At 44.7% G+C, this 144,179-nt stretch overlaps 3 protein-coding genes across 8 annotated transcripts in view; 1 reads left to right on the top strand and 2 right to left on the bottom strand.

Moving 5' to 3' along the window:
- FBXW7 (F-box and WD repeat domain containing 7) overlaps positions 1-25,042 on the bottom strand; it is a 312,068-nt gene extending 287,026 nt beyond the window's left edge. For 4 of the 5 annotated variants that reach the window (XM_068278997.1, XM_068279040.1, XM_068279050.1 and 1 more), the window contains exon 1: positions 24,954-25,042. The gene's annotated coding sequence lies outside the window, so the exon portion shown is untranslated. Of the gene's footprint in view, positions 1-16,448; positions 16,553-24,953 lie in introns of those variants that run through there. The other variant, XM_068279003.1, reaches the window with a different exon arrangement.
- ERCC8 (ERCC excision repair 8, CSA ubiquitin ligase complex subunit) lies at positions 16,538-33,186 on the top strand. The gene is made up of 2 exons (XM_068279070.1): positions 16,538-16,855; positions 29,728-33,186. Exon 2 carries the CDS (start codon positions 29,868-29,870, stop codon positions 31,065-31,067), a length of 1,200 nt encoding a protein of 399 aa, XP_068135171.1. The 5' UTR covers positions 16,538-16,855; positions 29,728-29,867; the 3' UTR covers positions 31,068-33,186.
- Positions 33,187-68,699: 35,513 nt separating this feature from the next.
- Positions 68,700-121,188, bottom strand: TMEM154 (transmembrane protein 154). 2 transcript variants are annotated; one of them, XM_068278978.1, is made up of 7 exons: positions 121,148-121,188; positions 117,360-117,622; positions 109,787-110,071; positions 107,975-108,011; positions 94,489-94,574; positions 91,589-91,634; positions 68,700-68,934 (listed from the first exon to the last, which is right to left on the bottom strand). In XM_068278978.1, the coding sequence occupies exons 2-7, from the start codon at positions 117,547-117,549 to the stop codon at positions 68,922-68,924; spliced, it is 657 nt and encodes a 218-aa protein (XP_068135079.1). In that variant the 5' UTR covers positions 117,550-117,622; positions 121,148-121,188; the 3' UTR covers positions 68,700-68,921. The 2 variants fall into 2 exon arrangements, with proteins under 2 accessions (XP_068135079.1, XP_068135086.1); XM_068278985.1 differs by lacking the exon at positions 121,148-121,188 and having other exon boundaries at positions 117,360-117,874.
- Between the last annotated feature and the right edge of the window lie 22,991 nt (positions 121,189-144,179).

The following is a 144,179-nucleotide window of genomic DNA, read 5'->3' as shown; positions in this document are numbered from 1 at the left end:
TTTAGTGTATCCTAGTGACCCTAATATAGATCTGACTGCGATCAGTAATGATAACTTACAGATACTAGGGCTGCTCAAATCCGGATCCAGGAGATACCCGGATAGTTGCTATCCGGATATCTCCCAGTAAACCTGTGCGGGGGGGGGGGGGGGGTCAAGCTTACCTGTCTGACGTCTTCTTCGTCCGTCCCTGGCGCCTCCCACGATGCGGTCCATGCGCATCACGTGACTACAAACTCTTCCTCCTTCAACCCGGAAGGAGGAAGTGTTTGTACTCATGTGAACGCCGTGTGGAACGCATCGTGGGCCTCCTGGATCCAAATTTGAGCAGCCCTAACAGATACTATATAGTAGCAATGCTGATTAGCGACTGTGATGATGCTAATCAGCAACTAATTAGTGACTGCGGTGTAGTGGGCTGGGTGCTAACTGAAGCTAACTACCCAACGAAGGGTCCTAGCTAAATAACTGGCCTAACTGTTAACACTGTTTTCACTGATCACTGTTTTTAGATCACTAGGATAGTGACAGGGGGGTGATCGGGGGTTCTGAGGGTGTGGGCGGGTGCTCAGAAACCCGCAAATGGCAGATTAGGGCCTAATCTGATGGGTAGGAGTGCTAGGGGGTGACAGGAGGTGATTGATGGGTGTCTCAGGGGGCGATTAGAGGGGAGGAAAGATGCAATCAATGCACTGGGGAGGTGATCAGGGGGGGTCTGAGGGGTCTCTGAGGGTGTGGGCGGGAGTTTGGGTGTCCACAAGGAGCAGATTAGGGTCTGATTTGATGGGTAGCAGTGACAGGTGGTGACGGGGGTAATTGATAGGTGATCTGTAGGTGATTACAGGGGAGAATATATGCAAGCAATGCACTGGCGAGTTGATCAGAGGTGGTCTGAGGGTGATCTGAGGGTGTGGGTGGGTGATTGGGTGCCCGCAAGGGGCAGATTAGGGTCTAATCTGAAGGGTAGCAGTGACAGGTGGTGACAGGGGGTGGTTGATGGGTGATCAGTGGGTGATTAGAGGGGAGAACAGATGTAAACAATGCACTTGGGAGGTGATCTGAGGGCGCGTCTGAGAGCAATCTAAGGGTGTGGGCGGGTGATCAGGTGCCCGCAAGGCGCAGGTTAGGGTCTGATCTGATGGGTGGCAGTGACAGGGGGTGATTGACAGGTGATCAGTGGGTGATTACAGGGGAGAATGGATGGATACAGTACACAGGGGGGGGGGGGGGCTCTGGGGAGGATCTGAGGGCATGGGGGGGGGGTGATCAGGAGCTCCCAGGGGGCTGATTAGAGCCTAATCTAAAATATAGAGTTGACAGTTAGTGACAGGGAGTAATTGATGGGTGATTAGGGGGTGATTGGGTGCAAACAGTGGTCTGAGGGGGTGATGGGGGGGGGGGTCTGAGGGGTGCTGTGGGCGATCAGGGGGCAGGGGGGGGGCAGGAGCAGTGTGCTTGTGTGATTACTACAAGGGGTGCCTCCTCCCCTGGTGGCCGCTCGGTCACTGGGACCACCAGGGGAGGAGGCAGCCAGTATAATACACTTTGTATACATAAAGTGTATTATACACTTAATAACGGGAGATCTAAGAGTTAACAACTCGCCGGCGCTGCTAATTGGTCATTGGGTTGACGTTGTGGGTGAGCGGAGCATAATTCCCGGGGGATGCGCGCGCATCCCTGTGCGCGATCCCCGGCTAATTAGTCCCCCAGGTGCCGCCGCCGATCGACGTTACGCGGCCCTGGGGGAGCCCCCTTGCCGCCGCCCATAGATAGTGGGCGGTTGGCAAGTGGTTAAAGGGAATCTGCAGTGAAAATAAGCTTGTGATATAATGATTTGTATGTGTAGTACTGCTAAGAAATAAAACATTAGCACAGATATGAGTTTCATATTGTTTCCAGTTATCTATGCAAAAGAGTTTATTTGAGTTCTGCCTGGACAGCACTGTCTTTTGAAGCTCTTACTGTATATCAACTAGGGCTGTGGAGTCTGTACAAAAATCTTCTGACTCCAACTCTGACTCCTCAGATTATGAAACCACGACTCCGACTCCGGGTACCCAAAAATGGCCCCGACTCCAACTCCTTAGACTAATACTTAACAGGACTGTGGATTTTCTACAAAAATCATCCGACTCCGACTCCCAACTCCGACTCCTCAGTTTATGAAATCAACGACTCCAACTCCGACTCCGGGTGCCCAAAATTGCCCCTGCCACGACTCCGACTCCTCGACTCCGACTCCAACTCCACAGCCCTGATATAAACTGTCTCTTATTGTTTCTCGTTTATGGTTTTTCTGCAGAGAAAAGTCCAAAGGGTCACTACCCTGCTCTGTGAAATCATTTAAAATGCTGAGTGTATTGTAAAAACTGCAATTATTAGAGAATGATGCAATGTTATATATATACCGTACTTTTCGCCGTATAAGACGCACTTTTTCTCCCCAAAAAATGGGGTGAAAAAGTCCCTGCGTCTTATACGGCAAAGGCAGGGAATCCCCGACTTCCGAACGCCCGCCGATACGAATTGCGACCCGCCGTCATCGGGGATTCCCTGCCTGTGTGTCCCGCTGTGGCAATCTAATCCCCCGCCGCCAGCTGTCTGCCCCCACCTGTGTGGTCGGGTCCCCCGAGAGTGCAGCGCCAGCTAATCTCCCCGCTGCGGCCATCTTATCTCCCAGCTGCCGCGCTGCGGCCATCTAATGTCCCCTCTGCGGCCATCTAATGTCCCCTCTGCGGCCATCTAATGTCCCCGCTGCCTGCCTCTACTGCCTCCTGTGTGCTCCCCCCCCCCCCGTGTGAGCAGCGGAGCGCCGGCAGCAGCTTACCTCTTCCATGTTGCCCGCGGCGAATGAAGACATCCGGCTTCTGTGGGCGGCTTCCTCTAGTGCCGGCTTGTAATGACGCGTCATTACAAGCCGGCGCTAGAGGAAGCCGCCCACAGAAGCCGGATGTCTTCATTCGCCGCGGGCAATATGGAAGAGGTAAGCTGCTGCCGACGCTCCGCTGCTCACACGGGGGGGGGGAGCACACAGGAGGGGGTAGAGGCAGGCAGCGGGGACATTAGATGGCCGCAGAGGGGACATTAGATGGCCGCTGCGGGGAGATTAGCTGGCGCTGCACACTCGGGGGACCCGAACACACAGGTGGGGGGGATTAGATGGCCACAGCGGGTACGTGGGGGTGACAGCAGGCACTGGGGGCAGACACATGGGGGTGACAGCAGGCACTCTGGGCAGACACATGGGGGTGACAGCAGACACATGGGGGTGACAGCAGGACCCTGAGGGCAGACATGGGGGTGACAGCAGGACCCTGGGGGCAGACACATGGGGGTGACAGCAGGACCCTAGGGGCAGACACATGGGGGTGACAGTAGGACCCTGGGGGCAGACACATGGGGGTGACAGCAGGCACTGGGGGCAGACACATGGGGGTGACAGCAGGCACTCTGGGCAGACACATGGGGGTGACAGTAGGACCCTGGGGGCAGACACATGGGGGTGACAGCAGACCCTGGGGGCAGACACATGGGGGTGACAGCAGGCACTGGGGGCAGACACATGGGGGTGACAGCAGGCACTGGGGGCAGACACATGGGGGTGACAGCAGGCACTGGGGGCAGACACATGGGGGTGACAGCAGGCACTCTGGGCAGACACATGGGGGTGACAGCAGGACCCTGGGGGCAGACACATGGGGGTGACAGCAGGACACTGGGGGGTGACAGCAGGACACTGGGGGGTGACAGCAGGACACTGGGGGGTGACATGGGGACATAGGAGGACACATTGGGACACATGAGGACACCATTTGGGGGAGGTCATGTACAAGATGCTCCTGAAATATGGACGCACCAGGTTAAGGTTTTTTTTTTTCCCCTGGTTTTTGCCCTCTAAACCTAGGTGCGTCTTATATTCCGGAGCGTCTTATACGGCGAAAAATACGGTATATAAAAAAAAAAAAAAAACACAACTATATACCTGAAAATAAAAACATGACATTATTTTCTTTGCTACTAATGCTCTATTAATTATCCATATTACACAACCAATTCATTATATTATATATTTTTTTTTTAAAACTGTATTTAGTTACAATGCACATCTTTCAAAAAAGGTTAAAACAGAGGCGAAATTGCCCTCCTTCACGCTCATGCATATCAGACGTACGCTAATCTAAGCTAATTCTGCCAGTGACAGCAGGGGACATGGCACCGTTTCCACAATGATTGGCTAATTAGGTCAACAACCACTACCAGCAATGCTGAGGAGGTACAGGTAAGCTATGCAATAGACCAATAACCAGGTATTCTGGCAACTCTTGTATTTCCTACCAAGACAAGGTACAGTGAAATGTTGTTACACCTGCCCAAAATGTGTGCTGTGGTTTTCATCCCCTGCAATACTGTAGTATAATTGTGTGCCACTACTATCCGGAATAAAGCTTCAAATCACCTATACTAGCTATATGACTTAACCACCCTGGCGTTCTGATTAAATCGCCAGGGTGGCTGCGGGAGGGTTTTTTTTAAATTAAAAAAAAACTATTTCATGCAGCCAACTGAAAGTTGGCTGCATGAAAGCCCACTAGAGGGCGCTCCGGAGGCGATCTTCCGATCGCCTCCGGCGCCCAGAATAAACAAGGAAGGCCGCAATGAGCGGCCTTCCTTGTTTTGCTTATATCGTCGCCATAGCGACGAGCGGAGTGACGTCATCGACGTCAGCCGACGTCCTGACGTCAGCCGCCTCCGATCCAGCCCTTAGCGCTGGCCGGAACTTTTTGTTCCGGCTACGCTGGGCTCAGGCGGCTGGGGGGACCCTCTTTCGCCGCTGCTCGCGGCGGATCGCCGCAGAGCGGCGGCGATCAGGCAGCACACGCGGCTGGCAAAGTGCCGGCTGCGTGTGCTGCTTTTTATTTGACTAAAATCGGCCCAGCAGGGCCTGAGCGGCAGCCTCTGGCGCTGTTGGACGAGCTGAGCTCGTCCAGACCGCTCAGCAGGTTAAGCCTCATCTACACGGTACAATTTTCCATCAGATAGATGGATCTATTAGATAGATCTAATAAGAAATTGCATCGTGTGTAGACATCCAAATTGTTTCAGATCAATTTTGTGATAGATTTTGCTTTGATAAGTACCCAAAATCTATTGCAACATCTAATGCAATCCAGCTGGACCGGTTGAAAATTATCTAATAGATCCGTCTAATAGATCCGATCTGACGAAAAATTGTGCCGTGTAGATGAGGCTTAAAACATATTCCAAATATGCAGAAAGAAGCTCCAAAAACGGGTACATTGGAGGAAAACAGGAAGGCTGGGGTGTCACGTGACTACTCAAGCAAGTGAACATCTTGGAAGAGGTTCTGTGCAGTGACAAACTAAATGGTAAGACCGCATGCTTTCCTTCATCTGCCACACTAAGCACACAGGGCAAGTAGATGCTCTGATGCAATGTTCCCTAACCCTGGCCTCAGGGCCCACCAACAGTGCATGTTTTGTTCATCAACTCTGTGAAAGCACCCTTGAAGCGAGAGGGATATGGAGACTGGCATATGTATTTCCTTTTAAACTATTCAAATTGCCTGCCTTTCCTGCTGATCCACTGCCTCTTAAACTTTTAAACATAGACCCTGAACAAGCATGGAGATTAGATGTTTGACTGAGGTTTATTTTGACGCATGCTTGTTTCAGGTGTGTGATTCAGACACTTCTGATGCATGAGAGATCAGCAGGACACTAGGCAACTAGTATTATTTAAAAGTAAAGAAATATAACAGCCTCCATATGCCTCACTCACTGTCCTTTAAGTCTCTTCTATCTCGTGTGTCTTAAAGGGAGATGCAACATCCTAAAATAAAAAAAAATGCTTTAAAATAGTTAGTGCCCCAAATATATATGTAAATCCATTTTTTTTTCTAAATTAGGTCCCTATATGCCACTAATTTTTATTTTTATTTTTTTCCTGGTCTAGGTGCCTTTTGCTGAACTGTGCAATGCCAACAGAAATGAGGGAAGTTTTGTTTTTTGTTACAGTAACAAGCTTATCTCAAAATGCAAATGACATAAATTTCCCATTTCAGATAAGATAAAAACTCTGTGACCAGAAGGTAATTGAATCCCTCCTCCCTTTGAAGAGTTTGCACAGTTAGGGCTGGTTCAGACGGACGTTTGGAGGCGTCGCGTTCGTCGGCGTCGCGGCGGCAATGCGTTCGGGCTTTCAGCAGCGTTCGCATTGCGTTCGGATGCGGTCGCGTTTTTTCTTCCCCTAGGGGAACATTACCCTTCGCGGTTAACCGCCCCTGGAAGCAGCATGTAGCTTCCAGGGGCTCCTTGAACGCCAGTGAAAATCGGGACCCGAACGCCGCGTTCGTGTAAACGCGCGTGAAAGCTTGGTACAAACGCTCCCATTCACTTGAATGGGAGCGTTTAACGCCAAGCCCCGAACGCTGGCTGTAAACGCTCTGCAAGCGTCCGTCTGAACCAGCCCTAATGTAAGCCTGTTATGTGGGTGATGTTTGCTGTGGGAGGGACAATAATCTGTAAAATAAGCAGTAAATTAACACTGATATGGGTTATAAAAAAAAAAAAAAAAAACAACAGCAGAAATATTTTTTTCTTTTTCATATCACATTTCTCTTAAATCTGACAGTGAAATAGGTAAGCTAAATAAGTAACTTGAAAGATGTATTTAAATTTTTTCAGTTAATATGGAGTCCTACTTTAAAGTGATCAAAATCTAAAGACACCTCTGATAATAAAAATTATTGCATAACTAGTTTAAAGGAAAGGTCCATAATAATAAAAGAAAATCTACTTATCTGGGGCTTCCTCCAGGCCCTGGCAGCTGTTCTGTGCCCTCGGCCGCAGCTCCGCTCCCAGGTGGTGGCCCGGGAGTCCCCTCCGTTACATATGCTGACCATTACATTGCACCTGCACGAGCGCCGCTCGCAACCGTGCTCACGTGGTCTGGAGTGTTCTGTGGAGGTGCAGTAGTTCTCCGCCTGAGCAGAATGCTCCAGGCTAATTGAGCACAGTCGCGAGCGGTGCGCTCGCACAGTAGATGCAGGTAGGCATCTGCAACGGACTGAACCACGGGCCACTGACAGGGAGCGAAGCTGTGGCGAGGGCTCAGGACAGCTGCCAGGGGCTGGAATTTTTTTTTTTCTTTAACACCCCAGATCTTCACTTTAAGCACGTGTCAAAGACTTTTTTGAAATGCAAAGCACACAGCAAAAAAAAAAAAAAATGGTAACTAACACTTCATACTTTTGAGTAATGCAAACAAGTTACATCACAACAGATCTTTGATAAGGTGAGCAAGAGGTGGTGATGTGGTTGATTTCATCTGGTGTTGTCAGAGGGCGTGTAATACTGTGTTTTTTGGGTGTGCATTAATATCAACTGAATCTAGCACTGTCATAGCAAATAAAAACAACCAACCAATTATCTACCACCACCCATTAACCCAACAGTTACCAGGCATCACTGTGGGATGGTAACCCTTTCAGTTGCCAGTTTCAGTTGTGTGTGATGATCACATAGAAAAACAAATGCGCAAACAGCCCACACCTGCACGCTATTGCCAACCCTCCTTCTTCATGACCCACAATGCTGATATATACACAGCAATTCATTTCCTGCCACAAGCCACAAACTGCATCCACAACACTGCACCATTCTGTAGATGTGACATGCTATTTCTTTTTATACATTTTGAGGCAAGATATTATCTGAATCAGTTCATAACAAACACAAGGTCACAACTTTATAGCTTGCTGTTCTCTGATTCACATTTGCAAGCCATAAAGAGACACAGTGCAATGCAGCAGCAGCAGCTTCTGCGCCTCAGCAGTACTGAGACAGCAGAAATATATGCAGTTATGTGTAGTGCTGCAGAGACTTGCAGAAGGAAGAAGTTAACTTAAAGTGGACCTGAACTCAGAAGTTCCTCTCTGCTCTAAAAGATACACAACAGCAGAATAACCTTTAAAGAAAAACATTTCTTTGTTGCAACTGACACAAATCATGCAATAAATATGCAGTGTGTCTACTTCCTGCTTTCATGGAAGCATATTGTTAACATCTAATGCTTTCAAATGAGCTTATCTGTCATGGCAGTCAGGTGACACAGGGAGAGATAAATTACAACTTGTGATTAGAGACAGATGAGGAGAAATTAAACAGGCTAAACTCTCTAAAATACATACAGGGTGCATTTCTCTAGGTTTTCCTTCTGTCCTGTGCAAGAGTTCAGGTCCACTTTAAATAGGACAGAGCAGGTCAGCAAGTTAAACTGCAGCATTATGGACTATAACACTGGTCAAGCAGGCACAATTCAAAACATTCTAGCATTCTAGTTGAATTTGCCCTTGAATTTAAAGGGACACTGTAGGGGGGTCAGGGGAAAATGAGCTGAAGTTACCCGGGGCTTCTAATGGTCCCCCACAGACATCCTGTGCCCGCGCAGCCACTCACCGATGCTCCGGCCCCGCCTCCAGTTCACTTCTGGAATTTCAGACTTAAAAGTATGAATACCACTGCGCCTGCATTGCCGTGTCCTCACTCCCGCTGATGTCACTAGGAGTGTATAGCTTGTGCCCAGTATGGTCTGGGCCTGTGCAGTACGCTCCCAATGATTACTGCACTGTGGGGGTAATTGTTGGCATTAGTATATGAGGTGATTGCTACACTGTGGGGTAATTGTTGTTATTCTTATGTGGGGTGACTGCTACACTGTGGGGTAATTGTTGGCATTCTTATGTGGGGTGACTGCTACACTGTGGGGTAATTGCTACACTGTGGGGTAATAATTGTTGGCATTCTTATGTGGGGTGACTGCTACACTGTGGGGTAATTGTTGCTATTCTTATGTGGGGTGATTGCTAAACTGTGGGGTAATGGTTGCCATTCTAATGTGAAGTGATTCATGTGCTGTGGGGTAATTGTTGGATTTCATTTTTGGGGTAATTTGTTGCATTGTGAGGTAATTATTGACATTGTTATGTGGGGTGATTGCTGCACATCATATGTGGAGTAATTGTTACATTTAATATTTGGGTGCAATTGCTGCATTAGTAACGTGTGGTAGTGAATGCTGTGTATGTGATATGACACTGGTACTAATGGTAACCAAGAGTTGTAAAATATTAAGTAGTAGGAAAAACGCAAAAGTGGCGTGAATTTATGCAGGGGTTCCCCGAAACCTGAAAAATTGTGTAGGGGTTCCTCGACTCTAAAAAGGTTGAGAAAGGCTGGTGTAGATCATGATAGACTGTGGTTGATTCTCATATGAATGAGCACACCATGCCATCTAATTGGCCTTTTGAGGGATCTATATGCAAACCGAGAAGAAGCAGTTAGAACAGAGTATAGAATGAGTGAGGGCCGATTCATACTGTGCGCTTTCCCACGCGTTTCGGCAGGCAAAATCTTGCGATTCAGCATGATTTGCGTTTGTGATTCCCATTCAGTTGAAGGAGACTCACAGCGCAATCGCCCCAAAGATGCTGCATGTAGTGTGTTTGCAATTGATCGAAATCGCAAACGCCGAAGTGTGAATGTATCCATAAGGATACCTTAGTAGCAGTGCATTGCTGATTGCCGGCAATCAGCAAAGCGCTAAAAAAAGGTTCAAGTGTGAACCAGCCCCTGACTGATTCACAATTAGGCTTGGTTCACACATAAATCTCTACATTTCCAGTTCTGTCACTTTTGCCTCAGTTTTCTAACAGTCTTATCTGACTGGACCAGAAATGTACTCCTTTATGTGTGAAAAACACCCATAAAAACACTTAAAAGCAGACAGGACTTGACCAGACTGGAAATGTACACTTTTTATGTGTGAACACAGCCAAAGAAACACAAACAAAACTGACAGGACTTCACTGGAAATATTCAGATTTATGTGTGAACACAGCCATAAAAACACACGATGTCAACTGTCAAAAAACGGGCAGGATGGGTATTTGCACCTTTTCATGTGTGAGCCAAGCCTTAGTAAAGGAATGCGACAAAGTTCCATTTGGTCTTCTTATTTATTTCTTGTATGCTGAATATGTAATGCAAAAAACTTGTTTGGATGAGATACATCCTGGAATTTAAATAGCTGGCAGGAATATTAACAATCTGATATATGCTCAAGACACGATTCTTATGGCTGATACTGGGGAAAAATTACGGACTAGTCATGAATGTCAAACAAAAAAGTGCCAAAGCTGGTCTACTGCTTAACATCAAGAATACTAAAGTCATGTCATCTGCACCAATTAACCATCTGCAAATAGATGGGGTAAAGGGGCGTACACACGCCATGCTGCCGCAAACGACAGGTCCGCCAGACCCTCCCGCTGGGCAGACGTTCAGCCGACAGTAGCACGTGTGTACGCGCTATCAGCAGACTGATAAGGCTGTTTCTGAACGATAGCGCGTACACACAATTAGCGCTGGCGATTTTAAAAATCGCCTTAAAAGCACGTGTGCAATGTTATCTTATGTGAGTGTTGTCACATAAGCAATGAGCTTTCTATCCAATCACAAACACGGCTCCTGCACCATTTTCAGAGTGTTTGCGATTCAATACAAAGGATAGGGAAATCGCTAAGACGCTAAGTGCTTGAAAAAGCACTTTGAAAAGCGATTTCCCAAGTGCTTTTAATGAATAAATACACTGTATTTATTAATTTCTAGGGGAAAGAGTTCACTTCCTGACTGATGTCAGAAAAAAAAAATGCTACACAAAAGCGCTTCGAAAAATGCTTTCAAAATCACTCAATACATATCGCCCAGCGCTTGCAATAGCACTGGCAATTTATTATGTGAACAAGGCCTAAATAAGGTGATGCGTAAAAAAATTGATGCTTCTGAACTGTGGGTGTGGAGAAAGCTACTGAGATTTCCCTTGACTGCCAGAAGATCTAACCACTTAAAGAAAACCTGAACTGAAAATTAAAAGTCAAAATAAGCATACACAAGTCATACTTACCTCCTGTGTAGTCTACTCCTCAATCTCTTTCTCCTCTCCCGTCCCCTGTTTGGCTACTGGGATCAAGGGAATTTTCTGTCCTCCATTTTGCAAATGGCCATTACCCCATAACAGCTTTCTGGTCAGCACACAGTTAAACTGTAACATGGTCCACTTGAGCCATAGGGAAACATGGACATTACCGGGCACATCAGTTGTCCACTCAGCTATAACTGACAGCAACTGATATATTTCAGTTCTGACAAAATGTTGCCAGAACTGGAAGGGATCATTGTCAGAAGAAAATAGTGAGCTTCTGAGAGGAACTGATGGCAAGGTAACCATTTAATGTTCATTTGAAGTTACCTCATGTGTTTATTTTAAATAATTTTACTCAGTACAGGTTCCCTTTAAAGACTTAAAGTGTAGGGAAAAAATTGCCCCGGGGGGTACTTACCTCGGGAGAGGGAAGTCTTGGGATCCTAAAGAAGCTTACCCTGTCCTCCTCAGCAGAGGCAATTCAGCGGTGGGACCACAGGAAGTTTGCTTGTCGCCACTGCCCACAGGCCCACTACTGGCTTTCAGCTCGGGCTCCATTAGAAAAAAAACAAGCCCGATTGGGTCTACTCTACTGCGCAGCAACAAGCATAAAGTCGCTAGTGCATCTGCGCAGGCAGGCCAATGCAAATATTATTGTTTCTGTTTGTTTGGGGGTTCCCACACTGGGCTGGGCTGCCTGAGGAGGATGGGGAAACCTCATTAGGATTCAGAGGCTTACCCTACCGAGGTAAGTATCCGTTTTGTTTTTATTTTAAAAGTCACAGATTCTCTTTAATACTTAAAGAAATGAGGCCAAAGTGTTCATTAGAAGGGCTGATACTGAAATACTTTAGTCACATATTGAGAAGACCGGTTTCTTTGGAGAAATCCTTGATGCTTGGAAAAGTTAGGGACAAAAGAAAAGGTGTACAACAGAGGCTAAAAGATGGATAGACAGCATACGTGAAGATATGAACATGACTATGCAACAGCTGAAAGAAGCTGTGATTGACTGACACATCTGGCGTGCAGAAGTACATATGGTAACGAAGATAATTTGACTAAGGGCCCGTTTCCACTTCTTAATGATGCGAATGCGGCTACCTAGCTGCATGCTGCAGATTCTCGGATCGCTCCGCACAACATGCATGCAGTGGAAACTTTTCCATTGCCGTGCATGTGTTTCAGGACACCCGCGGTGCGATACGGCTATGTAGCCGCATCGCACCGCTCCTAATGGAAATGGGCCCTTAATGAATAAGGAGGAGGAGTAAAAAATGAGTTTAAAGAATACATGAGGCTAAAAATATTACTGCAGATTTACTTACCTAGGGCTTCCTCCGGCCCCTAGAAGTCACTGTGTCCCTCGCCACAGATCTGCTGTCAGGCACTCTTCTGGGGTCCCCTCCATAGCGGCCGCCATCCCAGAAGGGTAAGCCCCTTCTGCACATGGGTGAGCTGTCTGCACCTGCGCAGAAGAGCTCCTGGCCACATCTGAATGAATGTATACAATTTTTGGCTAATTTAAAGAGGAACTCTAGTGAAAATTATGTAATAAAAAAGTGCTTCATTTGTACATTCATTATGTATAAATGATTTAGTCAGTGTTTGTCCATTGTAAGATCTTTTAAATCCCTGATTTACATTCTGACATTTATTACATGGTGACATTTTTACTGTTGGCAGGTGATGTAGCTGCTGCATGCTATTTTGGCAGTTGGAAACAGCTGTAAACAGCTATTTCCCACAATGCAACAAGGTTCACAGACAGGAAACTGCCAAGAGTACCACGGTCCTCAGAGTTTCTTGTGGGAGGGGTTTCACCACAATATCAGACCCTAATTGGTCTGTTTGTGAAAAGGAATAGATTTCTCATGTAAAAGGGATTATCAGCTACTGATTGGGATAAAGTTCAATTCTTGGTCAGAGTTTCTCTTTAACACTGACACATTGTGTCAGAGAATATAATCGCTGTATGCTCCTCTGTACGTGTCTTATTGCGCAAATAACAAATGATTTGACCTTTCCCCTTCATTGCAATACTGCTTTTATGGGATTAGTAATGCAAAACCCCAGTGTGAATCTAGCCTTATGAAAGTAAATGGCGATGATCCCACAGGAGTGATTGCGATTTGTCGAATTCACAGTCATTCTGCATGCAGCATTTTTGGAGCAATTTCATAAGAGGCCAAAATCGCTTCCCCTGAAATCACTCCGGAAATCGTTCCACTTTGAAGTGGCAAATCCGCTCTTAAAAACATTAGCATTTTTTACAGCCTTTTGCAATTAAAAGTGGGTCCCAAACCAAGAGTACCTTTATCGTGTCATTAAAGTGTACCCGAGATGAAATAATGTATACCATTTATCAAGATATTCTTTAGGCTCTTCAGAACTCTCCAGGCTACTTCTTTCATCCAGCCTCCCATTTGACTTGCCGCTGTATGACCCATTCCTAGCCACGACTGTAACCAGTCAGAGACCGGCACATGCGCAGTACACTCCACATGGCAGTGTCTCATGCTGTTGAATGCCTGTGAACAGCAGCTGTTGCCGAGAGCCTGCTGGGCATGTGCAGTTTGGAAATAAACGGTGCATGCCCAGGATCCTTCCAGTGACAGTTGCTACACAGCCATGTGGGAGCAAGAACAGGGTTCCACTGTTGCAGCACTTTGACGATTGCCAGCAAGCACTGCAGTATGCAATGAAGTGAGCCCCAGGCCCGTGACTGCACAGTTCTGCTTTGTAAAAAGTATATAGGAACAAAGCTCAAAAGCTAGGTACATAAACTGGATTAAACTTGGCCAGGGTGGCCAATAAAGACCTCTTTGTGTACGGAAGACTAACCAAAACCCCAGCCAGCCACCCCAACACCAATGTTGCTGAAAGATCCAGCATGCCTGACCTCTTGGCATGTCCAAGAGACCCTAGAGTGCATTTTCCTCCCACTGAAGATGTTTTGGAGATATTTCCTACACAGCTGTCTAGCCATCAAAATCTGGCTCTTGTCAACGCCACTCATATCTCTACTTCTTCAAGAACCGAATGATCACTCGCTGCCTGACATATCTACCCATTGACAGATATCCTTGCAACAAGATAATCAACGTTCACTTCACCTCTCACTGATCGGTGTATATCACATGTTTAGTTAGTAACTATGTTGAAAGGGCAGCGGATAGCTGAAATGGGGTGGATTATTTCAGAGCACACATCTTTGAGGAACTTGCTCCAGCATTCACAAGAGACTGTTATCAATGCCAAAAAGAGCTGTGTTGCTTTTGAGGCCCACATGTACCCTCTACACAACAGTGGTAGTCCTATACAGAATTTATGTATAAGAATTAGAGGACAGTGTAAACATAATTACTGTAGGAGAGCCCTAGATGCACAATATAAAACACAAATCATAGAGATACAGTATACAGAATGCATATCTAGACATAATGATACACACAACTACACATACACACAATCACTAGAAGGGAGCTGTGCGTGCACACTGTACCCTCAGATAGAACACACGCATCTCTCTATCTTGGGTTGGAGCTCAGCATACACGCACACAATCAGAGGTGAATATCCAGACATACACAGATCATAGCACATGCAGATAGTGAAGAAAACCCATACAGAATGAATATATAGTAAGAGGGGTGGTGCCACATAAACACACAGTCAGTGGGGACAGATGAATATGTACACTGTAGATGGTGGAATACATCCATACAAATATAGATAGTTGTAGAACTCCAGGCACACACAGCAACATACAGATAATCGATGGATGCGAGCTGCAACATGCCCAAAGTACACAGATGGTGGAATACATATTATTAATATTTGTTTATTTATATGGCACCAACATATTCCATATTGCAGTGCATAGTGTAACACACACACACACACACCAGTGTGAGCTATTATGGTTTAGGTGACCCAGCGACAAAGTTCATAGGGAACAGTTCTCCAATGACCACACCCTCTACAGCTTTTAGATTTCTGATAGGTTGTAATAATAACTGTGCTGACACTATTTGGCCAATTACAATGCTTTCAGTGGTACAGGGTGCTGTGATTGGAGAACTATTCTCTATGGACGTTGCTTAAACCGTTAGTTACTTAACCCATTCTAGCTCCCACTAGTGTACAGTCAACACTGGAAGAAGGCTGTACTCACGGGTGGACCCATATAGATACATAGCAATGGAGACATGTACACACATACACAGTCACTGCAGCAGTTACAAATGCACACTGTACACACAGATGGTGTAATAAAAGCATACAAATAGACAGTAATAGTTAGGCCCCTTTTACACTTAATGCGTTGGTATGCGTTAGTACACGTTTTTTCCATAACAGTGCATAGTGAAAAAGATTTCACTTAAAAAGCGTATAGTGGGAACTGTGCTATAGGAAAACATGGGGATTACTTTGAAAAATAAATTTTCTTTCAGTTTTATCTCAGGGCAACTGTTAGTGTAAAAGGCGTCTTAAACCGCGTATATAAAGACACATGGCAGAGTACAGACATTCTGTGAAAGGAGAACTGAACATGCACAATCACATACAGATGATCAAGTACTTCAGTACAGATGTAGATATTAGTGGTCCTATACATATGTACACAGTAGAGGATAACTGCACAGGTACACACAGGTGGAGCAGTACATCACATGTAAGGGGGTGGAGCCATAGACACCCATATACAGTCAGCAGGTGACGGTGAAGAAAGCCCATGCAGGTTGTATATATTGACTGAGTGAAGGAGACAAACACACATTCAATACGGAGAGAAGCACATACACAATGTACACACAGGTGCTGGGATACACCCAGACTAGGAAATGAGTGCTGGAGCCCCATATACACCATTAGAAAAGTGTACAGTTAATAAATAGAGTACAGCGGTGTACACACAATGTACGCACATGGTGGAAGACCCCCATACAGACATAGATAATGGTGTAGCTCCATATACACAAACACAAGGCAGTGTACACACAATAAGTGCAGAGAGCCATACATGAATAATGTACACAGATGATGGAGTACAGCCATAAAGACATAGATAGTAGTGGATCCCCCACATGCACACAGCAGTGTACAACCAGTGATGAGAGCTGTATTTGCACAACGTACATAGCTGGTGGTATACACACATACAGACAGGGTGATGGCAACCCCTATAGTCAATGAGTGAAAGAGAGAAGCACATGCACACTGTACAGAATTAGTGGTGGAGCTCCATATACACACAGCAGCATCCAGACAATCCGTACAGGAGAGTTCCACATGCACAATGTACACAGATGGTGGAGTACACCCATTTAGATGGAGCTGCACATACATAGGGCACAGTCACTGGAGAGCTGCACATGCACACTGGACACACAGGTGGTACCAGAGCAGCACACGGCACCGGAGGGAGGGGGAGGGGTCACCTGATCGGAGCCGGCTGGATACACGGGGCAGATCCTCTGCTCGCGCACACACTGGCACACGCGCACTTGGCGGAAGGGGCTCGCGAAGAGACACAAGCTCGGAGGAGAGGGCGCGCCGGGATGACGTCAGTCGCTCGGCAACAACCAGTGCTGCCATCGTCGCAGAGAAGTTTAGGTCATCCATGGGAGACGGAACAGGAGCTGCAGTGTAGCTGCTCTGATGAGTTTGCTGCTTCAATGAGAGTATTGTTATCAGAGGAGAACAGGGATGTCTGCGGTGTGAGCTGTGTGGGGATCAGCCTTTATCGCACTCATTCCACGTCCTGTGACTGCTGGGCTCAGATGATTGTGCTGGCAGTTCGCGATCACAGTGGTGTTGGGATGCCAGTGTGCCTGCTGCGTCACAGGTAAAGGCTTCTGCCCAGTGTACTAGGACTTTTCCCCATTGGGAATAGAGAAAGACATGCCAGTGTACAAGGGAGTCGGTCCTTGACATGCGTAGCTCCCAACTGTCCCTCTTTTGGAGGGACAATACAGTAGGCTTAGCCATACTATACCAGGGAAAAATAAAACACATATATATATATAAGTAGATAAAGTCTGATTCAAAACTCCTTGCTTTTGCTCATGGTTAACACGTTACAACACTCTACTGCTTCTTCTATGTAAATACTATCTATGTATGTGTGTATATATATATATATATATATATATATATATATATATTATACTAAAAAATGTTTGACTGTAAACTTTATTCCCATCCTTAAAGAGACACTGTAACATCAAAAATATCCCCTGGGGGGTACTCACCTCGGGTGGGGGAGGCCTCGGGATCCTAATGAGGCTTCCCATGCTGTCCTCTGTCCCACGGGGGTCTTGCTGCAGCCCTCTGAACAGCCGCTGACAATTCAATATTTACCTTTGCAGGCTCCAGCGGGGGCGCTGTGGCTGCTTTCGGCTCCGAAGTAGACGGAAATACCCGATCTCAGTCGGGTCCGCTCTACTGCGCAGGCGCCGGAGACTTGCGCCTGCGCAGTAGAGCAGACCCGACGGCGATCGGGTATTTCCGCCTACTTTGGAGCCGTCAGAGCGCCTGCGCAGGAGCCGGGAAGGTAAATCTTGACGTCACCACTGTACGGAGGGCTGCAGGGAGACCCCTGAGGGATGGAGGATGGCGTGGGAAGCCTCATTAGGATCCTGAGGCTTCCCCCACCCGAGGTGAGTACCCCCCAGGGGACGTTTTGACGTTACAGATTCTCTTTAAATTGATATATTACTAATTTTAAAATGTTAATATGAAGGAAAATGAACCAGGATAGAGAGGACCCGTGTGGTTTGAGTTATAAAACAACATATTTCCTATCTAGCATTTGGATAGTTTGCAGCTAGTGGTGGTTTATGATATGTTGCTTAAAATATAAGTATAGGAGCTATATTAGTTGAGGTGACACACTGGGAAACAGTAGGATTAGCCATACTATGCCAGGAAAAATTAAAACATATATAAGTAGATAAATACTTGATCTTCTTACATAACACATGTATTGTACTGTCCACATTTTGATTTCAGTGAATGCTATTTAGTAAATTAAGAGAATTCTGTTCCTGGTGAGGGCCATATCTTTTGCCCACAGTTTAGGCTAACTCGTGATATCATTTCTGCTCTTTACTTTTTTCTTTTCTCCTCCAATCACCAAGTCACCTCAGCTTTGCTTGTAAACACAAGTGAGCAAGGGATCGTGTTTCAGATAAGCAGCTGGCAGGGAAATAAAGGGAAGAAGAGGAATATATTATAGATTAAAAGAACTCCCAGCATGCAACTGTTTGGCACTGACTACTAAAGGGCCAGTGCTCATTAAGTATGTGATAACTCCAAATCATAACAGAAAAAGTTTTGAATGCAGGATTAGCATATTTATCACTTAATACACTCAGACCAGTTGCTGTTGAAATTTGATTTTTATGGTAACACTTCCGATTTAATATGCTGGGTACACGTTTCAATTTCCCGTCTGATCAATGGGCAATCTAACAGGAAGTTGTATCTTGTGTACATGTCCAAACTGCTCCCAATTGCTAAAGGAATAGATTTTTGAGGATAACTTTGCAAAATGAACGCTTTATTGATCAGAAACAGTTCGAACATGTCAGAAATAATCATCCAATTCCTGTCAACCTAATGTTAAATTGAATAGTCTGTACCTAGAAATAGACAGCTACTGCTCCTTGCAATAAATTGCAGCTAACTTGGAGCTGCTAAAAGCAAAGTGCTCAACTAGCATTTACATACATAGACCACTAATTTGCCCTTTGAAATATGTCATTAGTTTTAACACTATCCACGCCACCAGCTGAGTAAGTTTAGTAAAGGCCACAGGCAAGGTTCCTGGTGTGCATTTTAAAGGAAACCAGAGCTGGTAAAAGTTTTATACATACCTGGGGCTTCCTCCAGCTCCATAAGCACGGATCGCTCCAACGCCTCCGTCCTCAGCCTTCTGCAGCTCCGGTACCTGGCCCCGTAACTTCACTCAGTCGCCGGAGAGATACATAGAGGGCGCACTTTGCTTGCACAGACTGGCTGCAACTGGCTGAAGTTACAGAACCCGGTAACGGAGCTGAGGACGGCAGCGTGGAAGCGATCTGTGCTTATGGGGCTGGAGGAAGCCCCAGGTATGTATAAAACTTTTATCAGCTCTGGTACACTTTAAGGCTAATCGCAGAAGAAAGTGCTAGTGCAGTAGAACCTATATGGCAGTGATCTCACTGCTGCGATTGGCACCAATCACAGGCGATTAGCTCCAATTGCAAAACGCGTTACATGCAGCATTTTGCCGGTATTGTGGAGCGATCACGGTACAGTGCTTAATAAAGTGTGAGCAGTGATTTTACCACTAATCACTACCATTTTGCGATTTATAGTGTGAATGGGCCCTTCCAGCTTGTGGGAATTTGGTTGCGACCACTAATTTGTAATGGTATGTACACATGTCCAACAAAGTGCTCAACTAACACATGACATGACTGACACCACAAAAACTGTTTACAAGACTTGCAGTTTCTGCGCACCAACCAACTTAACGACCAACTCATCTACAGACTGTGCACGACAAGCCGCACTTGGCCACATTCAAAACCAGTGTCATATAAACGACATGTACACACAGGGCCACTTGCACAATATCAGCCCAACAGTCGTGTGAGTTGATCCACGGGATGGATCAGGCAAACCACCTGTTATCAGTCCCTCGTCTAGTCAGTTGCCACGTGTACACAGGCCTGATGGTCGTTAAAGGGAACCTGAGACGAAATAGAGAAATTATTTTATACATACCTGGGGCTTCCTCCAGCCCCATACACATTGATCGCTCCCACACCGCCGTCCTCCGATACCTGCAACTACAAGAACCAGCTCCTGTCACGTCATCGGAGCCAGGCAGCTACGCAGGAGAAGTGTGCCCTCTACGTATCTCTCCAGTGGCTGCTGGAGAGATACGCAAAGAGCGCACTTCTCCTAAGCTAGACTGGCTCCGACTGCCGGAAGAGCGGGCAGCCGGCTTTCATAGTGGCAGGCAGCGGAATATGGCGGCGTGGGAGCGATCTGTGCATATGGGGCTGGAGGAAGCCCCAGGTATGAATAAAATATTTTCTTCATTTTTTCTCTGGTCCTCTTTAAGCAGACCAAAATCCGATGACAATCGGGTGGTTTGGATGAGCCCACCTTTTAAGAAAAGGTGGGCCTAGCAGAAAACGCTATCCACACCACCAACCGAATAGGTTTAGTAAGGTGCCATGGGCGAAACCCGCAGCCCAAGTGAGCAGTGTGCCTAAGGCCATGGGCAAGGGTCCTGGTGTACAATTTTAGCGTTAGTGTTTTTCCCTCTTGGTCCCTTATTCCTTAAAAATTAGTTGGCACACCCAAATTGCAGAGAGTGGCTGTTGGTCTATGAGGTTTCTTGCTGGGTTCTCTGAAGTAGACTAGTGCCGATTTTAATACTATTTTCTTAAGCTATCTTTTTTTTTTTTTTTTTATTAATGCAATCACATACGTAGAAAAAAAACAAAGCTTTGTAAAAGTAAAGCGTTGTACGCACTTTCAATTATAATTGGCCAATCGCTGACCAATTTTGCCACCTCCATGTAGTATGAAAGTTTACCTACACAATCTGCTCATAGTATTCAATATCTGTTGACCCTCACACTACATAGAGGTGTTAAAATTGGTCAGTGATTGGCCACTTTTAATTGTGTGTACCAGGTGTGGATCTATGGTATCTCTGGTTCTCAAACATTTTGGGGTGAGGGCGCCCTTGATGGCTTTGAATTACCCCCTAGACAGCATTGCTCCCTCCAAATAGTTATTGACCTCCCTATGAGGCAGGACCCCCCCCCCCTCCCTTTCCAAATAATCTATGACCCCCACACACACACTCCATTTAGTCAGTGAGGCAGCATTCCCCCATTATGCAGTATCCCCCCTAAATGAACATGGCAAGGATAAAGAGTCAATCTTGTAGAGCACACAGACATTTTCCCACACTGCAGTTAGTAACACTCCCTCGTAAGTGTCCCACATTAACTTGACAAACCTTTCCTTACCTCCACCTCAATTCCTCTGATGTCCAACTTCAACCATGGCTGCCGACACTAATGTTAGGTACACACGATGCAATTTTCTGACAGATTTACTGTCAAATCAACTATTTCCAACACGTCCGATCTGATTTCCAATCGATTTTCCATAAATGTGAATGCAAAATCAATCCTGGGCTTTTAACTTAGCTGTAGGGATAGCAGTGGTGCCTTGATGAGTGAATCTGTGAATGCATTTGTTTGAACATTTGCATGCAAGTGTGCGAAGGGTAAATAGTTTTTTGCTATTTTTCTGGCCACACCCCCTTCAGCACCTCCCTTTCCTTAATAACTTATTTAATGTCCTAACTAGAGGCGATGTGCCTGGATATATGTGTTTTGTTTTGTTTTTTCTTGTTACTGACCCTTGTGGCTAGGGTTTTAATCCAGTGAACTCCCTCCTTCCCCTGTCAGCTCCCTTGTGCTATTGGCATGATGCGCTATCTGTCCCAGGAGAGGACGTCAGGATGTGTGCTCCTAATCCCTAGATAGGTTTGATGCAATGAATGTTTGCATGTTTTTGCTATGCATGTTACAGGGCTAGAGTTAGGACACCTACGTTTACCTGGGTACTTATGCGCAGTATAGGTGACTAAGCAAAATAATGCATTCTTCTGTGAACTAAGACCCCGGCTTTTAACTTAGCTGTAGGGATAGCAGTGGTGCCTTGATGAGTGAATCTGTGAATGCATTTGTTTGAACATTTGCATGCAAGTGTGCGAAGGGTTAATTGTTTTTTGCGATCTGATTTCTAATCAATTTTCCATAGACGTGAACGGTAAATCAATCGGAAATAATATTGGACATGTTGGAAATAGTCGATCTGACAGAAAATTGCATTGTGTGTACCTAGCATGAAGGTTAACTGGCTGGTAATGCAGCTGCATTGTATATCAATGTGCGGTTGCATTACCTGATGGCAATGCACAAAGGATGGGGATGAATGCTGAGGCACTCTTGGGAGGTGCTCAAGGGGTACAAGGGTGCCGCAGCACCCAGTTTGAGAACCCCTGTCATAGATAACTTCATTAAATCGCAGCAAACTTGCCGCTGCTAAAAATCAAAGTACCCAATACTTACATGGATGCATACATAGACCACTAAATTAGTAAATGTTTATATTGCAGGACCTTCGTCCGCAGACTTTGGCTTCTAAGCTTCGGGCACGGCGCTCACTTCTGCTACCAACGCCGTGCACATCACTTTACTAAACCTATTCATTAGTGGTGTGGATAGTGTTTAAACAAATTACATATTTTGGAGGGTTAATTAGTGGTCTATGTATGTACTTGTTGGGCACTTTGCTTTTAGCAGAGAGAGTTTGCTGTGATTATTGCATTTGAAACGGCAGTTGTCTATGAGGTTTCTCAGTGGGTCACCTCAACTAGGCTAGCTCCATTCCTTTTAAAGGGAACCTGAAGTGAGAAGTATATGAAGGTGGGCATGTTTATTCCCTTTTAAACAATATTAGTTATAAGCTACCCTGCTGGTGTATTTGGCTGTAGTAATGTCTGAATCACACCAGAAACAAGCATGCATCTAATATTGTCAGAAACACCTGATCTGCTGCATGCTTGTTCAGGGTCTATGGCTAAGGCTGGTTTCACAGTGGGACGTTACAGGCGCATGTTAGAGCAGCCTGTAACGCAGCCCACCGCACAGTAATGAAAAATCAATGGGGCTGTTCACAGTGCCCACGTTGCGTTACATTGTAACGCTGCGTCACAAGGCAACGTACTGCATGCAGTACTTTAGACGCGGCTGAGCCGCGTTAGACTGCTTGCACATGCTCAGTAACGTTGGGGAGGAGCGGAGAGCGGCCAGGCACATGGCTAATTAATATGCACTGTACGTTGTGACGTGCAGTGTTTACTTCCTGGAGCGGCCGCTCTGTGCGGCGATTGGCCGGCGGGACCACGTGATGCCGCATGCGCACAAGAGTGCGCATCACGGCATCACTGACGCCAGAGTGAGCTGCACAACGCGGCTCACTCTGACGTCCAGATCCAGCACCACCAGGCGTTCCGTTAGGGGGACGTTATGCGACCTTAACGCCCCCTCTAACGCAACGTCCTGGTGTGAAATTAGCCTAAAAGTAGTAGCGATAGAGGATCAGCAGGACAACCAAGCAACTGGTATTGCTTTAACCTCCTTGGCGGTAATCCCGAGCTGAGCTCGGGGTATGCCGCCGGAGGTCGCCGCTCAGGCCCTGCTGGGCCGATTTCGTTTCTGAAAAAAGCAGCACACGCAGCTGGCACTTTGCCAGCCGCGTGTGCTGCCCGATCGCCGCCGCTCCGCGGCGATCCGCCGCGTGCAGCGGCGAAAGAGGGTCCCCCCAGCCGCCCGAGCCCAGCGCAGCCGGAACAAACAGTTCCGGCCGGTGCTAGGGGCTGGATCGGGCGGCTCTGACGTCAGGACGTCCATGACGTCACTCCGCTCGTCGCCATGGCGACGAGGAAAGCGAAACAAGATAGGCCGCTCATTGCGGCCTATCTTGTTACTTTCGATTGCCGGAGGCGATCGAAAGTACGCTTCCGGAGCGCCCTCTAGTGGGCTTTCATGCAGCCAACTTTCAGTTGGCTGCATGAAATATTTTTTTTTTAATTTAAAAAAAACCACATTGCAGCCTCCCTGGCAAAATAAATAAACCGCCAGGGAGGTTAAAGAAAATAAATATGGCAGCCTCCATATACCTCTCACTTCAGGTTTCTTTTAGTTTCAAGGGTGTTTATTGAAAAGAAATATAGCATGACTATTAAGGCTAAGACAAATCCATGTTGTCCCCCTCGCAAAAGGGATCGAAAAATGATAGCAACACTCACTACATCAAGAATCTTGACCTGCTATAATATGAACCATAAGGTTCATACACACCTACCAACTATCTGTCAAACCTGTCTGTTAAGCCCCATTCACAGGCTCAACAGCGGTCTTTTATGCAGCACAATTGTCAAACTTTTTGCTTTTGTTGTGAAACAAGTTGAAACAACAACAAAAAAAAGTACCTGATTCCCTCCACCCACAAAGCTGATAAGAAGTCAATCCAACAGTTGGATTGACTCCTTATCAGTCTTATCAGCTGTTTGAACAATTGCAAAATACTTTTTTTATTTGTTTCAACTTGTTTCACAACAAAAGTTGTATGGGGCTTAAAGAGACTCTGTAACATTAAAAAGATCCCCTGGGGGGTACTCACCTCGGGTGGGGGAAGCCTCCGGATCCTAATGAGGCTTCCCACGCCGTCCTCTGTCCCACGGGGGTCTCGCCGCAGCCCTCCGAACAGCCGGCGACTGTGCCGACTGTCAGTTCAATATTTACCTTTGCTGGCTCCAGCGGGGGCGCTGTGGCGGCTTTCCGTTCCGAACTACACGGAAATACCCGATCTCATTCGGGTCCGCTCTACTGCGCAGGCGCAGGAAACTTGCGCCTGCGCAGTAGAGCAGATCCGACGGCGATCGGGTATTTCCGTGTAGTTCGGAGCCGACAGCCGTCAGATCGCCTGCGCAGGAGCCAGGAAGGTAAATATTGACGTCACCGCTGCACGGACTCCACGGAGGGCTGCAGCGAGACCCCTGACGGATGGAGGACGGCGTGGGAAGCCTCATTAGGATCCGGAGGCTTCCCCCACCCGAGGTGAGTACCCCCCAGGGGATCTTTTCATGTTACAGATCCTCTTTAACAGACAGGTAGATAGTTGGACAGATAGTTGGTAGGGGTGTATGAACCTTTAGTTTTTAGAATTATTGGGGAGAGGGAAGGGGTGGAGGGGGAGCTGTTATGGGTTTTATCCACTGCATTCAAAATGGACCAGGATGGGGTAGAGGGATTCAGGTACCTTTTTAATAGCTAACTGATAAAGTTTAGTTACACAACCTTTCAGGGAACTAGTCCTCTTCTTCGGGCATATTTCCAGATGTTAGCTAAAGTAAAACGCTGTATGCAGGTAAATAGTAAACACATATATGACAGTTGTACTGGTTACAATTTAGCTGTTAGGTGTCAGGTAGTCAGTAGGCTGGAGCCAGTGAGCTCATGCAAGTATATAAAAAAAAAAAAAAAAAAAAAACACAGCAGGCTGAAAATTATGAAATCATGTTAAATATGGCGTCAATCTCATTCCACAATTCAAACCTTTCTGTTAATATTTTCATGAATTTGTATTCAGAAATCTTTCTTGATTGTTTCATTTAAAGTGTACCAGAGCTGACGTAAGAGAAGTGCCCCCTCTACGTATCTCTCCAGCAGCTGCTGGAGATTTGGGCAAAGATTGCACTTCTCCTGCGTAGACTGGCTCCGACTGACAGAAGTGCAGGGACCCGGTACCAGCGCTGCAGACATCGGAGGCTGACGGCGTAGGAGCGATCTGAGCGTATGGGGCTGGAGGAAGCCCCAGATATGTATAAATCTTTTTATTTTTCAGAGCTCTGGTTTCCTTTAAGGGTAATTCCAAAAGTGAAGAATTGAGAAACATTTCTGAATACAAATTCATGAAAATGTGCAAGACTTTAAAGTGTACTGGTATGGGAAAAAGTGACCTTTTCTAGATAATAACCTCAGTAGAGGAAAACCTCTACCTCGCCATTCTAATGATAGGACCCCCAAACCTTTTTAGCAAGGGCTTGTGGAAGAGTGGCCACGGCCATGATTCTGCCCATGAATGAGCACGGTCGCACTGCGCAGGAGCAGGACGCCTTGTGTCTGAGCAGGAGCACGGAGCTGCTCAGGATCGACTTTTTCCACCGAACCCGAGTGACTGCATGCTACTCTGCAGGTGTGAGGTGTCCTGCGCTGTAGGCCACGCTCATTCATGGACGGGAGCACAGCTGCCAAATTCCAGAGGCTCCCTGCATCCAGCTATGGTCGGGAGTAGGACGTGGGAAGCCTCTGAAGGATCCAGGGGCTTCCCTCTACCAAGGGAAGTATCTGCTTTTCTCTCCCTTGAAAGTTACAGGTTTACTTTAACTGAAGATTTGGATTGTGGAATGGGATTAATGATTAATTTATTTAACATAATAAATGTACTTCTTTAAGGTGCGTACACACCAGGGCTGTGGAGTCGGTCCAAAAATCCACCGACTCCGACTCCGACTCCTCAGTTTAGGAATCCAACGACTCCGACTCCGACTCCTCGACTCCGACTCCTCTAATTTGCATATTACAATTTTGTTGATTAAAAGTATGTAACATGAAATTCGTCTCTTAACTGCCAACGCTTAGGAATTTTACAAGACAACTGAAGTGAGAAGGATATGTAGACTACTATATTTATTTCCCTTTAGACTAAAACTAGTCCTTGGTAAGAGTACTTGAAAAAGGTACAAACTGGAACAAAGAACATCTATCAGGCCCTAGGCAATGTAAGTGTGGGTACATGTAAGAATGATGTGCAGGTACTCTGCAGGGGAATGAGGAGATTCTTCCTCTATTACACATTCTTCATGCACAATCTGAACCAGGTTTATGGGTGACAGACAACACCTCTGTGTTCAATGTGCACAGCATTCTCAGTGGATTCCCTGCAGCTCTGTGGGGAGTGCATATGTAGAGTATAGTACTACTGTGTAACAAAGTAAACCTGAGACAGATGAAATTAAAGTTTTATACATACCTGGGGCTTCCTCCAGCCGCCTTCAGGATAATCAGTCCCTCGTTGTCCTCCTCCACCACCTGGATCTTCTGCTATGAGTCCAGGTACTTGAGCCAGTCGGGCGTAGTGCGCATGCACACACTCCGCCGCCAGGAGCATACTACACCTGTGCAGCACTATTGCGCAGGTGCAGAATGTTCCTGGCTGTGGGAGCGGCATGCGGCCGGACAGCGCTGACTGGCTGAATTACCAGGACTCATAGCAGAAGATCCGGGTGGTGGAGGACAGCGAGGGACTGATTAGCCTGAAGGGGGCTGGAGGAAGCCCCAGGTATGTATAAAACTTTACTTTTCATCCGTCTCAGGTACCCTTTAATTTGTAGTCACCAAACCAAATTTTAACATATCAAATTATTTGATTTCATCAGCAAAGGGAGTGCATACATTTGCATAAATCAGCATCAGTGCAGAATTATTTCCATCTCATTGACCATCTCTATTAGTGACACAGCTACACATCAGGCTTTATTCTTACAGCATAGATGTTATTTAGTATATATAAGAGATTCCTGTGTACACATCATATATACAGCCACAATCAGATATGTATATCTGACCTTAAAAATACGGGGACTGCTTTATTGAAGCAGCACAAGTAACTAATTTTGATTGGTTTATTTCATTTTTGTGGACTAAGCACAGCTATTACTGTATATATACTGTATATATACATTATTTTTAATGACTATTATCTGAGAAATAGAACATTTTATCATATTTTCTATTTTAATTACAGTTACAAATTCATTAGGAGTCGGAGTCGGTGCATTTTTTCCCGACTCCGACTCCAGGCACCCAAAATTGCCCGACTCCACGACTCCGACTCCACGACTCCGACTCCGACTCCACAGCCCTGGTACACACGTAGGATTTTTCCAAACAACCGGTCGTTGGAATGGCCGGACATTTGGATGTCAAATCGGGCGTGTGTACAAATGGTTGTTCAGCTGATAAGACTGGTTTTAACGGATCCGCTTGCCGGATCGGTCAAATCCAGTCTTACCAACTGAACGACCGTTTGTACACACGCCCGATTTGACGTCCAAACGTCCGTCCGTTCAGACGTCCAAACGACCGGTTGTTTGAAAAAATCCGACGTGTGTATGTACCTTAAGGCTGCTTTCAGAGTGGGACGTTAGACTCGCGTTAGAGCAGCCTGTAACGCAGCCCAACTCACAGTAATGAAAAATCAATGGGCTGTTCAGTGCGCACGTTGCGTTACAGGGTAACGCTGGACGTTATAGGGAAGTGCAGCATGCTGTGCGTTATACGCGGCTTTAGCTGCTTTAGACTGTTTGCACATGCTCAGTAATTTGTTGGTTTTTTTTTAATATTTTTGTGCAGGAGAGGAGGAGGAGGGGAGAGTCTGCTATTGTCGCCAGCCAAATGGCTAATTTTCACTGCACTGCAGTGTTTTCTTCCTGGAGCAGCCACTTATTGGCTGGCGGGACCACGTGATGCGGAGTGTGCCGATCATGTGGTCTACGCAGTCTATACTGCGCACCAAGAGCTGCATAACGCGGCTCACTCTGGCGTCCTCCTTCAACACCACCAGGCGTTGCGTTAGGGGCACGTTATGCGACCTTAACGTCCCCTAAAACGCAACGTCTTGGTGTGAAAGAGGCCTTAGGGCTCTTTCACATCAGAGCTTGCGTTGGAGAACGCTCAAAGCATACGTTTTGTTGTATGCGTTTTGATATGCGTTGCACTGCAGTGAGTGTGCGTTTTTAATGTGTTTTCAATGCTTTACAGCACATGGGAAAACGCAGGTAATTTTTTTTTTTTTCTTTTTAGTTTTCAACTTTCTACATTGTTCCTCTGTTGCATTCTGGGACTGATTGCCTGCATTAACGGTTTAAAAACGCGCATATTGTGCGTTTTACATTGACTAACATTGTAACGCATAAAGCTAGCGTCGGCCGAAAAGCTGCGCCTGGGTGCAGTGTAATGCAACGCACAAAAACGCAGCGTTATATGTGAAAGCTAAAATGAAAGTCTATGGACTTTCATTTTACCTTGGGTAACGCAAACTTTACCCATTGCGTTGAAACGCAGAAAATCTGCCCTAATGTGAAAGAGCCCTCAGGGCACTTGGAATTAGCTACATTACAAGCAGCTATTCACAGCTATCCACAACAACATCTAGAGTATCACAAAAAGTAGATTGACTATAGCAGTGTACTTTGCATAAACAACTTAAATTGTTTGCTCTAAAAAAGTGTTCTTTAATCCTCATCTACTGTATGTATCTCTTGTTTGGGGAAGGCAGATAGACATAGTTGTCGACGTACATTATATGACCAGTGTACCATGAAGGCTTTCAGTACTGGGTGGCATTCTACGTGTCCCAGCATCATCGCATGGGCAGGACCAGGCTGTTCTCACCAGTACATATTGTTTTTCATTATTATCAAGTGCGTAAAAAGGGATATAGACTACAGACTAGAGTCGAACCGTCTCATCACCAATAATAGGACACGGACATATGATCATACGTCCATTCCTTATATGCATGTACAGTATGAGAATTGAGAACTTTTTGTGTATTTGCTCCCATCTAGCAGATAGACATGGTCAGTGATAAGATAATATTGGCTTGCATGCAGTTTGCAGATATGGTTCATCGCTTGTTTTCTACCTTGTACAACATTTCAATAAAAAAAGTTCTGTTAAAATAACAAAGCAATGCTGAATATAGTAATTTTGCCTTCTTAAAACAGAAAGTATTTGGAATAATTCAGTTTTAAGTGAGCAGCTGTGGTTTTCCATGATGCATGTCTCTCAAATATGCAAATCAACTATTTATACCCCTGAGAGCCAGGCTCACTTTCAGAATGGCTGGTGTATTTTTATTTTATTTTTTTTCATGATCTAAAAAAAATTTTTTCATTTTTTTTTCTTGGGGGGTCAGTTAGCTCTGTAGATTACACTGTGAGTATATATATTTTTACCTGCAAACTCTAATGCGACTGTTCTGCTGTTTACTTTTTGTGTCTTATAGGGACTGACCTGATTAACTCAAGGCTGAATTTAAAATGGTGCCCTTGCTGTGAAAGCAGAATTCTGAATCCTTTTCTTTCAGGAATTGATATTTTTGGGAAGATTCTGCCCCTGAACCATTACAAAGCTTGTTACTAAAAAATGCTTGGATTTCTGTGGTCCCGCCTTTGTGGCGTAGACAGCAATGTCCGTCTGTCAAGGGCTGAAGCCACACGGAGAGTACTGACTCTGGAGCTTAACAAAGACAGAGATGTTCAACGAATGCATGAAAATGGGATCAACGCTCTGGATATAGAACCTGTAGAAAATAGATATATGCTTTCTGGTGGAGCAGAAGGCATCGTTGCACTCTATGACCTTGAAAACCTCACTAGAAAGCCTTCTTACACATGCAAAGCTGTGTGTTCTATTGGGAGAGGCCACCCAGATGGACACAAGTTCAGTGTGGAAACCGTTCAGTGGTACCCTCATGACACTGGTATGTTTACTTCAAGCTCATTTGATAAAACTCTGAAGGTATGGGACACAAATACACTGCGACTAGCTGAAGTGTTTCAGTTTGATGGGACTGTTTACAGCCACCATATGTCCCCAATAGCAACCAAGCATAGCTTAATAGCAGTTGGGACAAAAAATCCAAAAGTACAGTTATGTGATTTAAAATCAGGCTCCTGTTCACACATACTGCAGGGCCACAGAGGAGAAGTCCTCTCTGTCTGTTGGTCTCCTCGCTATGATTGTATTTTAGCTACTGCAAGCGCAGACAGTAGAGTAAAGCTATGGGATGTCCGCAAAGCAAGTAGCTGCTTAATAACTCTGGACCAGCACAGTGGCGAGAAGTCCAAATCGTCTTCAGAAGCTGCTAACACTGCCCATGATGGAAGAGTGAATGGTCTGTGCTTTACCAGTGATGGACTTCATCTTTTGACCCTGGGAACAGATCACAGAATGAGGCTGTGGAACAGTGCTACAGGAGACAATACCCTTGTAAATTATGGCAAAGTTTCCAATTGCAGCCGCAAGAGTGTGAAGTTCACAGTCTCAGTGGGTTGTAATCCCGAATTTGTTTTTGTACCACTTGATACTAAAATTGCTATATACACCATATATACTGGGGTACAGATAAGTGTGCTAAGAGGGCATTATAATGATGTGTACTGCTGTGTGTTTCAGCCTTACTACCAGGAACTCTACAGTGGAAGCAAAGACAGCAATATTTTGGCTTGGGTTCCTGCAATGCGAGAACCTGTTCCTGATGAGGATAGTGAAAAACCAAAGTCTCAGGCTCACTTACACCCTGCCTTTGAGGATGCATGGAGCAGTAGTGATGAGGAAGGATAATTTAAAATGTCATTCATATTGTTAATTCTGCTATGACATCTTGTTTACATTCCTTTCTTTGAAAGCAATTTTTTTTTTATCAATTGTGTGTGTTTTTATAACATGTTTCTCCAGTTAAATTGCACCTGACCTGGGGAAAAGCTCCCTAAAGTAAGTTCAGAGGTTTGTTCATGTTGGACTTCCATACCTCTGTGCATTGTCCATTCCTCTCCTTGTTCTTTGTAGGTCCCATAATCACTCCTTCAAAATTTCACTTTTGGCTCAAGTCAAATTTTTAGACAGGAAGAGACGGTATTGCTGCAATGTCTTAAAGAATGGGGCAAGAAAGAGGAGGGGATGGAAGGGTGCTTCTTCCTGTCTGAAAATGTCACTTTAGCCAAAAGTAACATTTTCCAAGGAGTGATTACGGGCACTGGCAGGAACGAGGAAAAGAACAGACAACGCACAGAGGTATGTGAATCCAGCAGGAGCATACCTCAGTGCTTACCTTTTATAGCTTTTCTTGGGTCATGTATGCTTTAAAGTGTATCAGTTCTTTTGTAAGTTATTGGCAGCTTCTAAAGAGAGAGAGAATGGAGCCAGTTGAGAAATGTTCAGACATCTTAGATACTTCAATAATAATCTGAAATCAATTCAAATGGAAGAATGTTATGAGTAATAACCAGAAAAGCCAGCACTACTGTGTTAAAATTCCTGCAGGCTTTGACTGTGGTAGTTCAGACCAATGACTATCAGATATAAAGTGAAACTCAAATAATAGCGAATGCAATCTAGGAAATATAAGTTAAAGTGGATCTCCATCCACATTAACAATATCATCTAGCCTTGCTGTAAAGAAAAGTTATATTTACCTGCTGTGTGTTGTCCCACAAAGACATTCCGAAGACCCTGCATCACTCCACTTCCGGCACCTGGCCATGCCTCCCCTCTCTCCACTGGAGAAAAAACGCCCGGCTATTTACTACTGTAAATAGCCAGGCATTCTTTCTCTGTGGAGAGAGGGGACAAGCAATGTCCGTTTTGCGTCTACTTCAGCTTAGAACGAAATGTTACTAAGCAGTAGTAGACTCAAAACGGCCGTCGCTTGTCCCCCGTTTGTCCCCGCCTCCACTTGCACTGCAGCCGCCCTTACTGTTACTCATGGGGATGTTGCAAATGACGACCATCCTGGATAAAGATCTTTGCAAATAAACCTACACGGATTTGGACGGATGGTGCACGTGCTTTTCTTCACATATGGAGAATTTGGCACATGCTTTTCTTCACATATGGAGAATTTGGCACATGCTTTTCTTCACATATGGAGAATTTGGCACATGCATTTCTTCACATATGGAGAATTTGGCACATGCTTTTCTTCACATATGGAGAATTTGGCACATGCTTTTCTTCACATATGGAGAATTTGGCACATGCATTTCTTCACATATGGAGAATTTGATTGGTGCATTGTGAACGTTGATTAAAAGAGGAAAGCCTGGACTCCACAGCTGCCATAGCCCACAATACATGAAAGAAGTAGCAGATTCACAAACCGTGGGATAAAGTAGAAGTTCAAACTGTATTTCGCATCACTGGCAACACAAACAAAAAGCTTATTGCTATAACTAAGGGCTTAGTTCATGCCCAATACTCGTGAGTTTTTTTCTTTGACGACCGGGATGTGAAATAAAGTTTCAACTTCTTCTTTATATTACTGTGTTTGCAGACCTGCTCTTTCTCTCGTGGTGCATTTTCAACCTGAATAAATTTGCCTGCAAGATCTGCATAATCTTGTATCGACTCAGAACGGTCTGCCTCGCCTTGACCATCTCTAATGCTGACCAGTATTCTGCAGTGGAACAGGAAACCATATTAGAAGAAGCTTATCCTCAAGTGGTTGTGCTAATACTGTGTTTACAGACTTAATTACTTATTCCTGTTGCAGCAGTTGAGCTGTTATGTTGGTATATATTAATATTTCAGCTGCACGTTCTTTAAAGTGACCAATGCCTTGCTGTCGGAGTTGCCAAATGGTGAACAAGGTTTCCAGAAGTGCTGCTGATGTCATTGATTAACCACCCTGGCGGTATTGACGAGCTCAGCTCGTCCAGGAAAAACTTGCTGAAAGCGGTATTGACGAGCTGAGCTCGTCAATACCGCCAGGGAGATTTCTTGTTTCTCTGCCCCGCTGGCTGCACTTTTCCCTCATCAGAGGTATTCCCCAGGATGGCTGGATTCCTGTCAGCACGCTGGGGGTAGCGATCTGTGCTACCCACAGCATACTGAACTAGCATCCAGCCACCCTGGGAATCCCTGTGCAGCCGGCGGGGCAGAGAATGTGTGGGGCTGTGCAGGGATTCCCCTTCTGTGGCGGCAGGTGGCTGGTGCGGGGATCCCCTCTGTCCTGCGGGGGGGGGGGTCCCCTTACTGTGCGTATGGGTGACTCTTTTGTGTGTGCTGCGGGGGGGGGGGGGGAGGGGGGCGGGTATCCCCTTCTATGGAGCTGGTCTTGGCCGGTCGGGGACATCCCCTTCTGTGCGGGGGGGAGGTGGGTGTCCACTTCTATGCGAGCTGTGGGTGGCCTCTCCCTCCTCTTCCCCATCCCTCCCTCTCTGTCCCCCATGCCCCCCTCACCCCCGATCCTGTGTCTCCACCCTCCCTCCCCCCCCCCCCCCGATCCCGTGTCTCCCCCCTGTCAGAAGCCCTGCTTTACTCACCTGAGGGCTTTCTCCTGCGCCGGCCATGATGGACACACTCCTCCTCCATCGCTGTAGTCCCGGTCTGTGTAATTACAGTACGCGGCTTGGTGACGTCACCAAGCAGCGTACTGTAATTACAGAGAACACGAGACTTCGCGATGGAGGAGGAAGTGCGCCGCTTCCTTCGCAGGAGAAAGCCCTCAGGTGAGTAGATCAGGGCTTCTGACAGGGGGGAGACACGGGATGGGGGGGGAACGGGGGATCGGGAGGGAGGGATGGGGGAAGAGGAGGGAGAGGCCACCCACAGCCCACATAGATGGGGACACCCACCTCCCCCCCCACCACAGAAGGGGGTGTCCCCGACCGACCACGACTAGCCCCCATAGTAGGGGATAACCCCCCCCCGCACACACAAAAGGGCCACCCGCACGCACAGTATGGGGATTCCCCCCCCCCCACAGAGGGGCTCCCCGCCGGCCACTACCAGCCAGCACAGAAGAGGAGCCCCCCCACAGAAGGGACACCCGGCCATAGTCAGGGGGCATCGGGGGCAATGGGGGGGGGGCAGAGGCACCCGCAAACCTGGCTCCCTATACATATGACTCCCTAGACCTGGCTGCACATCTGTCTCCTATACACCTGGCTGCACATCTGTCTCCTATACACCTGGCAAACATCTGTCTCCTATACACCTGGCAAACATCTTGCTCCCTATATACCTGGCAAACCATCTGACTACACCTGGCTGCACATCTGGCTAACTATACCTGGCTGCACATCTGGATAACTATACCTGGCTGCACATCTGGCTGACTATATCTGGCTGCACATCTGGCTAATACATCTGGCTATACATCTGGGTCTTATACTCACCATTGGCATGCTGATCCCTCGTCGCGTACCTCTGATAGCTTCCCCAGTGCCTTCTTCCATGTCCCTTGGCGGATTTTGCTTCTCCCTTGGCGATCACATGTCCCCCGTCGATCGGCGTTGATGGCACCAGTGTCACACAGCATAATCAAAATCTCGCAGCAAACACTTTTTTTTTTTTTTATTGAATTCAATACAATAACCGGTATTGAATTCAATATAAAAAAAAAATTATTGCAAAAAAAAAAATTGGTTGAAAATTATTGGAAATGAATTGAACCACTTTTTGCACGGAAATCCTGGGGAAATAGAACGCCAGGGTGGCTACAGTACAGGGAAGAAAAGAAGTTAAGAAAAAAGCAAGGACAGTCTTTATTCACACTGTTGTTCAGAAAGGGTGTTTATTTGGGTTTCTGCTCTGCCAGGGAGGCTGTCAAGGTGTGTTCTCCTCAGAAATTTTAACTATGTCTCATAAGCACTTACCTGGGGCTTCTACCAGCCCCATGCAGCCATCCTGTGCCCTCGTAGTCACTCACTGCTGCTCCAGTCCCCCACTGGCAGCTTGCCGACCTCAGAGGTCGGCAGGCCGCATTGCGTACATTTTTACGCATTCCCGCTAGTGCAGGAACATTAACAAATAAATTTTTACGCATTACTGCACTGTACTTACTGTAAAAATGTACGCATTGAACCAGTAATGCATAAAAATGTATGTGTTAATGTTCCTGCACTAGCGGGAATGCGTAAAAATGTACGCAATGCGGCCCGCCGACCTCCGAGGTCGGAAAGCTGCCAGCGGGGGACTGGAGCAGCAGTGAGTGACTACGAGGGCACAGGATGGCTGCATGGATGGCTGCATGGGGCTGGTAGAAGCCCCAGGTAAGTGAAACTCATTTTTTTTATTTTGCTTGAACCTTCCCTTTAAAGCACACCTGAACTGAGAGGGATATGGAGGTGGACATATTTATTTTGCCTGGCTGTCCTGCTGATCTGACTGGATATTAGCCCCATGCTTGTTTTAGGTGTGTGGTTTAGGCTCTAAAGCCAAAGAGATCAGCAGAATGATAGGCAATTGTTGTTTTAAAAGGAAATAAATATGGCATCCTCCATATTCCTTTCATTTTTATTGAATACCAGCACCAGACTGTTCATTGCCAAGGCGGCTAGTTGAAGATGTCTCGGCTGAGAATCTATCCTTATTACAGGTGTCCACTGAGGTCACATGATGAATCTTTAGGCAACAATCTGCAGCAGCTGAATCCATGGTTCCCTGCTTACCCCACCAAAAGAAGCCATGCCATTGTTCCTGCCACCATCAACCGTTGCAGCGATTCAGCTTACGATCGAAGTGTATGAGCTTTATTTTGTGGAAGTGGGTTAAAATGAACCCAGCCTTCCACTGTCACAGCTCTCAGTAGGATAGGACATTTTTAGGTGTTAGAGCTTCTAAGTTATGTTACCTGAGACCTGTTCATGGCTGTTAAGGTGCGTATACACGCACTACTGTAATGAACGACTGGTCCGTCGGAGCCTCCCGCTGGGCAGGCGTTCTGCCGACAGTAGTGCGTGTGTACAGTCTGTCGGCAGACTGATAAGGCTGTTTCTGAACGATTTTCTTAGCGGATCGTTCAGAAACGGCCTTCTCGGCAGAACGCCCGCCCAGCGGACCCGTCCATTACAGTAGTGTGTGTGTATGCACCTTTAGTACTGTTATAAAGGTTTTTGTTTTTTTTTCATACTTGATAACATTGTGTGTTAATTATCAAGTATCCACTGCGCCTCCTTCTGCTGTTCAAATATGAGCAAAGGTACCCATACATCTAGCGATTTTGGCAGCCGACCAACCAAGAGATGGATCTCTGTCTGATCGAATCTGATTGGTGAGAAACCGGTTTGCAGCCATAAACCGCAGGCTGATTCCCGATTTGATTACTATTAAATATTTCAGGAATCGGCCGGCGTATTTCACGTGTGTCTCATCACATGCATGCGCCTGGTGCAATACGCCAATGACTAAGTTGGGTGGCAAAGAGGAAGAAGAATGCGGACAAGTGGGGTGGGGGGGCTCACTCTAACATGTGGGTGGACATGGCCAGGGGTTTCCATTGCATGCCGTTACCATCATGCACCCAATTGAAAAATTGTTCACATCAAAAATTGGGCATGCTCTTGGTGGCACCAATTTTCATCAGATTTGATAATGATTATCAAATTCGATGGTCAAACAGCTGCCAAGTTGAGACTTATGGCCACCTTATGTTATGTTTTAAGATACAGTTTTGTATAAAGGATGGGATGCAAAGGAGGATAGATAGATAGATAGATAGATAGATAGATAGATAGAGATGCGAAAGTTTGGGCAACCTTGTAAATCGTCATGATTTTTTTGTATAACTCGTTGGTTGTTACGATAAAAAATGTCAGTTAAATATATCACATAGGAGACACACACAGTGATATCTGAGAAGTGAAATGAAGTTTATTGGATTTACAGAAAGTGTGCAATAATTGTTTAACTAAAATTAGGCAGGTGCATAAATTTGGCCACTGTTGTCATTTGATTTATTCCAAAACCTTTAGAACTAATTATTGGAACTCAAATTGGCTTGGTAAGCTTAGTGACCCCTGACCTACATACACGGGTGAATCTAATTATGAGAGAGTATTTAAGGGGTCAATTGTAAGTTTCCCTCCTCTTTTAATTTTCTCTGAAGAGTAGCAACATGGGGGTCTAAAAACAACTCTCAAATGACCTGAAGACAAAGATAGTTCACCATCATGGTTTAGGGGAAGGATACAGAAAGCTGTCTCAGAGATTTCAACTGTCTGTTTCCACAGTTAGGAACATATTGAGGAAATGGAAGACCACAGGCTAAGTTCAAGTTGAAGATCGAAGTGGCACACCAAGAAAAATCTCGGCTAGACAGAAGCGACGAATGGTGAGAGCAGTCAGAGTAAACCCACAGACCAGCAACAAATGCCTACAACATCATCTTGCTGCAGATGAAGTCACTGTGCATCGTTCAACCATTCGGCGCACTTTACACAAGGAAATGCTGTATGCGGGAGTGATGCATTTTTTTGAGGAAGCCTTTTCTCCACCCACAGCACAAACAGAGCTGCTTGAGGTATGCTAAAGCACATTTGGACAAGCCAGCTTTATTTTGGAATAAGGTGCTGTGGACTGATTAAACTAAATTTGAGTTATTTAGTCATAACAAGGGGCATTATGCAGGGAGGAAAAACAACACAGCATTCTCAGAAAAACACACACTGGTCTGCACGACAGCCGGGGGCCCCAGGTCTCTCTCACTAGCTGGGGCCCCCAAACCACTATGCAATACCTAGAGGAAAGTGTGGGCAAGCCCTGGACCTCTCACCTCCAGGGAACTCGCCCCCCACCACCTCTAAACTGAAGGCTAACTGCAACAAACACAATTGCTAACTTCCACCTAGAGCAATCTGCCTTTATCTGGTCAGCAGACGCCAGTCAGTCAATCAGGTGTACTGTTATACACCATTTGCCTGCTGTACCAGATCTAGCAGGAATTGCATAAATTAGTATTCAGGTGGGAGTCTTCGATTAAATGCAATTGTAGATTGCATCGGTTTACAGGGACATCCCGTGTAGGCACATCTACACGGTCCCCTCCCTAACCACTCACCTGTCAACCGCATCCTGGAAGCTGCAAAAAAGAAATTTAAAATCACAAACACTGGTCCGCTTGACAGCCGGCGGCCCCATGTCTCTCTCACTAGCTGGGGCCCCCAAACCACCATGCGATACCAAGAGGGAAGTGTGGGCAAGCCCTGGACCTCTCACCTCCACCACCTCTAAACTGAATACTAACTGCAACAAACACAATTGCTAACTTCCAGCTAGAGAAATCTCCTGCCTTTATCTGGTCAGCAGATGCCAGTCAGCCAATCAGGTGTACTGTTATACACCCTTTGCCTGCTGTACCAAATCTAGCAGGAATTGCATAAATTAGCATGATTCTGCTGACCAGATAAAGGCAGGAGATTGCTCTAGCTGGAAATTAGCAATTGTATTTGTTGCAGTTAGCATTCAGTTTAGAGGTGGTGGGGGTGAGTTCCCTGGAGGTGAGAGGTCCAGGGCTTGCCGACACATCCCTCTTGGTATCGCATGGTGGTTTGGGGGCCCCAGCTAGTGAGAGAGACCTGGGGCCGCCGGCTGTCGTGCGGACCAGTGTTTGTGATTTTAAATTTCTTTTTTGCAGCTTCCAGGATGCGGTTGACAGGTGAGTGGTTGAGGGGACCGTGTAGATGTGCCTACACAGGGTGTCCCTGTAAAACGATGTAATCTACAATTGCATCCAACCGAAGCCTCCCACCTGGATGCTAATTTATGCAATTCCTGCTAGATTTGGTACAGCAGGCAAAGGGTGTATAACAGTACACCTGATTGACTGACTGGCGTCTGCTGACCAGATAATGGCCTCAATTCACTAAGATCATGCTGGAGATAAGGCAAGAGATAACTTACCTCCACACAGTGAGAGAGTTATCTTATCTCTTCATTCCATAAGTTACCTCCTCTGTAGTTAATTTACCTCCACTGTAGTTATTTTCACACGCAGTTAATTAACAGCCTGTCTTTAACTCTGGAGTTATTTTAAGGATTGAAGAGGTAACTTAAAGACAGAAGAGTTAACTTTAGGTTTGCCTGAGGTAAAATGTTTCCTGAATATTACATGCCTTATCACCATAGTAACAACTCTAGAAACGGTATTAGAGACAGGAGATAAGCTTAGTGAATTGAGGCCAAAGGCAGGAGATTACTATAGGTGGAAGTTAGCAATTGTGTTTATTCCCAAAAAAACACCTGCTACCTACAGTAAAATGTGGTGGTTCCATCATGCTGTGTGGCCAGTGCAGGGACTGGGAATTTTGTCAAAGTTGAGGGATGCATGGATTCCACTCAGTATCAGCAGATTCTGGAGACCAATGTCCAGGAATAAGTGACAAAGCTGAAGCTGCGATGGGGCTGGATCTTTCACCAAGACAACGACCCTAAACACTGTTAAAAATGTACTAAGGCATTCATGCAGAGAAACAAGTACAACGTTCTGGAATGCCCATCTCAGTCCCCAGACCTGAATATAATTCAACATCTGTGATGTGAGTTAAAAAGAGCTGTCCATGCTCAGAAGCCATGAAACCTGAATGAACTAGAGATGTTTTGTAAAGAGGAATGGTCCAAAATACCTTCAACCAGAATTCAGACTCTCATTGGAACCTACAGGAAGTGTTTAGAGGCTGTAATTTCTGCAAAAGGAGGATCTACTAAATATTGATTTCATTTCTTTTTTTGCGGTGCCAAAATTTATGCACCTGCCTAATTCTATTTAAACAATTATTGCGCACTTTCTGTAAATCCAATAAACTTCATTTCACTTCTCAAATATCACTGTTTGTGTCTCCTATCCTCTGTAATGAAACCCTTATGTCTCTGCGTCCCGTGTCCCTGTGTGTGTCCCACATGCGCTCTGCGCATGTGCAGGGACGCAGAGACATTGAGGGAGACTGACGCCCGGCAAGCGATGATGGCCGAAGGGGCGGGCGGTGGAAATGTGCAGGCGCATGCACAGTGACAGACCTAGCCAGTTTATAAACAGGCTTAGGTCCACTAGTATGATATATTTAACTGACATTTTTTACTGTAACAACCAATGATTTATACAGGAAAATCATGACGATTAACAAGGTTGCCCAAACTTTTGCATTCCACTGTGTGTGTGTATGTATGTATGTGTGTGTGTATGTATATATAGATAGAGAGATAGATACAGGATCTTCTCAAAAAATTAGCATATTGTGATAAAGTTCATTATTTTCTGTAATGTACTGATAAACATTATACTTTCATATATTTTAGATTCAAATACACACAACTGAAGTAGTGCAAGCCTTTTATTGTTTTAATATTGATGATTTTGGCATACAGCTCATGAAAACCCAAATTTTCTATCTCAAAAAATTAGCATATTTTATCCGACCAATAAAAAAAAGTGTTTTTAAAACAAAAAAAGTCAACCTTCAAATAATTATGTTCAGTTATGCACTCAATACTTGGTCGGGAATCCTTTTGCTGAAATAACTGCTTCAATGCGGCGTGGCATGGGGGCAATCAGCCTGTGGCACTGCTCAGGTGTTATGGAGGCCCAGGATGCTTCGATAGCGGCCTTAAGCTCATCCAGAGTGTTGGGTCTTGCGTCTCTCAACTTTCTCTTCACAATATCCCACAGATTCTCTATGGGGTTCAGGTCAGGAGAGTTGGCAGGCCAATTGAGCACAGTAATACCATGGTCAGTAAACCATTTACCAGTGGTTTTGGCACTGTGAGCAGGTGCCAGGTCGTGCTGAAAAATGAAATCTTCATCTCCATAAAGCTTTTTAGCAGATGGAAGCATGAAGTGCTCCAAAATCTCATGATAGCCAGCTGCATTGACCCTGCCCTTGATAAAACACAGTGGACCAACACCAGCAGCTGACATGGCACTCCAGACCATCACTGACTGTGGGTACTTGACACTGGACTTCAGGCATTTTGGCATTTCCCTCTCCCCAGTCTTTCTCCAGACTCTGGCACCTTGATTTCCGAATGATATGTAAAAGTTGCTTTCATCCGAAAAAAGTACTTTGGACCACTGAGCAACAGTCCGGTGCTGCCTCTCTGTAGCCCAGGTCAGGCGCTTCTGCCGCTGTTTCTGGTTCAAATGTGGGTTCATGCTTCCATCTGCTGAAAAGCTTTATGGAGATGAAGATTTCATTTTTCAGCACGACCTGGCACCTGCTCACAGTGCCAAAACCACTGGTAAATGGTTTACTGACCATGGTATTACTGTGCTCAATTGGCCTGCCAACTCTCCTGACCTGAACCCCATAGAGAATCTGTGGGATATTGTGAAGAGAAAGTTGAGAGACGCAAGACCCAACACTCTGGATGAGCTTAAGGCCGCTATCGAAGCATCCTGGGCCTCCATAACACCTGAGCAGTGCCACAGGCTGATTGCCCCCATGCCACGCCGCATTGAAGCAGTCATTTCTGCAAAAGGATTCCCGATCAAGTATTGAGTGCATAACTGAACATAATTTTTGAAGGTTGACTTTTTTTGTTTTAAAAACACTTTTCTTTTATTGGTCGGATGAAATATGCTAATTTTTTGAGATAGGAAATTTGGGTTTTCATGAGCTGTATGCCAAAATCATCAATATTAAAACAATAAAAGGCTTGCACTACTTCAGTTGTGTGTATTTGAATCTAAAATATATGAAAGTCTAATGTTTATCAGTACATTACAGAAAATAATGAACTTTATCACAATATGCTAATTTTTTGAGAAGATCCTGTATATATATATATATATATATATATATATATATATATATATATATATATATATATATATATATATATTATATGTGTGTGTGTGTACGCGCGCACCAATAAATGCTGTTGCCCTCCCCAAAAACGTGCAAGAGTGTTTTATAGTTTTTAATACATGTAACTGTGTAGGCTTATGTTTTGTATCCTAGTTTTATCTGAGGTTGACTTGAGTTGCAACTTGATCCAGCCAGACTCCCATTCACCTTCTTGAAGTTAAGATGAAGTTTAGAATTTGTTGTTACTTTGAAGGGATCACTGAAGGGGTTAAGCCTCAGTGTTTACTGTATTGGCTGTGCTTCTGCAGTCTATTCACAGCTGCTGTGCTGCTAAGAACTAATTAGATATTTTGATTTGGCTAAACAAAAAAAAACAGCAGTGAATTTCTTCAGTAACTATGTGGAATAAAGATTTTTTTCATTGCGTACTGTGTGTAATGTTCGAAGACATTCTGTCGCCACTATAAGCAACTTCTTCTCTCAAATGAGATGAATGAAATGCCCAGATATTTTTATGTTCAGACCATATCCTTGCTTACAGGCACCAAAATATTATTGCTTGAAAGTTCAGCATGAGGATTTAAATTGTTCATGGTAACAAACTGGAGCCGTTTTTGTTTGTTGTTCTTAATATGTCTTGGTAAAGGTGTTAAAACGAACCCTATTCTCATCAATGCTGCATGAGGACAGTGATACTTTGCTATTCTTCACCATATTTCTCTTTTAGTAAGTCGCCGTCAAAGAATGTGGCTTCTGTCCAGTGAAGCATGGTTAAAACTAGCGGCTGTAGGCAGGTAAATGTCTACTGAATGACTTTTCTTTGATAGTATAGCACACTTAAAGAGAGCGGGATATGGAGGTTGGTATATGCATTTCCTTTTAAACAATGCAAAATTCCTGGTTGTACTGTTGATCCTCTTCCTCTAAAGGTCTATACCTTACACATGTAGGATGTATGTAACCCAGTGGGGATTGGGCCCAATCCCTCAAGTGACACCTCTGGCTCAAGGCTGTACAGATACAGCCAGCCTGAAGCCTGACAATGCGTTCTGTTGCTATGCAGAGGGCCAACGGAGTGGCATAGATGTGACGTCACATGGTGATTGACGAGCACAGGTATTGGCCGTTGATCTGCCTGGCAGATTGCCAGCCGGTTGGAGGTCATGGGCTGCTGTACACATGCCGGATTATCTGCAGGATATTTAGAAGTTTAGGAAAGTCACACCCAGATCACACAATTATTACTATCATTTTTTTATTTCTATAGCTCCACCATCTTTCGCAGTGCTGTTCATGAGATGTGAGACGTTAAAAACTGTACAACCAGGACATCCAGCAATACAAATACATAATTGATGTGTGGTATGAGACTTCACCAATACTAGTACACATTCATATGATAAATTACAAGTGTAAGAAACACTAGGACTAGGTCCCTGCCCTTGCAATCTAGAGGGCAGTTGGAAACATAAGGCAAGGAGACACAGTGGTTAGCAGATGAGGCAGTGAACTTCTAATGCTACCCATAGCAGATTATAGGCTTGTTTGAACAGTTGTGTTTTGAGAGTATGTTTGGAAGTCTCCAGGCTTGGAGCATGATTTACAGGCTGGGGGAGAGCGTTTCCAAGGAGAGGTGATTCTCGTGAGAAGTCTTGGATGCTGGAGCACACAAGCAATGTTCCTGCCTATGTGTCATTCTGGAAAACCAGATCATGGTTTCATGGGCTGGACTTTGTCTAGCAGTCACATGATTGCTGAGCTCATTCACTTCTATCCACTCTGCATGTATGCATGCGAGTCCCGAAGGAAATTGGCTGAAAAGTGAAGAAGCAAAAATGGTTTCCAGGACTTCATGGGAGCATGATTTATATATAGTATTAACAAGCTGATCTACAGATCATTTGTCCATAGAGGGCTGTTGTAGGAAAGCTGTGGGCTGCTGACAGGAGTTGTGTTCTGTGCACTTCATCACTTCATTCATATCAGCAACTCTTCACATCTACGCAGTGGTGTTTGTGTCTCACAGCAGGTTCAGGCAGTGAACGTCCAGGTGGGCAGATCAGATAAGCACTTAACATAAGATTACAGAAAGTCCACTATTGGTCAAGAATGTGAAGTGATTTTATTTATGGCATTATGTCTGTAAAATATGAGACGATAGCAGAAATTGATTGCCTACAGAGAGCTGCTGCTCAGCCTTGTCTGCTCTCCCTGCATAAAATGTCAGCCTTATCACACAGCAGGTGCTACACTGTATTGTAGATGCATTACAGCAATGCAGTTTGATGCATAACACTGCCTTGATATGCATATATTGCTCAGAAGTACACTATAGTATTGCACTAACCTAAAACTTATGCCAGCTCAATCCTTAGGCTGCAATACACAGCAATGCTCAATGTCCTGTCACCATTCATATAACCATCATTCTGCATCTTGTGCTGTCTCTTAAAGCAATATAAAACCCTGACATAATCAATAAAAACATGTTTTCCTACTTTTTATATGCCATACGGTTATCATATTTGCTTTTGTTCATAAGTATTATTATTATTAGTTTATTATTATTAGTAGTAGTAGTATATCACAAGTTCCCAAAGTACTTTTTTTTTCTCTGAGAGCTGACTTTGCATTTTATTCATAACTGGATTTATTCATCTTTTAATTTAAAGCGGAATAAAATCCAGCATTTCTTCTTTGCTCTAAAAAATTATTTACAGCATATTATATACAACCAGAATTTCTTTTTTTACTAGACCAGCATTCAAAGGTCTGTGTTCAGGAGAGTCTGCACAGTCAGAGAATGTGTCACATTCCTCACTTGATACAATTAAGTAAACACAAGATAACATTATCTCCAGTTCAAATGCGTCCAGCTTTCTCTGCTGCACTGAGCTTGTAACTCCTGTGTTTAACTAGTTAAATGCTGTTCTAGTAAAAAAAAAATGGTGGTAGTATATAATATGCTGTAAATAATCTTTTTGAGTAAAGAAGAAATGCTGGGATTCATTCCGCTTTAGGCCTCTTTCATAGTGCGACGTTAAAGTCGCACGTTAGAAAATGTTTTAACGTTGGCTAACGCACAGCAATATTAAGTCTGTGCAACATTTACAGTGCACACGTTGCGTTGTATGTAGCGTGTAGCAATATTTAGAAAGTGCTGCATGCTGTGCGTTTACCAATAACTCTGCTGCGTGGTGTGAGTTGCACATGCTCAGTAATGTGTTTTTGTTTTTTATGTAATGCATTCGCCGTTTTCGTTCCATCACTTTGCTACGAAAACGGCGCACCAAACGCAGGGCTAAAGAATGTACTATAACGTCCAACTTATAGTCTTTCAATGCGTTGCATTAGGGGCACGTTATGCAACCTTAACGTCGCATCAAGCGCACCGTCCCATTGTGAAAGAGGCTTTAAAGAGAGTCTGAAGCGAAAATAAATCCTGCTTTTTGTGCTTTTTCTTTTTCTGCTATCTACCATAAACAGTATGAGGGGAGGTGAAACGCCGCATTACCGCGGCAAAACAAGGGCTTTATATCCCCCCAAATCCCGGGGCAAAATTCCACAAATTTCAAAGTCGTGGATTTTGCTTCCTGCGGAGGCAAAGCTTATCGCTGTAGTTCTGCCTCTACTGAAGTCAATCTGCACGCGGATCTCTGCCTCTCCCCACCCCTCTCTGTGAAAGAAGATTGAGAGGGGCGGGGAGAGGCAGAGATTGACTCCAGTAGAGGCAGTGCTACAGCGCAAAGCTCTGCCTCTTACAATAAGCACTCCCCGCATTTTGTCACATGGATTTGGGGGTATAAAGCCCTCATTTTGCCACAGGAATGCAGCGTTTCACCTCTCCTCATACTGCTTAAAGGGACTCCGAGAGCCTCTCATGGGCATGCCTTTAAGCCAGACGACTTCCAACAAAGTGGTGCTATGACCCTTCTGGAGAAGCCTCTTGCAATGGCCATGCGTGTTACTTCCTCTTCCTGCTTCATTCAGTGATGCACTTCTCTAACAGAGAACACAGGGGTGACCCAGAAGTTATAACATAGCCAAGATGGCAACCGTGATTTTTATTTTATTTTTTTTAAATTGAAATCAAACAAACTATTTGGTGTAGAACGGCGATTTAGGCATCAAATAAAAGGGGAGAGCACAAGCTACAGAAAGGTATGCGTTTTTAAGTAATTTGCAGTACTGGTCGGAGTCTTAAAGGCATACCCATGAGAGATGCTCGGAGTCCCTTTAAGGTAAATAGCACATAAAATATATGTTAACAATACAAATGAGTATTTTTCCAGAGTAAAATGAGCCATACATTACTTTTCTAGTATGTTGCTGTCACTTACAGTAGGTCGTAAAAATTTGACAGAACTGACAGGTTTTCTACTAGTCCATCTCTTCACGAGGGATTCTTTGCACGTCTTTTATTCTTAATAAAGACATTCCCTGAAAAGGACTAATACAATGATGCTGGCCAGCCTCCCAGCTCATTGAATTTTTTGGCAGTTGGAAAGATCAACTGCCATTCACTAAGAGCTTTTGAAACTAAAGAAAACCCTGAGAATCCCCCATGAGGAGATGGGCTAGTCTAAAATCTGTCGGTGACAGCAACATAGGAGAAAAGCTAATTTTACTCTGGAAGAATCGTACTTATTTGTATGTGTTTACATGTATTTTAACTTGTGCTAATTTTGCGATAACGGTTCTTTAAAATCATGAGATGCAGGACAGAGAGAAGTTGGTGAAGGAACCATGCTTAAAGCACACCGGCTCCTCTTCATTGTGATAATTTCCTCCTCTAATAAGCCCTGTGGGCAATACATGCCAAGGACTACTACGGAGTAATGGACATGTGCAATGAATTGCTTCTAGCCATGCACTCAGACTACATATTCTTCATTAGAATTAAGCTTTAGTACAGCTGGTCAATGACTTCATTTGATGGTCCATAATAATGGATCACTAAATAAAGAAGAGCACTATTCCTTTTTTATTGCTCTTGCTATAGGTCCATGATGTGATGACGTTCTGACGAAGCTCCGGCGGCAGGCGAAATGCGTCAACACGTGATGTAATCCTTGCAGGCCGGGCTGCCAATCCACTACATGGATTCCTATGGGCTCTTCAGATTGGAATGGCGTCTGAATGCATTGGACACAAAGCGAGATGACCGGTCATATTCTGTTTATTTTACAGCCTCAACTGGATGCCTGACAAGTATATTTCTATACAATCCAGTGATAATTTGTGGTAACAGCGATATTACGAACGTTCCTGATGCTTGCTTCAACTTGGTCTGCAAACTTGCTGCTATATGTTACTATAGCCGGCTGAAAAAAACTTCACAGTCGTTTTCTGGTGAACTTGCTATGCAATTACTGGGGGAGCAGATCTGTTAAGTGCAATGAACCCCAATCTTGGAAAAGCTAGGGGTGAATGCATAGCCATTTGTTTGTGATGCAATAAGTGGCCCTGTATACCTGCAACGTGGTGGCAGTTTGAACATTTCTATGTTTAATTAAAGTCTATGTTTACAGTCAAGTCTGCACACGCTGGGAGATATGCATATGTGACGGCTGCATGGTCATGTTACTTCCTAGCCACACCCCAAAATTCGGTGGCAACGGACATTGTGACGTGGCTTTGTGAAAACACATTTGCTTGATGGAAATTAAGGACTCTGCTAATTAGGAGAGTTTGAAGCTTGCATTTGGACTATACACTATATGGCAGATTTCAAATCGAAGGATTTTTACTACGCATTAAACAACTTAACTTTCCGAGAAGAAGACTATGGATAGAAGAGAGTTCTAACTTAGGCCTACAATTTGCCATGGTTGTTTTGTACATAGAATTCCTACAGTGGTTGGCAAAAGTATTCGGCCAATGATAAAAGAAAACAAGAGCGTGCACCTTCCGTCCAAGGTTTTAATCACATGTAGTGACAGCTTTACAATCCAATGGCACATATCAGCGCATCAGCGTGCAAAATCCAACATTGTAGGTGAACATTGTTGTGAAGCTTACGTGTCCATCTATATGGCTGGTCGGTGGGAAGGAGGTGGGTGGAAGGCACAGAGGTGGCGAGCGACGGCCGTTTCGCGTCTCCTGACGCTTGGTCACGCTACGTGCCACTAAAAGTATTCGGCCCCCTTGAAGTTTTCCACATTTTGTCACATTACTGCCACAAACATGAATCAATTTTATTGGAATTCCACGTGAAAGACCAATACAAAGTGGTGTACACAAGAGAAGCGGAACGAAAATCATACATGATTCCAAATGTTTTTTACAAATCAATAACTGCAAAGTGGGGTGTGTGTAATTATTTAACCCCCTTTGGTCTGAGTGCAGTCAGTTGCCCATAGACATTGCTGGATGAGTGCAAATGACTAAATAGAGTGTACCTGTGTGTATCTAATGTCAGTACAAATACAGCTGCTCTGTGAGGGCCTCAGAGGTTGTCAAAGAGAATATTGGGAGCAACAACACCATGAAGTCCAAAGAACACACCAGACAGGTCAGGGATAATGTTATTGAGAAATTTAAAGCAGGCTTAGGCTACAAAAAGATTTCCAAAGCCTTGAACATCCCACGGAACACTGTTCAAGCGATTATTCAGAAATTGAAGGAGTATGGCACAACTGTAAACCTACCAAGACAAGGCCGTCCACCTAAACTCACAGGCCGAAGGAGAGAGCTGATCAGAAATGCAGTCAAGAGGCCGGTGGTGACTCTGGACGAGCTGCAGAGATCTACAGTTAAGGTGGGGAAATCTGTCCATAGGACAACTATTAGTCGTGCACTGCACAAAGTTGGCCTTTATGGAAGAGTGGCAAGAAGAAAGCCATTGTTAACAGAAAAGCATAAGAAGTCCCGTTTGCAGTTTGCCACAAGCCATGTCAGGAACACAGCAAACGCGTGCAAGAAGGTGCACTGGTCAGATGAGACCAAAATGGAACTTTTTGGCAAAAATGCAAAATGCTATGTGTGTCGGAAAACTAACACTGCACATCACTCAGAACACACCACCCCCACTTTCTGCCTTATTAGCTAATGGGTAAATATGATACTATGCTAAGGGTATGCAGGGGTTGCTGTATAATATCATGTAAAGGGTATGCAGGGGTTGCTGCATGAAGTTATGAATCTGAATAGAAACAGTGAGATAGAAGGAATTCAAATCCCAGCAGCTTATAGACTTGCTGTATTATTAGCTAATGGGTAAATATAACATCATGCTAAGGGTATGCAGGGGTTTCTCTATAATATCATGTAAAGGGTATGCAGGGGTTGCTGCATGAAGCTATGAATCTGAATGGAAACAGTGAGATAGGAGGAATTCAAATTCCCAGCAGCCTATAGACTTGCTGCACTATTGCACAGAGCGAGGGGGGGCGGGTCCTAGGCTTTCAAACAGCTTGGAATAGGATCTAGCTATGAGCTTGATTATAGAACGCAGGTGAATGCCTGCACAATAGAGGATAAAGGACGTCACTCTCCGTGCCTCCGTAGCCCCTGAGGAGTTGCTAGGGCAACGAAACGTTGGGCGGAGCCACGGAGTGACGTCATAGCGCACAACGCTCGCTGGACGCGGCGGGATTGTCTGTGTGCAGTAGGCTCGGTATCTTTTAGAGCACTAGCCAATAAGATATTGCGGAGAGGGACGCTAGATGACAGAGGCGTGCGCCTTGTCACAAGCTTAGTGCATCTCATCTCTGCATACCCCTGTACCTGGAATCAGGTAGCTTGTCAAACAAGGGGCTGGCTGTGTTTCATTTTCTTGATGAAGTTTTTTTGACCCAATGAGTGGTTATACACCACTGATCTGTTTTTAACCATTTTTTAAATAAACTGGTACGCTTTTACGCGATGTGGAATTCGTTTTTTTGATTACACAGACTGGGAATAGCCGAGAGAGGACTGCCAGAGAGGCTGCGGGGTGGCCAATACCCCGAATGCGAGCATTGGCCTTGGAGGCCTAGAAGTCTGGTGAGTCTTTCCCCGAAGGGGGGGCTTTTTCATTATTTGACATATTCGCTGTGTTTAAGAAGGAAAAGGCAGAGAAGAGCGCTTAACCATTTTACTGAAGAACACCATCCCCACTGTCAAATATGGTGGTGGCAGCATCATGCTCTGGGGTGCTTCTCTTCAGCAAGGACAGGGAAGCTGGTCAGAGTTGATGGGAAGATGGATGGAGCTAAATACAGGGCAATTTTGGAAGAAAACCTCTTGGAGTCTGCAAAAGACTTGAGACTGGGGCGGAGGTTCACCTTCCAGCAGGACAACGACCCTAAACATAAAGCCAGGACAACAATGGAATGGTTTAAAATAAAACATATCCATGTGTTAGAATGGCCCAATCAAAGTCCAGATCTAAATCCAATCGAGAATCTGTGGCAAGATCTGAAAACTGCTGTTCACAAACGCTGTCCATCTAATCTGACTGAGCTGGAGCTGTTTTGCAAAGAAGAATGGGCAAGGATTTCAGTCTCTAGATGTGCAAAGCTGTTAGAGGCATACCCTAAAAGACTGGCAGCTGTAATTGCAGCAAAAGGTGGTTCTACAAAGTATTGAATAATTACGCACACTCCACTTTGCAGTTAAATGTTTGGAATCCTGTATTATTTTTGTTCCACTTCTCACATGTACACCAGTTTGTATTGGTCTTTTCAAATGGAATTCCTATAAAAGTGATTCATGTTTGTGGCAGTAATTTGGCAAAATGTGGAAAACTTCAAGGGGGCTGAATACATTTGCAAACCACTGTAAAAGTAATTACAGTTCATGTCTGTAGTAGTATATAGCTATCTAGTCCAGCGTTTTTCAACCGCTGTGCCGCGGCACACTAGTGTGCCGCGGCATGTTGCCTGGTGTGTCGTACAGGTCTGGCCTCTCGCCAGACCTGTTCCTACTGTAGGGGCGTAGGAGGGGGGGAAGCAGCGCTAGAAGGAGGGGCAGTGGAGGCAGCGGTGGGGAGGGGGGAAGTTTCCCCCCCTCCCTCACCTGGGACCCCTCCTTCTGCCTCTCTCCCCCTCCATTTAGCGATGGCAAGTGCGGGCTCGGCGGCGGGGAGGGATGCGGAGAATTACTCGCCACTTCCGCGTTCCAAGCGCCGGCAGCGTCATGTCGTCAGATCTCCGCCTTCAAGGCCGCCCACTGTGCTTCCTGATTAGCGGAAGCACAGTGGGCGGCATTGAAGGCGGAGATCTGTGACGACATGACGCTGCCGGCGCTTGGAACGTGGCGTGGTGAGTAATTCTGCGCATGTCTCTCTCCTCGCCGCCGAGACTGCACTTGCCACCGCTAAATGGAGGGGGGGAGAGGCAGAAGGAGGGGTCCCAGGTGAGGGAGGGGGGGATACTTCCCCCCTCCCCACCGCTGCCTCCACTGCCCCTCCTTCTAGCGCTGCTTCCCCCCTCCTGGGCATCTATACTGGGGGGAACTGTACTAGTTATACTGGGGGCAACTAAACTACCTACACTGGGGGCAACTAAACTAGCTATACTGGGGCAACTATACTAGCTATACTGGGCACTACCTACCTATACTGGGTACTACCTACCTATAGTGGGCACTATGCTAGCTATACTGGGCACTATACTAGCTATCTGGGCACTATACTGGCTATACTGGGCACTATACTAGCTATACTGGGGCACCATACTAGCTATACTGGGCACTATACTGGGGCACTACCTACCTATACTGGGTACTACCTACCTATACTGGGCACTATGCTAGCTATACTGGGCACTATACTAGCTATACTGGGCACTATACTAGCTATCTGGGCACTATACTAGCTATCTGGGCACTATACTAGCTATACTGGGCACTATACAGGCTATATGGGGCAATATACTAGCTATACTGGGCACTATACTGGCTATACTGGGCACTACCTACCCATACTGAGCACTATACAGGGGCCGGCACTACCTATCCATACTGGGGCACTATACTGGGGTAACTATACTAACCGTACTGGGGCAACTAAACTCCCTATAATGGGGCAACTATGCTAGCTATGCAGCCGCACCCCAGCCCCCCCCCCCCCCCCCCATAGCCTGCTGCGCACGGCACTGTCCACTAGGTCGCGTAAACACCCGCGCGCGCCAAACCCCCCGCCGTTCCCCGGAGAAAAATATGGTCAGAAAGTGTTCCCCGGGCCGGAAAAGGTTGGGAACCACTGATCTAGTCCACTGAATCAAATTGGTCATTTTTTATGCAACCTCTGTAAGTGTTTTTAGTCTTATGATGGCCTAAGTTTTCTCTGGCACATATATGGTGTAATTACGCTTGACTACCCCACATCGGCTTAGTAGGGGTGTTTATCGACCAGTATGTTCACTCATATTACATGTAAAATCTAGGTAGCTTGCTGATCTAGGTGGTCATTAATTTTTTTGCAACCTCTGAGTTTTTTGATCAGTTTTCATATTGAGAAATCCTTTTCTCATGTTTCATAATTTGATATTCCATTGTCTGATCATCTCACAGGGAGTTCCCTAGGGGTTGATGTGGCCATTGTGACCAGATACTGTACTTTATATATGAGTAATTTTGGAGAGGAGTGTTTTGGTTTTGGGGGGGGATCTTTGAAGTCACTGCAACGAGTCTTTTATTCGTATTGTACAAATGTAATGATATTTTTCAAATTATAGCTCCTGGTAGCACTTATATAATTGGGGCCAAAAACAAGAAAGACCAACCGGTATATGCTGCACAACTGCACTTCTTTATTGAATTTTTTTTTGCTATTTCGTAATTGCTAAAAACACCTCTCTTTTAACCAATAATTTGGAAAATATTACAATTCGTACAATACGAATAAGGCTCGTAGCAGTGACTTCAAAGATCCTCCAAAAACCAAAACACTTCTCTCCAGGAGGAGATTTTCCCTCGCCTCATGCATCTGTCACAGTTGACATTGAAGAGAAAAGGAAAGCGAGTTTCATCATTTTATGGTTATTACTTAGCCAATATATTTGGGGTCAAATGTTTTGATGGAAAAACCTGTTGTGGCTATGAAAGAGAGAGATGGTACTGCTGTGCAATTTCCTCTGACAGGAGTCCTTGTTACTCCTATAAGGGGACTTCCTAAAACAAAAAAGTGCATGGTGTTGTTTACTAATGATTGACCATGTGTAATGCAGTCATCACACTCGCTACACTCTAAATTCAGTTCATGGTGACATTTTAGATTGTGTATATTAGTGTAATAGCCACAGCCGTGTGTATTCGGGTTCACAAAGCTTTGGAATGGAAAGTGAAGGGGAATCTCTAAAAGCATACCAGAACCAAAATGAAAAGTGTAACAATAGCTACTTAGACAAGACAAGACAAGACAAATAACATTTATATTGCGCTTTTCTTCTTGCGGACTCAAAGCGCCAGAGCAGAGCAGCAGCCACTAGGGCGCGCTTTATTGGCAGTAGCAGTGTAAGGGAGACTTGCCAAAGGTCTCCTACTGAATTAGTGCTGGCTTACTGAACAGGCAGAGCCGAGATTCGAACCCTGGTCTCCTGTGTCAGAGGCAGAGCCCTTAACCATTACACTATCAGCCAACTGCTTACCTTACCTTACTCCTGCTTCCTATCCTGGAGCCGAAGGGAAGATCATGACGCGCCCTCCTCCAGCTTACATGTTTGCCGTTGCGTAGCCCTACTCTGCCCAGCCCCGATTGGCTGGGCAGAGTAGGAGCGAGAGCAGTTGTCTCTCGCTCCTCATAGCAGGCTTCAGCGGGTCGCATGCTCTATAATGCGCACTGATGTGGGGGAACTGGAAACTAGCATAATGCACTGCCGCACTGTAAAAAAGGGATCCCCTCTGACATAATTATTTATTTATTGTATTTATAAAGCACCAACATATTATGCAGCGCTGGACAATAAATAGGGATACATACAATATTTAGGGGTGACATACAGCAAAATGACAATACCTGAATACAAGAAAGATCAGATCATGCAGCACAGTATGAGTACAAGGTAATGCTTAGTCAGTCACTGGAGGGGAGCATGGAGATTAAGCAAGTTAGGTTCACTCAAAAGGCCTAGCATGTGTTCACAGTAACGGAGGTGCATGATCAGGTTGGACACAAAAGGAGGAGGACCCTGCCCAAAGGCTTACAATCTTAAGAGAGAGGTAGGGACACGAGAGGTAGGAGACCAGAGTTCAGCTGTGGGTTTAGAGCACTTGTGAGGGGTAGTAGGCCAGAGTGAAAAGGTGAGTTTTGAGGGCTTTCTTGAAGATGTTGAAGGAGGGGGCTGCCCTAATGGGTGGAGGTAGGGAGTTCCATAGTGTTGGAGCAGCTCTTGAGAAGTCCTGAAGGCGTGCATGGGCTGGGTGATGCGGGGGGCGGTTAGGCGAAGTTCATTGGAAGAGCGGAGTGAGCGGCTAGGTATAATGACATAATGAGCTGCCCTATTACCCGTCGCAGTCAGTTTGTCAGGCGATGCCGTCTCTAAGATAAATTAGAAAGAAAAAAAATACACTGCACAGCAAAAAGATATGCTGTGTTCGCACAGCCTGTTGTTGCAATTTTGATTTATGATACTGACAGAAATTGGTTAAGTTTAATAGTATTCCTTTAAATATACTACACATACTACTGGAACTGTACAATTTCAGCAGCCTCCAATTGTGTGTGCACACTATCTTGGAAGAAGGGGGAAGTGAGGGTTGAGATGAGTTGATACTGGACAGGTTCAGCTCGGAAGGAGAAGTCGGAATGGGGATCCTGGTGTACAACCTCCGCTTTAGATTAAGACACTATAGAATTACAATTTGTGTTCTTGTAAACCCATCAGCCCTGAAGGCCAAAGACTGAACCATCTGCCAAGCAGAACAATGTATACTTTACCTTCTAGATACCAGCTTGCTCCTCATCATTCAGTTTACTTCACGCTGGCTATAGACTGCAGATTTATATTTATGGGCTTCATTACAAATAAGGGAAATCATTTCATAGCTGCAGATCTTAGCAGCTGAACATGCTGGTCATCATTCTCACTTTCACACTACAAAGCCATGCAATCAAATATATCCAAGTTATAGGTAAGTCATTTGAAAGCATTCCTGTTCCAATGGAAGACATGGGCAGAGCCACCATTAAGGGGATATATACAGTGATGTGAAAAACTATTTGCCCCCTTCCTGATTTCTTATTCTTTTGCATGTTTGTCACACTTAAATGTTTCTGCTCATCAAAAACCGTTAACTATTAGTCAAAGATAACATAACTGAACACAAAATGCAGTTTTAAATGATGGTTTTTATTATTTAGTGAGAAAAAAAACTCAAAACCTACGTGGCCCTGTGTGAAAAAGAAATTGCCCCCTGAACCTAATAACTGGTTGGGCCACCCTTAGCAATAACTGCAATCAAGCGTTTGCGATAACTTGCAACGAGTCTTTAACAGCGCTCTGGAGGAATTTTGTCCCACTCATCTTTGCAGAATTGTTGTAATTCAGCTTTATTTGAGGGTTTTCTAGCATGAACCGCCTTTTTAAGGTCACGTCACAACATCTCAATAGGATTCAGGTCAGGACTTTGACTAGGCCACTCCAAAGTCTTCATTTTGTTTTTCTTCAGCCATTCAGAGGTGAATTTGCTGGTGTGTTTTGGGTCATTGTCCTGCTGCAGCACCCAAGATTGCTTCAGCTTGAGTTGACGAACAGATGGCCGGACATTCTCCTTCAGGATTTTTTGGTAGACAGTAGAATTCATGTTTCCATCTATCACAGCAAGCCTTCCAGGTCCTGAAGCAGCAAAACAACCCCAGACCATCACACTACCACCACCATATTTTACTATTGGTATGATGTTCTTTTGCTGAAATGCTGTGTTACTTCTACGCCAGATGTAGCGGGACACGCACCTTCCAAAAAGTTCAACTTTTGTCTCGTCGGTCCACACGGTATTTTACCAAAAGTCTTTGCAATCATTTTTAGCAAAATTGAGACGAGCCTTAATGTTCTTTTTGCTTAAAAGTGGTTTGCGCCTTGGATATCTGCCATGCAGGCCGTTTTTGCCCAGTCTCTTTCTTATGGTGGAGTCGTGAACACTGACCTAATTGAGGCAAGTGAGGCCTGCAGTCCTTTAGATGTTGTCCTGGGGTCTTGTGTGGCCTCTCGGATGAGTTTTCTCTGCACTCTTGGGGTAATTTTGGCCGGCCACTCCTGGGAAGGTTCATCACTGTTCCATCTTTTTGCCATTTGTGGATAATGGCTCTCACTGTGGTTCGCTGGAGTCCCAAAGCTTTAAAAAATGGCTTTATAACCTTTACCAGACTGATAGATCTCAATTACTTTTGTTCTCATTTGTTCCTGAATTTCTTTGGATCTTGGCATGATGTCTAGCTTTTGAGGTGCTTTTGGTCTACTTCTCTGTGTCAGATAGCTCCTATCTAAGTGATTTCTTGATTGAAACAGGTGTGGCAGTAATCAGGTCTGGGGGTGACTACAGAAATTGAACTCAGGTGTGATAAACCACAGTTAAGTTATTTTTTATTAAGGGGGGCAATCACTTTTTCACACAGGGCCATGTAGATTTGGAGGGTTTTTTTTCTCACTAAATAATAAAAACCATCATTTAAAACTGCATTTTGTGTTCAGTTATGTTATCTTTGAATAATAGTTAACGGTTTTTGATGAGCAGAAACATTTAAGTGTGACAAACATGCAAAAGAATAAGAAATCAGGAAGGGGGCCTATGTTGGGAAGGCATGGAACTTTCCCTTGTTTTCTGGAGCCAATTTGGACCCTAAGGCTGGTTTCACAGTGGGACGTTACAGGCGCACGTTAGTGCAGCCTGTAACGCAGCCCACCGCACAGCAATGAGAAATCAATGGGCTGTTCACAGTGCCCACGTTGCGTTACACAGTGACACTGCGCCATAAGTCAACGTACTGCATGCAGTACTTTGTAAGCGGCAGAGCTGCGTTAGACTGCTTGCACATGCTCAGTAACATTGGGGAGGAGCGGAGAGCGGCCAGGCACATGGCTAATTAATATTCACTGCACTCAGTGACGTGCAGTGTTTACTTCTTGGAACGGCCGCTCTGTGCGGCGATTGGCCGGCGGGACCACGTGCTGCCGCATGCGTCCAAGAGTGCGCATCACGGACGCCAGAGTGAGCTGCACAACGCGGCTCACTCTGACGTCCAAAGCAGGGAGCACCAGGCGTTGTGTTAGGGGCACGTTATGCGACCATAACGTCCCCTAAAACGCAACGTCCTGGTGTGAAACCAGCCTAAAGGTGTACATACCATTGTACGGATTATATGAATTTATTATTTCAGCAACAGATTTCCTTCTGTGCAAAAGTGGAAATAAAATGTACCATTAAGAGTCTCCATTTGAACATTTTCTATTGTAAGGAAAGGCAGTAAGATCACCAGTATGGTAAATATGTTTTGACTGTCTTATTCCATTGTAATGTTTTTGTTTAGTGTTTGAACATTCTTTCTTTCTTTCAATCTGTGTGTAATACTAACACACAAACCATCATCTCTCTGACCTGTACAGTAGATATGGTCAATGAGATGCTTTTCCAGTAGCCCAGGGGCTGTTATCTTTTTTTATGACATATCTGTAATTACCTCATCTGAATGCAACTCAAACAGTCTCTTCTTGGGCTTAGCAGCCTATTTCCTCTACAGTATTCTGAATAAAAGAAAAACTGACTCTGTGGCCACCAGAGGGCACACAGCAGGAGGTATATTTTACCATTTCTGTGTATCCTACTCTCTCACTCTGTGGTCTCTTCAGGTGAGGTGAGTGTAGCAATTTTTTTGTATTTTTCACTCAAGCCATGCAGGTTATAAGGGCCTTTATCCAGTAAAAGTAACGTAATGTTACTAACTCTGTTGCAGACAACAGCTATCGGTAAGCTTCAATCACAGATACCTTTTCACATATGTTTTTCAGGAAAAACATTCACTAGTAAATCTTCTGTTTGACTGAGGAGTTTTTCTGTGAAGTCAAGAGCGTGTCCTGATTGTTTGAGCCTGTCGAGCTGAATATTCTTTGGCGGTCTGCTGCTGGTAGTAAGATGGTTCTTTAACGTTTTGCAGGATGAAAGGTAGTGTTGGGTAAAAAAGGAGTGATGTTTAGAGAATTTAGCATCAGGAAGGTGCACAGGATGAAAGATAATGTTAGGTACTAAATGAGTTATGTTAGATTCAGAACAAAATTCAGCATCAGCAGGGGTGTAACCATACACCCTGCAAGGGATGCAGCCGCAGTGGGGCCCAGAAGCCACAGGGGAAAGACAACTAAGGGCACAGAGAGAAAACGTTTTGCTCTCTGCACAATTGTTCTAATTGCTGCATCTGCTCAGCCACTGATAAGGAATCATACAAAGATTTGTAGACAGTCCCTATTCAGCATGCTGTAGGGTCTTGAGTACAGCGCCCTGCCCCCAGCCCCTCCACCCCTTCCCCAAGTGCTCTGTACCATAGTGATGCAGAAGGAGTCTGCAAAGCCAGTCCTGCTCCATCAGAGATGGACAGACTGAGTGTAATAAGCTGAGGCTGGGAGCCCACTCATCTATGGGTTTTCTATATGTGTTTTCTGCACAGCATGCGTGTCTGTATGTGTGAAAGCATGCGCGTTTTATCACAGAAGCTAATGTAATTGATAGAGAAAATGCTTCACTGCTGTCTGTTTTTATCTGCATGGGGAAAACACATTCAAGTGTGCACTAGCCAACTGAATAACATTGGTTCTCAGTTTACCTATGTAGAAAGTGAGGGGTGAGGCAGGAGGGGGCTCAGTGATTTCTAGTTACGTCCCTGAGCATCTGGATAGGCATACTAGGTTTGGGAAGAATCGAATTTAGCATTAAGATTTGTGATGGGAATTGTGTATGTTAGGTTGGATTTGTGGAAGAAGATGTATTATCTTGCATTGCTGCACAGGCATAGTTTCTACCACAGAGGAGAATCAGGGCTCTGTCATACTATTCCACATCAGCTGGATTGGGTAGCATACCCGATGTACCATACCCACTCCAGTGGTCTGCTGCCGGTGCTCACACTGCCTGTGTGGTGGAAGCATGTCATATCCTTGGATATGGCAACACATCCAGTACCTGCTAATTATGCAGATCAAGAATGTCCGTTATAATATGACTACAGGCACTCCCAATATCCAGTACTAAAATACTGCGAAGGGACACATAGAAAAAGCCTGTGTCTGCGGTACATATCCTTTGGTCCAGAAAACTATCCAACAGCAGACCTAGTGAGACCCGACCCTCAAGCTTGCATGTTCAAAACATGAATTGTCGGCAAAAATAATATATTTAGCTTTAGAGTAACACACTGACAGCTCTTGACCGAATGCACCGTGTCAGAGCTGGAATGAGCAATATTAAAGTACAGCCCTATGAAGCAAAGACAACAGATTTTGCAACTCTGGCCTTCAAAGTGAGACACCACCATTATGCTACAATAGTTACCGAACATGCCGGAAATTGATACACACTGGGAAAAGTTTGGTCCGGGTTTGACAACTGAAGCAAGAGGGACATGGAGGCTGCCATTTTTTATTTCCTTTTAAGCAAGCAATACCAGTTGCCTGGCTGTCCTGCTGATCCCCTGCCTCTTATAATTTTAGCCAGGGACCCTGAACAAGCATGCAGCAGATCAGGTGTTTCTGACATTATTGTCAAATCTAACAAGATTATCTGCATGCTTGTTTCTGGTGTTATTCAGATACTACTGCTGCCAAATAGATCAGCAGGGCTGGCAGACAACTGGTGTTGTTTAACCCTCCTGGCGGTCTATTAAAAACCGCCAGGGGGCAGCGCAGCAGGTTTTTTTTTATTTATTCATTTTTTTAAATCATGTAGCGAGCCCAGGGCTCGCTACATAATAGCCGCTGTGCAGCAGCATCCCCCCGCCCGGTTCGATCGCCTCTGGCGATCTCCGATCAAGAAATCCCGTTCAAAGAACGTGATTTCCTGGAGGGCTTCCCCCGTCGCCATGGCGACGGGCGGGATGACGTCACTGACGTCATCGATGTCGTGATGTCATTGGGAGTCCCGATCCACCTCTCAGCGCTGCCTGGCACTGATTGGCTAGGCAGTCTCAGCAGCAATTAGAGACCACCAAAAAAATGCTTTATCAGGCCTAGTGCACACCGAGCGGTTTTTGGAGCGATCCGCCGGTCGCATCCGCCTGTAAAAATGCTTGGCTAATGTATTGCAATGGGATGGTGCACACCGGCGGTTTGAGGTTTTTGCCCAGCCACAAACGTGCCTCCTGCTGCACATTTGCGGTTTTCTGAAGCGTTTCGTCCTCAATGTAAAGTATAGGAAAAACGCAAATCGCTCTGAAAAACGCTACTTCAGAGCGGTTTGCCAGGCATTTTTGTTACAGTATGTTACAGTGTGTAATCTGCTACACAAAAACGCACCCAAAACCGCTAGGTATGTTTAGAAAACCTCTCTAAACATACCTAGAATCGCTCTGAAATCAGCTCCCAAAACCGCTAGCATATTGCGGATCTGCTAGCGGTTTTGGTGTGCACTGGGCCTTAGTGGCAATAAAAGGAGGTAAAATTTTGTTTGGGTGGCAAGTTGTATGGCCGAGCAATAAATCGTTAAAGTGGCAAAGTGCTGAATTGTAAAAAAAAATCAAAAAAAAAAAATCACCTAGTCACTAGGGGGGGTATAAACCTCTCTGGTCCTCAAGATGTAAAAAGGAAGTAGATATGGCAGCCTCCATACAACTCACTTCAATTGTCCTTTAGGAGCCACATAAGTACCTAGTTTGTGATAGCTACTATACTGCACAGTACATATTATTTTGCTGCTCCATTCCACAGCTGTACATTTTAACATCATATTCAAAGTAAACTTTAAATTTGAAACTATAATTTTTTTTCTTTCTTTTGATTACATCTTTGTCTGCAGACTGTCATATCTTCAGGTCCATTCAAGGAGAAGCCTAAATGTAACCTTGACAGATACATTTATCAATTTGTGCTATTTTGTGCCTATAAACACATTGACGGTATCCTGGTGAAAGCAAATTTCATGTAGGCCATCAAAGGAGCAATGGATCATACCTTAAATGGATGACGTGTACAGGGCTGCAGCATACCGGATGCAATTTGTCACTGCCAGCATGGAGGGAATGAGCCAAATACATTTTCTGCCTAATTTGTCAAGCCATAATACTGTAATGAGATAGATTTGAGTCGCAGTGTTTGTCTAAGCTCCAGCACAGCAGGATTCAATTGTCTTTTTCTTGTGTCGCGTAACTCATTTTCCTGGGTCATGCGGGGTGGCATTCTTCATTCAGTTAATGCTTTTGATGATATCCCTTTTAACGGCAGAAGAGATTCAGCCTACAAAGTAATTAATACTTAAACTTTGAACACAGTTTAATTTATTTAAACCACACTAAACAATCTGCTTTTAAAGCAGTGCAAGTGGAAGAATCTGAGTAAGTAGAGCAAATGATGCATGTGGTTTGTTTTCAAGTATGGCTACAAGACCTTAGTATCCTCTACTTTCTGCTTTGCGCTCTAACAAATGTTCTGCACATCCTACATAGGCCCAAATGCAATTCACTTTTTCTCCAGTTTTTTTCTCCTAGGTGATATTTTCACACCTTGGGCCAGATGCAATTCACTTTTTCTCCTAGGAGATAATTTTTCATCTTCAGTTTAAAGCTAATGGGAACCGACATTAACCAGTTCACCCCCAAGGGTTTTTATCCTAACGGACCAGAGCAATTTTCAGTTGTCAGTGCTCCTCCCTTTTATTCCCTAATAACTTTATTACTACTTATAACAAGAAAATGATCTATACCTCGTTTTTTTCGCCACCAATTAGGCTTTCTGTGGATAGTACATTTTGCTAAGAATTTTTTTATTCTAAATGCGTTTTAATGAGAAAAACAGAAAAAAATGAAGAAAAATCATTATTTCTCAGTTTTCAACCATTATAGTTTTAAAATTAAACATTCTCCTGTGGATAAAACAAACACGTTTTATTTGCCCAGTCGTCCCGATTATTAAACAGTTTAAATTATGTCCCTATCACAATGTATGGTGACAGTATATTATTTTGAAATATAAGTGTTATTTTTCTGTTCTGTTTTGTTTTTATTCTGGCCATAATTACAAGCCCCTATGTAATACATTAAAATTAATTTCCCCCCATAAAATATAAATTAACAAAGCTGAGTCCCTAAGGCAACTATTTATTTATTTTTTTTAGCTGATTTTTTTTTTTACAAGTGTTTTTTTTGGGGGGGGGGGGAGGGTTGGAAGTGTAATTTTATTAAGATCTGTATGTACTTGAAAATGAATGTATTTTGTAGGTGTAATATACTTTTTGGCCACAAGATGGTGCTAGTGAACACTCATAGGAAATGTTCACTTTTTTTTTTTTCTTCACTTTATTTAATTGTTACATTTCCTGTTATTGTGAATGGACGTAGCCGCTGTTCGCGGTCACGTCCATTCACTCCAGGCACTGCGATTGGGTAGAGGACCATTCGGTCCTCTTCCCCAATCACCCAGCACGGAAGCCCGACGGTAATGGCGGCGGTAGCGGCGCACACACGGCGGTAGCAGCGGCGGGAACGCGGGACTATTAAAACGTCATGTTGCTGTTAATAGCGGTAAGCATGACGTTTTAATACGTTAGAATGTCAGTAAATGGTTAACAAAAAGAAAAGTCAGACACTCGCCTAAGGAGAGGGAAGGCTTGGTCCTAATGAGCCTCCCCTCTCCTTTCCCGGTGCCCGCTCCCGCTCAGGATCCCCCATAGCAGTATTGGACCGTTTCGGTCAAATACTAGCACTTCTGCCGCCGAAGGGAGGTTTCGGAAGACTTCGGGAGCACTCGGGCTCCCGAAGACGGGCCGCTCCATACTACGCTTGCTCGAGCGCTGTCATAGACGCACTCACGCGCGTCTATGACGTACTCGCGCGCGCGCAGTATGGAGCCGCCGGCCTTCGGGAGCCCGAGTGCTCCCGAAGACTTCCAAAGTCCCCGCGGCGGAGGATTTGACCGAAGGATGCACCGGGAGAGGAGAGGGTAGGCTCATTAGGACTCATTAGGACTTCCCTCTCCTTAGGTGAGTTTTACCAAACTCACAAAGGGAAATACTCACTCCCAAACAGTCCTCTGCTGCTTTATAAAGCCTGCAGGCTGCTTATAAGCCAATAAGAAGTGCACACACACACGTTACACCTAGTCTGCAGTGATTAATCAAGCAGAAGCTGAGCAGGTCAGCCAATCGTTGGAGAGGGCTTCAGTTGCATATAGACAATGGCTATATGACCAGCAGGGGGCACCAGCGTGCAGGATATTCCCTCTCATCTGCCCCCCTCCTAACTAAACTCCATGGGAATCTACAATAAAATTAAAAACAATGGTGCACAAGCCAGCCTGGGGCCATCTCCATCTCCTTAGGTGAGTATCTGACTTTTTTTTTTACACATGGTGTTACATTAGCTTTAAATTAATTTTTTAGCACTTTGCAATGGAAAAAGTATGCAAAAGTAGTTGAAAAAGTACTGTGAAAATTATTTTGTGTATTTGTTTGCTTGTTGGTGGTGTAAAAGGCATTTTTTTTTTACAAGTTGTTAAAATATCAGAAAATTCAGGTGGAAAAGTCAGTTGCATATGGGCTCTTGTCATAAAATGCATTTTAAACCACCAGCAAGCAAGAAAATACTCAAAATCATTTTGATAGCACTTTTTCACCAACTTTTAGGCACTTTTTCAGTTGTAGAACGCTTACATTTTTTTTTTAAAGAAAATATAAAAAATGATTTCCTAGGAGAAAAAATGTATTGCATATGGGCCACATACTCCATGGAGACTTATTATTTTGGAGTTAGGCTAAATTCACACTTATTATAATTTGTTTGTGTTTTCCATTTGCCGCATGAGTATTGAATGCCAGAGGAGAAACGCATTTCTCCTAAAAATTGCATATTCTCATTTGCATTTCCGCTGGTGTGAAAATAAAACTTGCTGCGTAATTACACGAATTGCATATGATTTTCCATTGACTTTTACGATGTGCAGTAAAAACACACACAAACAGATGCAAAAAGCGTGTGCAAAAGAAACGGACAGTTTGAAAGTTTATCAAGCATTCATTCATACTCCCCATTCTGCTTCAAACATTTATGTGTGGACAACTTCCAATGAGTCCTCAAGATGATGTTCTCCACAACAGGGGTACTTTATGTATATGGGAAGTGATACAATCTATAATGATGTTGAGAAATTCTGCTCTGCATCGTGGTAGAGGCCTGTGTATGGCTAAAACATGACCCCATTCATAAATAAGAAAATTCTTCTTCTAAGCTTCCTGCACCTTTCCTGATTAACTGGCATAGGTTTTATTCAAACTCTATACATACATTTGGCTAAGCTCTAGTGGTTTGGGCCAAGGAGGACGAAAAATGTTCAAGAGCACACTTTATACCCCGAGTACTGGGTAATGTTACAGAGTCTAACTACAAGTACTATAATTTCTGTGTGATGTGAATACTGATTACCTTCACCAACTTGGAAAAAAAGCTTAGTGTTCCTGTTTTAAGCCAGACTGTAGATAAAGCTGGCTGAACCAATTGCTTGGGGACGTTTTGGGCAACAGTCTACGCTCAGCCTGTGATAGTTTGTGCAACCATAGCTAAGACAAGCAGCATGTGGTGTCCTATGGATAGGTGCAGAGGAAAGCTGGAGGTTCCCTATATATGTGAGGGGAAAGCAATCAGTCCACACATTCCTCAGCAACCACATTCTTGATGCCCATTCATTGTCACAACGTTGGCGATGCCTAGAGGCACCAAACTGTGCAAGACCTAAAGAGGAACCGTATCAACAACCAGTATCTCCCTCTGTGAATATGTATATATATAAAACAAAAACAACCTTTTAGCCTATTCCATGGTTACGGACGTGTAATAATGGCAGTTGGTGCTGTCTGATGTCTGAGCTGACCTTTATACAAAACTTTATGTGCTAACATCAGTACTGTAGATAATAAAAGATGAGGTGTAATTATTTTTTTTAAAGCCAACCAAGAAAAAATACGTAAACCTAGTTTCAGACTTCACCTACTGTGTGTATGTTTTTGAGGACTCCATGTACACAATATTTAAGCACCTCTTTCCCAGATGGAATAGTTTTGGCTCTTCGTGGCTTTCAGGAAAGACCATACTGGGGGGAAAAAAAAGTTGAGATTTTTCTTGGGCAGTCAGCATGTTAAAGAGACTCCGTAACAAAAATTGCATCCTGTTTTTTATCATCCTACAAGTTCCAAAAGCTATTCTAATGTGTTCTGGCTTACTGTAGCACGTTCTGCTATCACAGTCTCTGTAATAAATCAATGTATCTTTCCCCTGTCAGACTTGTCGGCCTGTGTCTGGAAGGCTGACAAGTTCTTCAGTGTTGTGGTTCTGCTATGAACTCCCCCTTTCAGGCCCCTCTCTGCACACTGCCTGTGTGATATTTAGATTAGTGCAGCTTCTCTCTGCTCTCTTATCTTTTACAAGCTGGATAAATCGTCCTCTGAGCTGGCTGGGCTTTCACATACTGAGGAAATTCAGACAAGGGCAAAGCTGTTTGCGGGAAGAAAAGAGCAGCCTGAAACTTCAGTGCATGAGAGATGCAGGGGGAAAGAAACACACAAATGATCTCTTGAGATTCAAAAGGAAGGGTGTATACAGCCTGCTTGTGTATGGATGTATTTTGTATGTGTGGACATACTGTACATCAACTTACTTCCTGTTTTGGTGGCCATTTTGTTTGTTTATAAACAAACTTTTTAAAACTGTTTTTAACCACTTTTAATGCGGCGGGGAGTGGCGAAATTGTGACAGAGGGTAATAGGAGATGTCCCCTAACGCACTGGTATGTTTACTTTTGTGCGATTTTAACAATACAGATTCTCTTTAAAGGACGACTGTAGCAAGAGAGCTACGAAGGCTGCCATATTTATTTTCTTTTATGCAATATCAGTTGCCTGGCTGTCCTCTAATACTTTAAGCCATAGACCCTGAACAAGCATGCAGCAGAAAAGGTGTTTCAGACATGATTTTGAAATCTGACAAAATTAGGTGCATGCTTGTTTCTGGTGTTATTCAGACACTAATCCAGTCAAATAGATCAGCTGGGCTGCAAGGCAACTGGTATTGTTTAAAAGAAAAACAATATGGCAGCCTCCATATTTTTCCTCACTTCGTCATCCTTTAACTTCTTATGGATGTGTTCAGTAAGAGAAACATGCCAGACAAGGAAGGGTTACTCCGTTTTAAAGTGGATCTGAACCCAGAATTGTACGACAAACACATATACACTACAGCAACACCATAGGGAAAACCAGTTGTAGATTAAAACCATGTAAAGTGGCTCAGAAATTACTAATTGAGACCTGCAGGACAGTAGGATCAGTAAACTCAAAATGTTTATAAGTAAATAAAAATGGCAGCCTCCATATCTCTCATTATAGGGTCACTTTAAGCATGGAGCAATCACTGGATGGAAGTTAGACATGTAACAATGATGTTAATTCCGTCTTCATGTGGGACTGTCTCATCCTGTGCTGATGTGTGTAGTTAACTCAGATGACTATGTCCTTCATTCACTATGGAGATGGGAGAATGAGGAGGAGTGACTTCCCACGGCAGAAGAATGCAAAATTCATCTGCTGCACAAATCCAGTGATGCTACTACAGTGCTTTGCACAAGAAAACTCACTAACCCAGGATGTTCAACAGCTGTAGTCACATTAGATTGTCACGCGCTGTGAGCCATACTACATACAAGCCAATATATTTACTCCCAATCGACAAAATGCTGGTAAATATACACTTGCCCAAGTGCATGTGCAAATTATCAACCGACATAATATGTCAAGAACCTAAACTCACCAGAACTTGCATGAAACAAAATATTGATCAGAAAAGCCACTGGGGCATGTGTGTACACTGATGTGGTGTTCCTGACAAATTAGTCATGAGCAGGAAATCGATCCCTTGCAAGAAAATGGGCTGCTCATCGCCTGATGTGCATTATCTCTAAGGGCTAGTTCACACTAGGCCCTGAAATGTATCGGTGGCTCAGTTTTTAAAACATGATCAAAACCGGAGCCATGGATAGCAATGTTAAAAATAGCAGCAGTCTTCACCCAAACGAAAAACGGATCCCTCTGCATTTTTGCGGGGACCCGTTTTCAAAACCTGAACGGATGGTCCGAATCTGCTGCATTTCCCCACAACGCATCTGGATCCTGATACACGGAGGGGTAGTGGCAGGCAATAGGAAAACAGATCAGGCAGATTTGGACACAGAAAATGATCTGTTTCTGTGTCACAGCCTGTGGGGAGAGGGGGGCCGCCATGCTGGAGGGTACAGCAGCCAGGATGGGGGTGGCAGTAGGCAGCGTTGCCCCCCCCCCCTCCCTCACCTGGGTCCAGTGGCGTAGCTAAGGAGCTGTGGGCCCCGATGCAAGTTTTACACGGGGCCCCCCCAAGCACTCTTTACATGACAATTGATATGGTGCACCAAAACCTGCCAATGGCAACTACAGTGTCAGAGATGCAAGAAGGGGATGGGGAACAGTGTGTTAATGATTACCACTATTCAAAGTATCTATAGAAGTTATTATTATGAGCATAGGACCAATAGAGAGCTAATACTGTGGTTGAGGGAGGGACCTTCGGGGCCCCTCTGGCCCAAGGGCCCCCGATGCGGTCGCTACCTCTGCACCCCCTATTGCTACGCCCCTGCCTGGGTCCCCGTCCCCGCTACCCCCTCCAGCTACATGCGCAGAAATTGTTAAAACATAATGTCCGCAGCAAGCGGGGAAGATTACCTTCTGTCTGCTTCCTCTGCTCGCCGCGTCACTTCCTGCAATGCCGCCCAAGTATAGAAGGCTACATTGCAGGAAGTCTAGCAGTGAGCGGTGGAAGTGGAGAGAAGGTTCCCCGCTTGCTGAGGACATTTTATTCTAACAATTTCTGTGCATGTAGCTGGAGGGGGTAGCGGGGACGGGGGACCCAGGTGAGGGACGGGAGGGAACTACCCCGCTGCCACCCCTGTCCTGGGTGCTATACCCCTTCCGTTTTTTTGGAAGAAAAAAAAAACGCAAACGGATGAAAAACGTATGCTGCAAAAGGGCAGCATGGATCAGTTTGCGTTCAGGTTTGCCAGGGTCCCGGACCACCAGCATCATGGACCGCAAGCTCCGTCCTGCAACCGTGCCTAGTTTGGACCCAGCCTTAGCAAGCATGCAGACATCAGACAAAGGTTATTCAATATTAACATATATTAACAGACTGGGAAAATATCTGATGTCCGTACAAGCATGCAATGTTCTGCTGCGATGAGAGTGTTCAGCAGATAAGTTTTCTGTTGTTTCCCACAAGGCTGCCTGTAACCGGGGTAGCCTGCTCACTCATGATCCACCCTCTCTCCTTCACAGCTATGTAGAACCATGTTTACATATTCATGACTCATCCGGCTGTATTCATCTGCTGCAGTTCCCAAAGGACTCCCTGATCAGGCCTTGCATGTCAAACATCCCTTGTGTGTGCACATCTTACTCCTATTACAGACATATTCATATAATCTGTTTAGCTGGACACCGCATACTATTTTGAAGGAGCAAATAAATAGATAGACAGCTGAAAGATTTTATGAAAATATTTTATAGTGATTGAGTTACCAATGTAAAAATGTAAGAAAGCATTATAAATTTCGATGCATAAAAAAAAAACTATAAAAGTCATTTTTTTTCTTCTTTTCTAGAATGTTTTTGTTTTCTGAGATGTAGATTGATGAGATGTCTTCTTACAAAAATAAACACACATATTCTGAGCATCCACTTGCAGAAGAAGCATTCTGAGCCTCCATCATGAATCAATACTACGAAGAAAAAACAATATACACAAGCATTAATATTTGTATTAATACTAAAACAGATATAGTACAAATACATTATCTTACATGTTAGTGCGACGAGGGGTTCAAGTAAGAAGATGCTTCAGGGCATCTGTTTATAACTTTCAAACTCAGATAAATGGCATGACTTTGGACATGTACTACTGTGAAAAAGATGTGAGACAGTAAGCTAAGTTTACACTCTGTGTGCTGCGTAACACCCAATTCTACAACATAAGCATAACGCAACGCAAGCTCAGCACCTTATAGTGTGCTTCATAGAATTTCTATGTAGAAGACGCATTATCACAGTTATATTAACCAGAAACACAATGTAGAAAGTGTGTTAAAATAATGTGATCCCTTACAATGCAGTAGTGTGAACATTTATTTAAGTATTTATATAGTGTCAACATATTACACAGCGCTGCACAGAGTATATATAGTCTTGTCACTAACTGTCCCTCAGAGGGGTGCACAATCTAGTCCCTTTCATGCTCATATGTATGTATCATGTAGTGCATGCATCATAGACTAGGGCCAATTTAGGGGGAAGCCAATAAACGTATCTGTATGTTTTTGGGATGAAACCAGAGTGCCTGGAGAAAACCCACGCAGACACGGGGAGAACAAACAAAATCCTTTGCAGAGGTTGACCTGGCTGGGATTTGAACCAGGGACCCAGCGCTGCAAGGCGAGAACACTAACCACTACGCCACCGTGCTGTCCAATGTCTAACATGCCTATGTAACTATGGGCAGAGCGTTCACATGCAGTAACGCAATGTGCAGCAACACAGCGTGCAGCAATGCATATAGTGTGAACATACCCTACAAGTTATAGATTTTCCTTTGTTCTTATCTTATCTTGATAGATTACCCTGTTTCCTTTCTCAGACAGAATAAATCAATGTTCTAAAATGTCTAAAGGTGCCCATGCATCACTCGACTTGGCGGCCGATCAACCATCCAGTTCAATAATTATAATAGAATTGGATGAAAATTGGTGCCACCAAGAGCATGCTTGATCAACGATGCAACCAATTTCAGGCCAAAATTGGTCATATGTATCAATCAAACATGCTGGAAAATCCTGGCCCAACATGCTTAATCGGGTGCACGGCGGTAACAGGCGCTGTCCCCACTAGTGTGTTATGCCCCCCCCCCCGGTGCCTGTGCAGTTATCCTTTACCTGTCTGCCGTCCACGCTGAGTGTTTTCCGCACTTGGGCCCCATATGACTATTGGCATATAGCATATGGGGCGCGTACAGTATGTGACAGTCGCACATGCTATAATGCTGGCAACCACATGGGGTGCAAATGTGGAAGTACCAGGACACGATTAGATGGTGGCAGGTAAAGTTTAACTGCACAGGCGGCACTGGTGGGGACATTAAACATTAGGGGGACAGTGGCCATAGGCAGTATGGTGGCATGACAAGGCCGATTCAAGCAAGATTTCATGCAAATAATTCCATATTATCAGCTTCTGCTTTTTCTTCTGCAGTAAAGTACAAAAAGTAGAAGTTAGGGAGCAATTTCTGAATCAAACCAAGAAAATTGTACCTTTTTGCTCAAAACGATTTATGTCGTCAATAATCCTGGCATGGGCCCTACTGATTTATGTGACGTGTGATTTACTGTAATAGGTTCACTTTGAAAAGGAATTGTTGGAACAATGTTAATTCTATTTTTATTTTCCATAATAAAGGTTCTGCCTTTGTTCTCAGTATAATCCACTAATGGATGGTTGACTAAGTCAGCATAACAAAGATCTGTTTTGAGTCGGAACAAAGAAAATATCAAGAGATGTAAAAGTGATTAAAAGCCTTCCGAGAACATAATTGAAAATGAAACAAACATCCATCTCAGGCAAATATCATGAGAACTGTAGGCTCCAAACTGGAACTAATGATTACAGTCAATAAGAATATACCTGTAGAGAACAAGAGTCTAAATAAAGACATCTGTAGACATACTTAACTCCAGCAGTATGAATGTAGCATGGTTCTAAAATGTATCTAATATAAACCAGTTTGGGCCCTGGATACATACATGAAGGACTTGCTGAAAATGCACTAAACCTCTTACAACCATAAACTTGGTCACTCCCAGAGTGCACCTCAAAACCTTTGGAGCCAGCACTTTCTGTCATGCTGCCCCTACCCTATGGAATCCCTTTCCACACCCAGTAAAGACAGCCCCATCCCTGGAGTTATTCAAATCCAGACTGAAAAGCCACCTGTTTAGTCTGGCATTTGTGGACTTGTAGAATATGTCCTCTGGACCAAAATGTACCAATCAACCAATTACTAGTATGAACCAGGCTTATGTGCTTTGAGTTCTACAAGAGAAAAGCAGTTTACAAATGTCATTTGTTGTTGTAACGATTGGTGTAACACAGAGAGGATCTGATTATCGGTGATCTGCAGTATCACCGAGAATACAGATATATACCTGATTATTGATGATCTGCAGTATCACTGATAATCAGATATATCTCTAACCTCTGGACACCTGAGTAATATGAGTGTTTGGTGCAACAGTAATACTTTGAGGAGAGCACCCGTATAGAGGGTGCAAGGCAGTAAGAGATTCTGCCCAAAGAACAGGCTCCCTCCAACGGCCTGAGGTTCCCCAATAGGAGGAGTCAGGCCAGGGGCGTAGCAATAGGGGTTGTAGAGGTTGCGACTACATCGGGGCCCTTGGGCCAGAGGGGCCCCAATGGGCCCTCCCTCAACTACAGTATTGGCTCTTTATTGGTTCTGTGCTCATAATAATCACTTCTATAGATACTCTGAATAGTGGTAATCCATTAACACACTGTTCCCCATCCCCTTCTTGCACCTCAGACACTGTAGTTGCCATTGGCAGGTTTTGGTGCGCAGTATCAATTGTCATGTATAGAGCCCTTGGGGGGCCCATTATAAAACTTGCATCGGGGCCCACAGCTTCTTAGCTACGCCACTGAGTCAGGCTGAGAGTGGGAAGGACCAGAGTGTGAGTGACACCTATGGAGGAGTGTCACTGACAGATCTGTGAACTATCTCTAAACAGAGGAGAAAGTTCTCAAGGTCAGGCAAGACAGACAGGCCAGATACAGAGACAAGAGACTGATTCGGAATCCTGAGGCAAGCAAGGTTTGGCAACGGAGAATCAGATATAGTAAAGTACAAAATCAGAGATCAGAAGAGTGGTCAGGAAAGCAGAAGGTCATAACAAATAATCAAACAATGCCTAGACTTAGGTGTGAGCTCCTTGATCATCAACACCCCGGAACTAGTCTGAATATGACAAGATGGTAACGCTAATTCCTAGTCTTGGGTGTGAGTTCCGTAGTCATCAACACCCTGGAACTAGTCTGAAGGATAACACAGATAATATACAGTATTCCTAGTCTGAGGTGTGAGGTCCGTGATCATCAACACCCTGGAACTGGTCTAGAGCATAACACAGATGAAATACAGTATTCCTAATCTGGGGTGTGAGGTCCGTGATCATCAACACCCTGGAACTGATCTAGAGAATAACACAGATTCTGACAAAAGGTCTGAGTGCTTCCACGTAGTGATCGCAACGACAGACACCAGAGGAATGACCAGCACCCAGTATATATACTATAGCGCTCTCCAGCGCCTCCCCTAAGTGCTGGACCAATGAGAACTGATACAATTGTCAGCTGACCGGCTTGGTCAGCTGACTCCCTTCTGGCTGTCATAAAAGCTCTGCCTCTCAGCGCGCGCACGCGTCCTTCTGAACCTGTGTGGACTATCAGTCCCAGCCACACCAGACATGTGTTGTAACCCATCCGCTGTGCTGGACGCGGAACCAGCCGCACCGCTATCAGAGCATGCGGCGGTTTCTCCGCGTTCAGCCATACCGACAGATGTAGGCCTATGCGTGCAAACCGCCGCGTTGGACGCGGAATCCACCGCCCTGTCCTCAGGGCATGCGGCGGTTTCTTCGCGTTCAGTCATGCTAGCAGATGCAGGCCCACGCGCGCAACCTGCCGCGTTGGACGCGGAATCAGCCGCCTTGCTCTGAGCACCCACGGCGGCTTTTCCGCATTTTCTCACAGTTGTTGTTCTGTAATTTTCACAATATTGTTGACTTTTCAAATATGTGAATTATTATTAATATTATTATTATTATTTATTTTAATTGATATAGCGCTGAGCTGACACGTTCTGCCAGAGGGGTTCACAATCTAACTCCTACTGTAATCATATCTCCATCATAGGCCAATTTTGGAGAAGCCAATTATGTTTTTGGGATGTGGGGGTGAGATACACATGTGATGTATCTGGACTGTATGTATGGAAGATTGCTGTTCACATCCCATCTGATCTATAAAGTTACACTTGAGCCCCTGGAGTTAATTTTAGGTCAGAATAGTATGTTTGTTACATTGCAGTTCCACCTTTATCTTGTTCTAACCGGTTTTATCTGGTTTATGAAGGCCAAAGCCATTGCCTGTACACGAGGTGTCCACGCTCGGCTGTGTTGTATTGCACAGAAGCGGTTATAATAGGTTTATACTTTGACCACGCGCCTACAACAGCGACCGTATATGCGTTTGCGTGTGTTATAGTTTAGGGAGTATAATTGGGTTGGGAAAACGCCTGGACTCCGGGACATTGCTGAGACCAACAGATGTGATGGATTCTGTCTCCAGGTGTTTTCCCCTACGTAGGATTGACGGAGTCCCCTCTTCCTTGGGTGATATTGCTACAACACTTGGTAAAAAATGATGGTGCATGTTTACAACCTACTATAAGCAGTGTGCGCTTTGCAGCAGGGTTTAAAAACCCTATATTTGGGGGCAAAACAGGGAGGAAACTGGTGTGTCCAGACAAAAGTCACAAACATGGAAAGAATGCACAAAGACAAAAGCCACACAAACATGGAAATAATGCACAAACTCCATGCAGATATTGCCCTGGCTCAAACTCAAATTAGAGAGCCAATGCTGTAAGACAAGTGTGCTATAAACAAAGCCACATTACCATGTGTTGGCCACTTGACTTCTGGAATACCCTGATTTCAAGGTAATAAAGATAACTACAGTGGGGCAATCTATTAGCGTGTCTGCGTTAGTTCACAGATGCAATTACGTATCAATGGAGTTACAAGTGAAACTTGTGAGCCCACAGTGTTCTGAACAGTTTGCAACACAATAGGGTTGATTCACTATAACAACAGCGTGCCTTATCAGAGTTAACATGCCTTATCAGAGTTAACAAGCCTTATAAGAGTAGCAAAGCGAGCGCTACAAACATATGCCTGCTAATTGGCAATGACGAGAGCTCCACTCGTCATGCCCTGAGCCCCTGCGGGTCCAGTCACTTTAAAGGACATTATCCCCGCACTTTGATTGGCCCAATAGGCTGCCTGTCAAGTTTCCTGTCAAGTGACAGGCAGCCTATTGGGCCAATCAAAGTGCAGGGATAATGTCCTTTAAAGTGATTGGACCCACAGGGGCTCAGGGCAGGACGAGTGGACCTCTCATCATTGCCAATTAGCAGGCATAAGTCCGTAACGCTCACTATGCTACTCTGATAAGGGCCAGTTTCCACTGAGTGGGGTGCATCTTGCAGGATGCATGCCAGCACTTGCAGAAATGTGAGTACGCATCCAAATAAGAGTCAGATGAGTAAAACGAAAAAAATGCTGCATGGCGTCTATAATCCCAACGGCATGTTATGTAGACGGCATGCTATTGCTGGAATAAACAGCATTTCCTCATGTGACTTGGATCCCGCAAAACAAGTGTATTCCATTCAAGTGGAAATGGGCCCTAACTGTTTGCCAGTCAGTGCTTTGTCTTGATATAATCCATTCAAATGCTTAAAGTGTACCTGAGACGAGAAGCTTCCTTAAGCCCCCTTAAAGCCGCTCATCATTATCTCCCTGGGTGCCTTCAGTCCTCGGCAATTGAGCCCGAAAGCCTTGCCGAATCGCGCTTTGTTGCGCATGCATGGCCCAGACAGGCACGCTTCCCAATCAAGCTCCCATCCTTGGGAGTGTTCTGCGCAATAGTACTGCACTGCAGCTGCGGGAACAAAATGGCTTTCAGGCTTAATTGCCGGGGGACTGGAGCCACCCGGGGAGACGAGGAGGGATGAGAGACCTTAAAGAGAACCCGAGGCGGATATATTAAATCTTAAGAGGACCCAGAGGCATGTCATGTGCACAATTACATGCCTCTGTGTCTCTATTGCCACCGCTAGTCTCTCCCCCCCGTGGTCTGCTGTGCCCCCCTGAAAATATTGCCAGGCTAGAGACAATCTGCTTGTCGCTAACCTGATGTTTACCTCTCTGCCTGTCAATAATAATAATAATAATAACCCTGCCTCCTCCATAGTGCAGCTTCCCCGCCGCTCACCTTCCTAGCTTCCTCCAGTCGGAAGCTAAGCCACCACCCACCTGTCCGCTCCTGCTGGCCGCAAGTAATCCGGAAGCAAGTGGGAACGGGGCCTGACAGCAAGGCTACTGCAAGTACAGCTCTGCTCTGTCTGTCTTCCGCCCACAACACCTTGTTCCCACTCTCTGTATTGGGTGGGCAACCCAAACTTTTGTTCTGCCACTGTTAATTTTGAAAAATTACCATATTTTTCACACCATTAGACACACCTGACCATAACACACCTAAGTTTAGTGGACAAAAACCACTTGTGCTGGCTGGGGTCACACAATGAGAGGGCACCAGTAAGCCAGAAAGGAACACAAGGTAGGGACTGAAAGCACGCCGGTTCTGTGTCTGATCGTGCTACACTGCACTGGCCAGAGATGGAGGACTCGAAGTGTGCTGGCCGGATAGGTAAGGGCTTCCACTGCACTCTGCACTTAGGGACTCTGCTGTGGGCAATGTAGGGGGACACCTGGCCATGCATTTGGGCCATAGGACGCACTGACAAAGGTACGTATTATAGTCCAAATAAAACTGTAGCTAGCAGTGGCGCAGCTAGAGATCATGAGGCCCCATAGAAAAACTTTCATGGGGCCCTCAGATGAAGGCGCTCTTATGCAATGCAACCTGTCCTTGTATGGATATGAGTTAATTGGGCACTTTACATTCACATGTAATCAACATTACACCTAGTTTATGGGCACTAAGACAAAGTCAGAGGGTGGAGAGACACAAGAAAGTTAATGGTGAATACATTAAGTACCACCCGGGCCCCCCCTGCTCCAGGGCCCCATAGCAGCTGCTATGGCTATGGCTACGCCCCTGGTAACTAGCAGCAGTCTATTCTCAGTAGTGTTTGCCAAACAGACATTATTGCTGTAAAATTCGAATCCCAGATTCATCAGGCAGCAGAAATGACTTCTGAGATAGGCAGGTTCTTCCAGGAACAAATCTTTTAAAATGCCTGCTCCTTGGTATCGTACACAAATGACCTTTATTCCACAGCATAGCGCTCGGTTTCTTACTCACTGATCTATATTTCTGTAATATTACCTTGGACGCACACAGAGGCTCCTTCAACACATTAATCAGCTCTTTTATTAGTGAATTGATTGTCCTGATTGAAGTGAACTGAGCTACAGCTGACTACCGGCAGACTTGGAAGATCCTGGGAGCATTAAATCACTGTAAGGAAACGGTTATTAGTGGAACGTCCCTGCAGCTGCAAGTGATATAGAGCTACCACTGCTGTCCATAGTGAGATGTTCCACAGTATATATTCTGCCTATGGAAGATTATCATACTAATGTTATAAAATATACTCTACACATTGCATGCGTGGTGCATTGGACACACTGCGCTCTTATTGGCATTTCTGCCAAGTCCACAGACAGCGCCACAATGCTAATGGAAGGATGCTATACAGGATGCAATTGACTCCGCCAGCCTGTGCTCCAGCAATCTTTATAAAATAATTGCCTAGCAACAGGGGTGCGCTCTAGATGGAAGGATTGATTTTGTCCTTAATGAATCCCATGGAGGAGGCAGGAGGCTTGAAAATTGGCTGGAAATACAGTGAGGGTAAACGTCTCTTCTGCTGCAGCTTTTCACATTCAGTAGGATTGATTCCAGAATAACACTGCTGTATATACATTTGCTGGGGACAGACAGACTATGGTAGTAAATAAAATGGGCCGGGCCATAAGAGAATCCGCTACCATTTATGAGTCATATGCAGCCTGGCTACATCAGATAAAGTAATGATTGATTATGTACTGTAATTAATTACAATTAATGCAAAATACTCCAGATTTTATTATCTTGTTCAATTATTCAAATAATGATTAATCTGTATTATCTGTATTCTTAGGCCTCTTTCAGTTGGGAGGCTGAATTGGGCATTTACTGAGCAGTTCAGTCTGCCAGTGCAATTCAGGTGCAATTAAAATGCAGCCGATTTTCAGCAGTAGTAACAGCACGCATATCAAGCGCAGACACGCGTGCTGTTACAGGGAGACAGAGGGCTGCGACAAGTCAAATCAGAGCACGCTACAGCCGCGCACATTTCTGACTCCATGGGGGGTGGGGCCTCTGTTCAGTGCGGGTACCAAGCTCTAACAAGAGCCAGCCAGTGCAGGAGAACAGTTGACAGGCGATGACTTCATACTGGGGGGGATTGTGCTGCACTTGACGGCAACTGGCAAAACGCTAGTGCAGTGTTACCCTATGCAAAAAGCATTTTCCAGAGTGATTCAAGTGCAAAAATGCTGATGCTGCTTGTTGTCTTTGGTGTGCCTCCCACTCATTGTTCCCCTGAGTGGCGCGAGCAATTCAGACATGCACAGGTGCGAGTCCTGAACTGCGCATTCACAGCAACAGTAATTGCTTATCCATGAGTGCTTTCTTTCACGGTGCATACGTGGTTTGGAACTTGAGCATGCACAGTTCAGAATCGCTTGGCCCTGCACAGAGGAACTTCCATGAGGCTGGGAAGAGGAGAGGGAACAGGAGTGCATCGCTTAAACTGAGCCTTGCGATCAATGGTCATGTAACAGACTGCAATGTACTTTGCGGTTACACAGTGCCAAGGAGAGTTGGGTGCCTGATAATGGTTAGCTCCTATACTTTCCCTATACTATTACTACTTGGCTATCACACTAGCAGTGCGGCTACTACAGCCCCGGGAGGAGGGTATTGTTAGGCATTGGGGGAAGGGGGGTTAGTATTAGGCATAATGTATTTCTTCTAAAAATGCTATCAGAGGATTAAGTATTTCTACTTCATCAAGCCAGATGATCGACTTTGTCAGTATCATAAGAAATGTTGTATGTACTTTTTTTTGGGGAAAAGGAAGCACCGTTTGATAAGAGTCTCTTTTTATGATAAATTGACCTTTTTGTATTTTTTGAATAAAGCTGTATCGATTTTTTGCAAGACTTTGATGTTATTCTGGATACTTTTGTCAGAATCAGAATCAGAATTTATTTCGCCAAGTACAACGGTGGATTGTACCCGGAATTGGTTTTGGCGCATACAGGGTCGTTGGTGAAAAACAGAACAAAGAGCACGGTTAAGCATGGTACATACATAGACATGGGACAAGCACACATAGGACAGCATTACAGCTTGTGCGTACAATTAAGCAGAGCAAAGTTGTATACAGTAAGCATGGTACATACGTATAAACAGTAAAAGCAAAATAAAAGCAAGACAGAGAGCATTACAGCATAAACGTACAATTTACGTAATGCAAACAGAGCAAACATACGTACAATTAACGTAATACAAACAGAGCAAACATACACTGATAGCAGGAACAGAGAAGAGTGGGACTGGAGGAGCAGCCTGAGAGCTGATCTGAGCGCTGCCATTTTCGGCACTGGACGCTACACAGCGACACGCTCCCAACGAGACAGGTGCTCCGATTGTCCACGAAAAGTAGAGAGGAAACTGAGGGGGAAAAAAAAAATGGAGGCGGACAGCAGAGATAAAGCGAGAAGGGATAGCTAAAGAGACAATGAGGAAAGAAGAGAGAGAACCAAAGCGAGAGGCGGAGGCAGGGACCTTTTTGGTTGAACAGATTAAAAACCCCTGGTACAGTCCGATAATCAGTCACCATGTGCTTGATCCGAGGAGGTCCAGAGTCCTTATGCTGGTGGTTGCGGGCAGAGGGGGCCCAGTGGTGGTGGTTGCTCCACGTGGATTGCGGTGGCTGCTCAGCTGATCAGGCCCAGGCTGGTCAGGGCAGCAGCTATGTGCCTCCTGATTGTTGTGGTCAGATGGGGAGGCATCCTGAATGTGCCAGAGGTGGCTTCCAGTCAGCGGTGGTGAAGGACTCGGAGGCAGGGCGAAGCAGAGCATGAGCAGTGCCTGCCTGGGCCCCTGGTCGCTCCACGTGGGTGGCGGCGGCCGCCTCAGTCGATCGGCCCTTTGGTGTTCTGGCCGTGCCCGAGTGAGCAGCTCACCGACGGAGATGCGGCGCTGGTGATCAAGGGGTGTTTCAGGGGGGCCCTGGGATGATGCCAGGGGGGCCCTGGGGTGATTCAGATGGGGGTAGGCTGTGAGGCGCTCTGAGGTTGCGGCGAACTGGAGAGCTCGGAGGAGAGGAGCTCCTCAACGAGGGTGGCCGAGCAGGCTGGTGGAGACCCTCTCAGCGGCCTGAGGATCTCTGTGTGGTGTGTGTCAGGCCCCAACCAGCAGCGGTGGATCGGCAGCGGTGACATCTCCCGGTCTGAGCACGTGGGCCCGACCAGCTGATGATGAGTGGTGGAGGACCCGTCTGTGTGCCGCGGCGATGATCCCTTGTGATGAGAGGCGGACCCAGGCAGCAGTTGAAGAGCGCGGTGTCTGGCCCCAACCAGCATCGGAAGTTCGGCAGCTCATAGAGCATCCTAGCAGCGGTGGCGTCTCCCGGCAACCCCCGATCTGGGCACGTGGGCTCGAACAGCTGATAGCCCGAACTGCCGGCTGACCGCGGACTGCTTCCCGATGTCAGGCACGCACAAGACAAGCATGCCTGTGTCCTCCACGACTTACCCCGGAGGCAGAGGGGCTCGGAGGTGAGCTAGAAGATAGGGTTACAAAAGAAAGTTGAACGAAGCCCGGAGCCCTGTGGCCGTGGCGACCATGTGCAGCGCCATCTTGATGATGTCCTTCTAATAATCAAACATTAGGCATAAGGAGGGAGGGTTAATGTGAAAATAGGGCAAGGGGCAAGCTAAATATCAGTAATACTATCTTACTGATATTTCAACTATCTGTTAGTTCCATGCTGTAGATTATAAATATACAACTATGCAAGAGAAGTACACTTTTAGGATAGATTTCTAGTTAAGAGTTCAGAAACCTGGCCTGTAAAAAAAGCGACAATTCAAACTTACTGAATTGACTTATTCAAACTTACTCCACTAAGATGTAACGGCAATGATGACCATACATGGAGGAACTGTCTGATGGACACATTTATAATGCATGTCATCTTGTGTATGTTATGCTGGACTTTGCAAAACTTCCATTTGAGGAAGTACACCTTCCTACTTCTGATATCAGCAATGCTTGAAACACTCATGAAACATTTTGTGAACGTTATCTCACCACACAATCAAGTATAGCCTAGAAGTGTTTAATATGTGTCATGTCGGGTGACTGTGTCTGCCACATGAAAACTTTCAGATGACTTTTGTGTTAACCTTGGGTCTTTTTTGTTGTGTGGTAAGGAGCTCCATATTCCATGAACAGAGTGAACTTTTTATTCAGCTGCCCACTTGAGAATATTGACAGAAGTCCCTTCTCCAATATGGCAAATTTTCTTTTTGGTATTAATTTATTCCTACACATTTCACCAGCTCTGATTGTTCCATGCTCCACATGGCACCCCATAACATAATGTAAAATCCGCCATGCCAGATAGTTGGTTGCAGTTTGCGGAATTCTTGGCTGAGGTTTCTCTGGACCCATTTGTATCCTCTACATGAAAACTGAGCAAAGAACAACTCATTGGAGAATATGACACAGTGATAAATGCTCAACAAGTGTCCACTATCTCAGTTGCCCAACCCTTTCTTGGATGCGGTGTGCAGTAGTTTCCACCTGGTGGGTCTTTTTTGACTGCCCAGTTGGTGAAGATAACTGATAGCTGTAGTACAACTCATTTGCTGGTGTTCTGACACATCTGCATCCAATAAAGGTACATTTCCTTCCAACACCCATTTTGTGGCCTTCAGTTGTCCTGCAGTTAGTCCTGGTCAACCTGAATGTAACTCAACAGTTTCCTGTTTTGCAATGAATAATCTCTTGATTGACAGTGGAGAACAAAATATTCAGCTTCAGGGCATTTTCCTCTGGCTTAAACTATCTTTGTGTTGTTCTACTCAGAGCTGGATCATTAACACAGCAATTTAGGCAAATCACTAGTTCCTGGCGAGTGTTTAAGGTTCTCAGAACCCTCTCTTCCCACTTCTTTCCCTTTCAAACACAGAAAAAAGGCAGAACCTTACCTAAGGTGAGCGTCATTTATGTGATATTGCAACATGGGTACAGGCGCATGACCATGCGAAGGTCTCTTAGCGGCGCACCACAATAACGACCATCACGGCTGATTGCTAAGATCCTCGACGACTCCTGCACAAAGTATCATAATCGCTTGAAGTCTCCTTTGCTCCAGGCATGTAGTGTTGTGTGACGTTGTGCACACTCGCTGGCAGGAAGAGGCGTCGCTGACGACTGTTGTCAAGAGGACGTTGCAGGAGCCTTCGAGCGGTGAGTACGCAGCTTAAGAGGGCACACAGTTAATGATTAGCACAAGCATTCTTATTTGCAGGTCTGATTCTTTGTTATGAAAGTAGTGTTGGGCGAACACCTAGATGTTCGGGTTCGCGAACGCTCGCCGAACATCGCCGCGATGTTCGGGTGTTCGCGCCGAACTCCGAACATAATGGAAGTCAATGGGGACCTGAACTTTCGTGCTTTGTAAAGCTTCCTTACATGCTACATACCCCAAATTAGCAGGGTATGTGCACCTTGGGAGTGGGTACAAGAGGGAAAAAAATATTTGAAAAAGAGCTTATAGTTTTTGAGAAAATTGATTGTAAAGTTTCAAAGGAAAAACTGTCTTTTAAATGTGGAAAATGTCATGTTTCTTTGCACAGGTAACATGCTTTTTTTCGCCATGCAGTCATAAATGTAATACAGAGAAGAGGTTCCAGGAAAAGAGACCGGTAACACTAACCCAGCACCAGCAGCAGCAGACGTGATGGAACAGGAGGAGGCGCAGGAGGAGAAGGCCACGCTTTGTGAGACACAACAACCCAGGCCTTGCATGAGGACAAGAAGCGTGCGGATAGCAGGCTTTGTACCGCCATGCAGTCATAAATGTAATAAAGATAAGTGGTTCAATAAACAGGGACCACGCGGCAACGCTAACCCAGCAGCAGCAGACGTGATGGAACAGGAGGAGGCGCAGGAGGAGAAGGCCACACTTTGTGAGACACAACAACCCAGGCCTTGCATGAGGACAAGAAGCGTGCGGATAGCATGCTTTGTACCGCCATGCAGTCATAAATGTAATAAAGATAAGTGGTTCAATAAACAGGGACCACGCGGCAACGCTAACCCAGCAGCAGCAGACGTGATGGAACAGGAGGAGGAGCAGGAGGAGAAGGCCACGCTTTGTGAGACACAACAACCCAGGCCTTGCATGAGGACAAGAAGCGTGCGGATAGCATGCTTTGTACCGCCATGCAGTCATAAATGTAGTAAAGATAAGTGGTTCAATAAACAGGGACCACGCGGCAACGCTAACCCAGCAGCAGCAGACGTGATGGAACAGGAGGAGGCGCAGGAGGAGAAGGCCACGCTTTGTGAGACACAACAACCCAGGCCTTGCATGAGGACAAGAAGCGTGCGGATAGCATGCTTTGTACCGCCATGCAGTCATAAATGTAATAAAGATAAGTGGTTCAATAAACAGGGACCACGCGGCAACGCTAACCCAGCAGCAGCAGACGTGATGGAACAGGAGGAGGCGCAGGAGGAGAAGGCCACGCTTTGTGAGACACAACAACCCAGGCCTTGCATGAGGGCAAGAAGCGTGCGGATAGCATGCTTTGTACCGCCATGCAGTCATAAATGTAATAAAGATAAGTGGTTCAATAAACAGGGACCACGCGGCAACGCTAACCCAGCAGCAGCAGACGTGATGGAACAGGAGGAGGCGCAGGAGGAGAAGGCCATGCTTTTTGAGACACAACAACCCAGGCCTTGCATGAGGACAAAAAGCGTGCGGATATAGCAGCAATGCTTTTTGCCGCCATGCAGTCATAAATGTAATACAGATGAGAGGTTCAATAAACAGGGACCGGAAACGCTACACCATCCCAGATGTTCATTGGTCATGTTACTTGGTTGGGGTCCTGGAGTGTTGCGTAGTCATTTCCAATCCAGGATTAATTCATTTTAATTTGAGTCAGACGGTCTGCATTTTCTGTGGAGAGGCGGATACGCCTATCTGTGACGATGCCTCCGGCAGCACTGAAACAGCGTTCCGACATAACGCTGGCTGCCGGGCAAGCCAGCACCTCTATTGCGTACATTGCCAGTTCGTGCCAGGTGTCTAGCTTCAATACCCAATAGTTGAAGGGTGCAGATGGATTGTTCGACACAGCTACGTCATCTGACATGTAGTCCTTGACCATCTTCTCCAGGCGATCGGTGTTGGAGGTGGATCTGCACGCTTGCTGTTCAGTGGGCTGCTGCTGCATGGGTGTCAGAAAATTTTCCCACTCCAAGGACACTGCCGATACCATTCCCTTTTGGGCACTAGCTCCGGCTTGCGTTGTTTGCTGCCCTCCTGGTCGTCCTGGGTTTGCGGAAGTCAGTCTGTCGGCGTACAACTGGCTAGAGGAGGGGGAGGATGTCAATCTCCTCTCTAAAGTCTCCACAAGGGCCTGCTGGTATTCTTCCATTTTGACCTGTCTGACTCTTTCTTCAAGCAGTTTTGGAACATTGTGTTTGTACCGTGGATCCAGAAGGGTATAAACCCAGTAATTGGTGTTGTCCAGAATGCGCACAATGCGTGGGTCACGTTCAATGCAGTCTAGCATGAATTGAGCCATGTGTGCCAGAGTCCTACCAGAATCCTCATCATCCTCTTGTGAGCGTTGTGATAGTTGTTGTGATGCATCATAGTCGTCACCTTCCTCCTGGTCTGCTTCTGCTGACCATTCGCGCTGAATTGTGGAAGTCCAACGTGCACCGCTCTGGCCCTCGTCAGTGGTGGCATGAAATTCCTGCTCCAACTCCAGCTGTTCCTCCTCCTCTTCTTCGTCATAGCTGCTGGGGCCAGCGTTCCCTGAGGCGGATGGCCTGATGTTGGTACCATCACGCTGATCGTTTTCTCCTTCAGATTCCCCCAGTTGCATCATGACAGCTGTTTCCTTGATTTTCAACATTGACCTCTTCAGTAAACACAGCAGTGGTATGGTAATGCTGACTGAAGAGTTGTCACTGCTCACAAGCAACGTGGATTGCTCAAAATTTTGGAGGACTTTGCAGAGGTCCAACATGTTGGCCCAATCAGATCCACAGAAGCTTGGCAGCTGTCCGGATGCGCCTCGGTACTGCGCCGTCATGTACTGGACCACTGCACTCTTCTGCTCACAAAAGTGGGCTAGCATGTGCAGCGTAGAATTCCAGCGCGTAGGGACATCACACAGCAAGCGATGGTGGGGGAGATTGAAGCGCTCCTGCATCTTGGCGAGTGCCCCCGAAGCAGTACTGGAATTTCTACAATGTTTGGCCACTCGACGCACCTTCAACAGAAGATCGGCCACGCCTGGGTATGTCCTCAGGAACCGCTGAACTACTAGGTTCATCACGTGCGCCAGGCAAGGGATGTGTGTCAGCTTAGCCAACCTTAAAGCGCAAATGAGATTACTCCCATTATCACACACAACCATGCCCGGTTTCAGGTCCAGCGGTGCCAGCCACAAATCCGTCTGTTCCTTTATTCCCTTCCAAATTTTCTCCCCTGTGTGCTGCTTATCCCCAAGGCAGATCAGCTTCAGCAACGCTTGCTGACGCATGCCAACAGCTGTGCTGCACTGCTTCCACGATCCTACTGCTGCTGGGTTAGCGTTTCCGGATGAGGTACAGCTTTGAGATGCGTTGGAGGAGAAGGAGTCAGAGAGGTAGGTGCTGCTGTTGTTATCCAGTGGGAGGGACGGCGGTGCAGCTGTTTGCGGCGTGGGCAACACCCGCGCCGTAGCAGGTGAGGAATCGCTGCCAGGCTCCACAAGGTTCACCCAGTGCGCGGTAAGGGAGATGTATCGACCCTGGCCGAACGCACTCGTCCAGGTGTCAGTGGTGAGGTGAACCTTGCAGGCAACGGCATTCTTCAAGCTTCGGGTTATTTTGCTGACGACGTGCTCATGCAACTCAGGCACTGCAGAGCGCGCAATGTGGTAGCGGCTGGGAACCACGTAACGTGGGATGGCCACTGACATCATGCCCTTGAAGCTGTTTGTCTCCACCACTCGATATGGCAGCATTTCGCAGGCCAGAAGCTTGGCTATGCTGGCTGTTACTGCCACGGCCCGGGGGTCATTTGCTGGCAATTTCCTCTTGCGCTCAAACATCTCCGACACAGACAACTGAACCGTAGCGCTGCACACGGAAGGGCTGTTGGTTGTTGTGTTTGATGAACACTGGGAGACCTCAAGAGCACTACTCCGGAAAGTGACAGTGTCAGCGTCGTCTGATGTTTGTGAATGTTGTGAACCACGCAATGGCTGGGCTACTGCTGCTGCTGAGGCGGGTCTGGTGGTGAGTCTGGTGAACCCAAGGGAGGCAGTGTTGCTGGTACCCTGTCCTGCCGCGTTTGCCCACAGAGTGGGATGTTTGGATAGCATGTGGCGGCTCATGCTGGTGGTGGAGAGGTTGTTAATACTTTTCCCCCTGCTCAGGCGGGTCTTGCACACCTTGAAAATCGCCATGGTAACATCCTCAGTGCAGTCTTCAAAGAAAGCCCAGACTTTGGAGCACCTGCCTTGCTGGCGATTTCTGTTTGCTCCTCTTTTGCCTCTCACTTGAACTTCCACGCTTGTGGTGCCTGAAATTGCGCGCCGCCTACCTTGTGGCCCAAGGCGAACTTGTGCAGCAGTGGGTTCTTCAACAGACTCATCTGTGCTGCTGCTACGACGGCGATGTTCTCGTTCACAAACAAAATCTGGGTCTCTGTCCACATTGTCCATACCTTCCTCTTCCATCTCCTGAAACTCGTCATATGTCATTGTGGGGGGCCGCCGCCGTGGAGTAGAGCTCCCCAGAACAACCTCTGCGCAGCTCACTCCAACGTCATCTTCCAGATCTTGTCGGCCGACCTCCTGCAATTGCAACCCCTCCTGCCCAACTTGCTCTGGGATTTGGGTTTCCGAGTCCTCCTCAGACTCGCCTTGTATTTCAGTGCGCGGTGCATTTCTCACAGTTAATGGTTGTGAATCCGGGCACAACATTTCTGGCTGTTCCTCCATTGACCTTTGAAAGGTGGAAGTTTGTTGGGCTGGGTATAGCTCCTGCGAATACCCCATTGTGTCCTGAGGTAATTCATCGGACTGGTTATCTGGCAGTTGTGTGCGTGGTGTCGCTGCCGGTTGTGTCAGCTTTGTGCCCACTGGCTCCTTGTAACTGGCTGAGGACTCGGACCTCGTGTGTGATGTGCTGGTGCTGCTTAACCCACTGCTGGACGCTTGAGAGGTCATCCAAGTAATTATCTGGTCCTGTTCTTTTGGATTTGTGAGGGTTGTTGTCCTGGACAACATGGGCAGTATTGAGTGGGTTTTCTTGGGTGCTCCCCTGTGGCCTGTACGTGAACCGTCAGGGGAAACACCTCTTCCCTTGCCCCTCCCTCTTTCACCGGATTTCTTCCTCATTTCACTTATCCTTACAGTACACGCTGACTGGCAGCAGTACAGTGGCAGTACAGAAATGCTATACAGTACCACTATTCCCAGCAGCGACACAGAGCACAATGCTATACAGTGGCGGGTGAGCGGTGTACTACTATTCCCAGCAGACACAGAGTGGCAGTAAACAGAATGCTATATAGTGTGGCTGAGCGAGGTACACAGAGTGGCAGTAAACAGAATGCTATATAGTGTGGCTGAGCGAGCGGAGTACTACTATTCCCAGCAGACACAGAACAGTAAACAGAATGCTATATAGTGTGGCTGAGCGAGGTACACAGAGTGGCAGTAAACAGAATGCTATATACTGTGGCTGAGCGAGCGGTGTACTACTATTCCCAGCAGACACAGAACAGTAAACAGAATGCTATATAGTGTGGCTGAGCGAGGTACACAGAGTGGCAGTAAACAGAATGCTATATAGTGTGGCTGAGCGAGCGGTGTACTACTATTCCCAGCAGACACAGAACAGTAAACAGAATGCTATATAGTGTGTTTGAGCGGTGTACCACTATTCCCAGTAGCGACACAGAGCACAATGCTATACAGTGGCGGGTGAGCGGTGGACCACTATTCCCAGCAGCGACACAGAGCACAATGCTATACAGTGGCGGGTGAGCGGTGTACTACTATTCCCAGAAGACACAGAGTGGCAGTAAACAGAATGCTATATAGTGTGGCTGAGCGAGGTACACAGAGTGGCAGTAAACAGAATGCTATATAGTGTGGCTGAGCGAGCGGTGTACTACTAGTCCCAGCAGACACAGAACAGTAAACAGAATGCTATATAGTGTGGCTGAGCGGTGTACCACTATTCCCAGCAGCGACACAGAGCACAATGCTATACAGTGGCGGGTGAGCGGTGTACTACTATTCCCAGAAGACACAGAGTGGCAGTAAACAGAATGCTATATAGTGTGGCTGAGCGAGGTACACAGAGTGGCAGTAAACAGAATGCTATATAGTGTGGCTGAGCGAGCGGTGTACTACTATTCCCAGCAGACACAGAACAGTAAACAGAATGCTATATAGTGTGGCTGAGCGAGGTACACAGAGTGGCAGTAAACAGAATGCTATATAGTGTGGCTGAGCGAGCGGTGTACTACTATTCCCAGCAGACACAGAACAGTAAACAGAATGCTATATAGTGTGGCTGAGCGAGGTACACAGAGTGGCAGTAAACAGAATGCTATATAGTGTGGCTGAGCGAGCGGTGTACTACTATTCCCAGCAGACACAGAACAGTAAACAGAATGCTATATAGTGTGGCTGAGCAGTGTACCACTATTCCCAGCAGCGACACACAGCACAATGCTATACAGTGGCGGGTGAGCGGTGTACCACTATTCCCAGCAGCGACACAGAGCACAATGCTATACAGTGGCGGGTGAGCGGTGTACCACTATTCCCAGCAGCGACACAGAGCACAATGCTATACAGTGGCGGGTGAGTGGTGTACTACTATTCCCAGAAGACACAGAGTGGCAGTAAACAGAATGCTATATAGTGTGGCTGAGCGAGCGGTGTACTACTATTCCCAGCAGACACAGAACAGTAAACAGAATGCTATATAGTGTGGCTGAGCAAGGTACACAGAGTGGCAGTAAACAGAATGCTGAGCGAGCGGTGTACTACTATTCCCAGCAGCGACACAATGACTGGGGGGACCCTGGCTAGCGTGGCTGGAGCGCGAACTACCCTGCCTGCCTACCCAAAGCTAAACCCACAGACAAATGGCGGAAATATGACGTGGTTCGGGTATTTATTTACCCGAACCACGTGACAGTTCGGCCAATCAGAGCGCGTTCGGGTCCGAACCACGTGACCCGTTTGGCCAATCACAGCGCTAGCCGAACGTTCGGGGAACGTTCGGCCATGCGCTCTTAGTTCGGCCATGCGGCCGAACGGTTTGGCCGAACACCATCAGGTGTTCGGCCGAACTCGAACATCACCCGAACGGGGTGATGTTCTGCAGAACCCGAACAGTGGCGAACACTGTTCGCCCAACACTATATGAAAGTAGCTCGAAAGACATGACATCATTGCCAGATCATGCACAGCCACATTGACTGTCATCTCACGTCTATGGGTAACTTACAAAGGCTCTCCAGGCTAAAATATAAATACATTTTTCCATTCTCCATTCTGCAGTCATCCTGATTACATATGCATCACATTTTCCTTAGTTATCAGAAAATCACCCCAATAAACCTTCTCACTTGATGCAATGCACACATTAATAAATTCAAACGATGGTGCCCCAAGAGAACGATCTTTGGGCCATATTTATAAAGAATGGCATATGAAATTTAAATTGCTTCTTTTTGTTTTCTATTTTTAAAAACCATGATCATGCTTATAACTAATTTATTTATAAAAGGGTAATCACTTTTTAGTCACTGATGGCCAATAACTGATTGCCATAATGATGATTAATGTAAATTGGAAAAGCATAGCTCTATTCACTAGTATGGAATAACAGATTATCCATTGTGACCATTGCTTTTCACTAGAAGAAGAAGCAGTACACAGTTCATTGGCTTCAATTTAAGACATGTACTACTACATATTGCTAATAACTATTGCAAAGAACAGCAACCATGGTGATTCCATATAAAAGTGGCAGTCATTTAAGCTGAAAGCCACTTTTACAAATATGGTGTTCTAATAAGTATGTTTCTACATAAGCTCCTGGTTTTGCCCTTATGTAGAAACCATGTTTCTACATAAGCCCCTTTATCTCTCAAGCTGTGTCTCTGCCCACACAAATGTGCTGCTACAGGAACATCAGTTCAATGTCAATGATGTTCATTTCTGTGACCAGCGACACAGTGACCTTCAGATTACTATACTTATTGAGGGCTTTAAATCATAGGTATAGAGTGATGTGGGAATCAGCATTTATACAAAGTTTAAAAACTGTTTATAGTGCTTGTATGACTTGGACTGAATTACATAAACACATCTCTCTCTCCCTTAAATAATGTTATATCTGCTCTATTCTAACTATCTTATCTGAGTGGATCCTAGATGCATAATCCTTTCATGTCAACTTCCAAGGCATGTGCAAAGTTCTCAATGGGGCGTTATCACTCTCATAAATAGCTTACCATTTTAATGACATCGATTTGTATTAGCAAAACATGCTTTTAGGCTCCTTTCTGATGTTCAGTTGTATATAGGTTGTGCAAATGGAAAAAGAAGAACGGTTTGGCACTAGATGTGCAGGATCTTGAATAGCAATTATCTCAGTGCACAACAGTTATTGGCTGTAGGCCCCCTGTGCTCTAAGTAAAACAAAGAGCAATCTTACCTAGTGACATGAGAGTAGAAAGCAGACTAGGCCTTGAAGAATGTAATACAGACTCCAATAACATAATGCACAGTGTGTGTTTGGGTCAGAAGGGTGCAAGCATCAATGCCTTTTTCACAGTAAATTATTATCAAAAAAGCTTATGGGCATAGCAGGATTTAGGCCAAGGCCAACTAGGCCATGGCCTAGGGCACCACAGGAGCAAGGGCACCAAAGCAGCAGGCTAAACTGGTGCAGCATTTGTAAGCTTGCAAATGCTGCAATGCTGTGAGATCAGGCAAGCACCTGACTGCGGTACTCTGCTGCTAGCCACCTGTGCAGCAGCCACCTTGCTCTCTGTGCACGTTTGCATTGTGGCCGGCAGCTATGGACTTGGGCAGCATTGGAGATGGAAAGGAAGAGGAAGCTTTCGCACTAGAGATGAGCGGAGAAATGAATGACACTGATGGCTGCTGCAGTGTGAAGGAGAGCTGGCTACCTATACTGAAAGGGGGGTGGGAAAAGGAGGGGTAATGGAGTCATCTCGCTACTTATACTGGAGGTAAAGGGGGAGGAGTCACCTGGCTACCTATACTGAGGGGTTATCAGGCTACCTACACTAGAGGGAAGAGGAGGAGGGGTCATCTCGCTACCTATACTGACGGGGGGTGGATGGTGACAGTGGCCTTGGGCAGTAAAGGGTACAAATCCGGCCCTGCTTATGGGTCAAACATTTTTGATTAAAGTGGACCTGAACTCTTGCACAGGACGGAAGGAAAACATAGAGAAATGCACCCTGTATGTATGTAGAGAGTTTAGCCTGTTTAACTCACGCTTATTTGTGATTAAATACAAGTTGTAATTTGATCCTCCCCTGTGTCACATGACTGCTTATGCCAGATAGGCAGATAAGCTCATTTGAAAGAACAGGCTGTAAACAATATGCCTGCTTCCATGAATCAGGAAGTAGAAACGGTGGAAATGTATTTTAGGATTTGTATCAGCTCTAACAATTTGTATCAGCTGTAACAAATACATGTTTTTTGTTTAAAGGTTATTATGCTGTTGTGTATCTTTTAGAGCAGAGATGAATTCTGAGTTCAGGTCCACTTTTAAGCATTCAAATAGCCTTTAAGGCTCCCATCCTTCCCACCCACGGCCTTTTTGTGCACACTGTTGATTTTGTTGCTAGAATAAAAGCTGTTTGAATTATGTCCTTGTTTGCCTGGTTTGCTTTCTGCTCACACTTTGCATATACTGTAGCCTGTATTTAGACTGTGGACTAGGTAGCAAAAACAGAAGGAGTCTAAGCAAGATGTTTAGATTAAAAACTCTTTGAATTTTATAATTTCAATTATTATACATTTTTTACTATAAACTGTATTAACCTGATTAAAAAAGTTTTATTTATGATAGGGTATATGAAATCTTTCTGGAAATAGAGCCATCTAGTGTTAGAAAGATATAACTGCATCTTACCTTGTTCTAAATTTATTTTCCTCTTCTAGTGTGGATAAGCGATTACCTGGGGAAAAAAAAGTTACCACTGTGTATGATGCGCATACAGTATGGAATATGCAATCACATATTTTATAGTAGGCACAATAAATGGGTAAAAGGATTGATGCAAACTTCAAATGTTTATGATTCATTATAGTCAGCACAGAAGAATGGCAGTTTCACTGGTAGTGTTGGACTGATGACATGATTATGATGATATACTATTTCTAAAGCTCCCTACACTAGGTAGGTTATCTTTCTCAGGCGCATACAAATAGATAAGTTTTACTTTTCATGTGTATTTTGTTCACATTTACACTACATCTGTTTCTTTTTTTTCAGGTTTTACTGCAGTACGGAAACATATTATAACTGACAGCCCATGTTAATCAGTGGGGTTGATCATATCTGATGTATTTATCTGTTAAAATTACAGCATGTAGCAGCTTTTCATATAACATTCACTTTTCTGTATTCGCTCATTTGTATTTTGCGTGGCTGAAGACATACAGTTTAACCTACACAAATGTGCCTGTCAGGCTAAGCGCATGCATCTACTTTCTGCATGCTCCGTAAGTGCCTTATATATAAAGGGGTTTTTTTTGCCACAATTTTTTAAATCATCGTAAAAATACGTTTCCAAAACAAAACATTGCAGGTGGAAGACGCAAACAAAAACACGATGACAGTGCACAACAAAAATGAAAGACAGCCACGATTTTGCGCACTTAAAGCACAACTGACGAGAGTGATATGAAGGCTGCCATATTTATTTCCTTTTAAACAATAATAGTTGCCTGGCAGTGCTGCTGATCTCTCTGGCTGCAGTAATGTCTGGATCCCACATCTGAAACAAGCATGCGGCAAATCCAATCAGACTTTTGTCAGAAACATCTAATGCTTGTTCAGGGTCTATGGCTAAAGTATTAGAGGCAGAAATGTGGCAGGACAGCCAAGCATTCTGCATTGTTTAAAAGGAAATAAATATGGCCGCCTGCATATACCGCTCACTTCAGGTTACCTTTAATTGTGCACCCAATCTTATGCATCTGGCTGGATGGTGTGATGGTTGAGGGCTCTGCCTCTGACACAGGAGTCCTGGGTTCAAACCTTGGCTCTGTCTGTTCAGTAAACCAGCACCTATTTAAGTAAGGAGTTTCTTGGGCAAGTCTCCTAAACACTGCTACTGCCTACTGAGTGCGCTCTAGTGGCTGCCTCACACGCGCTTTAAGTCCGACAGGAGAAAGGCGCTATACAAATACTGAAATTATTATCTGAAACCCAGCATGCGAAAAATGTGTACACAACAGCATTATTAGGTATGATCAAAGTCCAATACAAGTAAAAGCGTATTAGAGGCAGATACACAAAGTATAAAAGTAAAAGCAATAAGTACCATATGATTTGATTTTTATACACAAATATACGAACTTCCACTTTTCCAATTTTATCCATCAATTTATCTACAAATGTATCTGCATGGATAATGTAAGGCTTATGAAGACAAATAATATGAGTACAGAAAGGCTCTGGGCCTTTGGCAAATAAAACAGACTAGATTTGTAATTGTCTCTTGCCTCTGTCAGACACTGCAGTGCAGACAGGCAAGTTACAACCCATGTCCTGTCTTCCAATTTACAACTCTCTACGTCACCTACTTGTTCATTGGTCAGTGAATCATACTAATGATGTTGATTTGTGGGACTGTGAATAGGCGTACATTTGAAAGTGCCGCAAGCTAATTTAGCAAAAACATGTATTGTAATAAAGAATGCAAGAAATAGCCAGTAGTAGAATATTGGTAAATTTACAGATATTCTACTACTTAATTTATTTAGAGAAATATTGGTAATATTTGCTAATATTTGACTGTGACTTTTCAAACAGGACCCCCCCCCCCCCCCCCCCAGTGGTGCCTAACCCTAACCCCCCCCCCCCCCAAGTCATGCCTAACCTTAAAGAGACACTGAAAAAAAATATGATATAATGATCTGTATGTGTAAGTACAGCTAAGAAATAAAACATTAGGAGCAGAGACTTAAGTCTAATATTGTTTCCAGTACAGGAAGAGTTAAGAAACTCTCCCCCCCCCCCCCCACAGTGGGCGCTTAAACTTATTCCCTTGGTTGGTATCTAACCTCACCAACCCCTCCCCCTATCCCCTGATGAGCGACGAACCTTAACCCCATGGCCGCCTAACCTTAACCTCCCCCCCCCCCCCGCCTAACCTTATCCTGGTTAAGGGTTAAGTGCCTGCTATTAGCAGTTGCAAGCAATTAGTATAGCGGGTGGCCTCAGTGCCTGCTATATAGCATGCCCCCAAATTAGCTTGCACTTCTTTTAGCTGTTCTGGCGGTGAATAGAGAGGTGGGGCAGTATTGAGGAACAGGAATCTGTAAAGCTAAAACAGAAAATAACCAACCTATCCTGCCTGGCAGTTTCTCCTGATAGTGGTTGGACATAGTTACGGGTCAGTTCGTGGCAAAAGCAGTTTTTCTTACACACTCTAACTTTGCATCTAGGTGTTTGTCAGAAGTGAAATGAGCTCTGTGCTGTTGGCACATCCACTATAATTACCAGTTTCTCAGTAATGGGATATACAGCATTTATTGGTTATCAGTTTTCTGCAGTTTTGGGTATGAGTCACCCTATTTTAGCCACTGTAAAGCAGAAATCGGTCATAAAGCAAAGCACCTACAGCATGCCATGTTAACCAATTATCTGAGAAAGCAACATTACAGGCCTCTGGGGAGATAATCAGTATAAAAGCACACCTGCACGAGTGAAGCATGGAAATTATGTATCTGTGGGAATCATCTGGGAAGGGTGAGATAAGAACGTTCAGGGCACAGGAAAAGTGGCTGAAATGTAACACCTACTGTGTTTCTTCATATTGCTCATCCATTTGTCAAGATCTTCCATCTCGATTTCCATCACTGATGGGGTATCTTCTTCAAAGATAGGACTGAAACAAGCAAACAGACAATGTGTGGTTTCTCAATAATTCACAGAAATCAGCGCATCTTTGTGATGCTCCATAATCTGCTGTTTTATCAAAGGAGGAGAACTGTGAATGCAGGAGACCAAGAATAAAACGTTAAGCAATGCACATGTGAACGAATCTGATAAGCCTGGTCACCTTAGTGAGGGCAGTGCAATAATGACATTGTAAATGACATCTACAGACACGTATCCACCATTAACGTGAGAGAAGTGTTATTATTCCTAGTGTTAGTGTGCATAAAATAGCTTACAATTGGGCTTTGACCAATAATGCAATATACAAGGGTCATCCTGAAGTAACAGCCGTTTGCTTTTATCTGCCATAAGTGCTTTTGAAAATGAAATAAAAACCTTGTGAATCTCTCATAGGGAGATGGATTAGTCCAAGACCTGTCAGACTTTCACTGGCTTACTACTGTATGTTACAGCTACATAGGACAAATGTACAGTATAATGCATTTACCCAGGGACAAATGTCCATCTGTAACGGTACTGATGTAGGTTATATTACACTGTTCACTTTCACTAATCATAAATAAGCAGCAGAGTGTTGTACCCTGCTAGCCATCAGTAAAGGCAACAAGTCTTACATCAGGATGATACCATTTATTGGCTAACTTAGAAAAAATAAGAAGTAAGCTTTCTGCTAATGAGCCTTCTTTGGACTTGGTTCCTGTATAATACCAAGATGTAAAAACAAATAGCTTATATACACTTATCTACACGCCAACACTACGTTTAAACGTTTTAGCCATTTATTAACGTTTTAGCCATTTATTTAGGAAAGGGTTCTTTACAGTAAGAGTGATTAAGATGTGGAATGCATTACCACAGGAAGTCGTTATGGCAAACTCTATACCTGCATTTAAAGGGGGCTTAGATGCTTTCCTTGCGTTGAAAGACATCCATGGCTACAATTACTAGGTAATGCCTAATGATGTTGATCCAGGGATTTTATCTGATTGCCATCTGGAGTCGGGAAGGAATTTTTCCCTTTAGGGGCTAATTGGACCATGCCTTGTAAGGGTTTTTTCGCCTTCCTCTGGATCAACAGGGATATGTGAGGGAGCAGGCTGGTGTTGTACTTTATACTGGTTGAACTCGATGGACGTATGTCTTTTTTCAACCAAAATAACTATGTAACTATGTAACACATTCTCCTCCGAATGTCCAGTATATATAAGCTGTGTGCATTAACAATGCATTAACAATTATCTTGTTAATATCCAGGAACCAAGTCCAAAGAAGGTTTATTAGCCGAAAGTTTATTTTTTATTTACCTCTAAGTTAGCCAATAAATGGCATCATCCTCATTCAAACAGGGGCGTAGCAATAGGGGGTGCAGAGGTAGCGACCGCATCGGGGCCCTTGGGCCAGAGGGGCCCCGAAGGGCCCTCCCTCAACTACAGTATTAGCTCTCTATTGGTCCTTTGCTCTTAATTATCACTTCTATAGATACTTTGAATGGTGGTAATCACTAACAAACTGCTCCCCATCCCCTTCTTGCACCTCTGACACTGTAGTTGCCATTGGCAGGTTTTGGTGCGCAGTGGCAATTGTTATGTATAGAGTGCTTGGGGGGCCCCACTGTAAAACTTGCATCAGGGCCCACAGCACCTTAGCTACGCCACTGCATTCAAAACTTCTTACTAATCATAAAGGAGATACATATCAGTTGTTTATTTTATAAAATTAATTATAAACAACACAGAACCTGAATTAGTCAGCATATAACAATAGTTCCCTCACAAAAGGATAAAACTTAACATTTATTATTACATTAAAAAACTAAGATTACTGTCATATTAGTATCTACATAGAAGGTTGACATAGTAGGTAATAATATAAAGAGTCAAATACTCCTCCCACTGTCAACCAGATAATAACTGTTTACAAAAGACCCCCCACCATACATGAAAAACCCAACATGTTTCACTTCCTAATTGGAAGCTTTCTCAAGGGAAAAGTGCAGTGCATTAAGTGCATATAGTGTTAGGATGCATTACAAAGTTATTAAAAGCATTATCAAAGTAGCATAGCGTATAGGCTTATGACAGCAGCCTATATAGCTGTCATAAGCCTATACGCTATGCTACTTTGATAATGCTTTTAATAACTTTGTAATGCATCCTAACACTATATGCACTTAATGCACTGCACTTTTCCCTTGAGAAAGCTTCCAATTAGGAAGTGAAACATGTTGGGTTTTTCATGTATGGTGGGGGGTCTTTTGTAAACAGTTATTATCTGGTTGACAGTGGGAGGAGTATTTGACTCTTTATATTATTACCTACTATGTCAACCTTCTATGTAGATACTAATATGACAGTAATCTTAGTTTTTTAATGTAATAATAAATGTTAAGTTTTATCCTTTTGTGAGGGAACTATTGTTATATGTTTATTTTATAAAGCAAGTTTTATGTCAAGAAGCTGTAATAGATTGGCAGCGAGGCGGCTGGTTCCGCGTCCAGCTCGGCGGTTTGCACGCAGCAGCGTGCGTCTGATGTGGCTGGGTCTGTTAGTGCACACAGATTGAGGAATACGTGCGCGCGCGCTGAGAGGCAGAACCTTTATGACAAACGAGGAGGGATCAGCTGACCAGGTTGGTCAGCTGCTCTCAGAGCGAGCGGCTATTGGTTGATCAGCAATGGGTGGCGCCGGTGAGCGCCGCTCTATATATTGTTATTGCTGGTCAGTCTCAAGTTGTCTGCCGTTGCGAACACTTACGTGGAAGCACTCAGACCATAGTCAGATCCTACAGTGCGTTAGAACCAGGAGGACCTGGGAATTCACACTGAGCCAGATTACTACTGTGTTACTATTGTGTTATACTTCAGACTAGTTCCAGGGTGTTGAGACCACGGACCTCACACCCAAGACTAGGGATACTGTGTTACCATTACTTCAGACTAGTTCCAAGGTGTTGAGACCACGAACCTCACACCCAAGACTAGGGATACTGTGTCACCATTGTATTATACTTCAGACTAGTTCCAGGGTGTTGCGACCACGGACCTCACACCCAAGACTAGGGATACTGTGTATACTTCAGACTAGTTCCAGGGTGTTAAGACAACGGACCTCACACCCCAGACTAGGCATTGTTTGATATCTGTTATGACCTATTGCATCGCTGACTATCCTGCTTTCTGATTCGGTACTTACGCATATCTGATTACCTGTTGCCAACCCTGCCTGTCCCTGGTTACCGAATCAGCCTTCTGTCTCTGTACCTTATCTGCCCGTGTGTTGCCGACCTAGCCTGCCCGACCTTGCGAGCTCTCCCTTGAGAGATTAGTCTCCAGTCCTGCTTGTGACGCCCACCTTCTAAGTGTCACTCAGCCACAGGGCCTTCCTGCTACTCAGCCTGGGGCTCCACCCCTTTGGGAGTCTCAGGCTGTTGGAAGGTCTTCACACTTCCCAGAGGGAGGTATTTCTCATACGGCCAAGGACCACCTGCTCCTCGGGTGGTCCCACTCAAAGTCATTACTGTTGCACCAAACACTCACACTATAGAGGTGTCCAGAGGTTAGTTATACTTGTATTATTGGTGATTCTGCAGATCATCAATAATCAGGTATATATATCTGTATTCTTGGTGATACTGCAGATCACCAATAATCAGATTCTCTCTGTGTGCTGACACCGATCGTTACAGAAGCGTTTTAATACTCGTTCAATACTTTCCTTTCGAAACAGAGTTTTGAAAATGTATCACTTCAGGGTAATGCTTTTTGCTTTCATGTAACTATGGCAATAAGTGCATAAAACAGTTTCAGTTTTAAAAAGTTCACGAGTAAAAAAAAATAAATTAATTTACTTTTTAAAATAATACCGAGCCGAAGCTCAGGTTTGAAATTACACTTTACCCTGTAGAGAGTGAAGCCTCAGGATCCTATTGTTCCAAGCCCCCCTCCCCCATTGCTGTGCGCAGCCCCCCTCTACATTGGGGCCACACAGCTCTTCTCCATGTATTGTGGCCCGCGAGCCCGCCACGGATGCACAGTAGCTTACTGAGCATGCGCGGGCTCGCACAGCTACTGCGCGGCCACAGTACAGGGAGAAAAGCTGCACTAACCTTTGGGGGGGGGGGGTTGCTCAGTGATGCGGGACATCGGAATACAGAGGGAAGCCTCAATAGGATCTTGAGGCTTCCCTCTCTTTAGGTAAGTATCTAATTTTGTACCCGAGCTGCCATCCAAACAAGTTAATGGGTGGTTTATAAAATTGTCTATACCGATGTTCTTTAACACCCCTATGAATAATTGCAAGGGCAGCACATCAGCATCTGCAAGGAGTTTGTATGGTCTCCTAGTGTCTGCATGGGTTTCCTCCAGGCACTCTGGTTTTCTCCCACATCCCAAAAACATACAGATAGATTAATTGGCTTCCCACTAAATTGGCCCTAGACTACAATACATACACTACATGATATAGACATATGACTATGGTAGAGACTAGATTGTGAGCTCCTCCGAGGGACAGTTAGTGACAAGACGCTGTATAAATACTTACATAAATAATCTTGTCTCCCTCCAGTAAATAAGTGCTGAATTACCCCATAACTTCTTCTGGAAAACTGCTTTTGGCAGAATATCTCTGTCTATAAATATCTGTGATATCATGTGATCGGAACTCCAAAGAGGATGTCGGCATTGCAGTGCCACTGGTGGAGGAGAGGAGATGCCATCCAGCTGCCTTGGTAAATATGACAGCTCCCTGCGCTACTCTGCATACCCTGCCAGGCTGGGGAAGGCACAATTCCACAGCGGCAAAAAATAAATCGGCCCTACAGTGCACACATAGCTTAGCTATAGGTGGATGCTAATGGGTTAAAGTGTATTTTTTTATTGACTCTACTATATGACTACCCAGCAAAGTTAAGCGCTGCACCTGGGGGCTAGGAGGGGTTAGTGGCTGCACTGCCTAAAGTTATAAAGCCATTAACCCCATCCTGGCCATTAAAGAGTACCTGAGATGGGGGCTAAAACAAATTATAGATACCTGGGGCTTCCTCCAGCCCCATTCAAGCTGTTTGCGCCATTGCCATCCTCCCTGCGCAGTCCGTCTGCATGCTTGCCCTCATCGCGTCCCATCACCGGGTGCGTTCTGGCGATGGGAGCGTGAAGGGGGCATGCGAGCACTGCCAGGCATGCGCAGAACGCCCCAACTGGAGGAATTACCAGGGCAGCTAGTTTATTATCCATGCTGGCCGCTATGGCTCGCTTTGCAAAGGTTGAGAGAGATTTGCGTTCACCCCCTCCCCTTCAGCTATGAGTCAGAAATTAAGTTACGACTCGCGTAGCAGGGGTTCTTAGTGCTCCCTGTGCACCGAAGTAATGCTATAGTCCGGTCCCAGCACATGGATAATTTGGGGATCTGACGATTGCTGGACTCCAAATTACTTCTCCCTCTGAGTTAATACGACTCGGAGGGGGGATAGTATTTAGCGCCACCCTGAATTTGTGCGTCAGCAGCCAAATAGCCCTGGGCCGAGCTGCCATGTATGCAAGTCAACCCCTATACTTTTATTTAGTGAGTCAGACCTACATTTCTTGACTTATAGTTGATAATATTTGGTATATATATTTACTCATATATGTGGCTACACATCTTATACTAATGTATTTTATTTTATACATTTTCATGATAGTGGTGCTATAAACTGTTATTATTGATTTGTAAAGCGCTAACATATTCAATGGAGCTGAAACTATGAGAGAACTTCCGCAAAAAAGAAAATGGGTAGCACCAAATTCTTATCACACATTACATCTGTACACATGCGGGGCGTACTACAGGGGAGCTGCCCCAGCAACTGCAGGAGGCCCAGAGCTGTAAGGGGACCCAACTAATACTTCACTCCCTCTGATAAAGCGATCCATCCTTCAGGTGTTTTTGTGGCTACACTTGTTATGGGTGTGAAGATTATGATGTCCATACTTGTTTTATGACCCTTGCAAGATGGGCACCCAGGCAGAAGCCCTGGGAGCCAAGCGCTAGCATAGGAGATAGGGGGCATGACTGGGCGGGCTCAGGGAGGCCTTGGAAAGGAATGAGATGGCTAGTGGGAAGGATTGCAAAGCTAGCTAGGTGCTAAAAAGGGTGGCCCAGGTAAGGGGTGTGACGGACGGTTGCGTGGCCGCAGACGCGTCCTTGAACCACCCGTGAAGAAAATGCAATCGCAATCGATTCTCTGCATCGATTGCGATTAAGATCGATAGAATCTGGAATGGTTGTGTAGGAGCATCTGCAGTCAATCTGGGCTCTCTCTTCCTCTCAGCAGAGAACTAGCAGTAACCTAGGTGTAGGGTGTCTTTTGATTTGCTACTGAACAGGAGCAATGCTTGTGTCCAAGAGGCTACTGTTTACTTTTAATTACCTCAGATAGATGTCAATAGGCTCACCAAATGGTGAGCCTATTCAAAGAACTGCTTTGCCCAGACTGGCCGGAGCCATTCAGCCAGAAATAGGAAAGCATGGAGTTTTGATCTTTAGCACGTTTTAGATATACCGTTCAGGTGAGAAATGTGAAAGTTATCTCATTCTGCTGGTCCGGATCTTGTGAGTATTTTGATATTAAATTGGGGCCACTGGCATATCCAGAACTCGAGGTATTCCACTGTTTTGTAACTGGGCATGCAAACGTGCCCAAGTTTGGTATCATATGAACTGGCATATTCTGAGGAATATGAATCTGTGACCGTTAAGTGCGTGCGGGGAGCGTACGCCGAGGTATGGAAAATGCCATATTTGGTGGGCATCAGGAACATATCCAGGGAGCTAACCGCCCCCTGTACAGCCCCTGGGCTGAACCTAAGACTCCACCCAAAGATGGGGGTCAGTGAAAAGTGTTTGCGAAGGACTCCTCCCGCAGTCCTCCCCTGTGTACCATCACCTGATCAAGCCAGCCAGAGGACCATGCGACTGGCGGCCATTTTCCTAGACTGAAACAAAGGACATTTTCCATGTGCTCAGATTTTCCCAGAAAGGACATATTTCCACGAACTTTAAGTATCCGTTTTTCTCCATTTTTATTTTCTATACTGTGTTATCATTTGTCTCTATAATTATTGATTTTAACTATTTTCTGTATATATGAATTCTTTATATTGCATTGTAATAAACCAACGCTAACGTCAGTTTGTTTATTCCGCTACCCTATTATTCAGCCAGACACAGAAACTGAACCTGGGTTTCTGAAGAGACGCTACTATTGTCGCTAGCTAGACAGAATAGAGTGTGTTTAACCGTTTTTATTTACAGGTCTAGGCTCAGCCAGTCAGTGGGTGCCTCTGTCCCATGATAATAGAGGTGGTGGCAGTTATACCCTGAAATAGTGTGTAATTTGTAATTACCGTAACTCACAGGCTCCCTTCTAGTCGGTCTGCTGCCAAAATTCCAGCGGTTTCTGCGCATTGACCGCGACCACAGCTTGCATGGTCTGTGTGCTGAAACCAGTTGGAAGGCATTTTGCGTTTCGGCCACTAGGGGCCCTGTGACAAGGGGAATAAAACTGTGTGCAGGCAGCAAGCTCAGCTGAATGAAAACTCAAACTGGATTACAACAGTCTCAGTCAGGCTGTGAGGTCACAAGGGGTGCGCAAGGCAAAGGGTGTGAACATTGAGGGCCCACAAGGTTTTGCTTGTGGGCCCCATGATTTTAGTTACGCCCCTGTACATATATTTAACTTAATAGGGACTTTTCCATGTTTGCTTCAATGTAGGCTAACTGGCATTTTTAGGAATTCAGAGATGGCTGTAAACTGAAATGGAACATAGTTTTAGTATCATTCATTAAAAAATGACTTATAAAAATCTGATAAATGTTTACACAATTTTTGTTTTTAATGAAAGTGGAATTCCACTAATTTGAAATGCTGGAAGCTGGTTTGTAAAGCCGCACTCTGTGTAACCTGACAGTTAGTTTGAGCACTGATGCACAGCACAAATGTGCTTTAATAATAAGCAGCAATTTGTGAGAAATTGTACATGTTATAAATGGATTATAAACAGAAGAAAAATACAGAGGCAGACTGGGAGAGGCTGGAAGATTATGCTGAGCATGAAGTGTAACCTGACACAAAACCTCTGAGCAGAGAACAAGTCCTGTTCTGTCTTGCAGAATACAACAGGGTGGAGGGCATAACTCAGCATGCACAGTATGAGAGTAATCAAAGTGGAACTAAACACATCAGATTGTTTGCTGGGTCGTCAATGTTTCCTTAGTGTAGGCTGGGAAAAAGTATAATTTCTATATTGTAGGCATATCTTGGGGTATGACTCTAATAATATCTTTGCCAGCTCTGAACTACCTTGTAACAGAACAGGCAAGAGAAAAAGAGACTGGAGAACGCATAGATTAAACAACTGTCGGCAAGAGATATCAGCGAAGAATAGTAGGTGCACAGAGATATAAGTGATTATTTTGTAACATATTGAAGGCCACCAGACAGAGGCAGGGATGATATGAGGGTAGGCATGACTGTTACAGCTGCAGTGTATTGACTGTTTGGAGGTGTGGCTTTACAAATGATGTGATGGGAACTTTGTTTATGGAGCATAAGGAGTTGAAGGGGAGGAGTCACTACAGTGCTAGTTGGCGCTAAAGTGGCTGTTAGAGGCATTGGATCAGGTAGATGGTGAAGTCCTATAGCCCCAAAGTTGAGGGCCCTTGGAGGGAGTATGGGTGAATGTTAACGTACACACACTAGATGACACTTGGCCAAGGCATCTGTTCAGGGCTGTCTCAGCTGAGAGTCTAGTGCGTGGTCAAGATTTACCAGACATTGGCCTCAATTCACTAAGATTATGCTGGAGATAATAAGGCAAGAGAAAACTTACCTCCACACAGTGAGAGAGTTATCTTATCTCTTAATTCCTGAAAGAGAACCCGAGGTGGGACACAGAGGCTAGTGGGGCACAGAGGCTGGTTGTGCACACTAACACCAGCCTCTGTTGCCCCATGGTGTGCCTCAAAGACCCCCCTGCGCACCGCTATACCCCCGCAGTGCTGGCGACAATGTTTACCTAAGCTCTGTCTGTCAGCGCCGCTCCCCCGCCTCCTCCTTATCAGCGCTACCTGCCTGTGTCCCTTCCTTCCCGCTAATTGGAGGGAAGTGACGCGGGCGGGTAGCGCCGATACGGAGGAGCGGTGCTGACAGACAGCGCTTAGGTAAACATTGTGCTGGCAACACGCTGCGTGTCGCCAGCACTGCGGGGGTATAGCGGCGCGCAGGGGGGTCTTTGAGGCACACCATGGGGCAACAGAGGCTGGTCTTAGTGTGCACAACCAGCCTCTGTGCCCCACTAGCATAATAAATTCCCACCTCGGGTTCTCTTTAAGTTACCTCCTCTGTAGTTAAGTTACCTCCTCTGTAGTTATTTTCACATGCAGTTAATTAACAGCCTGTCTTTAACTCTGAAGTTATTTTAAGGATTGCAGAGTTAACTTAAGGTTTGCCTGAGGTAAAATGTTTCCAGAATACTACATGCCTTATCACCATGGTAACAACTCTAGAAACGTTATTAAAGACAGGAGATAAGCTTAGTGAATTGAGGCCATTGCCTAAATATCCGGCACATCAGATCTTTAGCAGCTACAATGCCTTACAAACCTTGAGTGCATCTTTCCCCTCCTCAACCTACCTGCCTACGTTATCCGTATTCTGTTCCTACCCTGCAAACCTCATTGTCTGCCTGCGCAACCTAGTTGCATAAAACTTAACCAGTACAGAGAACACTTTATACTAATTTCTTCCTTAAAGAGACTCCGTAACAAAAATTGCATCCTGTTTTTTATCATCCTACAAGTTCCAAAAGCTATTCTAATGTGTTCTGGCTTACTGCAGCACTTTCTGCTATCACAGTCTCTGTAATAAATCAACTTATCTCTCTCTTGTCAGACTTGTCAGGCCTGTGTCTGGAAGGCTGCCAAGTTCTTCAGTGTTGTGGTTCTGCTATGAACTCCCCCTTCCAGGCCCCTCTATGCACACTGCCTGTGTGTTATTTAGATTAGAGCAGCTTCTCTCTTCTCTCTTATCTTTTACAAGCTGGATAAATCGTCCTCTGAGCTGGCTGGGCTTTCACATAGTGAGGAATTACAGACAAGGGCAAAGCTGTTTGCAGGAAGAAAAGAGCAGCCTGAAACTTCAGTGCATGAGAGATGCAGGGGGAAAGAAACACACAAATGATCTCTTGAGATTCAAAAGGAAGGCTGTATACAGCCTGCTTGTGTTTGGATGTATTTTCTATGTGTGGACATACTGCACATCAACCTACTTCCTGTTTTGGTGGCCATTTTGTTTGTTTATAAACAAACTTTTTAAAACTGTTTTTAACCCCTTTTAATGCAGCGGGGAGTGGCGAAATTGTGACAGAGGGTAATAGGAGATGTCCCCTAACGCACTGGTAGGTTTACTTTTGTGTGATTTTAACAATACAGATTCTCTTTAAAATATACCTCAATTAGTAAAGTAAGAATGGTCCCATGTTGTCGGGTGACTGTACTTACATTCAGCATTATTCATCATCCTTCCTTATTAGTGTAGCTTTAGGTAAACCCGACTGTTAGACCAGTTGCCTAGAGCTGAACCTGGGAGTGTTGTGTCATAAGAGAAAATTGGGTGGAGATTTACAGCCTTGTTTGGGAGGAGATGGGCAGAGAGCAGGACTCTGTCAGGGTCCAGCTCTGGGCAACTGCCCTGTGCTTAACAAGGCAAACTAAAGCAGAGCGCTGACTGTGACACCAGGCGACGCCCAGTCGGCCAAGACGCAATCGCGGTCGGTTTGCGACACAAATCGTTAAACCGAGATGTGATATGTAATCTCCCCCTGCTCTAGGAGCAGCTGGGAGGTCTGGTCTTAGCTGAGAGAATCCCTGTAAAAGCCGGGAGGAACGTAGGCGAATCTGGAAGATTCGCCATCGATTTTTCCGATTTCTTGGTCAGATTTGCCAGTCGTGATTTCCCAGAAAATGACTTCTTTGTGGGTTTTTTTAAACCAGAGATCTGTCCCCCTGTGAGCAAAGCATTCCCCTCACCCCTCAGGAATGTCGCACGTGGCCAGATCCCCTGCAGGGACCAGCTCATTCCCCCCACAGCCAACTGGCTCCATGAAAAGAGCCAGGAAACTGGCTCCCCAGGGGGGCCATGAGAAGCCAGCCAGGAAGGCACCAATAAGGACAGATATGAATGCATGTGATGTATGGTTTCTTACCTATTATATGGAGACCGTACATCGCACAGCTATAAAATTCATTTAGTCTTATTCGTTAAAGTCTGCCCAACGCGCTGATATAAAATTCATGGCAATATCTAGTCCAGTTATTGCGGTATGAATCTTCTCAGAAACCTGAGAAGCTACCCAAGTCACTTCTGATATCATATTAATCTGTATTTTCCAACAAGTATGAATCTGTTATCCACCTAAATATGACATGTACAATTTATGAGTTACGGCATTTTATAAGTTTAAACCTAAAATCTCTCAGAGGGAATGAACTGTCATTGGTGCTTGGAAGAACAAAGAGAAATCGAGAGCCCAATATGGTGTAGTATTGTTAAGTTGGTTGTGGTTAAAAGCAAAATATTTAGATATACTCACAAACATGGGTCACCCATAGGCAACCACTTCAAGTGCAGGTGGTGAGTATTAGAACCTGACCCCACTCAGGTTAAGATGTCGCTCTCAGTAGATAGGAAACGGGGTAGCACCCCTCCACCGAGGGTGGAATCAACATTTTAGCAAGGCTTGGTGTACAGAGGCGTCAGAGTAGAATAAAAACGTTTTAAAAAACGTCTAAAAGAGGTGGATGTTCAGGTGGACTTACCTCCCTCAAAAATATAAAACTCAATTGAGTCACAATATATCAATACAATTTTTTTCTTTTTTAATTGAACTCCACTTAGTGCAACGCGTTTCGCAGGTGTGGTCCTGCTTCATCAGGCAAACAGGAGTATAACTCAATGGGTATAAATGCAGAAGTGAGCGCCTCTGTCATTGGTGGGTAATTCAGAGGGGGCCGGCATTGCCACCCCCAAACCAGCTTCATCAAAAGCACATGGCCGGCAGGCGGACCTCATTCCTCCATTTTCCACCTTCATGAAAGCTTCTGCCACTTTGAGGAACAAGTGGTAGCCATTTTTGTTTGGACTTTGAACTGAGCTGCAACCAAAGACTTTGCTGAACCTGAAACTGAACTTTACAAGTTTTCCCACAAAAGGAAATCTTTCCATGAACCTAAGTATTTTCTCCCTTTTTATTTCATACTGGCTATTAATGTTTTCATAATTGTTGATTTTAATAATTTTCTGTATATATTAATTATTCATCTTGCATATTAATAAACAATGTTCAAACGTCCTTTGTTTATTCAGCTACCCTGCTATTCAGCCACACGAACTGAATCCAGACTTCTGGAGAGACGCTACTATTGTTTTGTTGTTAACTAGACAGAATAGAGTGTTTCAAAAAGAGAGAATATACTGTGCACAGGTTAGGCAATTCAACACAGAGTGCAATCTTGCCATTGAAGAAATGTTTCCAAAAAATAAGGCAGAGCGGCCATGCACATCCCATGTAAAACTTTGCTTTTATTGAAAAACCTGACGATGCGCCACAGCATTATCGGCGTGAAACGGCTGTAGACCTCCCTATACTGCTTGTACACCTCTCTCCATCCTCTGATGTGACAGAATAGAGTGTGTTTAAACGTTTATTTGCAGGTCTAGAAATAGCTAGTCAGTGGGTGCTTCTGGCCCAGGAAAGCAGAAGTGGTGGCAGTTATACCCTGAAATAGTGTGTAAGTTGTAATTACCGTAACCCACAGGCTCCCTTCTAGTTGGGCTGCTGCCCAACTTCCGTCGGTTTCTGCCCACTAATCGCGACCACAGCTGGCATGATCAGTGTGCTGAAACCGATTGGAAGGCAATTTGCGTTCCGACCACTAGGGGCCCTGTGACACTGACTGCAAGTACAGTCACCATACAACATGGCCATCCTTACGTCTTAATTTAATACTCATTTCAGGTTCTCTTAAAGTCTCTAAATGGTCCACAGCTTTATTTTCATATTATCGCTAAAGCCCTCTAATAATATTCTTGTTGCATTCCCAGTAAAAGGTTCAACAGAGAGGTAAGGGAGTAGGCATCGGTTAAAGAAGCAGCCAGGTTCTTACTTCTCCCATAATTCCTATGTGTGAAAGTGACAGTGCAGACAACCACAGAAGAGGCATCAGATGACTGAGGCACGATCTACCCTTTTCTTGACATGCTTGGTAAGATTTTCTCTCTGTAGCTTTTTTCCCTCTTGGTCAGATATCATTTTTAAATAGTGGCAGTTGTAATATATAAAACAATTACCTTTTAATGTCTTCATCTTGTGGCTCATCATCTGCAACTAAAAACAAATATATTGTTTCATCTATGTTTTAAACAAAGAAAATAAACTGAGGTGAAGAGATTGTATCAGGGATTAAACCAGAAGATTTACCAGGCAATTTCAGCACTACTCAAAACTAAGGTTGCTGTTCATATTTGAGCTAGTGTCAAATTTATCCTGAACATCACAGATTTGAGGTAAGATATATTGAGAATCAAAGACCTGCAATGATGAAAACGTTAAGTTCAGCTAGCAAACCCATAATGCATTGGGCAACACTACAGTTGTGGGTGACGATGAGTAGAGCCATGGAATTGCCTTCATCGATTCTAGCTTCCATTTTTTTGGTGATAGGATCCTATTAGACAACTGTGATCACTTGAAATATTTCTCCACACAGGGCCCCAAAGTCTCACCCCTTAAGGCTCGCCACTATGGTGGTTAGGGGTTGGAGAGTGCACACAGCAGAGCTTGTTCTCGCCTGTCCATCCACCACGCTCCTCCTCATTCCTTCCTTCCTTGGTACTTCCCTCCATCTCCATGGCTCTCCAGAGGGACGTCTCTGTCCTTATGACACATAAGAAGTGGTAATGAGGCTAAACGTATGGAGGAAAGGAGGGAGTACACTGGTTGGACAGGTGAGATTATGCTCCATTATGCATGATTGGTGAGTAGGGGACCCTAATACTGGTACAGGGAAAGGGGGAGGGGGGGGGGCACAGGATATCCTTATACTGCTATATGGAGGGGGGTGGGGAGAGGAACAAAGGCTACCTTAATACTGCTATATGGAGGTGGTTGGGGGGGAGGGGGAACAAAGGTTACGCTAATACTGCTTTATTGGACGGGCATAATTATTCTGTTTTTGCCCAGAGCCCATTTCACCTAAAACATGCCTGTCAGAATTAATCTTGTTGCTTGGGACACTGGGCTCCCAAATCTGGCACTGCATGGGGGCGCGGAGAACACCTGCTGTGCTACAATGCCCCTCCCCATATCAACTGTCTGGACAACTTGGCCCCATATTGTCACCTGAGGTGTGAATCTTAACCATGAGCCTAAAGGTGTGTACACATGCACAATTATCTAACCTGCAAGTATCAGAACTCACAGCCGAATACTGTACTGGCTAGCCACAGGTTCTGCTCTGTGGTAGTGGGAGGAGAGACACGCAGTGGCACACAATATGCCCAGCTGGAAACATTAGTCTCAGAGTTCATGCCATCTGCTTCATTGCAAGTGTATGAGAGGCTTCTTTGCAGCATTATAGCACACCTGTGTTATTCTCCTCAAAAACACAATTACTCATATCTACAGTTACAGTGGCGTAGCTAAGGAGCTATGTACCTTAGTGCAAGTTTTACAATGGGGCCTCTCAAGCACTCTATACATAACAATTGATACGGCGCACCAAAACCTGCCAAGGACAACCACAGTGTCAGAGGTGTAAGAAAGGGACAGGGAGTAGTTTGTTAATAATTACTACTATTCAAAGCATCTAAAGAAGTGATTATTACAAGCAAAGGACCAAAAACGAGCTAATACCACAGTTGAAGGAGGGCTCGGGGCACCTCTGGCCCAAGTGCCCCAGTGTGGTCGCAACCTCTGCACCCACTATTGCTACACCACTGTACAGATACAGAATGCTATGGTGCCTTCAGCAAATGTATATCCCCTTCTCCAGATCCAAAGGCTTTAGTCAGAGAGTGAGGTGGGTTCACTTCCTATTGTTGTTACGTTCACTGCCTAGCATTAACTAAGCAATATAAAAAAAAATATGCTCTAGCATGTACCTTCTTTGTGCTTTTTCCTTCTTTTTCTCCTGACAAGGAAAATAATGAGTGGTATCAGCAGAACTAGTACTATGGCCGGAGTAGCACATATCAACAAAGTGATGACATCTGATGGTGGGATTTCAGTTGGGTCAGTGCTGTTAAACTCTGTGTCATTTGTATTTTCATATGAGGTGGTAAATAATGTTTGTTCTGTGTTTAGTACAGAGTGATCATCTGTGCCATCAAGTGGTGTTACATAAGTAGATTGTAGGTCTGCGTCGTACTCTGCATCTTCAGTAATTCCTAAAACAACAAAAAAATTACATTTTAAGTATAGTTTTTCAGGCTCATGAACATATTATTATAGTTGTTCCAAGAACTCTTCAACAAGGAATATTTACACTTTATCATTTAACTCAAAGCCAAAGACTAGATCCAGTGGAAAACAATTAGCAACTATCATGAACTGTTTAAAGAGAATCTCCGACCAAGAATTGAACTTTATCCCAATCAGTAGCTGATACCCCTTTTTACATGAGAAATCTATATCAGTCAAACATCAGGGGGTGATGTTTGACTGATATTGTGGTGAAACCCCTCCCACAAGAAACTCTTGAGTACATACTCCTGGCAGTTTCCTGTCTAGGAACCTTGCTGCATTGTGGGAAATAGCTGTTTACAGCTGTTTCCAACTGCCAAAAAACCATGCAGCAGCTATATCACCTACTAACAGTAAAATGTCACCATGTAATAAATGTTAGAATGTAAATCAGGGATTTAAAAGATTTTACAATGGGCAAACACTGACTAAATCATTTATACATAATTATTGTAAAAATGAAGCACTTTTTATTACATTGTTTTCACTGGAGTTCCTCTTTAATAAGGATTGCCAATAAACTCCTATTACTGTAATTCTGAGTTGATGCAAATATTATACTAATGCTATGTAAATTTATGCAGTTTAAAATTGACCAATCAAATGTAAGATTGTACAATCAAGATTGTAACATTAATTGGCACATTAAAGAGAATCTGTATTGTTAAAATCACACAAAAGTAAACATACCAGTGTGTTAGGGGACATCTCCTATTACCCTCTGTCACAATTTCGCTGCTCCCCGCCGCATTAAAAGTAGTCAAAAACAGTTTTAAAAAGTTTGTTTGTAAACAAACAAAATGGCCACCAAAACAGGAAGTAGGTTGATGTACAGTATGTCCACACATAGAAAATACATCCATACACTATCAGGCTGTATACAGCCTTCCTTTTGAATCTCAAGAGATCATTTGTGTGTTTCTTTCCCCCTGCAGCTCACTAGTTACAAGCTGATTGTTTACTCTTGCAGACAGCTCTGCCCGGTTGTCTGTAATTCTGCAGTATGTGACTCATCAGTATGTGAACAGAGGATTTATCCAGCTTGTAAAAGATGAGAGCAGAGAAAAGTTGGCTAATGTAAATAACACACACACACAGGGGAGTGTGCATAGAGAGGGCATGCATAGCAGATCACACTGAAGAGTTGGCAGCCTTCCAGACACAGGCCGACAAGTCTGACAGGGGAAAGATAAGCTGATTTATTACAGAGATGGTGATAGTATAAAGTGCTGCAGTAAGCCAGAGCACATTATAATAGGTTTAGGAACCTGTAGGATGGTAGAAAACACAATGACATTTTTGTTACAGAGTCCCTTTAAAGCGGTAGGATCAGCCATACTATTCCAGGGAAAAAAAACACATATATAAGTAGATAAATACTTGAGCTACTTGCATAACACGTGTATTATACTGTCCACGTTTTGATTTCAGTGAATGTTATATAGTAAATGACAAGAATTCTGTTCCTGGTGGGGGCCATGTCTTTTGCCCACAGTAAAGGCTAACTCGTGATGTCATTTCTGCCCTTTACTTTTTTTCTTGTCTCCTCCAATCGCCGAGTCACCTCAGCCTTGCTTGTAAACACAAGTGATTAGGGGATCAGGTTTCAGATAAGCAGCAGGCAGGGAAATAATGGGAAGAGGAGCAATATATTATAGATAAAAAGAACCCCCAGCATGCAATTCTTTGGCACCGACTACTAAAGAGCCAGGTATATGATAACTCCAAATCATAACAGCAGAAAAAGTTTTGAATGCAGGATTAGCATCTTTATCACTTAATACACTCAGACCAGTTGCTGTTGAAATTTGATTTTTATGGTGACGATACCGCTTTAAAGAGGAGCTGTCAGCCATACTATCTCAGAAAAAAACACATATATAAGTAGGTAAATACTTGCTCTACTTACATAACATATGTATTGCACTGTCCATGTTTTGATTTTAGTGGTTTTTCTACAGTAAAAAAAAAAAAAAGAGGTTTCATCCAATCAGGCTGCATTAGTTAAAGAGAATCTGTACTCTGAAATTCTTACAATAAAAAGCATACCATTCTATTCATTATGTGCTCCTGGTCCCCTCTGTGCTGTTTCTGCCACTCCCTGCTGCAATCCTGGCTTGTAATTGCCAGTTTTAGGCAGTGTTTACAAACAAACTAACCAGCTTCTAATAGGCTCAGCTAAGCAGAGTGTGTTAGTCACACAGAGCCTGCAGGGGGTGTGTACAGCTTCTAGCTAATCACAAGCAGCCCTGCACATTCCAGTCTGACTGCCTCAGCCTGACTGTGCCGACTATAGAGAGAAGATTAGATCATATAACAGAGATAACACAGCTACTGTGCAATTAGGAAAAGCTGCAGTAAGCCAGACCACATTAGAAAAGGCATAGGAACTTATAGCATAGAAGAAATAAAGATAAACAATTTGTTACAGAGTCTCTTTAAGTCTGGAGGGAAGTACAGAAGCAAAAAAAGGAAAACCCAGCATGCCCTGCAACTTCCTTTTTGTGTACCAAATTTTGTGTGTACCAAATAAGAGTCAGGTAAACTGGGGAATGATAATTTATCAACAAGAAAAGTAATAGTGATTTTAACTTTTGGATTGCCTGGTTAGCATCCTTATTACTTGTTTACCAGATAAAAATAAATAATTGATTTTTGATTTTATGCCCGACAGTTACACTTTAACCACTTAACATCTCAGTCGTTTTCAGCTTATGCATCCGAGCAATGTTCACCTCCCATTCATTAGCCTATAACTTTATCACTACTTATCACAATGAACTGATCTATATCTTGTTTTTTCCGCCACCAATTAGGCTTTCTTTGGGGGGTACATTTTGCTAAGAGCCACTTTACTGTAAATGCATTTTAACAGGAAGAATAAGAAAAAAAATGAAAAAATTCATTATTTGTCAGTTTTTGGCCATTATAGTTTTAAAATAATACATGCCTCCATAATTAAAACCCACGTATTGTTATTGCCCATTTGTCACGGTTATTTCACCATTTAAATTATGTCCCTATCACAATGTATCGCGACAATATTTTATTTGGAAATAAAAGAGCATTTTTTCCGTTTTGCATACATCACTATTTACAAGCTTATAAAAAAAAATAGAGAGAAATATTTCATCTTTACCTAGATATTTAAAAAGTTTAGACCCTTAGGTAAATATTTATGTGTTGTTTTTTTTTTTTATAGTAATGTTTTTTTTGTATTTTTTTTATTAAACATTTTATGTGGGCATTTTTGGGAGGGTGGGATATAAAAGTGTTTTATTTGGGGAAATATTGGTGTATTGTAATGTTTTTGGGCATTTACTTGTAGTTTTACTTTTTGGTCACAAGATGGCAATCTCGATTTTTTTTACATGACGTCACTCTAAGCGTACAATGTACGCTTAGAGGGACACAGCTTCAGAAAGAGCGAAGCTTCCGAGAGAAGCTGTCGCTTTTTCAGCGGGGGAGAGGAATCAATGATCGGGCTCCCTAGCCCGATACATTGATTCCGTGGCTACCGACTCCGCGGCCGGGAGTGTGCGTGCACGCGCGCGATTGGCCGCGGGAGCGCGCGGGAGCGCGCCTGTCCTCCTTGACGTTTTTATACGTCAAGGAGGACAAAGTGGTTAAGGGTGCCCATCAATAATACAATCTTGATTGTAAAACCTAACCACATGTATGTGGTAGAAGGGTAAACTGGGTGAATAAACATTAAATGTATGATTTATGTAGTCACTCATATTACATAGGAGTGGTAAGATTGTACAATCAAGACTGTATTATTAATAAAGAAGAGGCACAACTTCATTTCATGAGCCCACCGAGCACTTACGAGTTCTGACTATCATTAGGAGAGAGAATGTTCATCTATAGCAACTATGATAAGCTGCACAATAGATTGTCTGGTTGCCTCTTATTAGGACAAACACACTATGGGCCATATGCAATTCACTTTTACTTCTGAGTTTTCTCCTAGGTGATATTTTCACACTGCCATAAAATGCCTTTTAAAGAGACACTGAAGCGGAAAAAAAATTAAGATATAATGAATTGTATGTGCAGTATGGATAATTACTAGAACATTAGTAGCAAAGAAAATATTCTCATATTTTTATTTTCAGTTATATAGTGTTTTTTTTTATAGTGATAGAGAACTTTTGATCTGTTCTCTGCAGAGAAAAATAAAATACAATGGGCCATATGCAATTCACTTTTTCACTTGATTTTTCTCCCAGGAGATAATTTTTTATCTTTGATTTAAAATAACTTTTCAGCACTTTTTCAGCTAAAAAAAAAAAAAGTACCAAAAAGTAGATGAGAAGGCTCTATCAAAATTATTTTGAGTATTTTCTTGCTTTCTGGTGGCTTAAAATGCATTTTACTGACAAATTTAAAAATATAACTTAGGAGAAAACTCAGGTGAAAAATTGAATTGCATATGGCCCAATGAGTGACAGTTGAGATAAAAAGCTTCAGAAGACAGTCATGGATTTTGAAAGTCATGGAGCTCAATGGCTCTTTTGCATAGATAACAACTGGAATTTCTTAACTCTTCCTGTACTGGAAACAATATTAGACTTATGTCTCTGCCCCTAATGTTTTATTTCTTAGCTGTACTACACATACACATTATTATATCATGATTTTTTTTCGCTTCACTGTCTCTATAAACTGCAAGCAAGAAAAATCTCAAAATAATTTTGACAGTACTTTTTCACCAATTTTTGATCATTTTTAAATTGTAAAATGATGAAAAGCGATTTTAAAGAGATGATTAAAATTATCTCCTAGGAGATAACAGAGATAAAGTTAAATGCATATGGGCCTGTGGCCATATCCAACTTTTCCTCCTATGTTTTCTACTAGGAGATCATTTTCATCTTGTGTTTAAAATAACTTTTCAGCACTTGGCAATTGAAAAAGTACCAAAAAGTAGACAAAATAGTACTGTCAAAATTATTCTGAGTATTTTCTTGCTGATGGTTTAGGAGAAAACTCTGAAGTAAAAGTATGTGTGGCATCACACTTGTAATTTGTGATGCACATTTTCCCTTCTCTATTGCCTTGTCATCCTGTTTTCAAGAGGCACAATGCAACGTGCATAGTGTGAAAGTAGCCTAGGAGTTAAACAAACCTCTGATTGGCCTCTCCAATGACAACAAAGCCACTGACTGGCCAGAGTTTGCCTCTATGTACATCAGAGAAGGCAGTCAGAGGTTTTCACACATTGCATGCTAAAATTGGCAATTTGTGCAGAAATTTCAGTGAAATCAAGTTAATCACAATTGGGCATGATTCACAAAGCTTTGTCACCTGTTTTATTAATAATAATAATAATAATCTGAACATTTGTATAGCGCTTTTCTCCTTTCGGACTCAATGCGCTCAAGAGCTGCAGCCACTGGGACGCGCTCAGGAGGCCAACCTGCAGTGTTAGGAAGTCTTGCCTTGAACTCCTTACTGATAGGTACTTGACCTAGCCAGGATTCGAACCCTGGTCTCGCATGTCAAAGGCAGAGCCCTTAACCAGTACACTATCCAGCCACCAGCTATGCTGCTGTTTTCACGCTATCGTCACACAAAAAAAACAATATAATGAAGGTAAGAAAAATATTGAAATGAAGTAAATCAGGAACAACATACTTTGAGTGATTATTTTGCTTGTAAATGTGCTGAAAGGTTATTTTTATTAATCAGGAGAAAAATAAGTCATTTATGAGAAGTTTTGTAAATAGACCCCATTGACTCTTTGTTGCATATGGTGCTGTCTAACACACATGTTGCCTCCCTAATGTATTGATGTAATTAATGTATTGATGTAATGTATTGATGTAATTAAAATAACTACAATGTGTTCATAATAATGAAGGAAACCTTATCTACTTCTGCTAAGTTACCTATATAAAAGTGTGAGTGTGTGTAAGGAAAACAGAGAAATGCACCCTGCATGTATTTAGAGAGTTTAGCCTGTCTAATTCCCCCTCATCTGTGTCTGCTCACAAGTTGTAATTTGATCTCTCAGCAGTGTCAGCTGACTGCCACGGCAGAGAGGCTAATTTGAAAGCACAGGATGTTAACAATATGTCTGCTTCCATGAAAGCAGGAAGTACACACACTGCAAATGTATTGCAGGATTTGTATCAGCTGTAACAAATAAATCTTTTTTCTGTAAAGGTTATTATGCTGTTGCATATCTTTTAGAGCAGAGGGGAAGTTGTGAGTTCAGGTCCACTTTAAAGAGGAACTGTAACGGTAAAACGTCCCCTGGGGGGTACTCACCTCGGGTGGGGGAAGCCTCAGGATCCTAATGAGGCTTTCCACGCCGTCCTGCGTCCCTCGGGGGGTCTCGCTGTAGCCCTCCGTACAGCCATGATGCAATATTTACCTTCCTGGCTCCTGTGCAGGCGCTCTGATGGCTGTCGGCTCCGAAGTAGGCGGAAATACCCGATCGCCGTCGGGTCCGCTCTACTGCGCAGGCGCAAGTTTCCGGTGCCTGCGCAGTAGAGCGGACCCGACGGAGATCGGGTATTTCCGTCTATTTCCGAGCCGAATGCAGCCACAGCGCCCCCGCTGGAACCAGCAAAGGTAAATATTGAAATTACAGTCGGGCCTGTCGCCGGCTGTTCAGAGGGCTGCAGCGAGACCCCCGTGGGACGCAGGACGGCGTGGGAAGCCTCATTAGGATCCGGAGGCTTCCCCCACCCGAGGTGAGTACCCCCCAGGGGATCTTTTTCAAGTTACAGAGTCTCTTTAAAGAATGAACAGAAGATGACAGATTAACTAGTTACTTTCTGTTGATTTGTTCTGCGTAGGAAGCCCTAAAATGCTATAACAATATCCCCAAAACACAGACAAAACTTTACACACCGAGTACAATTTTGAAAAATAACTTATAAAAATGGGGGATTCACTGATTTTTCTACCTCTATGAGCACAGACTACTAGCTCGCCCCCTCCTGTGGGTGCAGTGAGTAAGATCGCCCCCTCCCTCCAACCACAGCTTCCCAGTAACAGCTGGATGTCTTGGCAGTGTAATACAGTGGTGTACAGTTTTTAGAATGTGGCTGCTGTTCGCTTACAGGAAATATAGTGAAGCATTATTCCACATGTGAAGGCACAGTATGGCATGTTAAACTAACAGCACTTAATCACGTTGTCATCCCCCACAGGTTAATATGCAGGCTTACACAATGAAACTGGACAAGCACTTACCATGATGGAAAAGTCCGACGAAAAGCAAGAGCTTAGGAAGACAGCAAATATTGCAGATGTTTACCTGCATATCGCTTTTGCTTCCTGCTCTCTGATCTTCTTCTGCTCTTACTTTTATGATTCTGCAACTGTTACTCAGAGGAACTTCAACATTTCCTGTTTCCTTACAATTTATCGTGAACTTTCTCATCACTCAGCTAGGGAGATATACTGAAGTGTGCGTTTAGGAAGTGATGTAATTCACTCCAGGCTTGTTGAAACAGCTACAAGCAAAGAAAAAAGGTTTCAGGCTAGCACCTGGATTACCCACTGGTCAGAAGAGCTTGTAGGTTTTCCTTTCTTCCCTTTGTTTTACTTGTAGGTTTGGTAACCTTACATGCCTCACTGCTACTTAATCTGAGTGCATTCTTATCTGTATGTATTTCTAAAGCTTGTTGTAAAGAAAAATCACACCACCCCTTACAACATGTTCAAGCTTTATGACTAGATAGCATGAGTCAGTCAACTTGCAATTCAATGGAAAACTGAAAAGTACAGAATTTATTTGCATATGATAATGGACATGCAGCTATTTTTCAGCATATTTTTCATTTTTTTCAAAAACAGATGACTAAATGGCAGTAGCCCACACTGGCTTTTTTCACATCCATTGGCCCAGCTAGGTGCCACAGGCTAATGGCCAACCGATATCAACAGTAAAAACTGTTCATACAGTTTTCCTTCCTAAACTTTTTTACATTCAATTTTCTATCTTTAATCCATGGTCAGCTGTATACCCAAAAGACTTGTAGACATGGTAGGCCTCTGCCAAAAATCTAGCATGTGTACAGAGGCCCTCGTAATCCCCCCCAAGCATGTCTTAAAGCATTCCACTTTTTGGATTGGACATTGCTCTCCCCTCTGTGATGGTCCTTGTGCACAGCTCCATCAGACCCCCCCTCCCACACACACATATAAAATCAGTATGTCACTAGCCTAAAGGCTGGCAATGCATCTGTACAGCCTCAGCACTGCACTCTTGCCTGAGGTACCAGGTCCCGATTCCCTTGCAGGCAACATGCCTCATGTCGGTACAAGGCTTAATTTCTCAACAGATGTATGCTCACCCCAGGGTACTTTAGTTGTGCTCATAGTTAATACATTACAGTTAAGTTTTCTCAGTCTATCCATTTGCTTGTAAGTAATACAGAAAGATCTCCTAAGCACCATATTTCTTTCTGAGGAAACCAGAAAACGAATGAAGGAGGCACTCAATTGGCGATAATTAAACTTGCGTTTAATGGATAAAGCTGCTCAAGACGAAATGTTTTGGGGTTTCGCCCTTCCTCTGGGGAATAAGCACACAACAGAACACAGCAAACTTATAACATAGTGCATCACACCCGTGGACAATAGACTCCACCCCTATGGTCAGCTGACTTGTGAGGTCACAGTCACAAACACACTAACCCCCCCAGGGTAAGTCCAAATTCTTCAAGGGCACTACACACTAGGTGTCTACCCATAAAACACACCTAGTAAACATGGACATAAAGCAAACATTTTGCAATCAAAAAGATATGCACAATATTACATTAGTATCGCATTCAAAAATATGTATAATATTGCATTCAAAAAAATATGCATAATATTAGTACAGTACAGCCAGCTTATCACGATATTGCAATGACTCACTGCCCAGGGATGCGTTTGCTCCCTCTCTCCACCACCCACCACCGATGACATGGCATCAGAACCTAGAAGGAGGACCTTTCTAGGGAAAGATTAAAGGGGTTCTTTCGCGAATGAGGAAAAAATAAAAAGTGGTTTATGCATAAGCTATTAAACATCCTTCTAAAATAGTGTAAAAAGTTTTTTTTTTTTTTTTTTAAATGAATGGTTTCATCAATACAACATGTAATGTAACACAGTGACGGATGACGGACTGGGAGGCGAATCCATTTGTTAGGGGTGGTTTTTTTCTTTACTTTCTTTCACAACCATAACTCCTGCCTAAGTAGTTTTCAGTGGTATAACCCATTTCTAGCAGGAATCGCTGTTATAGCCCTAACAGCTTAGCTCTGCTGAGCTGCTCAATATGTGTTTACATTGTTGCTAGGCAACCAGAGCCCGTGCAGTGACTCGAATGTGAAAAGAGTCATAAGCTGTTGGGAGAATCAGTCCCATCTACAACATATGATTCTTTGTCAGATTCGATTCAATTTGATTTGATTCATTGATTTGATTCAATCTGACATGTCTGATTCATGATTCGATTCAATTCCTTTGGGTTAGCTGTTCCACTAAGACTATAAAGAGAAATATAAATACAATAGCAGGAGGTACATAAGAACCAAATGAGAAAAACATGCAGTCACATGTAAAACACATGAAAAACAAAAGCAATCTCTGGCCAGATATGCTGCGACTCTGACAAGTAACACAAAACAGAGTGGCGCTTGGACATCCATACCTGCCCTGTATAGTTCACAGTCTTTGCTTTGTCCGCTGTAATGGCCCATACTCACGGGCAACTTTTCTTCACTGTCGCTAGCACACGGTGTGCGCGACAGTTCGGCGACAGCTCGTTGCCACGTCCCTCCGCGTACACACGCGGAAGAGGGATCAGCGGTGCGACGGAAGCTGTCGCCGACGTTCCTCCTCCCCCCGCCGGAAGCTCCGTGTTCTCTATAGAGGTTGCTGTCGCTAGTCCGCATACACACGCGGACTAGCGACAGTTGCGGCGGCAACTGTCACCAGGCGATTGACCGCACCAATCGCCTGGCAACAGCAGCGACGAGCGACGGTTCGGGGTGCGCGCTCCATACTCACGGGCTACCTGTCGCCGCAACACGCGCGCGCCACGTAGTTGCGGCGACAATTGTAGCCCGTGATTATGGGCCATAAGGATCTGGGCATGCAGATCCTCATCAAGACAAGTCGGGAACAGGAGATCACTTGCAAGGAAATAGTGAGATCTGCACAGGCTGGATTTGACGGTTGAAAACATGTTCATTTTACAAGAGTGCAATTTACGTGTATACACTTTAAAAATATGCATACAATTGTGCAATCAGAAACACAGTGCACTGACTAATAACCCTACCTAACTAAACATGTAACATTTACAACAACAAATATGCAAGAACACAGATCACACAATACATACAATGTTTATCCATCTCTAAGTTAGCCAATAAATGGTATCATCCCAATTCAAAACTCCTTGCTTTTACTCATGGCTAACACGGTACAACACTCTAGTGCTTCTACAATACATACACACTGACAATTATGCAGCAGCAAGGATCATGCAATATACAGTAATGTCTTGGTTATCCAAAACAGATGGAGATTGGCTGATGCCAGATAAGTATGTTTTCTGGTTGCTTGAGACTCAATGGCCTCAATTCACTAAGATCATGCTGGAGATAATAAGGCAAGAGAAAACTTACCTCCACACGTGAGAGAGTTATCTTACCTCTTCATTCCTTAAGTTACCTCTCCTGTAGTTAATTTACCTCCTCTGTAGTTAATTTACCTCCTCTGTAGTTATTTTCACATGCAGCTAATTAACAGCCTGTCTTTAACTCTGGAGTTATTTTAAGGATTGGAGAGTTAATTTAAAGACAGAAGAGTTAACTTTAGGCTTGCCTGAGGTAAAATGTTTCCTGAATACTACATGCCTTATCACCATGGTAACAACTCTAGAAGAGTTATTAAAGACAGGAGATAAGTTTAGTGAATTGAGGCCAATGTCAAAAATAGGCTTAGCTAATACAGTACTATACCCCACTCTATATACATACCATGAACTCTGTATTAAAGAACAAGCGACACCCATTCTAACCTAAAAATAAAAAACATATATAAGTAGATCAATACTACTTCTACTTACATAACAGATGTATTGTGCTATCCGCTTAATGATTCCTGTGAATTTTATAAAGGAAAAGCAGAAAATCCTATTCTAGGCAGTGGCCATTTTGCCAAGCTAATGCTGACATCATATCCTCCTTGACTCTTGTTTGTTTTCCCCCCTCCTTTCTCTTGCTCATTGTGTATTCATTAGCTGCCCTCCTCCCAGAGTCTTCAGACACTCCCACTGAGGTGTATACTAACAACTGCACTGTCTTTTTTTCTATTTACACATCCAATCACTGAGCCTTGCTTGTAAACACAAGTAATCAGAGGGTGTTTCTGATAAGCAGCTAGGCAGGGAAATAAATGGAAGAGGAGGAATATATTATAGATAAAAATAACTCCCAGCATTAAACTCTTTGGCACTGTTTGGCACTAAGGCCAGTGCTCCTAAAGTATGAGATAACTACAAAACATAACAGCGGAAAAAGTTTTGCAAGTTTTGAATGCAGGATTAGCATCTTTATCACTTAATACACTCAGACCGCAAGCAATGGGCAGCGCTCACAGGCTGCAAGTGAAGTGAAAGCTCCAGAGATATGTCCAGCTCCTTGGGGCTAAATATACACCTTGAATACAAATCAGATGCAAATTATGTGCTAACACTAATCTAAATTCTAAAATTTGAATGCAAGCTGACACCCCTGAAGGCAGCTATCCTGAAGTATACTTAACCCTCCTGGCGGTATATTAAAAACCGCCAGGGGACAGCGAAGCCGTTTTTTTTTTTTTTTTTTAAATCATGTAGCGAGCCTAGGGCTCGCTACATGATAGCCGCTGCTCAGCGGCATCCCCCCAGCCCACCGATCGCCTCCGGCGATAGGCGATCAGGAAATCCCGTTCAAAGAACGGGATTTCCTGGAGGGCTTCCCCGTCGCCATGGCGACGGGGCGGGATGACGTCACCGACGTCATGGACGTCGTGACGTCTAAGGGAGTCCCGATCCACCCCTTGCCGCTGCCTAGCGCTGATAGGCCAGGCAGCGCAGGGGTCTACGGGGGGGGGCTGTGTTGCGATGCGGATAGCGGCGATCGAGCGCGGGGCGGCGGCGATCAAAGTGCTGACACAGCTAGCAAAGTGCTAGCTGCGTTCAGCAAAAAAAAAAAATTATTCAAATCGGCCCAGCAGGGCCTGAGAAAACCTCCTGCGCGGGGTTACCGCCAGGAAGGTTAAGTTTTGTACAGCAGAAGGAAATGGCAGTGCTTCCAAACAGACGCTGCACCTGAATTGACTACCTGCACAAGTATACAGAGCTCGAAAAACGGGCAGATTACACACCTTGCATTCAAAACAGGTACAGTAAAGGGGGGGGGGGGCGTTAGCTTCAGCATAAGTTGTGCACAAATTATCCCTAATAGACTCTCCTACGGCGGTGACATGCCCCCACAGGAGAGAGACTAACCACTAATCTAGCAGTGAAACATATCAAAAAGTGAAGCATGTTCAAACTGTGAAAATTGTCCCCAAAAAATGGGTTAAAACCTCAAACTAATGTAACAGTGAAGCATATTCAACAGTGAAACATATCCAACAGTGAACCCTAGCTAGTCTAATATTAAACATAATCCTTACCTGGTGCAGCTAGCCATAAATGGTTAACACATTTGTTGAAAAGACAGCAAGCAATGGGCAGCGCTCACAGGCTGCAAGTGAAGTGAAAGCTCCAGAGATATGCTCAGCCCCTTGGGGCTAAATACACACCTTGAATACAAATCAGATGCAAATTATGTGCTAACACTAATCTAAATTCTAAAATTAGAATGCAAGCTGACACCCCTGGAGGCAGCTAGCCTGAAGTTTACTTAAGTTTTGTACAGCAGAAGGAAATGGCAGCGCTTCCAAACAGACACTGCACCTGAATTGACTACCTGCACAAGTATGCAGAGCTCGAATAACGGGCAGATTACTCATCTTGCATTAAAAACACTGTTAGATATGCTTCACTGTTACATTAGTTTGAGGTTTTAACCCTTTTTTTGGACAATTTTTTACTGTTTGAACATGTTTCACTTTTTGATATGTTTCACTGCTAGATTAATGGTTAGTTTCTCTCCTGTGGGGGCACGTCACCGCCGTAGGAGAGTCTATTAGGGATAATTTGTGCACAACTTATGCTGAAGCTAACGCCCCCCTTTACTGTACCTGTTTTGAATGTAAGGTGTGTAATCTGCCCGTTATTCGAGCTCTGCATACCTGTGCAGGTAGTCAATTCAGGTGCAGCGGCTGTTTGGAAGCGCTGCCATTTCCTTCTGCTGTACAATACACTCAGACCATTTGCTGTTGAAATTTGATTTTTATGGTGACAATACCGCTTTAAATTAAAAAAAATATATACAGGGATTGAAAGTATATTAAGTGTACCTAAGATGAATAGGGAAAAAAAACATTCATACATACCTGGGGCTTCCTCCAGCCCCCTCTGGCCTGATCGCTCTCTCTGCGCCGTCCTCCTCCTCCTGGATCTTCCGTAAGGAGTCCCGGTATCTTCCGCTAGCCAGGGCCAGTCGGCACATGCATAGTGCAGATGTGCACATTCCCCTGTCTCACTCCCAAGGCCAGGAGTGGGAATGCTCACCGCGTTCCGCGGAATAAATTTTTCCGTGATTCCGGCTGGAATGGAATTTGGTGGTTCCGTTCCGTCACATCAGAACGGAATCGCCATAGCTCTATAGCGGAAATTCCGCGAAACGATGCGTAATTCCGGTGTAATGCGGATTTTTGTAAGCCAATCACAAGGAAGCCCCTAGAAGAAGCTTAAAGTGAGAACAACGGGATTTCTTCATGAAAATTGGAATTTCTGCACTAATCAGAGGCTTACAAAAACCACCCAAATGGATTTCTGCATGAAAATCGGAATTATTTCAGCACCAATTACAGTCTTAACAAAAACCAATCAATCCTATGTTAGCAAACAGCTCCCTAGCTATCTCACCTATCCCAACCATTTTGTATAGGTCCCATAGCCTACGCGACACGTGCTGCTGCGCCAAAACCACTGCCATGGAACCACTGCCAGGTCCCATAGCCTACGCGACACCTGCGGCGCCAAAACCACCGCCATGGGACCACCGCCAGGTCCCAAAGCTTACGCGACCCCTCCTGCGGTGCCAAAACCACCGCCATGGGACCACCGCCAGGTCCCAAAGCTTACGTGACACCTCCTGCGGCGCCAAAACCACCGCCATGGGACCACCGCCAGGTCCCAAAGCTTACGCGACACCTCCTGCAGCGCCACAACCACCGTCATGGGACCACCGCCAGGTCCCAAAGCTTACGTGACACCTCCTCCGGTGCTAAAACCACCGCCATGGGACCACCGCCAGGTCCCAAAGCTTACGTGACACCTCCTGCGGTGCCAAAACCACCACCATGGGACCACTGCAAGGTCCCAAAGCTTACATGACACCTCCTGCGGTGCCAAAACCACCGCCATGGGACCACCGCCAGGTCCCAAAGCTTACGCGACACCTCCTGCGGCACCAAAACCACCGCCATGGGACCACCGCCAGGTCCCAAAGCTTACGTGACACCTCCTGTGGCGCCAAAGCCACCGCCATGGGACCACCGCCAGGTCCCATGGCATAAGCGATGCCTCCTGCGGTGCCAAAACGACCGCCATGGGACCACCGCAAGATTCCATGGCTTAAGCGACACCTCCTGCAGTGCCAAAACGACCACCATGGGACCACCGCTAGGTCCTATGGCTTAAGCGACACCTCCTGCAGTGCCAAAACGACCGCCATGGGACCACCGCTAGGTCTAATGGCGTAAGCGACACCTCCTGCTGCAAAAATAAATAAATTAATTTAAAAAAAAAATTATCGCAAAATTCCGCGGAAATGTAATGGCAACGGAATTTAGCGCTGGCGGAATTCTGCAATTCCGGCGGAATAGAATTTGCTCTTTCCGATCATCCCTAGCCAGGAGAGTTCTGCGCCTGTGCAGTAGTACTTCATAGGCGCAGAAATCTCCCTGTGATGGGGGCGGGGCAGGCATGTGCAGCCAGGCTACGCATGCGCAGTAAGCCCCGTCTCGGCAAGATACCGGGAGCCATTACAGAAGATCCACGAGGCGGAGGACGGCGGCGAGGGAGCAATCAGGCCAGAGGGGGCTGGAGGAAGCCCCAGGTGTGTATATATATTTTTTTTCTATTCATCTAAGGTTCCCTTTAACCTTGGGGGAGCCATGGAACCCAATCTTTAAGCACAGCAGAGGACATAAACAGCCCAATAAGTTGGCCTTTAACACAGTGAGTACTGACGTTGATTTGTGCTGGTTGGTTGAGACTGCTCGTTAGTTGAGTTCCGGATAACCAGGACTATACTGTATATTTACAGAAACATATCAACAAAATCAGCATACAGAAGAATGGTCAGACAAGACAAAATCAATAATTAGAAAATCAGGACTAATACAGGCGATGAGCAAGAGAGTAGTCAGACAAAACAGGAAATTGATACCAGGAGATCAATGCAACGAACAGGCAAGGAACTAGGTACAAGGGTAGGTGACCAGAACACAAATCCTACTAGGACAAAATGGTCTAGCGATGTTCCTTTACCAGAAGCAGCTTTAAATACTGCACAATGATCAATTGATAGTTCAGAAAAGTATCCTGAGCTCCATCTTCAGTTGATCTGCAGAGATCTGAAATCTGATCTGCAGAGATCAGATCTGCAGCTGAGCTGCAGAGTTTCAGTACAAGTGGAGACACCTTCTGGAGGACAGCGGAAGTCCATATAATGTCCTCAACGCTGCCACTAACATGAGTTTAAAACCTATAACAACTATGCGCTGCCTCACAGTCCGCTATACTTAACAGAGGGCTGTCAAGTCCCACAGATTCAAAAAGTTCGTAAGTCTTCTTCAATCCTTGAAACCGAAGAACCTCATGCACAAAAAAGGGGGAAAGAGAGAACAAAAAACTTAATCGCATAGGCTGCCAGAGCAAATAACAGTCCTACACCAACTATGGCCCGTGCACAGTTCTATTGAGTATCACCAGTCGCCGTGCAAACCACCACCCGTGGTGATTGCTCTCACCTTGTACTCTGGCTGCCCAGACCAACAGACAGCTAAAACAGCATATGATTCCAATCGATCACACTCTCGTCTCCTTTGATTATGTTCCAATCCACATACAGATCACTCAGTAAAAATTAGAAAAAAGAGGAAAAATCATTGCGCAGGCTGCACTGCTGGTATGGTAAGGGAACAAACCCACTGCCAGGATATGTCACCGTGCTTGTTTGAGAGGGTCACCAACACCACACTGTGTCACCCCCCACCTGCCGGGATTGTGCTCACCTGATAAAACGACTGCCCAGGTCACAGACAGCTCAATAGCATATGTGCACAACCCAGCGTTCCTCTGGTGATTCCACCTTCCCACTTGCCAGCCAGAAATGAATGCAGCCCACTGCAACTAAAAAGCTTCCATAGCATAAAACCTTTTAATCAATCAATAAAAAGCAAGTAGCGCTACTCACAAACGAAGATAAAATCACAGCATATATCAATAAAAGTTCAGGACGTCTCCTCAGCTCACTGCCGCTTCCTGCCCGCTAAGCCACGCCCTACGCGTTTCGTCTTATGACTCATCAGGGGCTGCCCCTGACAGTATTTATATTTATATGCAGATTTATATTCCAACACAGATGGACGCAATGCGTTACAAGGTAGGAACCTATCCTTTGGGGGGCAGGAGTGGATCGCTCTCCTTGGCATTGGCCACGCTCAGGGGGTATGGGGGCACCTGTACTTCCCATCCCCCCGCCCCGGTACAAATAACAGCTCAGCAGAAGGAGAATGGATGTCTCTCGCCTGTCTATTTATGTGGTTGCTGCGACTGCGCATCTCTTTTCGTATCACAGTGTGCAGTAGAAGGACATAGGGAATGGATTACGCCACACAATGCTTCGCAAGGAAGCATCCCCTGTGAAGATAGAGGAGCTCACCAAGCTGACGCTGACAGTCTAATAATGGGGCAGAATTTTTAAACACATGATTATAAATAAAGCCCACAAAAAATGATGCACACCAATTATTCTTTACTTAAAATCATTTGCTCTAACAACATAGATTTTGTGTAAAAATGGCCCTTTTGATTGTTGTACTTTAAATCACCCATTTACTCTTGAAAAAATTAAGGTAAAAGAATTATTCAACAATAAGCGTACTTTTGTACTCAGTACAATTTCCAACTTTCCAGATTGACAGAAATGTTGCTAAGATCCCAGAATATCTAAAGCATCTGTGGGCACTAAAGGATGGTTGGATGTGTGGCACATGTAATACATTCCAGCAAAAAGTGGATGTGATCACAATAGATTATGAGCTGTGACAAATATTAGACATAATGAACCTAGGTTGTATGCTGTAGTGCAGGCCCTGTATTCATGGACCACATTCCCTTTACCCATACAACACTGGGCCACAAGCAAGCATGCTACAGTGTCACACATCAAGATATAAACACATCAACAACAACAACAACAAATAACATTTGTAAAGCGCTTTTCTCCCGTGGGACTCAAAGCGCATAAGCATGGCTCCGACCATCGTGGTACAGGGGAAGAATTTTATAAATCTGGAAATGCCAGGCTAAACAGGTGGCTTTTCAGTCTGGATTTGAATAGCTCCAGGGAAGGTGCTGTCTTTACTGGGTGTGGTAGGGAGTTCCAAAGAGTAGGGGCAGCATGACAGAAGGCTCTGTCTCCAGATTTTTTGAGGTGCACTCTGGGAGTGACCAAGTTTATAGAACTTGCTGATCTGAGGTTGTGAGAGGTGTGGTGCAGCTTCAGCAAGTCCTTCATGTATCCAGGGCCCAAATTGTGCAGGGATTTGAATGTCAGCAGTCCAATCTTGAAGAGTATTCTCCATTCTACTGGTAGCCAGTGCAGTGAGCGAAGGATCGGTGTAATGTGACAGTGGCGAGGCTGGTTTGTTAGCAATCTGGCAGCAGCATTCTGCACTAATTGCAGGCGACGCAAGTCTTTTTTGGGGAGGCCAGCATAAAGGGCATTGCAGTAGTCCAGCCGTGATGTGATGAAGGCGTGGACTAGGGTTTGAAGATCCTCTGGGGGAATCAGATGTTTAATCTTTGCAATGTTCTTCAGATGAAAGAAGGAAGATTTAACTACAGATGAAATTTGGTTTCTGAAACTCAATTCCCCATCGATTAGTACGCCAAGGCTGCGCACAAGGTTGGAGCTGTTTATGTCTGAATTCCCAATCCTGATTGGTGTTGCTTTAGGATAGAGCTGTTTTGATGGCGAGCACTGGCTTTGGACAAACAGGACCTCAGTTTTGTCAGCATTCAGTTTCAACCAGTTATCATTCATCCATGCCTGAAGCTCAGCTAAGCAAGAGTTTATTTTTGGGGTAGGGTCTGTTCCACCAGGTTTGAAGGACAGGTATAGCTGTGTGTCATCGGCGTAGCAGTGGTACGTCAGGCCATGTCGTTGGATAAGTGTACCGAGTGGCAACATGTAGATTGCAAACAGCAGAGGGGATAGGATTGATCCTTGTGGCACTCCGAATTGTAGAGGTGCAGGTTTGGACATTATAGGTCCTAGGGATACTCTCTGTGTTCTGTCAGTCAGGAATGATCTGAACCACTGGAGGACTGATCCACTGATGCCACAGTACTCCTGCAGTCTGTTAAGCAGGATTTCATGGTCAACTGTATCAAAAGCAGCTGAGAGATCCAACAGGATTAGGATGGAGCATTCCCCTCTGTCCCTTGCCATGAGCAGATCGTTGCAGACTTGGATGAGGGCTGTTTCACAGCTGTGGTGTTTCTTAAAGCCAGATTGTAGAGGGTCCAGGATGTTGTTTACTGACAGCCTGGTTTCAAGTTGCAGATAGACAGCCTTTTCAATAACTTTACCTAAGAAGGGGAGGTTGGAGACAGGTCTGTAGCTGCTCATAGCATCTGGATCCATGGAAGGTTTTTTGAGAAGGGGCTTGATGATTCCTTCTTTTAGAGAGGTAGGAAACCTCCCTGCTTGCAGAGAGCAATTTACTATTTTGTGAAATGCTGGACCAAGCAGGTCAGGGCATTTCAGCATATGTTTAGTTGGTCCAGGGTCCAGGTCGCAGGTTGTCTGGTGGAGACGACAGAGGGTGTCTGAGATCTCTTCCTCACTAATACTTTTGAAATCAGTCCAGGGTGTTAGGTTGTTTTTGCAGCTATTTCCATTAGTTGCATGAGTCTTGGGTGCTGTGGACTGAATGAGAGACCGAATAGAAGATACTTTGTCAGCAAAGTAGCAGGCAAATTTCTCACATAGCTCCTTTGAGGGAGTTATAGTGGGTTTTAGACAGGATGGATTACATAGTCTATCAACTGTGCGGAATAGTTGGGCTGGTCTGTTGGCGGCCTTTGCGATCTCCTGTGATAGGTAGGAGGATTTTATATATAATATACTAGGCAAACGCAGCAGGTAAAGTCCAATAATGTGCAGTCATTAACAATAACAAGTCAATATCAATTACAAGCAGATATTACTAATAATATAATATTAATGACATGCACATATCACCAATGACAAGGAGATAATAACAGTGATAGCAGATTATTAATGACCTGCAACTGTTAGGGCCGATTCAGACTGATGGCAGCCAGCGGCTGTGCATGGCGTTTAGTGCTGGTATCCACTGCGTCCCGCGTTGAGATGAATGACAGCAATCATCTCATTGCACTTACCATCGATTGTTCGTGCCGCGGTCAATCAAGTTTTCCGAGATGCTGCATGTAGCTTCTAGCGTTGGCTGCATTTGTGGCTCCATGTCCCCCTAGGGTCTCAAAATCCGACGTGGCAATGCAACGCCGGGAACACAAGCTGCCGGCAGTCGGCCATGTGAACTGGGCTTTACTTATGTCAAGCAGATAATATCAATCGCAGGCAAACGATATCAGTGACAGGCAGATCATGATTCCAGTGGCAGGATGCTAGTGATAAGGAAGACCCTGATGGCTGGCTGGCTGCAAAAGACTCATACACAGGGCTGGTTCTCTCATGAAGCAAGGTGAAACATTTGTATCAGGTGCAGAGATTACAGGGGCAGCATGTTTGTACTGTGTGTTTACACTTACAGCATGCAGTCAGAGTAGGAGGAAAAGCAAGAAGAGAGCAAGTGAGGTAAAGAGATCATCAATGGGAAAAAGCAGCTTGTAGGGCTGTGTGAAGAGTCTGACAGTGAGTGAGGAGGGGGGAGGCAGGAGAGCAGCAGTGTTTCATTTCACTTGCACAGCAGAAGGGAGGAGGTGGCACTGCTGTCCTGACTGAAGAGGAATGGAGGACGGCTGAAAGGCTGAGAGTGAGCAGTTTGTTTGTGACAGACTCGAAGCCAGCCAGCCAGCATGTTATTGTGTTGAGCTGCAGCATGTCATGTCTCAAGTTGTTGCATATGCTCCCTTGCTGACTGAGAACATTAAATGAAGCAGAGTAAATTGTCAGGTGCTGTGCGATCCTTTCAAATCGGGAGGGGAGGGCACATCCTCATAAGTTTGCCTCAGGCAGCAAAAAGTCTAAAACCGGCCCTGCTCATGCATCTCAGTTGCAGATAGTGTTTCTCTGTGTTTACACGTCTTGAACACGTTCAACACTATATTTGTCAAAACCAGCAGACAATCTCGCAGGCACCTTGGTGTCTAACAGCTATAGAACTCCCCCTAGTTCTGGAAAGGAGCAACACCATTACCACTCACTCCTCCTGCCTCTATGAGCCCACTCTCATAGTGACCAGTGGTGCAACTTCTGGTCCTAAGCCAGGGGCGTAGCAATAGGGGTTGCAGAGGTTGCTACTGCATCAGGGCCCTTGGACCAGAGGGGCCCTGAGAGACCCTCCCTCAACTGCAATATTAGCTCTCTATTGGTCCTGTGCTCATAATAATCACATCTACAGATACTTTGAATAGTGGTAATCATTAACCTCCCTGGCGGTCAATTAAATTAAAAAATTTTTAAATCATGTAGCTAGCCTCGGAGCAGTGCTTTTCAGCGCTGCTAGATTTGGGCGCAGCCGGCGCCTCCATAGACTTCAATAGGAATCATTCCTATTGAAGTGCTCAGTGAGTAACGTCGGCTCCGTCAGAAGACAGAGCCGAAGTTGCTTAAAAACATAATAATTCGGCCTCCAGCAATCGCTGGAAGCCGAATTATTTCATTCCCCTACTATCCATGTCGGCCTGGAGGGGGAATAGTAATTAAATCGGCCCGGACTTGTGCAGAAGCAGGATCAGCTATATAACGCTGTATCCTGCGCCCAAGTCTACCAGCGCCGATTTCAAATGTACGCAGCTAGCCTAGCGCTAGCTACATGACAGCCGCTGTGCAGCGGCATCCTCCCACCCTCTTCGATTGCCTCCGGCGATCAAGCCCGTCCGGAAATCCCGTCCCGTTCTGAACGGGATTTCCATTAGGGCTTCCCCCGTCGCCATGGCAATGGGCGGGATGACGTCATCGACGTCGTGACGTCAAAGGGAGTCCCAATCCACCCCTCAGCGCTGCCTGGCACTGATTGGTCAGGCAGCGCATGGGGTCTGGTGGGGGGCAGCGTGGCGAGCGGCGGCGAATTGGCGCGGAGCGGCGTGGGCAGTACACGCAGCTAGCAAAGTGCTAGCTGCATGTACAAAAAAAAATTATGCAAATCGGCCCAGCAGGGCCTGAGAAATCCTCCTGCGCGGCATAGCCCAAGCTCAGCTCGGGCTTACCACCAGGGAGGTTAAAAAACTGCTCCCCATCCCCTTCTTGCACCTCTGACACTGTAATTGCCATTGGCAGATTTTGGTGCACCATATCAATTGTTATGTACAGTATATAGTGCTTGGGGGCCCCATGTAAAACTTGCATCGGGGCCCACAGCTCCTTAGCTACGCCACTGTCCTAAGCCTAGGGAGTCTTGCCCAAAGACTACTTACTGTTATATGTACTGGCTTGAGCTGGCATTCCATCCCTGTTCAAGGGCTCAAATCCTATATCAAAGGCAGCAGTCTACTTAGTGCAATTATCTCACCCTTATGCTAGGTACACACCATACAATTTTCTGTTATGCTGGGCATACATGATGGGATTTTTCAGCAGATTTACTGTCTGATCGAGAAATCGATCGTTTTTATGATCGATTTCCATTCACTTCTATGATAAATTGATCAGAAAAACGATCAAAAATCAGACATGTCGGAAATTATCTATCGAACCATCTATCTACCACAAAATCTCATGGTGTATTTCCAGCATTAGATTTTCTGTTAAGGTGCGTACACACGCACTACGGCCGCCAACGACGGGTCCGTCAGACCCTCCTGATGGGCGGACTTTCAGGCGACAGTAGTGCGTGTGTACGTGCTGTCGGCAGACTGATAAGGCTGTTTCTGAACGACTCGCTGAGCACCTTTAGATTTACCTGCCAGATAGATCATTTCCAACATGTTGGAAATTAGCTATCTAACCATCTATCTGCCTGCAATTAAGCATTGTTCTACTCAGCAGGAGATAACCAGAAGACAATGCACCAGAGATAATGACCAGTCTCTACAGAAAATATTCGAATATAAAATCTAACAGAAAAATCTAATGCTGGGCATACACGGCTCTATGTTGCCAATCGATTCTCCCTCTCGATCATTTCACCGCTCGATTCTGTAGTCAATTCTCTTATCTTCCGCTCGTTTTTCTTATCTTTTCCCATTCACTTCGATCCGGAATCCAGCGGCGGAACGATCGGGTGGGAGATCGGACATGTCAGAAATGATCTATCGAGCCATCTTAATGGCTCAAAATTGAGCCGTGGATTCCCAGCATTGCAGAAAAATCTAATATAAAATTGTATGGTGTGTACTAGGCATTATTTAGGCCCCGTTTCCATTTATGCCAGCATGTGACTCTGGCACTTGTTGCGATAAAAGTACACATCTGAATCCCTCTAGCTTTGCCACGCAGGACTATGGGGATTTCCATGCATGATGCAAACTTTGCAAATGGTGGAATTCCAAATTCCACATTCTAAATCAGAATGCAGAATTCTGATGCAAAATTTGGAATTCCGCGGGATTAGATTGCTCATCCCTATTCATTACTTGCCAAACTTGGTTTCTTTTTTTTTTTAAACAATATTTTATTTTATTTCCCAACATATGAACAGACAGGAGATAATACCTGAAAACTGGAACATACAGAGCCATTACAAAGATATGAACCGCGATTAAGCCTTACTCATAGTGAACAGTTGCAAGTTGTTTGATTACATAACTTTCAATACTTTAGCTCCTGTCTCCCCTCCCTCTCCTCCCCAACCCTCCCCTTTCCCCCATCTGTCATCTCTGAGAGCAAGTCCTTAATCTGTTTAGCCTTTATGTGATATCAAGGCGGCCCAGAGCACCCTGCAGCTGTTCCGTGAGGTACCATTTGGTATATTTGAAATGTTCCATCAATGCCTTTATCTCATCATTTGAAAGAGTTGCAAGAATAAAACCTTTCCACTTCTTGAAAAAACCCGCTGTTTTCTTGTCTTTGTGTACGATAGACTCTAGTTTGTCTTGGTTGTAAATATGGTGAAGCTCTTCTTGTACATCCCAGACCGTGGGGGTACTTGGATATATCCATCTGTTGAAAATAACTTTGCGGGAAGCTATAATAATCAAATGTGCTAGCTTAGCCAAGTTCGGGCTAGCATTTGCGCTTGAGCCTGGCTTATTGGGTTCAACATAATTAAACAAAAGCATAAGTGGACATAGAGTCAATTGCAGGTTACATACTCGTTTGATATATATCAAGACATCACACCAAAATTTTACTATTGTCGGGCAAGAATAAAGACAGTGGATTAAGCATTTGGGGCATCTCGGAGAATAATGCGCAGGGGTATGTGATACTTTATATTAAAGGCAAATTTAGCCCTATGGATCAATTTAAGTTGTGATTCCCTCCAAATTTCCCCTGGTACCATTTTATGGACCATTCTGTACCCTTGCAATATTTTAGCCTCAAGATTTTCACTCAGAATGTCTTTTTTCCATTTGGACAGGTTATTTTGTGCTTTGGTCTCTAAGTTAATCTCCTGAAGTCTAGCATGAATTTCAGAGAGAGATAGCTGGGAGATATGGGGAGAGATAAACTTATCAAAAGAATCCAGGTTAGCTATCTTTGATACGTCCCTTATTTTGCTTCGTATATATGATTGTAGTTGCCCATAGTACAGGAAATGGCCCTTAGGTACACCAAATTTAGCCCTAATCTCGTGGAAAGTCAAAAATCTCCCCCTGCGCAGGTCACATATATGCCCTAAACACTCGATACCTTTTTCTTTCCAAGCCAGAAAACCCCCATGAGCCAAGCTAGCTGGAAAGCCCGGGAGACCCCACAGTGGCATATATTTAGAGACTTGCTGTGGAGCTAAAAATATTTTCCTAAGGATTCTCCAGGCCATCACTGTATCTTTAATTCCTCTACTGTTTTTGAGTTTCAGTGGCATGTGTTTTTGTGTGGTGTAATGGAAGGAGAAACACAGTACCTGGCACCAAATGCAGCAGGGCAGACACACCAGAGATGGGAATCAGAGCGTGCACGTCCAAAATGTAGTCGTGATCCAATGTAGTAGAGGACAAAAGAGGAGGCACCGCTTCCTTAAAATCCCTTTATTCCGGTGGGGAAAATAGCAGGTAGATAGCAGTGGGGGTATCAGATGCCTGACAGCTGTTTCGCTGGCTTAAACCAGCTTCTTCAGAGGCAGATTGTACGTGGTGTGGTGTGCAGGAGACCTGACAGTGACCATGGATCAGAGAAAGATGCCTCCAGGGAGTAGTTTGAATGTTTGCTGGATTTATTAAGCCAGTCTCTAATATGTCTGGCTAGACATGATAAATTGTAACGTCGGATATCTGGGATTGCAAGGCCCCCCCACAGTCTAGGAAGTGTCAGCTTGGAAAGGGCTATCCTTGGTTTTTTATTCCTCCACAAAAAATTATTTAGGGCACTATTAATGTCTTGTACGTCTGCATGCTTTAACAGCAGGGGGATGGTCTGTAAGGGATATAATAATCTACCGAAAGTAACCGATTTAATGAGAGCTGCCCTTCCCGGAAGATTAATTGGCAGCTTTTCCCAGCTGATTAATTGGCGTTTTAGGTCCCTAATCAACGGATCGTAGTTCAAGGAGTATAACATGTTCGGGTCTTTGTGTATCTTGATACCTAGATATGTGATCACTGAACTGACTTTGACAGGGAGATGGGTGAAATTGTGTCTGGGAGCACAGGGGGAAAGATACAGTAGTTCACATTTGGATATATTAACTTTGAACCCACTAAATGATCCCACTTCTTGAATAATTTCAAAGACTTCCTTCAGTTGGGACTCCGTATTTCTTATAAATAACAGAATATCATCAGCGAACATGGCCTGAGAAATCACTGCATCCCCTATATCTATACCACATACGCCCCTATTTAACCTCTGAGTCAGAGGTTCCAACGCTAGATTAAAAAGTAAGGGAGACAAGGGGCAGCCCTGTCTAGTTCCTTTTTCCAGCGCAATTTCTTCGGAGAGGAACCCCGGGATATATATCCGCGCCCTCGGGTTAGTATGCATTGCTTTGATTAGATTCCTAATTCCCCCCTGTAGATTCATTCTGTCTAGGATTCTCTCCATCCAGTCCCAATTAACGTTGTCAAAGGCCTTTTCAGCGTCAATCAGTAGTAGTGCATGGGTGTTACATGATTTGGGATAAGCTCTAACGTGGTCTTGAGCTTTCAACACCTTACGAATATTGGCTATGGCAGATCGGTGGCGCACAAATCCCACCTGGTTAGGAAGTAAATCTGCCAGCCTGTCAGCCATTATTTTAGACAATATCTTAAGGTCCTGATTTATCAAGGAGCAAACTTGGTTTCTAGATCTCTGCTTATATCCCACTATGTTCTCTGCCATACTTAGTATAGCCTCTTTAATATTTAGTTGATTTCAACTATGTTATGGTTCTGATTCCAGTTTACCGCCAATTCCCATTGCTACACGGTTCAAATTGAATTTACTCCGCCGTGTGAGCTGTACCTTAGCAATTCATTATCTCATCTCAGTTGTAAATAATATTTGCAAATGGACCCTCGAGTGACCTCACACTCTTTATAGATGATGTTCATCTCTGTGAAATCTGTACGTGGTCAGTGTGGTTATGGATCAAAGTGGAAGTCCGCACTGCCACTTCGGGTAAATCTTGTTTTATTAATATCAAAAGGACAAACACATTAAAAAGAACCAATTGCCTATTGGTTCTTTTTAATGTGTTTGTCCTTTTGATATTAATAAAACAAGATTTACCCGAAGAGGCAGTGCGGACTTCCACTTTGACCCATAACTACTAATCTCTGTGGTATCCGGAGACAAGCCCTGCACACCTCACCCCCTTTCCTATGATTAAGGGTGGTGTGCCAGAAGAGTGCGATTGGCTCTTTCTTATATTCGTGGTCAGTGTGGTTGCATACATTTTTTTCCCTAGTACTCTCCATGTGAATATTTTTTATACTGTGCTGTTTACAATTGAGACCGGTTGTACACCTAGTGTTAGCGATGCTATGCAGTGCAAGCACCGCATTGTACCACAGAAATCAGCCTCAATATGACCCTGCGCCACGGCGCGGCGACAGGATCATATGCATAGCGCCGCCCCGCCTAGTGACACACTTCCTGCTGGGAAGGAAGTACGTCACTGGGATTCCAATCAGTCTGCACATGCAAACCATAATGCACCGTGCCCCTGTCATGCACACCTACTGCGTCGCCCATTGACTTGCATTACTGCATAATCCATGTGGTAGGCACGGATCATTCTGTAATGCGCTGCAGCCTTAGCATCTGAATTTCGGCGATTGGAATAGGTCCGGTGCACCACATTGGATAGCGTGTAGTGTGCAAGTCTCCATAGACTTGCATTGCGCTTGTGGCAGGGAAGTGGGCTGCGGGGGGCTGCAATGTGCCTGGTACATTTTATGCTGCTCTCCTTTTCCCACTTAACTAAAGAAATTACCAAGAATTATTAACATATCATATTTTATGACTTTATCACATATCCTATCTAGTTTGCTTCTACCTCATTTTCATTAGCACATTGGAGTATATACTCTAATAAAACTTACACTGGAAGCCTGACCTTGAGAATTAATTTGGAAATTCTCTTATCAGTTCAAATGGCAAAATAGCTGGACTTGTTTTGCTTCAAACTATATATCCTGTTTCATTCAATTCATGTCTGTCTCCTGTTCAACTATAAAAGTATGAATAATTGTACTTACCTGTCCATGTACTTCTCTCCAATAGTGATGGTCATGTCAGGCAGAACTTATGGAAAAGCACGTAATTAGTTTGATCAGCTGGTTTGCTGTATATCATATCCTACTTTGGCACATCACTGGGAGAAGGCACATGACATATGTGTGGAAGTGGAACTGTCGACTGGATAACATACAACATTGGCTTACCTCTAATAAGAAGAGGGTAGCCAAAATAAAATGATACATTTCAATAGAAACCAGACATTTGAATAATAACGTGTTTCGTGGATAGCAGAACGTTTTCTGAGATCATGTATTAAAAAGTGTCTTAATAATAGCGTTTTGCTAGCAAGGAGGTTCCTTGAAGCCCTTACACCCTTTTCCTTTTCCTGGAGTGTGACCCACATTGTCATAGACCGAAGAATCCGAATAAGGATGGGCTTTCCTCCCAGCTGTTACATTGTGGTTCCGGTCTTGCAACCTACCCTTGTGAGTGTCTCATACACTCGACATACTACACCATCGGGGGCTCCTGGTGTCCCACTCAATTTTTGTTTCCTTTAGAAGGTTCATGGTCTCCATTGGTACCACACGTTCTACTTTAGCACATGATTACGACTAGCAAATCAGAAACGTACATATCTATCACCTGACCAAACTGATCACATGCTTCTCCTAGACATGACCATCATCTCCACCTCTCCTGCAAAACTGTCATTTCTACCCACTATAACTCTGTTCTGATTTCTTCCATCTTTCCCATATTTGACAGTCTGTACGTTCCACATACCAAATTTCCAAATGAAAGCCATTCTCTTTATCCTAATTTACCTAGGTAAGTTGTCCAGTTACATCTGTAAAAAAGCCACAGGATGCACTTGATCCAATAGCAAATTGAAAACGTTCAGTTGTCCAGTTACATCTGTACCTGTATAACCAACGTTTTTTTTTTTAATGTAAGACCACTGGCTCTTGTGCATGCAGTAGGAGGCAGAAAAACAGCACTGACACAAAAGCCTGGGTAACTTAAAGCTTGGACAAACAGTGCTCAGTGCTGTTTTCTCATTTTCCACAGCCATGATGTTTCCCCATGCCATTCAGTTTGCCAGGCCGTCATTAAGCCTGTCTGTCTCACCAGTTTTGTCACTCTGCCTGCTCTGCCAGTATTATAGTAAGTCAGTGTTTCAGTCCTATCAGTACTCCAGTATACCAGTTCCCTGTCAGTATGCTAGCTCCTGCCTGTCCTGTTAGTATGGAAGTTCTGTCATTACATTAGCCCTTGTCAGCACACCAGCTCTGCCAGTCCCATTGGTACACTAGCCATGTCAGTGCACCAACCCCTGTCAACATGCCAGTTCTGTCAGTAACCCAACAATTGTCAGCCCCTATCAGTCCTGCCAGTACATCAGTATGCCAGTCCTGCCTATCTGCCAGATCAACATGCCAGCCCTTGTCAGTTTATCGAACCTGCAAGTACATCAGCTCTGCTATAACACCTACCCTATCAGTCAGCACGCCTTTCTTGCTTGTGTGTTAGGCCTCTTTTCCACGGGCAGTTGAACTGTGTACTCAGCAAGCAGTTGCAAGGCAGCAGTGAGCAGTTACCAGGCAGCAGCAAGCAGTTAAGGGAGTTTGAGATGCATTTCACTGCCTATCATCAACTGCCCATGGAAAAAAGGCCTTACTTTCATAAAATAGTGGGCAGGAATATTAACAATGTGAGATATGTCAATAATACTACTATGATGGCTGAAACTGAGAAAGAACTGAAGACTAGAGCCTAGTCATGAATGCCAAACAAGAAAGTGCAAAAGCTGGTGTACTGCTTCACATCAAGAAAACTAAAGTCATGTCATCTGCTCCAATGAACCATCTACAAATAGATGGGGAAAAAATAGAACACACAAACCAGGGGAGAACACCGCTCTACTCCACTAGCCTTCACCACAGTGCTCGACCTGGGCAGCTAATCCAAAATCAGGCAAAAGGAAGAAGGATGGTCCGCATTTGACAGTGAAGTATAGAACTTTATTATGGACGTATCCAAAATTTCCACGGCAGGCTTTAGATAGCTGACATGTTTCGGACTAACCGTCCTTATTCATAGCTAACACATAACTGGCAGCACATGCATATATACACAAATGTCAGTACAAAAATGCCCGCCCCAAGTCCACCCCCCAACATGGGAGTGGTCAAAGTGCAGGAGGAGGTACTAGCAAGGTCCTCATCCATTACAAATACAATATAATATAAATACTGTTTAAAAATACAAATGTACATAATTAAATGAGATAAATAGCAACACAAATGGAGCAAAACCCTGAATAATATTGCTTAGAGAAAGAAACACACTGCAATGTGTAGGAAATGATTCAAGGGTGGGATGGCCAGGATGTATGAAAGGAGAAGAGAGGGGGGGGGGGGGAGGGAAAGAGGAAAAGGAAGAGGGGGGAAGGGAAACAAACCACGCCCCGGTCAAGGATGGTACACATAGACCAAAATATTCAGGTACCCATAGCTAGATTCCACCTGGCATTCAGGCCATGCGGAACTCTGGTGCCCAAATTAAAGATCCACATGGCCCTCTCGATTCGTTCTGTGGAATCGAGAGGGTTGTACCGTCCATAAGAGGAGGTGATTTATGTGAGAGACTATTGCGAAAAGAGGCATGTGGATCTTTAATTTCTTCTTTCATACATCCTGGCCATCCTACCCTTGAATCATTTCCTACACATTGCAGTGTGTTTCTTTTCCTAAGCAATATTATTCAGGGTTTTGCTCCATTTGTGTTGCTTTTTATCTCATTTAATTATGTACATTTGTATTTTTAAACAGTATTTATATTATATTGTATTTGTAATGGATGAGGACCTTGCTAGTACCTCCTCCTGCACTTTGACCACTCCCATGTTGGGGGGTGGACTTGGGGCAGGCATTTTTGTACTGACATTTGTGTATATATGCATGTGCTACCAGTTATGTGTTAGCTATGAATAAGGACGGTTAGTCTGAAACATGTCAGCTATCTAAAGCCTGCCGTGGAAATTTTGGATACGTCCATAATAAAGTTCTATACTTCACTGGCAAGTGCGGACCATCCTTCTTCCTTTTGGGAAAAAATAGAAGTTGTAACAGATTTCATCTTCCTGGGATCGAAGATCTCTGATGGTGACTGCAGTCATGTGATTAAGAGCCGCTTGTTACTTGTGAGGAAAGCTATGGCAAATTTGGACAATATACAAAAGGATAGAGAAGTCACTTTATAAAAAGATCAGGATAGTTAACTCTATGGTCTTCCCAGTAGTGACATATGGCTGTGAAAGCTGGACTTTAAAGAGAACCCGATGTGGGTTTGAAGAATGCTATTAGTACACAGAGGCTGGTTCTGCATACTATCACCAGCCTCTGTGTCTGTACTGTGTCCCCGCCTCTGTAAGCTTCCTCCAATCAGCTTATGAAGGCGGGGACGGAAGGGATGCAGGTGGGGAGCGGCGGTGAATGGCAGACATAAGGTATACAGCCAGCTAGCGACAAGCTACATGTCACTAGCATGGCAGGTTTTTTTTATGGGGGACAGCAGAGCACAGAGGGGGCCTGGGGGGCAGTTAACAGGTATGCATGGAGTGGTATATCATACTGCATGCACTCACGTAGGTAGGTGGGTGCACTGTGAACAACAGGTAGGTATATGCAGTGATGGGTATTACAATGTGCACCTGTCAGTCACACACAGACAGGTACCGAACAGGCACAGTGACACTGCGTGTGCTCACGTAGGTAGGTGGGTGCACTGAAGTGAACAACAGGTAGGTATATGCAGTAATGGGTATTACAATGTGCACCTGTCAGTCAAACACAGACAGGTACCGGACAGGCACAGTGACACAGCAGGTAGGTATATGCAGTAATGGGTATTACAATGTGCACCTGTCACACACAGACAGGTACCGGACAGGCACAGTGACACTGCATGCGCTCACGTAGGTAGGTGGGTGCACTGAAGTGAACAACAACAGGTAGGTATATGCAGTGATGGGTATTACAATGTGCACCTGTCACACACAGACAAGTACCAGCCGGACAGGCACAGTGACACTGCATGCACTCACTGTATAACGAAAAAGAAAAAAACCACAGAGACACCGGGAGCCCCTATAGTGTATTATCCTTGCGATCTGATCTAAGAATGTAAATGATGCTACTCACAAGTGTGGGTTGCTTGGAGAGGCAACCACTCGAATACGCATGTGGAGAAAGCCCGTCTCCACTCGGTCTTTGGGGTGGGTGGTCGCAGCTCCTTCGAAAAAAGTTTCCTGCCACAAGTTTGTGGCAAAAAATAACAATCCAGCAATTGTGGGATGTTAAACTTGGAGTAAAGCAATAGTAGGAGGCGCCCTTGTTGTATGGTTTGCACTTGAGTTAGTTTAGAACGAGAATAAAATATGTAGTAGATCGCCTACCTTAAGAATGGACACTCCACTCGGTAGGATAGGTGAAACAATTTAATAAAAATAAGCACTTAGGACAACGCGTTTCGCGGAATAGGCCGCTTCATCAGGTCAAAATAGTGCTTCAAGAGAAAAACAAGCAACAATAGACACATCAGTAAACCACCATAATATCATATGCTTCAAATGAACAATTAAAATACAAATCCGTATCATAGACATATACACATATATAATTAGTGGGTGCAGTCATCTAGCTATGAAAAACAGGATGTTCACTTAACATTAGTATCCAGCCTATTATCTGGCCAGGGTTACTTAAAAGATTGTTAGGGTTAAAATTAAAGGAGATCCTAGGAACCCTGTATGTGACAGAAACCTGCTAAAGCGTTTTTTTGCATGTAAGAAGAACAATTGTATAAAAAACAGAAAAAGGGGTATTGCAAGATTCGGTATTTCTCGTTTAATCCCTAAGTATCCTGGGTAATTAAGAAGATGTCAGGTAGGGAACCTGGTCAGTGTATGCCGTTAATGTATTCCCTGTGGGTTAATAAGGTAGTCTGAGCTGCTCTTGGTAGGGTGGGCCGGTACCTGAGCGGATACTGGGGTCCAAGTAGAGGTATGCGTAAGGTATCTTACCTGTAGTCAGTAGTGGAATTACTGGGCGCCAAACCGAGTCCTCGGTGAGCGCTCATATTTATGGTGGTTACATCTCCGTGCCCGGAGAGACTGTGGAAGTAAGGTGGGCGTGGCAGGGCAAATGACGTAGGGGGGGAGGCGACTGTCGGAGGTGATGGCCTCTGATAGGTGGAGTGACAAATGTGTATGGAGTTACGTAGGGAGCTAGGTTGTGGCGGGCGGACTAGCGCTAATCCGCGTAATACGGACGTGTATGAGCCGGCTGGGGCTGCGTAGTATGCGTGTCATGCGCAGTGGGGTGGCAGTCGCGCGCACACACGCGATGTTCAGGTCGCCATACTGTTTGAGGGCACTGGGAACGGAGGGGAGGGAATCAGGGTGAGCGATGCAGATGATAAATTATCTATCTGCATTTTGTCATTAGGTGAGCTGGGCGCAAGTGTTAAATGAGGATGGGTGGGGAAATTGATTGGAAATTCCGGGAGCGAGCCAGCGAAATGACACTGCGTGCGCTCAGCTCACGTAGGTAGGTGGGTGCACTGAAGTGAACAACAGCAGGTAGGTATATGCAGTGATGGGTATTACAATGTGCACCTGTCACACACAGACAGGTACCGGACAGGCACAGTGACACTGCGTGCACCCAGCTCACGTAGGTAGGTGCACTGAAGTGAACAACAGCAGGTAGGTATATGCAGTGATGGGTATTACAATGTGCACCTGTCACACACAGACATGTACCGGACAGGCATAGTGACACTGCGTGCGCTCAGCTCACATGGGTAGGTGGGTGCACTGAAGTGAACAACAGCAGGTAGGTATATGCAGTGATGGTTATTACTGTGCACCTGTCACACACAGACAGGTATCGGACAGGCACAGTGACACTGCGTGCGCTCACGTCGGTAGGTGGGTGCACTGTGAACAGCAGGTAGGTATATGCAGTGATGCAGGGCCGTGCAGAGGGTCCTTAAGTGGGGGGTGCTCAAATTTAAAAAAGGGGCCTGGTAATGCCTTCCCCCGCATGCCCCCCCCCCTTGTTTCTGGCTAGGGGGGTATTGATTGTCATGCTGCTGAATGCAGATGATGGTTGCCATGTGGGTTCTGGGTGTAAGTACTGAGTGTCATGTGGGTTCTGGCTATGGTTGGGTATCGAGTGCCATGCCGATGTTGATTGCAAGTACTTAGTGCCATGTGAGTTCTGGGTGTAAGTGCTGAGTGTCATGTGGGTTCTGACTATGGTTGGGTATCGAGTGTCATGCAGGTGGTTGATTGCAAATACTTAGTGCCATGTAAAATCTGGGTGCATGTACTCGATGTCATGTGGGTGCTGGGTACAGTCACTGGATGTGACATGAGTGCGAATACTTGGCACCATGCTTGTACTGGGTGATGGCTATGGGTGGGCTTTGGGCATCACATGGGTTTTGAATGCGGGTACTTTGGGTGCGGGTACGGGTTAAGTGGGTGCTTGGTGCAGATAGTGGGGGCCATGTGGAAGCTGTGTGCAGGTGTGAGTACTGGGTGCGATTTTAAGCCTGGGTGCAGATACTTGGT

The sequence above is a fragment of the Hyperolius riggenbachi genome, chromosome 1 (genome assembly GCF_040937935.1).
Source record: "Hyperolius riggenbachi isolate aHypRig1 chromosome 1, aHypRig1.pri, whole genome shotgun sequence".
NCBI classification, from domain to species: domain Eukaryota; kingdom Metazoa; phylum Chordata; class Amphibia; order Anura; family Hyperoliidae; genus Hyperolius; species Hyperolius riggenbachi.
Note: the sequence above shows the minus strand (reverse complement) of the source record. Positions and strands in the feature narration are given on the sequence as shown.

Coding starts and splice junctions, on each gene's coding strand:
- ERCC8 (XM_068279070.1), top strand. CDS start 29,868: ATGCTTGGATTTCTGTGGTCCCGCCTTTGTGGCGTAGACAGCAATGTC.
- TMEM154 (XM_068278978.1), bottom strand. CDS start 117,549: ATGAGAAAGTTCACGATAAATTGTAAGGAAACAGGAAATGTTGAAGTT. Junction 110,072..117,359: donor CGTCGGACTTTTCCATCATG/GTAAGTGCTTGT, acceptor TTGTTGTTTTAG/GAATTACTGAAGATGCAGAG. Junction 94,575..107,974: donor CAAGATGAAGACATTAAAAG/GTAATTGTTTTA, acceptor TGCTTGTTTCAG/TCCTATCTTTGAAGAAGATA.